Below are 144,179 nucleotides of genomic sequence, written 5' to 3' on the forward strand. Positions count from 1 at the left end.
TAATGAAGGCAACAGATGCCTTCTCTCAGGACAGGTCGGGGGACCTGAATTATTCTCCCCCCCCTTGGTTTTTAGTCCTCTTAGAGTTGTCATGGACCCTCCTCTCCTTCTTCTGTGGTCTATGAGGATGCCCCTAAGCCCTCGGGGGGTGTTGCAACCATTAGCTGTATCCTATTACCTGGAGGTTTTCCGGCAACAGTGGTGTGTGCCAGGCATTTATGATGCAGCTTCAGAATTCATTAGGCCGACATGGGCTCCATCCACCAGAAAGCAATATTCTTCAGCATGAAGATGTTGGATGGCTTGGTGCCTGAAATAGAACGTGAATACTGTGGCAGCAGAGCCCTCTAATATTGTGAAATATCTGACACAGAAGGCGACTGAGGAACTCTCTTACAGGTTTGTAAACAATTTTCGCTCTGCCATTTCAGCAGGTATGTATAGGTTAACAATAATCGGGTGGGCATACATCCTGTCATTTGTAAGCTTCTTAAGGGCATCAGAGTTCCAAATGGTCCCAAACCAAAATATTCTTTATTGTGGGATGAAATCTTTGTTCTGGACCTCTTTGAAAGATGGCCCAGTAATGATCAGTTGGCCAGAAAGCAATTGCCAGCTAAAATAGCAATGTTGTTATGTCTCACTTCATGTAAAAGGACTTTGGATGTGAAAGCTCTGGATAGTGCAGGTAAAGGTTTTACTCTCAAAGTTTCTTTTCATATTACAAGGAGAACAAAAACGCTTTCAAAGTGTTAATGATAAATTGTGTGTGGTCACATGTTTAAAGACATATGGGGCCAGATGTAGCAAGGGGTTTTATCCATTCTGTGTCTATTGGAAAATGTGTTGGTACATATGGCCCATGAGGATTATAATTGTATATTGATCAGTGATGTATCAGGGCAATTATTTTTTCTATGCAAACAACATTCAAACATGTTTCAGCTGTGACCATTGCAAGATGTTTAAAAGCGGTAATGGTTAAAGCTGGCATTGATTTTCAGGTGTTTGGTGCTCATTCAGTCTAGGGTGCTATGGCATCCAGATCTTTTGAATAAAGCTCTACGATTCACGATATCATGACATTGGTCCTCTGATTCAACTTTTAAACAATTTTACTATAAACCTGTGGGTGATATTGCTTCTGTGGTATTCAATCAGCTTTAAACTATCATAATCGGAGCCTCTGGTATTGTCATAGAATTAAACATTTGCTAGCATTTGCACCAATAATTTTTAATTCTATTAAGGACACGGAGGCGAGGATCATCCCACCCAGGCATATCAGTCATTTGTTTGGATATGACGTTACTGAAATTTGTTGGTCTATTTCATTGTTTTTCTCACCCGCTGGCATTTAAAGATGATAAACGGAGATTATGATGCCTTATTTCTCCTATCTAGATTCAGAAAACAGAATGAAGAAGCTTGCATTTCATCTCTGAAGTTGGCGCTTCACTCTTCAATTGCTGGTTGAGCTGGTGTTCATTGATGGGTGACATCTGATGCTGTTTGTTCCAGGTTCAGTTTGGCTTAGTTGATTTCAAAGTTCTTGGGGAATTGAGACAAGTAAAGAAAGAGGCTATCAAGATGGTGCTTGTGGCATAACTGTCTTAACTGCGAGCAAAAAATCCCCTTTTCTTGCGAGAGCATGTCAAGGATAACGGAACAATGGAATAATAGCAAGAACGATAGAAACCGCCAGTAAAAGAGTAAAAAATCTTTAGCGAAGTCCAATAATGAAGGAGGAAAGATATCTAACTGTTCCATAGGTTGGCAGGAAGATAGAAGCTGTCAATCATGTAGAGTCGCTGATGCAGGGAGATCCTGTGAAATTAACTTGGTAGAAAGATGGGCATCCTTATGATGAATTTGATGGTGCAGGGGGAGCTGGCACTGAAAAACAGAATAGGGAGGGCTATCAAGAAGCGGTGGGATAATACTTGCCTATGTGTCTTTGATAAAATCTAGACTTTCCTTTACTAAGGCTATGAAAATCTGAATTTTATTACAAGACCAGAGATTCCTATTATGCTTGTTTAAAGCATAATAATAGCAGAATCAACAACGTTTGAAATTGGTTAACAATAAAAGGTTCTGAAAGTGGCAACATTAGACCAGTCTGCCGACCTGAGAATGTCCTTCAATCGAGCACCCACCCAGAAGGCTTTAGATGCCAAAGCCCCCCTGGCAGAATGTACTCTAGAAGAATTGGTGTCAATACCCGCTAGGGACATAATCCATCTAACCCAACGGGCAAGGGTAGGAGAAGGTACAGGTTTAAAAGGTTTCAAGAAGGATATCAACAATTGGAGAGAGGAGGACTTTCTTAAATCTGCAGTTTTTGCAATATATACTTTTAAATCAGTTTCAAAACAGTTTAGGATGAGAAGGAAAGCAAGGATAATGTACCACAGACAAGTTTTTTTGTTCTTCTATGAATTCTGAAAGACACCCCAGTAGGAGAAAATTGTACCAAGGATATATCTAGAGCTTTAACATCCGATACACACTTTAATGAAACTAAACATAACAATATTGTTTGCTGGAAAGTATTTAAGAGTAAGGAATTCATTATACTGTAAGGAAATGAACATCATCCAAATTAAATTAGCATCTTACAGATTAGAAAATCTACTCCCTTCAAAATATGACAAATCAAAGGATGTTCACTAACAGGTTTTCCATCCACTCAAACATGGTCAGCAGAAATAGCAGATCTATAAGTGTTTACTGTTCTGTATGCCTTACCTTGAGAAGCCAAGGAGGCTAAAAAATCAATAATTAAAGTCAAATCAGCCGTAAAGGGATCTGAGTTCCTGTTCATATACCAGCTACACCAGACCAGCCAGGCGGACTTATAAGCTTTTGTCATCCCTGGAGCCCAAGAGTGGCGGATGTATTGAGCATCTTCTTCCGAAATCCAGGAGTTCCCCATGCTGTCCTAAAATTTTCCATGCCACTAGGGATAGTGAATGATTGAGAATCATGTTATGAGAAGACTCTCCAGGTTGAGAAGAAGACTGGGAAAGGTTGGAATTCAAACTGGGAAATTGGTTGACAATTCTAGAACAGAAGGAAACCAAGGCTGGGTTTGCCAAAAGAAAGTTACCAGAACCAGAGAAGGTTGCTGACGACGTACCTCAGCTAAGACCCTGGCTATCATCATGAAACCAGAAAAGGCATAATTGAGGTGGAAAGACCAATCTTGGAGAAAAGCGTCAGTTGCTAGAGCCTGAGAAGCTGGTCTCCAACTGTAAAATTTGGGAAGATGAGAATTCAAACGAGAGGCGAACAAGTCCACTGACATAGCACCTAATTTCAAAGAAAGACTCTTGAATATAGAAGGATGAAGATGCCAATCGCTGGTGTCTTTGAGATGTCTGGAACACCAGTCTGTAATGGTGTTCAGTTTTCCTGGAAGATATTGGGATCAAACTGAAAGTTTCTGATGGAGGCAAAATTCCCAGAGGTTTTCGGCTAGATCTGTTAAAGGTTTTGATTATGTTCCTCCAAGATGATTGATATATTTTACTGCAGAGAAATTGTCCATCCTTAGAAGAATGGAACAACTTACCTTGATGTGTAGTGCGGACGCCTTCCCTGACCATACGCCTCCAGTCGAGATGTTGCCACACCTTGCGCCCCAACCTATCCGACTTGCATTAGATTCTAATGCTAGATCTGGGGCAGTAGAGGAAATTGCTGTTATGTTCCAGGTGTCCAAATGATATAGCCACCATTGGAGTTCTGCTTGTGACTCTTTTTGTTGAGGGAGAAGTAAAGAGGCTGTTTGTGTGCTTATGAGGAAACCTAGAAATTCGGTTTGAGTTCAGGGCACAAGAGAAGATTTCTCCATGTTAACTAGGAAACATAGGGAATACAAAAGGTGAAAACATGTATGTAAATGGCACAAAAGGTTATGTTTGTTCTGGGCCATAATAAGGAAATTGTATAAATAAAGGATCAGTCTTATTTCTTGTGCCCTTAGATGAGCCACCACCAGTTTCATTACCTTCGTGAAGCACCAAGGTGCTGAAGCTGTGAATTGGAAGATTGGATCCCCCCATTGAAATTGAAGGAATTTTCTGTAGAATGGATGGACAGGCAGAGTGAAATAAGCATCTTGGAGATCTAAGTAAACCATCCAATCGCCTTCCAACAAAATGTCTCCGAGCTGGAGAATAGTCTCCATTTTGAAATGATTGTAGACTACATAGTTGTTAAACGTTCTTAGATTGATCACCGGACAACATTTTTTGTTTTTCTTCTGCACCAGAAAAAAGGTACAGAGAAATTCTGATGGATGAAAACGTGCTTTCTCTGTCACATTCTTAGAAATTAGAGAAAGAATTTCCATGTTGATTAAGTGGGTTTGTTCTGGGGAAATTTTAAAGGGGATGGAAGATGAGTTTCTCGAGGGTTTTGGTAAAGGTCTATGCAAAAACCCTGAAGCGTTTGAAGAACTCATGGGTCTGCTGTAATTTTGTACCAATTTGGAAGAAAGTCTGCCAAACCCCACCTATAGGAAGAGGGCCAGATTGAAATTTCTTATCTGATATTTGGCGTCCTCTTTGACAGAAACCTCTGCTCCTGAATCCTCTACCCCTTTGAGGGTAGAACTGGGGTTTGTATTCGTGGGAGAAAGTAGAGGAGCCTCTGAAGAAGTTGTCACCATGGGAGACATAACAGCCGGTAAACCGGCTCCTTCCTTTACTGGCCCTGCCAAAAACTCAGGAGTTAAAGGTCTTTTTCATGGAAAAATTAGCTTTGTCCAAAGTGGTGAACGTAGTTACATACTTGCCCAGCTCTTTAATAAAAGAGTCTCCGAAAAATAGTCCATAGGCCTCTCGACCTTCTTCCCTGGCAGCCAAGTTGCCCAGCTTTGGATCCATCTTTAATAAAACACTTTTACATCTTTCCTGAGAAATGGCAGTGTTCGCATTGCCCAGAATGCAAATCTGAGCCCAGTTTGATAGGAACTCTGGATCAATTTGTGAGCCCTCCAGCATAGCTTCCTCCGCTAAATCTAAGCTTTTAGTCAGAGGACCTACTAAATCAAGAAGACTTTGTTGACAAATTAACCAGGCCCCTAACCAGCCCTTTTTTAGGGTCCTTGCCAAATTTTGAAAAGAATAAGACAATATTAGGTCAGTAGAAGGAGTGGTAGTAATATTGTGTGGAAGAGAGGGACGAGGACATTTGGAACATAATTTCTTCCTAGTGGATTTTGTGAGAAAGTAGCCTCTTTCTAGCATGGTTACCCCCACTTTTGGCCTGTTTGTGAGTATGTGTCAGTGTTTTACTGAGTCACTGGGATCCTGCTTGCCAGGACCCCAGTGCTCATAGATAAGAACCTATATGTCAGTATGTTCTGCCTGTCTCACTGAGATCCTGCTAGCCAGGACCCCAGTGCTCATAGTTTGTGGCCCAACATGTGTGCATGTGTAGTGCCTAACTGTGTCACTGAGGATCTGCTAACCTGAACCTCAGTGCTTATGATCTCTCTTCTTTTAAATTTGTCACTGTAGGCCAGTGACTTAATTCACCAATTACAATTGACATACTGGACCCCCCTTATAAGTCCCTAGTATATGGTACCTAGGTACCTAAGGCAATGGAGTTCCAGGAGATCCACATGGGCTGCAGCATTTATTTTGCTACCCATAGGGAGCTCAGACAAACCCTTACACAGGACTGCCACTGCAGCCTGCGTGAAATAGTGCACACACTATTTCACAGCCATTTTCACTGCACTTAAGTAACTTAGAAGTCATCTATATGTCCAACCTTCCCTTGCTGAAGGTTAGGTGCAAAGTTACTAAGTGTGAGGGCACCCTTGCACTAGCAAAGGTGCCTCCACATAGTTCAGGGCCATTTCCCCGGACTTTGTGAGTGCGGGGACACCATTACACGCGCGCACTACATATAGGTCAATACCTATACGTAGCGTCACAATGGTAACTCCGAATATGGCCATGTAACATGTCTAAGATCATGGAATTGTCCCCAATTCCAAATCTGGTATTGGGGAGCCAATTCCATGCATCCTGGGGGCTCCACCATGGGCCCCCAGTACTGCCAAACCAGCTCTCTGAGGCTTGCACTGCAGCTACAGCTGCTGCCACCTCACAGACAGGGATCGGCCCTCCTGGGGTCTGGCAGCCCAGTCCCAGGAAGGCAGAACAAAGCATTTCGTCTGAGAGCAGAGTGTTACACCCTCTCCCTTTGGAAATAGGAGTTACAGGCTGGGGAGAGGTAGCCTCCCCAGCCTCTGGAAATGCTTTGAAGGGTACCGATGGTGCCCTCCTTGCATAAACCAATCTACACCAGTTAGGGACCCCTTATCCCCTGCTCCGGTGTGAAACTGGACAAAGAAAAGGGGAGTGACCACTCCCCTGTCAATCACCACCCCAGAAATGGTGCCCTGAGCTCCTCCATTGTGTCCCAGACTTCAGCCATCTTGCTTTGCAAGGTGTGGGGGCACTCTGGAGGGCTCTGAGTGACCAGTGCTAGCAGGTGACATCGGAGACCCCTCCTGATAGGTCCATACCTGATAAGGTAGCCAATCCCCCTCTCAGTGTTATTTAGGGTCTCTCCTGTGGGTTATCTTCAAATTCTGATTTGCAAGTTTCCTTCAGGAATCCTCTGCAACAACTTCAGACCCTTCTGACCTAGGATCAACCGCAGCCTGATCCAACAAACAATGTAACTGCAACAAAGTGTCTACAAGAGACACTTTTCTTCAGCAACCTCAGCTCCAAGTCAGAAACTGCAACAGTTCCCATGGTGTGCACGCTCTGGGGACTCCCTGTCTTCATCCTGCACCAGAAGGACCAAAGAACTCTACCGTGGATTGACGGGGTCACTCCCTGGCTCCAAGCAGGCACCTTCCAAGACGGCGACTGGTACCATGGGACTCCTCTCACAGCAATGCGCATGCTCCTAAGGACACAGAGGGTTGACATCATCAACATAGACTGTCCTGAGGTCCTGCTGATGCAATTTGGAGGAGTTAAGATCTTGCCTTCCCCGAGAGCAATGGTACCCCTATGTGCTGCATCTTCTTCACCTCCTGAGGCCTCTGTGCACTCTTTGAAAAATTCCTTTGTGCACATCCTGGCCTAGGTCCCCAGCACTCCATTCTGTGACGCTCAACTCACTGAGTGGTTCTCCGGCGGCATGGGACCTTCTTTTATGTGCTGCATCAACTGTGTTATGCACCTCTTTGATCCCAGGTCCTGCAGCTCCTGGGGGTGCTAGCTGGCACCCCGAGGGCTCTCTAAAGTGCTGAGAGCCCCCTCTTCCTCCTCACACAGAGTTGAGAGCCCCAAGTCCCTTCTGGGTCCATCCAGCGCCATTTTGATTCAAAATGCACTTTTGTCGTAGCCAAGGCTTGTTGGTGACTTCCAGCATGAAATCTCATCTGCAACAATCTTCACACCATGGGACATCTTTTGCATCATGCAGGAACCCACTGGCATCTTCCTAGGGTGCATTCCTGCAGTCTTCAACTAACCAGGGACTCTTCTTTTGCACCCTCTTCTGGGTTGACAGGGGCTCCTGTCCTTCCTGGAACTTCTTTTGACTTATGGACTTGGTCCCCTTCCTTTGCAGATCTTCAGGTCCAATAATCCAGCAGTTGTCCTTTGCGGACTTGGTTGGTTGCTGCAAAATCCCTAAGGAAACTTGCAGTACTTTACTCCTGCTTTTCTGGGATCTGGGGTGGGGTAATTTACTTACCTTTACTGTATTCTTACTCTCCCAGCTGTTCTGCACACACTACACTTGTCTAGGGGGGAATTCATGATTCGCATTCCACTTTCATAGAATATGGTTTGTGTTGCCCCTAGACCTATTTTCTCCCATTGCATTCTATAGGATTTCCTACTGTTTGCATTGTTCTATGACTATTTACTTGTCTAATTTTGGTGTCTAGTGTATATATTGTGTATAATACTTACCTCCAGAAGGAGTATTGTCTCTATGATATTTTTGGTACTGTGTCACCCAAATAAATACCTTTTTTTTCGTAACACTAAGTATTGTCTTTACTTGTGTTAAAGTACTGGATAACTATAAGTGGTATTGCATGAGCTTTGCATGTCTCCTAGTTCAGCCTAATCTGCTCTGCTATAGCTACCTCTATCAGCCTAGGCTGCTAGAACACTACTACTTCACTAATAAGGGATAACTGTACCTGGTATAAGGTGTAAGTACCCAAGGTACCCACTACAAACCAGGCCAGCCTCCTACAGATTTATCCAACAAATGTCTCAAAAGGAGAGAAACATATTGAGCTACATGATCAGACAGGAACTATTCTGTAGAATTTGGATGGTGTATTAAGGTGGGATCAAACATTGGTTCCCCCATACAATCAAGAACAGTGAAATCTGTGCTATTGGATGAATCACCCAAATCTGAATTTTGGGAAAAATTTGTATTAATTGGGTTAGATTGACCCTTAGAAAGGGTGCATTTTTTCCCTTTATTTAAATCAGAAATATAAGTATCTTGAGAAACACAAATTTGTTAAAAGAAAATTCTAAATTTTTAGACACCTGCAGCATGGAAGCTGAATAAAAGTGTTTAAATTATCACTAAATTCTTGAGCCTCATTATCATTAACGACATCAGAAGAGTTTTTTGAAATTTCCACAAAAATATATTTTAATAGTTATTATATTTACATAATTAATATAGGCTGGAATGCCCACAAATATACCCCAATAATCTAATAAAAGTTATATTATGTATTTATATAAAAATATTTACACACATATATATATGTAAAATAGAATTAAATGTGTGTAAAAGATAAGAAAAAATACTTTAGCAAAAGGCTCGGAAGGGTTTACAGAAATAGAGATTGGGAAACAGGCGTGGACAAGGGGAGAGTTCAAGAGTGAGACTCTCCCATAGACATGGATAAAGCTGAAAATATAGGTGGACTGAAGGACAAAACTCTGCTTGGTGGGAGGGAAGTGCCATCATAGCAAAAATCACCAGATGAAAGGAGCAGAAGACGCGCTATGGGAAGCGTCTTTTCAACAAAGAGGAAGAAGGGGCATGTGGTGAGGGTACAATGGTGAGCGCCCAGAGAGGTGAACGCTCTTGAGGAGCGTTTGCCCTGGAACTTAACGGAAAAAACAAAGCGTTTGTGCACCAAACGGAAAGCACGTTCGACAAGAGAACGTTTTCAACAATGTAAATATATATAAGAAAAAAGAAAGCCAAAGAAGTAACGGGTAACAAAAAAATATTAATGAAGGCATGCACATGAAAAAAAAAAACTTATCTTGACTGTGAGCAGCAAGAAAAGAAGACTTGTTGCTCGCAGTTAAGACAGTTATGACATATTATTATGACGTATGAGATCTCCCTATGGGCTATTGCTTTGTGACTTCATTGCTGACTTGTTTCTTCCATGGGTTCATGGGAGATGTAGTTTTTTGATGTGATATCTTGGCTGCTATTTAAATTAACGCAAGAAAATGAAGCATAATTGGAGTCTCCATTCTTGTAATAAAATTGGTGGGCTTATAGACTGAGCATTTTGGGATATGTAGATTGTGTTTATGTTTTTAAATTTGGTGCTGTATTTGAGTAGTAAAAGAAAGAGAAGCATAATCCTCGCCACCATGTCCTTAATATAATTGAATATTCTTGGTGCGAATGCTAACAATTTTTTTATTCACATTTATTTATCTTTCTCAGCCATATGAGAATGAAAACCATCAAAAGGAGGGTGATAAAGAGTAAAATAGGCGCTCCGAATTTCCAAATCTAGAAACTAAATGTGTCCTGATTACGGTGCTCTGCACTGGGGTCTCACCCCCTGTTCACCCCTACAAGGTTAAACTACTTAACCAATACAACATAGAATGTGAAGGCACACGTAAAAGTAATTATAAATCAAACAATCTACAGTCTCTCATGAAGGTATCTCATTAGTATATTTTCAAATCAAAATAATCAAAATAATAGCTAAGAATACATTCTCTAGAATTTCACAGTGAAGTTCGGATCCTATCTCCAATTGAAATCAGCATTCTAACTATTTAGTTCATAGTTCCAGTCGTTTTTCAGTCCATCATAATTGAATGAGTTCCAATTTTATAAAGATTTTGCAAAGTCATTCATGTGAGTTTGTCTCAGAATTCACAAACAGTTCCTCCTTTGCTTGTTTATGTGTCCTTCTCTCTTACTTGTCCATATGTCCGTCAACACGTGTTTCATCCGGGGAGTACCCCTGGACTTCTTCAGGACCTCCCAAAGTATTATACTCAAGTATACAGTGACCTAAATCAAACTTCCGTTCATGACAATTCCATATGTATAATAACTCACCACATTATATCAAAATCTGTATCTGCACTCCGTGAGGCTCCGAAACGCGAGTACGCCGTCTCGTTCTCATCTGTTATAACATTCTATGTCATATGAGAATGAAGTCTGACATTCTTAGTAAAACATGCACTTCCAAGAGCCTGTCAGGTGATTCCCTTGTGTTCTACTGCAGCCTCCCAGAGTGTTCTAAAGATCAACTAGAGACCTCATAGTCTTACTTATGACAAAAGTGTGGCACATCTGAAGCCATCTTTATTGGATCAAACTGGTAAAACGTAAAACATTTAATTTTGAAAAGAACAAAATGAGGGGGCCTGTTTTGTTATAGAAATTATGATTTGTGCTGTAGAAAGAAAAAAATGGACTTTTTTAAGTGAGCACTCAAATATCTTTCTCTTTTATTTCATTAAAACATTCTGACATGCAGACTGAAACATGCACTTTCAACACCAGCAGCAGACTGCCAGTTTACTCCCTGGTAAACAGCAGCATTACTAGAGTGTTGTAATGAGAAACTAGAGTGTTAAAATTCTGAAGTTATGCCAAAAATGTGGCACATCTGAACGCCATCTTGATGGAAACGAAGTGGAAAACTGAAAGCATTTTCTACTGAGGATACTGCAGTAATGAGGAAATTAGGGAGCTTCATAACAAATAAGTCTCCCAAGGTGACCTCCAGAGAAAAAAGAGCCCAAATGTAGCAAAAATATCAATACATGTAGCCCAAGTATAGCCCAATGACAAAAGTCTGCAAAACACTTAATTATTTTGTTTTTTTTAAGTAGAGCAGTCAAGTGTGCCACACTCTTGTAACAAATAAAGAATGTTAGCAATCTAGTTTTTCATTGAGGGCAGGGAGGAAGGTGCAGGGGCAACAAGTTGACCACGCTGGGCAAGCAAGAGGGACAGTGGCAGCACAACAAGCCATGGAAAGCAGGGGAAAGGAAGCAGGGGCATCGAACCAACCATGCAGGACAGGCAAGAGAGACTGTGGCAATTCATGGTCCATTATGCTGCAACCATCCCTCCTGTCTGTCTGGTATGGTCAGTTTACTGCCCTTGCCTCTCTCCCCTCGGCTCTCTGTTGATCATGTGCATGGCCTGTCCCTTCCATATTGCTTTTGTGAATGCTGAATTTGTTACTAATGAATTTTATGTATTTTGGATTAAGAATCTGCATAGAATTTGACTGATATAGAAAATAATGTGCGACTTGGTGAATTGCCCAATTGAGTGGCCACCATTAAATATGGAATGCTTTTATTAAATTAATAATAATATTTATTGAAGTACAGGTATTAAGAAAAATTGTATTAGTGTGTTATATTAATGATGACATGTTATGTATTTGCTTTATTAATTGTAGTCCTTAAGTTAGCAAGGTCTGGATCTAGTCTGCACAGCCTCATATTAAGCTGCACTGTTTAATATGTTTTAGGAATGTATGTCCAGAGAAATCAATTCATGTATTGTTCACACTGTGTTGACCAAACATTAGCAGATGTCTTTAACTTTCTCATGAAAACTGCTTGCTAGAATGTCTTTTATTAGTAGTTGTTACATTGTACAGTTTGATGCATGAGACATTAATGTTCCCAGGAGCTAGCAATGGATGCACTGACTGGAGTACGGATGGATACAAAAAGGTTACCTGACGAGTCTGATGATGGGAACAGGAGAAGAGGAGCCAATCATCGACATGTGAAAGACTGTTTAGTTATATCTTCGATTTGGGTTTTATTTCTATTGGACTAGTTGTAAACATACGATTTTCTGACCAATGGCAATGAGGGAAGTTCTTTAGATGATTTTAACTTAGCCCGACTGCACTGGGGGAAAAGAGGCTCATTCTATTCTGTTTGAGGTGCTGAACAGTTCCTGATGACTTTATTTCTATCTATCACTGTTGCTTAAGTTTTCTAATACTGAATGCTGATTGCCTTAGGTATTGTTTCCTAAATGGTTCAGATAGCTTAGGGTCCCCTGTCTCTGACCCATCCCCTTTCACTGCCCGTTGCTGAAGCTGACTGAACAGATGTCCAACTGACGAAGATAATTGCAGCTTGCTGATCCATATGAGGAGAGGTATAACAAATGCTATTCTTCTTGTTGTAGGCTATGTTCTTTGTTTCTAGGTACTAACCACTATTTTGATGGAGCCATAGCTAGATATTTTTCCAAATTAACTTTGACTAAAATTGTTTTGCATGAAGTCCAAACATGCTATTCTAATCAGAAGGTAAGTTAGGGAGACCTAGGAAATGCTAACCAATTGTAATTAATAAAGAGTTGATGCTGTTCATTTGCTGAATCTAGACGTATGTTATTTCTATTGTTCAGTTGTTCTTGCTCTTAATTTGTACTGTAACTCTTGAATGCTTGGTAATCAATGCCTTAGTTAGATTGAGATTCTTTAGAAGATTTGGGTCAACTGGTGTTGTTTATATATGTCTATCAGTTTGTTTTGGGACAAATTTACGTGATATTAGACTTGTTAATATAGGGCAATAAACATTCTAATTTTACATAAAAGTGTGATTATTCGTGATCAAATGGTCATGGTGTGTAAAGATTACTGAATCCAATGAATATTGAATATTGGTGATATATTTGCATGGCATTTGATACTTATGGTGGAATCACTCTAAGCGAGGTCAAAATTGTCCACGTGGTTGTTGGTATATGGACCCTGCGTGGTCTAAGACTCCGGAGATAAGTGTATGAGACACTTGGTTTATGTTGTAATTTGTCTGTTTAATAGGTCAATCAAGTCAAGAGTGCATGTTAAAGCCAGTGAAAGATTTTAATGGAGATTTGGTGTATCTTATGTGCACTGTGCTAGACCCAATGATCAGTTGAGAGTGAAATTGAGAATTAAATTTGCTGGTAGAATTTTGCTTGCAAGTCAGGAAAACTGAGATAGAAAGAGTATCTCTTAGAGTAAATTTAGTTAGTTTAGTGCTCACAATATTTGCATTTAGTTTGGTATGAATTTGAATTGAGGAGGGCAAGCAGAGACACTTTGACAATGCTGTACGTGTGAGAATGACATCATTGGAGCTGCTCTGGGATAGGTTGGTTAGTGAGAAGGGTCGCAAACAGATTGTTGGGCAACTGTGAAGCGTAATTGGTGGAGAAGGTCAGCGAAAAGGATTTTGGAATTGAAAGTCACTTCCTGAAATTTGAGTAAATTATTGAAGTTGACATTTTTCAAACCTTTAAAGAGTGCCCGAAGGGGAGTTACGTTGATTACAACTAGAATAGGAGAAATTTCACCACCAGACAGTACACCCGGCTGTATTGTATTTGAAGAACAAGTTGCCTCACCATGTCTTTGGCTGAAACTATGGTGCAAAGAAACAGGAAGATGGGAGTTTAGCGTTCCCTGCCCATGGAACATTTAGTCTGAGGATTTTAGAGAATTTGAGGAGAGTACTGTATGACTTGAAATCTCCTCTGAGATCTGCACAATTTGACACATTAGCTATTTGGGAACTAGTGGCTAGACAGCAGCAGCAACTGAGATTTGAGAGAATTAAAAAGGTGAGAAGACTCTGGCAGAGGCTAGATGGGATAGTGAGCAAATATTTTGAAGAACTGTGATTTTACAGGGAATTAAGTTGTTTCTGGCGATTACCCAAGAGAGCGGGAACGAGGCTAAAAAGAGTGCTAAGAAGAGGAATTCTCATCCTTCAGACGACAGAGAGCAGAAATCCATAGAAGCTAGGAAATCTTTAACACAGGATGAAGAGTCAGATGATGATGAGTTTATTTTACAGTTACTGAGAAATTGTCCCCCTCCATATGCAACACATGAGAGAAACTCAAGAAAAAGTATAGACCTTACAGCTCCGACACAAATTGAATCCACACAGAGCGAGATTCAGCTTAGTCATAATAGTTCAGCTACTTCAGCGATTCAAAGGCCTATGCAGCAGATGGATATTCCCAGAAGTTACCTATTGTAGATACTGCAACTAACTTAGTGATGCTGACAGGACATGTTTATCAGAAGCCGACTTTGATTCAGATAGAGTCTACCCCGAATCTAATGTCCCCAATACAGACACAGACAATCCTAAGATACACCACCACAGCAGGATCACAGACAGAAATGTCCACATTGATAAGACAGAACACGGGAGTAATGTACCCAAGAGATTCAAATGCCTGATCAAGTCCAGGCGGCGTTACCAAAGGTCCAGTCATACCATTGTTTGCACAGGGAAACAGCAAGAGCAGTGAGAGAAAATCCTGAGATCAAGCATAGTGAGGGTGAGATTCAAAGAGAGTGCAAGAATGATGACCACCATGAGATCGACATTTGATGGAACAGGTCCATTAATCTATTTGGGTTCCTTTAGAACTCCTCCAAACAATCAGGGAAGATTCGAGATAGGTTCCTATCCAATCATGGTGACATCAGAGACCCCGAGCCTAACATTACAGCAAGTGCCCGGAATAGGTCATAAAAATGTTACATTACAAGGTTTGACAGCTCAGCAGCTAACCGAACGGTTGGAGAAGCTGAGCACCCAAGGAGATTCCAGCGGAGGAAGTGCCCAGAATTTAACCAGGGTGAGATTAGAGGCAGAAGACCTAGTTGAGGGAACAATGGGGTTGGACAGAATTGATTCTTTCTGAGAAGACAAAATACGTTATTTGTGCAAACTGATTACCAACGAAGCAGGAATAGCACCATAAATTGTCAGACTTAGTAGAAAACTATGGCGTAGAAAACAAAGCACTTGAAGAGGATTTACAGGTTAGAATTTGAGTCAAAGGATTTTGAAAACATGAGAGTCCCGAGAATGAAAATTCACATTAAGGAATTAATTCAGAACATTCACATATGGGGAGCATTAGATAAATGGAAAAGGCGGATGGACGAGGAAAATTTCAAGAGAAAAAGGCATTCTGCGAATCATACTGTGAATGTGCATGAGGTTCAGGATCCAGTGAAAATCTTACGAATGAGAGAGATTCCTGGACCGAATTTTGTGCATGTCCCTTGGAGCAGAAGTGACATTTTGTCATTTACAAAATGATTATCACAGATTGAGAGAAAAGCCAGTAGAGTGGTATTAGCAAACAGATAGGTTCATGAAACACGCAAAATGCCCATGGGAGAATTTTTACACCCTGTTAGAAATAGTGGTTCCAGCAGACTTATGCGTCGCGTGCAAAAGGAGTGTAGCTTGGCCGACAAGAGAGCCTCAGAGAGGTCCAGTAACAGGTGCACCATCCCCTAATGTAATTAAATAATAATACTTTAAGGTGATTGAATTCCTGAAAATAAGAATTTTGCCCCAGAACATTGACTGGCAGAGACTAGACAGGACGGCTCAGGAAGGAAAAGAGTCAATACATGCATACTACAAGAGATTGTTGCAGGCGTTCAAACAGTACAGTGGCACAGAAACAACTGAGCCAACAGACATGATACATTTTGTGTTCAGATTTGTTGAAGGATTGAGACCCAAAATTAGCCAGAAGATTAAGAGTAATTTGATCTGTTAGCAAGCGAAGCTGATTGATGAAGTATAGTACTATGCAAAGTACTGCAGTGACGAGATTGAGTTGAAGCAGAGAAATTTGAAAGAGAAGGCAATGGTGATACAGATAAAAGAGGCACAGACAGGAATGCAGGTACTTTCTCTGCCAGCAGCAGCAACAGGGAAACGTATGGCTGCAGAATCAGGTGAAAAGTAGAGGTCGTGGTGGAATTGGAAATGTGAACCTCAGTCCTGATTTGAATACAGTTGTTGTTCAGAATGATGTGCAAGGAATAAAAAGAATGTTACCATGTCAAGCTTGCGGAGGCTTTGGACATTGGAAACAGGAGTGTGTTGTTCAGCAAACAAACAAAAACAATTATTTTCCAGATATGAGAGGACCGAGAATGAGAGGTCACAATCCCAATTTAAAAAGTTACATGAATCAGGTACAATGTTTTCAGCCCATGCAACAGATGCAAATGCCATGTTTGCAGATACCTCAGTCACAGCAAATGCAACCTCAGGTCCAAATGGTACCTAGATAGCAAATGCAAATACCTCTTGCCGCAATGGAGCAGCAGCAAGTGATGTTCCTCAGCAGGTCATAGGTCAAAGGTTTAGTCAGAGTAATAGCACACTACACCAATTCCCATTACAAAGTGAGGATGAAGCGATTGATGATTGGGTGAGTGATTGTACGGATGAGAAGGAATGCTTGTTAGTAGCTTTATTAGAAGTAGATCAGAAAGGTCCATATGTGAAAAGAAATGGGTCACAAAGTCTCCTTTTTAGTTGACACAGGAGTTACACGCTCTACAGTATTGTATTGTATTGTTTTGTATTGTATTGGTTTATTTACAAAGCGCATTCCGGCCGAAGCATCGAAGCGCTAGACAAACCGGAGACAAAGGAAAACTGCACAAGCTGCCATAGCAAAGACTAATTTGCAAAAAGCCAGGTTTTAAGGCTCTTCCTAAAGGCCAGTTGAATCGACATTTGACGGAGCGAAAGGGGCAGGCAATTCCAAAGCTTGGCCGCTTCCACCGTAAATGCCCGGTCTCCCCATCTGGCCTTGTTACAACGAGGCACCTTGATCATAAATGTCTTGGTGGTAGATAAGGATGCAGCATAGACTTTCAAATATTTGCATCCCTCCAACTGTAATGCTTTATGGGAAAGTCAGAGTGTTTTAAAAATGATTCTCTTCTTAATCGGGAGCCAGTGTAAGGATGACACACATCTACTAGCTGATGACAACTGAGGGAGATTCAAAGTTAAGCGTGCTGCTGCATTCTGAATAGACTGTAATTTTTTCTTAAGAAGATTTATTCGCATTGAGCAGCAATGAATTACAATAGTCAAGTCTAGAAGTGACTAGCCCAAGCACCACCGGCCGCCTTAAGTCATCCTCTGAACGATGTAAAATTTTCTTAAGTGTTTTTAGTATCCAAAAACAGATCTTAACTATATGATTAATCTGTAACTTAAAGGAGAGTGTGTCGTCAAAAATAAACCCTACATTTTTTGCGACGGGCACGAGTGACAGGCAACCCTGCACGGCGGGAGCCACCAACTTTGTCCCAAGAGGAGTTTTTACACCCAAAGCACATAATCACTGTCTTATCCCCGTTAAGTCTTAGCCAATTACTGGCCATCCAATTGTTAATTGCTGTCATGTAGCATTGAAAATTCTCCTTAGTGTCCTCCCAGTTACAAGAAACGGGTACAATCACCTGCGTATCATCTGCATATTAGATAATCTGGCAATCAAGTGAACGTACCAGATTTGCCAAAGGCGCCATATACAGGTTAAAAAGCATCGGACTGAGAGAAGACCCCTGCGGAACACCACATGAAAGATGAAAAGAGAAGGCCCGGTAGTCACCACAGGCCACCGTGATTGTTCTGTCCACAAGAAAGGAGCTAAGAAGCTGCCAGGCCTTTCCTCTCACTCCAGCCTGGAGCAGACGATTAAGCAGAATAATAGGGGAGATAGTGTCAAAAGCTGCTGACAAATCTAGCAAAACCAGAATCGAACCTTCTTCCAAATCGCCTCTGCGATGAATAATGTCAGAAGTAGAAATAAGTGCTGTTTCCGTACTATGAGCACCACGAAAGCAATGCTGAGATGGATCTAACTTGCCATTCTCCTGAAGAAAAGTAGAGAACTGATGATTAAGGTGTTTTTCTAGCATTTTGGGCAAACCCGGCAGAAGTGAAACAGGGCGAAGATTAGAAAAGTCCGCAGCGTCCTTTCCTGTTTTTTTAATGAGAGGAATCACCGTAGCCTGCTTACAAACATCCGGAAAAATCCCTTCCTGGAAAATCTCTGCAAATACTGGCTCCAAGTCCTCGGCCACAGCTGAGGAGCTAACTTTAAGATACGAGGTGGACAGAGATCCGTAGGAGCACCTGATTTTAATGTCATAAGCAGATCACAAATGTTGTCGCCAGAGAGAGATTGAAAGCTATCTAGAGCATGGCCTGGTTCAACCTGACCTGAAGAAGCATTGCTCCCTAAATCCAGGAGGGGAGGATTGAAATCCGTCAGAAGATTAGTACTTTTAGTGTTCAAAAACTCTGCCACAGACTGACAGAATTGAGGAGAATTTTCTAATGGTGAGACTGTAGGCGAAGAGGATGTCACGGCCTGAACTGTATTAAACCGTTCCTTAGATGAATTCAAAGCTCCTCTAATTACTTTAGAAAAATGCGAAGTTTTCGCTAACTTACTGGCTGCTTTATACTTCCCCAGGGCTACCCTGAGTTTAGCTCTTTCTAAAAGGGATTTATTCAGTAGCCATTTACGCTCCTGCCTACGATAAATTCTTTGGAGATCTTTCAACTCCTCTGAAAATCAAGGAGCCGATTGAACTCGACGAACTTTGGGCATTATCACAGCTTGTGGTGCGAGCGTATCGATGGCCCTTTCCAAGCCATGGTCAAAAATCTCAAGCTGAGAGCCTCCTGCGAGCTTAGCCTGGGCCCAGCCCACTTTCAGGGCCTGAGGAAAATTAAATTTGGTGATTTTGTGCCATGGTCTTTTTTGGACAAAGCTGGGAGGGGGTTTCGGTAAAGGAGGCAGCTGAGAAAGCATAAAAGATAATAAAAGGTGGTCAGACCAATCTACCTCCCTATTATCATTCCTAGAGATCAATCCTGATTTTGTCAAAATGGCATCCAGCGTATGGCCAGCCGTGTGCGAAGGAGCAATATCTCCAAAATGCCAATCCAAGGTCTGAATGCAGCTGGTAAGATCCACCAAGATAGGATCGGATAGGTCATCTAAGTGAAGATTGAAGTCACCTAATATCACAGCATTCTTAACTAGTAGCAGAGGTTCCAACTTTGACGGCCAGGCTGCCAAAAAAGCATTCTTGGGGCCAGGCGGTCTATATATAAGTAGGCCATCAATAACCAGACTATTCTGAACTTTAATCTTAAAGTAGGCACTTCTGGGGGCTGCACTTAAGTTCCAATAAGGAACAGCTTAAAACATTTTTAAAAAGTAATGGCAAGCCCACCTTCTCTTTTCCCTTCTCCATCGTATCTCACAAAGGAATAGCCAGGACGCAAAGCAATTAAGAAATCCGGTTCAGAATCCTCTCTGGCCCAGGTTTCCATAACAAAAAGGCAGTCCAAATTTGCTGACTTAATTAATTCATTAATTTCAAGAGCGTGTTTAATCACAGAACGGGCATTAATCAAACCCCATGTTATGCTTTGCACGGAGACTTTCTCATTGCTGTGTGAGTCTAAAACCCCACCATCTTCTAAAAAGGGAGAGGGCTTCCAGCAGCAAGAGTTTCAAATGGCACTAGTATCTACTGCCGGATCTAATCGCCTGCACCGGCGATTAGTAGGGGTTTTATTTAGAAAGAGTAAATCCTGATTAAGATAGGAAATTTTATAATTAGCAGCACAATGCCCGGCCCCCTGCCCCTTCCGGACGCGGACGGGCGCAGACGGGCTTACCTTTGGAGCGCCTTCAGCGCACCATCGGCGCGCCCACTGCGCGCGTCTGCTGTGCGTCCGCTTCCGCTACAGCATATGTAGAGAAATGGCCCCCAGAAGCCCACGCATTAGCAAGCAACTGGCCTGCAAACAAAAATTCCACCAAAGATGTCTGCCGCTTAATGCCATAAGGGAGGTGGGCTCTAACAGGCCCAAACCTCGAGGCAAGCGGCAGATCTGCAGCCAAGAACTCTGCTGGTGGCCGGGGAGAAGTCCCCGAAATGAAATCAAAGAGGTGAGCGTCAGAGAGTAAAACAGAATAAATATATAAGATCTCAGACAGCCGAAAGTTCAGCACAACATCACAAGCAATTTAAAAATAGCCCCGAATAGCCCCGAATGCCCCCGTAAAAAAACTTAAGAAATAGGCTAAAAATAAGTTTAAAAATGGCTCGTAGAGCAATTCCTTACTCCGTTGTCCGCTGCACGTCCACTTCCGCAACATCATGTGTAGAGAAATGGCCCCCAGAAGCCCACGCGTTAGCAAGCAACTGGCCTGCAAACAAAAATTCCACCCAAGATGTCTGCCGCTTAATGCCGTAAGGGAGGTGGGCTCTAACAGGCCCAAACCTCGAGGCAAGCGGCAGATCTGCGGCCAAGAACTCTGCTGGTGGCCGGGGAGAAGTCCCCGAAATGAAATCAAAGAGGTGAGCGTCAGAGAGTAAAACAGAATAAATATATAAGATCTCAGACAGCCGAAAGTTCAGCACAATATCACAAGCAATTTAAAAATAGCCCCGTACGCCCCTGTAAAAAAAACGTAAGAAATAGGTTAAAAATAAGTTAAAAATGACTCGTAGAGCAATCCCTTACTCCGTTGTCAGTGAGAACTGAAGAAGTTCCAAACCTGCCCCTTTCTGGGAAAACAGTCCAAATTGCAGGAGCTGCAAACCAATATTTGACAAACACAATTACAGAACCAGTTAAGGTAAAATTTGGCAATTTTAAAGGATTACACAAATTCGTAGTTTGTGACCAGGAAGAGACTTGCTATGTAAAACAAGATATTCTAATATTTGCTCAAATGATGGAATTGCCATTCAAATTGTGACACAGTGAATGAAGAGTACCCTTTGATCAGTTTCTTTCCAGTTTTCACAGTGAGAGATTTTCCTTCTGACTTACAGGGAACACTTAAAATGAAAGTGTGTGATTTTACAGGGAAAGACATTGGTCTAATCGAAGGAGTTGAGCCTGAGAAGGTTCCAGTCAAGCCAAATGCGATTTTCCCCCAGATTTCCCAGTACCACATGACGCAAGAGACGATTGAAGGGATTGCACCCATAATTTTAGAATTTGTGAAACAAGGTGTTTTAAAAGAAGTATTGAGCAGTCCATGTAGATCACCGATAATGGGATTGTGAAAGCCATGTTGGAAATTCTGAATTGTCCAGGATTTGTGAAAAGTAAATGATATTGTGATTAAATGTTGTCCCGTGGTGCCCAATTCAGCAGTGATTTTGTTTCAAATCCCATGTGATGCTGAATGGGTCACCGTAGTAGACCTGTCACAAGCATTTTTTTTCTATGACTCTTAATGAGGATAGTCAATTTCTTTTCTGTTTTAAAATTTTGGCTGGAGTCTACTGTTGGTGTAGAATTTCACAAGGATTTCAGAGTCACCGTCCATTTTTAACCAGATACTGAAAAAGAACCTGGAGTCATTGGAAATGCCTTTCCAATCAATGCTAGTTCAGTACATTGATGATTTGTTAATTCTATCAAAGATAAAAGAGGCATGCAAATATGATACTATTGCCTTGTTGAATCACTTAGGGAAGAACGGGCAGAAAGTGTTCCCAGCGAAATTACAGTACTGTGTTAAAGAGGTAAAATATTTGGGCCACCTAATTTTAGAAGGGAATTAGGAAAATCTCCAGAGAAAGGGTCACACCTATATTGCAGATGAACCCCTGTGCAAGACAGAGAGATTTCAGGATGTTTTGTTTTCAGAATGGTGAGTAATTTTCGTCAGTGGATTCCCAACTTTTCAGTAATTTCAAAGCCATTGCAGAAGCTGACTCACAAAGAAGTTACTGATCCCTTAGTGTTAGACCAAACTTGTGTGAAAGCCTTTACTGAGTTGAGAAAGAGTCTGTGCAAAGCCTGTCTTTGGGTATGGCTGACCACACAAAACCCTTCATGTTGTTTTGTCAGGAGCGTGATGCATGTTCTTTCTCCGTTTTGACCCAATTCCATGATGGTGTAAAGCACCCAGTAGCATATTTTTCAGCTACTTTGCAACAAGTTGCAGCAGCTTTACCTGACTGTGTATGTACAGTGGCAGTGGTTGGACTGAGCCTCACTCAGAGTGAGAGTATTGCAATGGGACATCCTTTAACTGTTATGGTCCCTCACTCCATTGTAGTTTTACTTACCAGAACCAAGACACAGCATTTGATGAATGCCAGGTTGACGAGGTATGAAACTGTCATCCTGGGTTCTCCCACTGTGTCGTTAAAAAGGTGTACAGTGCTTAACCCAGCAACTTTACTTCCTGATACTTACTTACTAATTTGCTCACAAAACCGAAACCTGATATTCAAGATACTTGATTGGAAGAAAATGAACAAATTATTTTTGTTGATGGTTTCTGTTTAAGAGGTAACATGGGACAATTGAGGGCAGGATATGCTGTGTGCACAATTTCTGGTATACTCGAAGAGTCCTGGCTCCGAGGAGTGTATTCTGCACAAGTGGCGGAGTTGGTAGCACTTACTAGAGCATGCCATGTCAATGCACAGCTTAAAGTTACCATTCATACAGATAGCTAGTTACTATTTGGACTAGTCCATGACTTTGGCCAGCTGTGATCACAGAGGGGTCTCCTGACCTCTTCTGGTTCACCAGTTAGAATTGGTGAAAGAATCCATGACTTGTTACAAGCTATTCAAATGCCTGGAAAGAATGATGTGGTGAAATGTAGTGCACACCTGAAATGGCAAGATTTTGTGGCTTTGGGAAATGGATCTGAGGATCAAGTCTCAAGGTTTTGCACATTGAACTGTATGTTGTTCAAAGATAAATGGTAATTGTTACCTGAAGAGAAAATGTGCCCAAGTTATGCATTCCATGCTATAGATACATTGGAAGAACTGAAAGCGCTTCAGGATAATGTCCACAAAGATGAAAAAAAAATTGGCAAAAATCAAAATGTGTTCAGTGTGAGGATGATGAATGGGTATCAGGAGAGGGTCAAGTGGTCTTGCCGAATAGTTTGTTCAGTCAAATGGCTAGATAGTATCATGGTCAAGCACATGTTGGGAGGGATGCCATGGTTCACACGTTCAAGCAATTGTGGTTCAATTCAAGTTTTTGACAGGTTTCTGAAGCAATTTGCCATTGATGCATCATCTGTCAGCAGATGAACGTGGGTAAAAGGACTGTGGTCAACATGAGCCACATTGGAAGAGCGGGAGGTCCATTTAGTAGAATGCAGATGGATTTCATTGAGCTGCCTGTGTGTGGAGGATCGAGGTATGTATTGGTGATTGTATCTTTAGCCACTGGATTAGAGCTTACCCCACATAATGCTATTACAGTAGCGAAGTTACTGCTCAGGGAACTGGTACCTTGTTTTGGTTTTTTGGTCTCTTTAGAATCAGATAGAGGAAGTCACCTCAACAATGAAGTAATTAAATTACTATGTTCAGCTTTAAACATTGAGTAGAAGTTGCATTGTAGCTACCTCCCTGAAGCCTCAGGACTTGTTGAGCAGATGAATGGTACCTTGAAGTTAGGAATTGCAAAGATGTGTGAGTCTACGAATCTGAAATGGCCCAACTCACTTCTGTTAGTTCTAACGAGTATAAGAAACACACCCGACAGGAAGACTGGACTGTTGCCGCATGAAATCCTTATGGGCAGAGCAATGAGGTTGTCAGCGGTTCCTGCAAATGCTCTTGTGAACATGACATATGATACTTGGCATCATACTTATGGAATGGCGCAATCCAACACAAAGGGTGGGCTAACGTCATGGAAAATGGCTTTAGCCAGGTGGGAGTGGTCGTATGGAAGTAGTCGGTATAGCATTAAAAAATGACGTTAGGCTGGTTAGAGTAAAAAAAGATGACTCTAACCAGCCTAGCATCATTTCTTGATGCTAAACCTACCATACCACGTGACTCCTGTCTTATAGAAGACAGGAGTCATGCCCACCACACCAATGGCCAGCACATGGGACAAGGGTCCCCTGGGCATGGCCATTGCACCCCGTACCATGCATAGGGGCCCATTTAAGGGACCCCAATCGCACTTTAAAATAAATTCTAAAATACTTACCTCTACTTACCTATACTTACCTGGGATGGGGTCCCCCATCCTACGCTGTCCCTCTGGTGTGGGTGGGGGTGTCCCTGGGGCCTGGGAGGGCACCTGTGGGCTTATTCCATGGTGTTCCACCACGGAAATTGGCCCACAGGTCCCCTAACCAGGAGTTAAATAATGGCCCTAAGCAAGCTAGCGCCATTATTTAGGCCCGCCTCCCTCCCTGCACCATTTTTGCATGGGAGGATAAATAAGGCGTTAGAGCCTTTAAGTAATTTTTTGCACAGGAACACCTACCTTGCATCTCATTGACACAAGGTAGTTTTCCACAGGCAACAAATGACTTTAACTCAAATATTTTGGCGCTAGACATGTCTAGCACCATATAAATATGGAGTTAGGTTTGCCCTGAATTAGCGTAAAAACATTGACACTAATTAAGCGCAAAAAGAGTGTAAATATGCCCCTCTGTGTGGAAGAGGCATTCAATGGGTGTCGCTGTGAGCATGCCACAGCAACCCACTTTGCATTTTGACACTGCCCCAGATTTATGGGTTTCCATAAACCTGAGGCAGTGACAAAATCTAATGCCACCCCAGGGGTGGCCTTAGCATGGTGCAATGAGGAGAACTGCTTTCATTTCTCCTCATTTGTTGCTCTTTCTTTAAATGCTGCTTTCTGCAGTACACATAGAAAGAGCAAATCGCCATTTAAGATTGTTTCTGTGCAGAAAGGTGTTCGCCCTCTATGCAACTATGGTGCAAGGGTTGCTGCATTGGTACACAGTACCATATTTAGCACCGCCGTAGGGGGAAACACAGGGCTCTGCAGTATTCTAGTAAATGCGGCGCATCCCTGCATTTTAAAATGATTGTGCGCAACGCTGCCAAATTTGGCACAGCAACGTGTTTAAGTTTTATCAGTTTGATTCAATCAAGATGTCTTCAGATGTGCCACACTTTTGTCATAATTAAGACTGTTGCCGTTCTAGTTGTTCTTCAGAACATTCTAGGCAACTGCTGTAGAACACAAGGCAATCAACTGACAGGCTGCTCCTGCTGGAAGTACATGTTTTACTGAGAATGTCAGACTCCAGTCTCATATGGCTGGGAAATAAAGATGCACGTTCCAGAAAATATGGTCTAATTTTGGCTTCTTGAGCACCTTCCATAACCTCCTTGGGAAAACCATGAGAAAACATTTTTCTTTCAAACATGATTCATGAAATCCCAGCAGAAATCTTTTTTGCAGGGTAAAAATACCTTAAAACATACCAATATTCTTAAACTTAGTGTGGTACCATCACCAAATGATTTATATTGTAACCAAAATATGTTGTCACCTTTTATATATTCCCCTCTGTGTGACCATTAAAACCTACCATTCACTACAATGCATTTCAATGGGGTCCATGCGCCAGAGTCCATTTGTGGCCAGACAATAAATGTATGTCCTTTGGAGTTGGAGTGTGCTCATCCTGCCCACTTACATATTTTTTAAATGCATTTTCAGGACACTGGCACCAAGCCCAAATCTTGTAATGGCTACCAATATACTGTTCAGGTTGCCACCACCAATCAGGATTGACTAGTCTTCTTTAAATTGATCAGAGCACATCTGACCACAAACTGTCCAGATATACAAATGTATTTTTCCTTTAATATTTCAAGAACTACTAAACTGATTTACACCAACTTACAAAAACAGCACTTTCAAAAGCAAGAGCTACCTTTCTGCCAAATTTGGTGTAATTCTGTCCAGTGGTTAGGGCTGTAGTTTTGTTCAAAATCCCTATGGGACATTGCACAGGGAAAAAACATTTTGTGACCTCCAATTTTTCTCATCCCTGCTTGATGAATCACCCTGAAACTTTCAACACAGAAGCAGAAGTGACTGTTGTACTAGTTTAAAAAATGTATTGAAGATTCGTCAAATGGCACCAGAGTTATTGGCAAAACATAAAACGCCTTTCCTATAGAAACTAGGGGGCATATTTATACTTGGTTTGTGCTGAATTAGCGTCATGTTTTATGACGTTAATTCAGCGCAAACCTAACTCCATATTTATACTTTGGCGCTAGACCCGTGTAGCTCCAAAGTTATGGAGTTAACGTCATTTTCTGGACGTGGAAAGCATCTAATTGATGCAAGGTAGGCGTTCCAGTGCAAAAAATGACGATATGGCCTCAACCCCATATTTATCCCCCCATGCTAAAATCAAGCACTGGAGGGATGGGGTCCTCGAATAATGGCGATAAGCTTGCTTAGCGCCATTATTTAACACCTGGGTATGGGCAGGTGTTAGGGGAACTGTGGGCATGTTTGCATGGTCAGAAAGCATGGAAAGAGCCCACAGGTGTCCTTCCCTGGCCCCAGGGACACCCCCACCCACACCAGAGGGATACCACAGGATGGGGGACCCATCCCAGGTAAATCCTAGTAAGTATATATTGTGTCCCCCTCAGGGGCCCCCTGCATGGCACTGGTCCCAATGGCCATACCAAGAGGACATTTGTCCCCGGGGCATGGCCATTGGGGTGGTGGGCATGACTCCTGTCTTTACTAAGAGAGGAACCATGTCCATGGGGGTTGTGTGCCAGGAAATGGTGCTACTCTGCTTAGAGGCAATGTTTTAGTGTCTAAACAGCGTAGCACCATAATTTGGGACACAACCTCCGGTTCCCCCTAGGCCTCCCCCACCCGGTTAGCGTCATTTCTAATGACGCTAACCGGACATTACTGCCATTCCATAAATATGGTGCCTGACCGGCGTCCAGGAATGGTGGTACCCGGCAGTATACTTTTACACACAAAACTGCACTAACACAGTTTTGTGTGTAAAAGTATAAATATGGTCCTAGATCCTAACTATAGGTAACCACTGGCAATCACCAGTAGGTAATTAGTCTATCTATCTATCTATCTATCTATCTATCTATCTATCTATCTATCTATCTATCTATCTATCTATCTATCTATCTATCTATCTAAAGGAAAGGTTGTTTTGTGGGTTGAGTGTGGGTAAGAGTATATGAGTTTTTGAGTCATAAGGGCCTTTTTAGGGTTTAGGGTGGGTATGGGCTTTTAGGTGGTAAGGGCAATTTTAGAGTTTAGGGTGGGTATGGGTTTTGGGTGGTATGAATATTTTTTGGGTCTAGGGTTGGTATGGGTTTCGAGTGGCAAGAGTATTTTTAAGGTTAACAGTGGGTAAGGGTTGGGTTTTGCATGGCAAGGGTATTTTGAGGGTTTGGTGTGGATATGGGTTTGTGGGCGGCAAAGTATATATATATATATATATATATATATATATATATATAAATATAAATATATAATGAAAAAAGTTCAGAATTGAGCCGGCGTAGTTGCAGGGGTGCGACGGGTGCAGTTGCACCCGTCGCGTATTTCAGTGTCTGCAAGGCAGACACTGAAATACTTTGCGGGGCCCTCTTACGGGGGCCCCTGCCGTGCCCATGCCATTGGCATGGGCACGGCAGGGGCCCCCAGGGGCCCCGCGGCACCCCCTACCGCCATCCTGTTCATGGCGGGTTTCCCGCCATGAACAGGATGGCGGTAGGGGCTGTCAGAATCCTCATGGCGGCGGAGCGCGCTCCGCCGCCATGAAGGATTCCCCCGAGCAGCGGTAAGTCGGCGGGAGCCCGCCGACTTGCCGCTTCTGACCGCGGCTGAACCGCCGCGGTCAGAATGCTCGTGGGAGCACCGCCAGCCTGTTGGCGGTGCTCCCGTGGTCGGTGGCCCTGGCGGCCACCGGCCGCCAGGGTCAGAATGACCCCCAGAGTTCCTAGATATCAAGGTTATGGTGGTAAACTGCAAATTGAAAATAGTGTTGTAAAAGAAACCTACAGTGGGTAATAGCATCTTGCATGTGTCCAGTTTTCATCCTACCCTGCTGATTAATAATATTCCCTATGGGGAACTCCTTTGAACAAAAAGTATCTGCAGCACACATGCCAGCAATGTTGTGGAGGAAAAAAGACATTAGAAAGATTAAAGGGGAGAGGATGCAAACTGGAAACTTTAGAAACAGCTGGAAAAAAAAGCTGAACCTTTGAGTAGGGAGGATTTGATTTTTTACAATAACCCCAGGAAAAGAAACAAGACGACACAACACAGGCTTATTACTACATATAGTACTGCCCACTCGAGAATGAGAGCCATTTTAACCAAACACTGGCAGCTCCTCAAAAGTGATCCAGTTATAGGACATGATCTGACACAGAGACCTATGTTAACATTTAGGAGAAGTAAATCGACTAGGGATATTGTGGTGAGGAGTGATGTGAGAAATACTAGAGAAGACACATGACTGGTGAAAGGGAAATGGATTTAAAAAATGTACAAAATGTAAGGCCTGTAAAAATGGGGTAAATTTGAAAAAAGTAATGACCAATGGAAAAGTTGTGCATAGAGAATATGTTTTTTTTAATTGTAAGAAATGTACATGTCCTTTGTTACATGGGGGAAGCTCAACGCTCCAAGTACATAAAAGAAATATTGCAGCGCTTACATGTGGTAACAAATACAAATAATGCATATCTTGTTGTACAAATGAGATACATGGAGGCAATTTGGAACTCTTAGCTATTCCATGATTGATGATGTGAAAAAGAATGTGAGAAGAGGAAAAAGCGAATTACTTGGGAAGTACATTATCATGTTGGACAGTAAAGAACCAGTGGGGGGTGAATGCTGTGGAAGAAATGCATGTTCATGTTTAAATGTTTGATTTAGTTACATATCATGAGGGATATATATTTGGACAATTTGGAAGTGGAGATTAACTGCATCTTTCACTAAGCGAGACTAGCCAGATGACACAAAGGTGAACTGTGGTTTGAGTGAAAATGTTTTTAACAGTGTTTTTAATGATGGGTAAAAGGTAGCATTAATGGCAATTTTCACACTTGAAGTTTTTAATATATTTTTTGACTATTTTTCTTTTTTGCAGGTCTGAAGATAAGGTTTTTTTTATGTATATGTTTACTGTACAGAGGAGACATGTTATATATTTGCCCAATTGGCTTTATGTTTAATATCAGAGAAAAAGGGAAAGACTTGTATGCTTGCCAACTTTGGCTCCATGTTTAATTGCAGACACTTAAGTAATGATTGGAAAGGGCTCTGTATAATTAGAGTGATAGGTGCTTTTACGATGTTCTTTTCCTCTGGCAAGATTAAGTTAAGTAGCGTCGATTATGGTGTGAAGGATGTAGACATGAAAAAGGTATTAATTATATTAGATGATTGATGTTTAAAAACAGATATGAATTACTGCATGAGTAATGTAAAATCCATCATTGTGGCGGTTTGTAAAGTCTTGTAATGTAAAATCCCATAACTGTTATATTGTGCTTGTCTAAAGTTGCATTTCTGTACTACATTTTTGTATGGAGTTCGCACGGTGTGATCAGTGGAAAGAAATTCCATGAGGATGTAAAGGGAGAAAGGAAAGATGGCACTAGGTGGCGGAACACACACATACACACATATATATATATATATATATATATATATATAGAGAGAGAGAGAGAGATACACTTTGAAAACCAAAGGTGAGTGTCTGAGTGGGTCTGTGAGAGGGTGTGTAAGGGTGTAAGTGGGTGTGTGAGTGGGAGAAAGAGAGTGAAAAAGAGAAAGTGATAGTGAGAGAGAAAGCGAGTGAGAATGAGAGGGAGGGAGATAGAGTTGTTTAGGCTTTGATGCATGATATACTTAGAATTAGATAGTTATGGACAAATTAAAAAGAACCAGGGATTTGTCAATTGAAAAGAGTGAAATCACCTTTCATTGTGAACCTTTTAAACTTTTGAAGAAGCAAAATGGCCAGGGACACACATGGAACAGAACCTTCAACTTTCAGAATTAGGGTCTGTGACCTTAACCTTTGGTCCATAGGTGACTTCTTACTGTATTGCTTCCAGACATACCTATGACAGTCAACCCACCCATGTGATTGGAAAGAAAAGTGAAATAACATTCGAGACACTACTAAATAAATAAACACACTGCCAAGTGATACTAGGATTTGAACCTTCAGCCTACTGAATGACAGTGCAAGACCTTGACCGTTAGGCCAGAAGTAAGTCACTCTGTTCTGCTCTGCATCCAAACAAAACTATAACATCCCTGAAGCACACTTACAAATTCAGATTGATAATTAAAATGTGCTAAAATAAAAACTTTGTACCACCTATAAAAGTATGTTAACAACATAAAAAAAAAAAAAATAGAGAGACATAAACATAGGATAAAACATAACATTGCCTACCAAGTAACATAAATAAATAAAACAAACTAACACAATGTTGTACACGGAAACAAGATCCAACAAAGACAAGCCTAACTAAGGGCCTCATTATGAGGCTGGCGGTCACGAGACTGCCAGCCTCACAGTGGCAATCGGAAGTCTGACCGCAACAAAACAAGTTTGGTGGTCGGACTGCCATCCAACCGCCGTCTCTGCCAGGGTCCCAGATCCTGAAAGGTTGAACGCGGTCTTGGTTGCAATCAGCCAGGGCAGTGCTGAACTCAGCGCCGCTCTGCTGATTACAATCTTGTTCTCCGCCAGCCTTTTCATGGCGGTTTCACCACCATGAAAAGGCTAGTGGAGAACAAATACAGGGGAGCACCGGGGCCTGCACTGCCCATGGAACGGGTAGTGAAGGGCCCACCTGCCCAGAACCATCAGAAAGTGCACTCCGAGGGTGTTGGATGGCCCCCCTGCATGACGGCATTGGACTAGGCTCTATGTGGAGTCGAGTCCAATGCCGCCAGATGTTTTCCACTGGGCTGACTGGCCGAAATCTCATAATAGGGCTGGTGAGGAGACCGCCAGCACCATTGTGGTTTCATCACTGCAAATCTGACAGTCGTTTGTACCAACCACCCGACTCGTAATGAGGCCCTCTTTCTAGATCCTTAGAAAATAAGTATAAAATAGTCTTACTTGGACTGGGGACAAGCAACTGGAAATCACAACCAAAAGGCTATGACCAGCTGAAATTGATGAAGAAAGACTACACAATAAAATGAATCAGAATTTGTTGAACTTTGGGGGTAGGTCAAATTCACTCTTCCTTCTTCAAACTTAAAAGTGTTAGGGAAAACGCTTTTCTCTTGGATTTTAAAATCAACTGCTACCATGAATTCATAATAGACATGCCACTAAAAACAATAATGCAGAAATGTATTTTATATATCTACAAAAAATAAAAAATAAACTTATATCTACAATAACTATTACTAAATTAGAAATAATAAATATTACACTCAAAAATATAATTGAAAATTGAACATTTTCAAAATATAAAATTAATTACATACATTTAAAACTCCAAAATACACAAATTACAAAAACACCTTAAGTATGCAACAATGCATTCAAATTGTATTCATTTGCATAGTTAATTAAAACCACTGTATACCGGCCAAAAATATATGACCAAGCTCCATTTTATTATAAAAGGGACACTTCTAATACTGAGGCTGCCTGAATTGGTTGTTGCCCTTTAACGGCCCACACTCCATCTGTAGGTAAAGTGCATGTGCTTTATGTAAACCTACAACCTCTCCACCAGTCCATATTTCCACTGTAAGCACCTAAACCTCTGTTTTACACAAAACTTGTCCCTAGCCCTCCATTCCCCAACATTGAAATGCTTGTGCCGTGGGTAAAGTGCTTGTGCTTTATGTACACCTACAACCTCTCCACCAGTCCGTATTTCCACTGTAAGCACCTAACCCCTATTTTACACACGACTCAACCCCATCCCTCTATTTCCCAACATTGAAATGCTGGTGCCTAATGTAAACCTGCGACCACTCCGATTTGCCTGACTTGGTTTCATCCTTGTCTGTGTAGCCTCTGGTTGTAAATCATAGCTTGTCCTTGAAGCCGGTAATTCTAAGGGTTGGGGGTTCTCTACTTCAACACTAGAATTACTTCCTAATTAGCACTTGACCATGTCTCTCTCTTGTCCAGGTCATTAAGTAGCGGTTTTAGAAATCTATCCCCGTTGCAGCATAACGGAATTGACTTACCACTTAACCAGCCTTTAACTGCTTGTCTGCAAGAATGGGTCTGCAGGATTACCAAAGATGGTTTCAATAGATTTTTCCTTTCTACCCCGGGCACCGAACATGTACAAAAGATATATGTTAATGACTCCCGCTTGCATCTGAAATGTCAGCAAATTTGATTTTAGTGCTGGATTTTCCAAATAGGACAAATGTCTTTGGTGCTTAAAATCCCAAAATGAAAAAAACATGAACTGATGCTTTATGGGCATAGAAAAGTGCACTGACAAATAATCCTGCGGGCTCAATGTTGAGTACGAACCAATTACGGCCCTTGCATGCCTTCTGTGCGCCAGGTTGTGTTTGCCCATAGCATAGATTAAGTACAAACCGAAGCATTTGTTGCTTTGTTAAAGGCTTTTTTCCGTATGCAGTTGCGCCATGCTTCTGTCATACCTAGATCCTGAATAACCTGATTTAGGTAATTTTCCCATGCACCTTTTGTGTTACTAATTAGTTGATCCTCCAGCCAGCATTGGTTATTGATGGACCGCTCTCAGAAGCCCGTAGCCTCCAACATAGTTTGATGAATGTAGCCTTACTTTGAAAAGACAGATTTTTTAGTCCGAACTTGGGCTGTAGATGCACTTTTGAGGATGTTAAAAACAGCATTGTGGGGGTCATTCTGACACCGGCGGTCATGGACCGCCGGGGCCAGGGTTGGCGGGAGCACCGCCAACAGGCTGGCGGTGCCCCGCAGGGCATTCTGACCGCGGCGGTTTGGCCGGGGTCAGATGCGGAAAACCGGCGGTCTCCCGCCGGTTTTCCGCTGCCCAAATGAATTCTCCATGGCGGCGCAGCTCGCTGCGCCGCCATGGAGGATTCTGACACCCCATACCGCCATCCTGTTCCTGGCGGTTCGCCCGCCAGGACCAGGATGGCGGTATCGGGTGTCGTGGGGCCCCCGTAAGAGGGCCCCACTTTGTATTTCAGTGTCTGCTTTGCAGACACTGAAATACGCGACGGGTGCCACTGCACCCGTCGTACCTTCCCACTCCGCCGGCTCAATTCTGAGCCGGCGTCCTCGTGGGAAGGGTGTTTTGCACTGGGCTGGCGGGCGGCCTTTTGGCGGTCGACCGCCAGCCCAGTGCAAAACCCAAAATACCCTCAGCGGTCTTTCGACCGCGGAGCGGTATTTTGGAGGGGGAAGTCTGGCGGGCGGCCTCCGCCGCCCGCCAGACTCAGAATCACCCCCTGTATGTTTTTGTTTGGATCTTTCTGGCCCCGCATGACTTCCACGCTATGGGGCACAGTGGACAGCAGCTGTTCGGACATTGCTGTAAGGAGATTGCTCAAAGATGGGCAATTCAGATTCTTATTTAGTGCTTTAAAACTAAATGTTAGCGAATGTGATTTCACTTGCATAGCTATTAGCTGCTGTTTTCCAGTCATTTGAGTTCCAGATGCACTCCCAAATATTTGTATGTGGTGACCACCTCCACTTTTGTTTTCTTCAAGGTTCGTTCTAGCCCTTGTTGATCTGAAAACCCTTTTAGGGCATTGATGCTTGGTTGCAGGCCTATTGGTATTTGGCTCAACAAAATGATATCATCAGCATATTGTAAACACCATAGTTTCTTTGAGGCTAGTACTGCTGCGTCACTGTTATCTGGTGAGACAGCCAAAGCGAGATCTGCCAGGCATAAATTAAACAGGCTGGGGGTCAAGAAACAACCCTACTTTAAACCAATTTTAGTTTATTTTATTTGTTAATCTGCAGCTGTCTCCTATTTTGACTTGCACCCATGTTTCGGTGTAAAGTTCTTCAACTGCCCTCAGGAGTTCTTTTGGGATTCCCCATTTGTCCAATTTAGACCAAAGACAGCTTCTAGGAACCTGATCAAAGGCAGACTTGAGGTCTATGAAGCAAGCAAATAGGGGTGATTTTTGTGTATGGCCTTCTTTACTAGGAGAGTAAGGGGCCTATTTATAGGCCCCTAGCACCACAGGAGCGTCACATTCAGTGACGCTCCTGTGACGCTAAGCACTGCGCCGTATTTACAAGGTGATGTAAGCCACTTTTTGTGGATTAACGTCACCTTGTAAATACGGTCCCTTTCCACGCAGCACTGTGTGTGGAAGGGGAGTGCAATGGGTGTTGCTGTGGGCGTGCCACAGCAACACCCATTGCTTTTGCTTTTGACGCTGCCTCAGATTTATGAAATTTCGTAAACCTGAGGCAGCGCCAAAACCTAACGCCACCCAAGGGGTGGCGTTAGCATGGTGCAATGAGGAGGAATACTTTTATTCCTCCTTGTTTTTGGCTTTTTCTGTGAGTGCTGCATTCTGCTACACATAAACAATGAAACCCCTCAGCGCAGACACCCTTGCAGGATGGTGCAAGGATGCCTGCGCTGCCAGCTGAATTTTAATGCCAGCACAGGGGACAACACAGGGGTGCTCCGTATCCACTTAAATATGGCTTATCCCTGCGTTTTTAAAGTGAGGCAGCGCGGTGCTACCAATTTTGGCGCACCACCGCGCTGCAACACTTTCCCCTACATCTGTTCCTAAGAGATGTTAAATTTGTTAGTGTCCCCATGCTTGCTCCAAACCTCATTTGGATTTGTGGGATCAAGTTATTTTCTTCCATCCAGGTTTGAAGGTGCCAAACTAGACAAGATGCATAGAGCTTTGCTTCTACATCAATTAATGCATGGAGCCTACAATTGGGCGGTGAAGCTGGGTTTCCACTCTTATAAATTGTTTGTAAGGTGCTGCCTTTCCATGAATCAGGAATCCAATTGGTCAGATGTGAGATGCTGAATACGGGTGTAAAGTAATGGGCCCAGTATATTATGTCTCATTTGAATAGGGCATTGGAAAGAATGGGCGTCCACAGAAATTGTAATGTCATCACCACCCACCATGACCCATCCGCCGTGGTCCATGACATCCTGGACTGCTTATGGCAGGGGACACGGATATACAAGTGCAGGCCATATAACACTATGGCAGCTGTAGTGTTACGCTGCACTGTGAGCCTACACACAAGGCTGTACTTAAATCCAAGGGCAGGCAAGTGCCACCCTTTGCCCACACCTGTGGACGCCCATGTTGGGATGTCTGTTAGGGCTTCTGGCTCCTTCTAGCTTCAATTTCTTTAGTAGATTAGTCATTCTGGATCCATAGCTAACGCTTCATTTCCGAGTTGCTAGGAAGCAAATATATTTTCATCTATCTTCCATTGATTAGCCTCCTCTGCTGTTTCCAAAAAGGCCTTATCAGGCTCTTCCTTTTTTTCTTTTACATGCTGCCTATCGCCCCCCGTTGCATGCTGGAGATCCGTACATTGCACAGATATGAGTTTCCCATGTTTCTGCGTTGACTCCTGCTTTGTGATGTCTGGTTTTTCCAGATGCCAACCCGTTCACCAGTTGCCAACATTTACTGCTGTTCGGTTCTTTACTTGCCCACAATAACTTAGTCCATATAATCTCCTGGTAATTTGTTTGTTCTCTCCAACATTTTTTGTGGTGCTTTACTTTCAACTTCCGTAATTTGGATTTGTCTACCACCTGGTCTTGATTTATCACTTTCCCCTCTTTTCTAGTTTCTCTGGCTATTTGGGCTTTTGATAAACCAGTCTTGTCCCCCCGCCCCCTTTTTGTGCATGCAGTTCATGCTGCGTAGGGGATGTATCGGGACTGGGAATTTTGGTAATAAAGTGGAGATTAACCTTGTCCATTCTTTTTCCCGATCTCTCGTTTCAATGGACCCTCTCTTGAATTTCATTGTCTCTTTTTCTGTCCTTCATAGCCCCAGTACAGTGATAAACCTCTCCCATTATGGCATCTATCCCCTGTTGATGCCATTTTAATCTTTTAAGATTGTATGTGAAAGGGGCAGAGATCAAACCACTTGATGAGTGCAACTGGTCAATCCTACAAGCCAATCGCTTGGTTTGAGGGAAGTGATCACTCTCTTTTCTGGTATGAATTTAGAATTGGTGCACCTGTGACCAAGCTAGCTCGCTTATCATCATATGATCTATAGTTGAGCATTTTCCACCTCTTAAAAAAGTGATAGAAGCAGGTTTGTCCTCCTTGCTGCTTCTGTTCAGGAGCCGTAGGCCCTGTTTTTCCAGATGTTTCCTATGTTTATATCCATCCTGAAACAGCATTGTTTTTTGCATGCGTTGGTTCAGTCTAAATTGAAATAACCAGAGATAAGCAAGATAGCCTGGCAATGCTGCCACTGCAATATTTTTATTTTTTAGCCCAAGGCTTCCAATTTATCTCCTTGATTTTCTTTATTTGGGTGAATGTAAATGTTTATGAGTATCAACACATTTTGGGGATGACTGCTCTTCTGGGGAACCAACTTTGCTACTTGAAATCAGTTCACTACTACGTTGATTGCTTCTATGCCCCATTTAAATGTCATATATAAAATTGTCACAGGCCTCCTTTGGGATGTCTGTATTTTGAAGATTTTCATTGCCGGTACACTCAGCTCTACGTAGCCTACCATCAGTATTGGACCTAGGCTGCACTTCGGAAGGCTCCAGCTGCCCTGGGGGGGTTGTCTCATGATAGTCTTGGACCTAAATACTCCCAATTGCTGAAGTTTAAAAATGAGAAATACTCAGTCAGACCGTTCTTATCATCTTTATTCTGCCTTTTCCCTAACATTGATGGAGATTTGCTTTGGCCCTTTGCGCTGTGCTCTGTCACCTCATGAGTGCTACTAGAAGCCATAGAGACATGTGCTCCCCCAGCTATAGATGACATGTTTGCTTGCTCTGGGGGCACATTGACATTCATGGCCTCTTCTGACTCAGTGTGTTGTGTCACAAGGAAGTCATTTATTTTATACCCCTCTTTTTTACAGGGACGATTTTGCCTTTCTTTGGCGCCTGCTGTAGAGTGTGTACTTTTGCCCCTTTAATGGAATTGTCTAGGCATGTCACTGAGACATTTTCTGGGGAACTTTGCCTGGCTCTGTTTGTTGTCCTTTTCCTACCCCAGCTTGGGGCCGCAGGGTTTTTCCAGAGCACATTACTCTTACCTGTGGTTGCTTGTGACTAATCAGTGGTTGACATCTGAGCTACTGCTAACTACTTTATTCCCCGTTCCTCCCTTATTGAGAGATTCCCCTGCAAAGTTGTTACCTGTAGATGTCTACTAGAAGCTACTGAAATTATTTTGTGGCAGTTTGCTCATTCGTGGAGATCTTTGTTTTATCTGAGCCGCTCTGGGGTAGCTGTTTACACTGTTGATCTCACTTTCTTGTGTTGAATGCTGAATTTTACGGGGTATGCCTGCCACCTGCAGGCAGTTTTTGCCACTGAAGCACAAGCCTTTTCCCAGCTGGCCAAAGTAGCATGCCACAAGCACCCCAGCCTAGTCCTCTTAATCCAAATGCGGGCACTCAGGAACTCCATGCTGTGCAGGGTGAGACAGCTTCTCGCAGCTGAGGCAGACCCCCTTGAACACACAATCAGCATTGGCCTAATGCCGGCCACCTTCGTGCAGTGTGTGAGCTCTGCAGCCTATTGCCGAGTACGCCTCCAGCCACCATCCACCCCCGATTGCCACCAACAGAGGTCCACAGCAATGTGGCCTTGTTGAGGGCTGCACACTTTCACACTCATGGTGGGGTGTTTCTCGAAAATGTCCTTGACATTGGGCAAGTACTGGGAGAGGGACTCTGTGGCATTGAGGCGTTGAGGTGATGTTTAAGGAGTTAAAGTGGTCGGGCTGCAGGAGGCTACAGCCGAGGTGGGCGTTCAAGCTGGTGGGTGGCTCGTGAGTGGTAGGCAGGAGGATGTTCAAATGTAAACTTGCTTTATAGGGCCTTACAATAGCTCAGAGGACAAAACTCCCTGCACCGCACCGCTCTTCCACTCCTGCCTTGTATTCTACCATTTACCCTCTCTACGGCACTCTACTCCGCTCTCTCCAGGAGCCTCTGCAGGCACACATCCCACGCCTCGTCTCACCTCATTCTAAGAATCACTTCCTGGTGCTGGCTCCGATTACGAATAATTTTGATTTCACTGGGCATGCATCAATGCATACATTAAAATTGATTAATGCCAAAACAAGGGAGGGACTTAGAGCTCACCGAAAATTCATTCATAAAGGCATTGCTTAAAATACCCACCAGCTCTCCCACGTTGCCAATCCGAATGGATCTGAATTTAGACTCTATTGCTCATATAGCCAGTTTAAGACCAATATTGTACTGGATTTGGATCTGGTCCATGGATATTTTTGGCCCTTATAGGATATGGCTGAACGCCCTGCTCAGCACAAATATAATAAGGAAAATTCCATGGTGCAACCATGTTGAAAGTAGTTTAATCAACTTAGGATTGGCCCATTTTTGGACAGCCCGATGTGGCCTTCCCAAAAATGTGGCGCAAACTGTTAAGGATGCATATTGGTTAAATTTAAAAATAGCCAATTTGGCTGAGGCGTCTTCCCTTAGCTTGACAGATAAGTTTATATCAGCCAAATGCCATTATGAATTTGAAAATTACATAGACCCGATCTTATCCCCTCGAGCATGTGCACTTCATATTAGGTTTAGGTTGGGATCGTTGCCATTACGTACTTTTACTTGTAGATGGTACCAACAGGATCCCCAACAAGACCTATGCCCGATGGGCTGTGGGTCACCAGAAAGCATGGCACATGTACTATTCCACTGTCCTGTAGATGACAAACAACGGGTTCAATGGATTATACCCCTTTGCAGATCCATGGGCATTAATAATCGGTTTTCAGCTCTTAGGATATGCAAAACGAATACCCATGGTATAGTGGTATGTGCGCTGGCCAGATTTTTAGATGCAATTTGGCATGTAAGAGCAAAAAGTTTAGAGGCCCCTCTGAAGAAGCGTATGATTACAGATATTAATGGAAATGCTACCTTTTTATAGGGAATACTAGATATAATCTTTCTGCCTTTTTAGACTATTGGGCAAAGGTTTGGATCATGTTTTAATAATTTTGCATTGTTCTTTTGAACAATCTATAGGCGGAATGTCTTATATTATAGTGTATTAATTTATGGCTTTAACTCATTTCTATATGTGTATTGTAGGATGAGCTTTTATGGTATTTTTATTACCGAAATAAAGCTAATGAATGAATGGAATGGATTAATTCCAAACAAAATAAATGTTTCAATTATCAAGGAAACAATTTTTGTTTATCAAAGTATATGAAAATACGTATTAAGAACTTTAAATAATATAACATTATTAAAATGAAATTTAAAAAATAAAAATCATTAGACAGAAACTTTCTATTTTCCATAGTTAAAAACAAAACCATTAATCAAATTCTTAATAAAAATATTGAAAAGAAAACTTAACAGAAAATAAGAAACTTAATAAGTTTTAAAAAATGTAAGTACTCTCCGTACTATTCCCCTATAAATCCAACATATTTATTAATATATTAAAACATACAAATGTGCAAAATACAATGTAAATTACAAAGGTATAATACACAATTATATTTTTAACAATGATGTAAAATATACATTAAAAAAATTATAATCTCACCTTCAATAGCACGACCCACAATATTTTTGACATCACAGTATTTAAGACAATGTTAATCTCTCACAATATTCTTTCAGCAGTATTTTGTCAATGTGCCACATCTTGCATACAAGACTTCGATTGATAATTGCCTGTAGCAATGGTCATTGTGGACTGCAGTGTATTGCCATTGCCCACCAACAGTCTGTCGTACAGCTTCATGAACTTGACTGAATTAAAATTTGTTCAGATTTCGTTGTCTTCAAAATTGCATGTGCCAACCACTATTTTTAGGGCTAGCATTTTCTGGTCTGTGGTCTTGACTTCCTTGTGACTAAATAAATAGAAATTGTACCTTCCTAACATTATGCACGTTTTGCACTTGTATCTTTCGTACATCTGCTAAGCACTATATTAAAAAGCATTCAAATCAGCTAGTACATTTAAGGGCATATTTATTTCTACTATGTTTGCATCGAATTTGCGTCATTTTTTCTACACAAATTTGTCTCTAACTTAACTCCATAATTATATTTTGACGCTAGACACGTTTAACGTCAAAATATTGGAGTTAGCACAATTTTCTGAATGCATGCATCTACCTTGGGTCAATCAGATGTGAGGGACGGGTTCCCATCTAAAAAATGGTGCTAACCCCATAGCCCCAATGACACACGGGTGGGAGGAGGGGCTTAATAATGGTGCAAAGCATGCTTTACACCAATATTGAACACCTGGATCAGACCAGGCGTTAGGGGATCTCTGGGCCCATTTCCATGGTGAACAATCATGGAATGGGCCCACAGGTGTCCACCCCAAGCCCCAAGAATGCCCCAACCCCCACCTGAGGATAGGGGAGCACCACCCCAAGTAAGCAGGGTAAGTATGGGAAGTTTAAAAAAAAAACATTTAAGTACCATTGGAGGCCCTGACACGCCCCCCTACATGGCACTGGGTGCAATGGCCATGCCCCCCTGTGCTGGCCATTGTGGTGATGGGCATGACTCCTGTCTTTTCTAAGGAGTCTCCTTTGAGTACCTCAATACAAGTCTCAAACATATCTAGCCACATTTCCTTTTGAATAGTGGTTCCCCTGACACTGTTTATTATCGACAAAATTACTTAGTCAGATGCATTTTTGCATGAAACAGTACACATGTGCACAATTAATAAACATCAGAACGTAGAAGAACTAAGACCAACAATGATATCTAATCAAAAAGAGGATTTGAACAACATCTAACAATGGGAAATTGAAAAACAAGGGTGGCATAAAGTACAAACAATGTAAGAAAAGTATTATGTTATCTTTCCAAATGAGAGCTCTAGACCACACAGTAATAAATGCAATTCAACTTAAGCCTTTTCCCTCACAGGTCGTAGATAATCATAGCTACAGTGACATTTTTAGTATTATTCCTAGATTTATTGCTCCCTCTAATCCTGTTATTCCTTTGAAGGAAATACAATTGCTTCTTCATGGATTATTTACAAATTAGTTGTATTTTGGCATCTATATAGCTAGTGAGTAACTGGAATAGAAGTTATACAAATAGCCTCCTCCTGTACACATAATTACAAGCTTCACTATGCATTGGGTTAAGATCAAATTAATTCAATTTTTCAGGAATAACTTTTAGGGTTTATGAAATGTGGAAATAACAACTGATCAATGAAATTATGGATAGTAAAGGGACTAATGCTTCTTACATAAGCATGTCCAACTGAACGATAAAAGCCAACAACTTATAACGAGAATGAATATGTTTTGTCAAACGTTCATGAAAGTTTCACAAAACAAAATGAACACAAGGGCATAGGCACATTCAAAACTCATTAAAGATATTAGGAAGATGATTGGCTTGTATGAGAACATGGCTCCTGAAAGACAGTTTTTTTTTTAACTTCTCCAATTAAATATTTTCTGCTCAAAGTAACCCCCTTGCAGCAAAACAGAAAAAATACTGAATTTTGCATGCATGAAATATGTGAGATGTGCAACTTTTGCTGCACATGTTGCTGCCATAATGGCCATTTTGCAATGACCTAGTTAATCTCAGGGTCATTCTGGGTCACGGGTCGATAAGGAGCCTCAGAATTAACAAAAGGGATGAGTAGTCTATCATCGAACAAATTGTCTAGTATTTTGAAATCAAGAGCATAAACCCAGAGTCTTCTGATTCACTGTCAATCACATAATTACCCAGCCAAAGGGTAAAACCCCAAGTCTGAAGTGAACATACAGAGACAAATAATAAGGTGGTGCTTGATCTCAGCCATTGGTGAACACTTGAAACACCTAGTCCATCGTTTCCCCCCACTATGCTATTCTTAAGAGAGGCCTGCCATATGCAAATTGGTCTTGGTGCTACTGCAAGAAGAACAGCCCAGCCTTAACTACCAGGCCAGGTCTCTCAAGCCAGGAACACAAGCAACCCCAGAATCATTTCAGCCTACTTATGCCTTGTCAGTGAGGAATAGCTTGAGTTTTATGGTACAGTGAGGACGGGACTCACATTGGGCATACCTGGCACACTTAGGGAGTCAACTGTAACAAAGTACAAGGTGGTGCATGGGATGCTTGAATGAGTTTCAGCCACTGGTAATTGCTCAGGCTGTACTCCAGTTCGCCATTGTTTGCTCATAATGACACTTTAAACTGAGATCTGACATGTGCAAATCAATCATCGTCCTGCTAAAAAAGAAAGTGAAGTCTCAATTAACAGGCCAGGTTCCCTCCAGTTTGGAACATAAGAAACCCCAGACCTGTTTCAGTCCACTTAGAGGCCATATGAATTGGATAAACACTAGAAGCAGCTATGCTGCCCTACTAATATTGGGTTTGATGAGGCAGTTTGCCTAATGTTTTTTGAAAGGACGACAGACTAAACGTCTGTAATCTTTACCTTCACCTAGAATATTGCCCCATATGCCTTACAATGTCATTGCAATATATTCTCAGGAGAATGACACAAATGAGGCCAACTCAGGAATAACACATTTTAAACTCTATTTTAGCAGAGTCCATCTCTGGTTTCGAGGGGTAGAGACATGTGAGGCCTGTTCAAAAATGTGAATTTACTTGTGTAGATGTATTCATGTGTAAATTTACTAATGCATCCAATTCAACTTTACACTTTTTGTCATTCACCATTGCTGAATGTGCATTCCCTACTAGGTGCAGACTTACATCTCTCCATCCCCCTCACAACTAGGGGTGGAAGCTACTAGAACAGGATTTGTGGGTGTAGAGTTACTACTTAAATGTAGGCAGAGGTCCAGAGGTCTCTACGCCAGTATGGAGATTATCGCTATTGTAAACTGCAGAGAAACATAAGAAAGAATCTTAGGCCCTGATTAGGAGTCTGGCATGTGAAAAAACCCGCCTGCCAAACTCCTGCGGCCGGGTTACCGCCTCTGTGGCAGCCCTTCCAAAGCCCCTATTTGAAGTTTCCGCACGCTGGCCCAGCGGGAATCAGCCCAGAACATCAAGCCAGCAGCATTGTTGTGGTGCAACAGCATCTGTCGCACTTTTCACTGTCTGCTATGCAAACAGTGAAGAGCGCAATGGGAATGTCCATGGGGGCCCCTGCACTGCCCATGCCAAGTTCATGGACAGTGCAGAGGCCCCCATGGGGCCCCGGCACCCGCCTCCACCAGGTTTTACATGGTGGTGCAACCGCCATGTAAAAGCCAGCAGAGAGGGGACTCCTAATCCCCAGGGCAGCACAGCTTACAGCCCTACCCTGGTGGATTAAGACCGCTGGCACTGCCAGGACGTTGGCCTGCAAAAAAGTGCTGGTGGCAACGGTCCGACTGTGGCGCGTTCGCCACAGCCATAATGTGGAGGCCCAACTGCCAAACTGGTGACAGTCCGACGGCCACCACGAGTCTAGCTGTCCCAGGACCGCGAGACTCGTAATGAGTGCCTTAATTTTTTTTAAAACATGTAAAATATTTTCATGTAAAATAGAAATGTAAATTAAATTAAAATAGTTACTTCCAACCTAGAACTTAAAAAAAAATACAGTGGTGCAGTACATTAGCTCATCAAATTAAATACTAAGGGCCTGATTACGACCTTGGCAGATGTGATACTCCATCACAAATGTAATTGATATCCCGTCTGCTGTATTAGAATTTCTTATATATCATATGGAACATGTAAAAAAGGTGGACGGGATATCTGTCATGTTTGTGACCGAGTATCCCATCTGCCAACGTCATAATCAGGCCCTTAATGACTAAGTGAATATAAACATAATTATAAAACTAATTGAGTTTAAACATCATTAAAATGTAATAAAAAAATATGTTTTAGTATTATTTACTAAATACCAATTACATTAAAAATAAATTGCATTGTTTTGTGAAACATTTTAAACATTATTATTCTAAATCAAATGATTATGTTTTTATTTCATTATTATTAATTTCATTTGATGAGCTGCTTTCTAAACAAGAGACTTTTCTAATGTTCATGTTCACTGTATATAACCCACTACCACTTCTGCTCATTCATGCAGAGAACAATTGATGGGAGGACATATTACCATATAATGCATATTAAAATTTTGGATGGCTATATAGCCTTAAATTATTTTACTGTTTTCCACCTTTTGTTTTTTTAATTTTGTTATAGTCTGTATGTTTGTGCTCTACATGACAGAAATCCGTTAAAGGGAAGTCCCTACTAGTGAGTATCACTGTTAAACTTTTAGGGCCTCATTTATGAAAAGTTAGCACCGCCTTTACATCATTTTTTTACATAAAAGCAGCGTAAACCTACAAAATGCATTTATATTTTGTAAGTTTGCGCCGCTTTTTCGTAAAAAAATACGTAAAAGCGGCGCTAACTTTTCATAAATCAGGCCCTTAGTCTTCCACAACAATTACTGCTGCTGGATCCACAGGAATGTCAACAAATTCAGAAATAATTTTAATTTCCTTCTCAACCTTTGCATCAGACCCAACAACTCTGATGTGCTTTCAGCTTCACCTTTTTTTTGCATTTTTTTTCAACTGCTTCATGCAAAAGTTCCATGAAGAATCTGGTTAGACCAGAGTAGTTGTTTTTGTTTAGCTGTATCCTGGCTCCCAAGTGCATAGACTGGGTATATGAGTTTTTGGAGTGTAGTTTTATAATCAAAAAAATTAACATGAAAAGGCTTGCAAATTATTGTATAATGATGCCGCATAGAAAATTTATTGTTGTGCTTTTAATATAAGCGTGTGAAATGTGTCCACTGGGAGTGGCCTCCAATGTATACGATGATAAATGTAATTGACTAATGATGGATGACTGATGTACTAATGCGTGGTTTTGTATTAGCATTAAAAGTTATATATTAAGATTCTGCTAAATTAATTAGTAGGCCTTAGTTAGCATGAGTCGGGGCCTAACTGCCGGTCTCATATTAAATGTGTTTTTTTAACGTGCAATGTGCTGACTTGCTGAAGGACATGTAGCCGTACTTTTCCAGAAGCTAGAAGATGTGTATAACCATAGTAAATTCTTTCTCATGAGACTCGACTTCCTCAAGGAGGCATTCTTGCTGAATGCAACAGTGTAAACTTGCAACAGGTACAAGGTCGTCTGAACTGGTAAAGACAAAGGGACTACTGACCGAAACCGCGAGAATAAGAGTTTGTACCTGACATTCTACCCGCTGGAGACGTCAATTACAGGAGCTAATAAACTATGTGAGAACAGTTCTAAAGTGAAAATCCTAGTGAGGTGATGAGCCAATTATTGGTTGGATATAATGATTCACCAAAATTTACCCAATTGGAAATTAGGAGACTGTACTGCATGAGCAATATAATTCCATGTCACAAGGAGAAATCGGCCATTCTCTGCCATTTCTAGCCATTATGTGCCTTTCTCTGCTGCTGTTACCTAACCACTTTGTTACTTTGTCTTAGAGACTTTGCTGTTCTTCGAACCATCTTCATCCTTGTCTTGCCCAATTCATACTTTTCCTCCTTATGAGGGAAGTGTCCCTTATTATCTGTCTTGCTGAACTTTGCTGGTTTTCTGGCTGATGGCGAATCAACTGAGGTCCTGAGGACGAAGACTGACTGTATGCTGACCCATTTCGGAAGGTAACTGTATGGTAATGAAATTGTAATTGTCTGTTTGCCTTTTCTTTCTAGGTACCAACTGCATTCTTTTGATAGAGACCATAGGTAGATGTTTTCTAAATTTATGTTGCTAAATTGTTTTGCATGAAGCCCAACATGCTAATGCCAATTCGAGGTTAGTTAAGGGGTTCACTGAACAGACGCAAATAGACAAATGACTGAATCTATGCTTTGTTGAATAATGCGCTAATGATACTCTGCTAAAGTTAATTCATGTTGACGTCGTGCTTTGTTCTAATGTTTATGATCTTTGCTTTGATGAAATCTTATTCGAGTTGCCATATTGTGACATTGTTGATGTGTTTTCTGGTATTGAGCCTAATAAACTTGGTGGTAGAGTGTAATCAATAGGGAATAAATATCGTAAATCTTACTAAATCCTGTGTGGTTATTCATGGCTGAAGGCCATGGTGTGTTTTGATTCTTATTAATGTCATTATCTAATTTGATTGATTCACTATTGTGATTATTGATGAGGTTATTGATCTATTGATTGACATGTCGATTAGCTACCTCATCTTAAGGTGTCTCCAATCAGGGTCAAAAGATTCATTGGCCTAAAACGAGTCCCCGATTAAGTAAATTGTCTAGGATGGGACGCGTTAGCAGTTCTGGTAGCAGAGGACCGTTCAGGCCCTTTGGGGCACTAGGACGAGGGATTATTGTTTTAGAATTGTTTTTGAAATAATGCAGATTGGAGGTATGATGTTCCCCTAAATCCCAAATGACTTTCCCGGAATCTCAGAGCTTGCCACAGTGAGTTGGGTATGTTCTCGTCGTTCTAGTGACAGTATGTGTGACTTAGAATTTGCGCTTGCACTGCTTATGCATATCACAGGTGAATTGTGAAGGTCTGTGAGAATTTAGGCCAGGTGATGTTTTAGTAGGAGTGGGGTACTCCGCAGTATGAGAGTAGGGAAGTCAGCAAACTTCATGCAAGTGTGGCGCTTTGTGCTCAAAACAAAATTGTCCACTTGGTTTTTGGTGATGTATGGACCCGGCGTGGTCTAAGACTCCAGAGTATATTGATAAATGTATGAGACACTTGGTTTATGTTGTAATTTGCGTGGTTTAATAGGACAATCGGGCGTGGTTGATGAGTCAAGTTTGAGTCAAAGTGTGTGAGTGAAACCCTCGATGGAGATTTGGTAAGTTCTAAAGTGCACTAGGGCGAACCATTGACAAGTCGAGAATAGAATTAGCGGGTCGAATTCTGCTTGCGAGTGCGGAATCTGAGAAGGAGAAACTAGCGGCCAAGGCTTCAAGTGAAATCTCTGTAAAGTTCTAAAGCAATTGTGTTACCCTTCCTGTAGTAAACCGGCAAATTCGAGTTGTTGTTGTTGAAGTGTTCGCAATATATTGCATTAGTTTGAGTGGATAGAGAGTTAGGAAGACAAGCCGCAAGACTTTGTCAGCCACGGTGTGTGTGAGTGTGACTTTATTGGACCTGCGCTGGGATAGGTCAGCTAGTAAGAAGGGTCACGCACGGATTGGCAGCCGTCCGTGAGAGGCAATTGGTTGAGAAGGTAGGTGAAGAGTGTTCTGGGAATTAAAGTCACTTCCTGATTATATCTTAAACGAAAAAAAAAAAAAAAAGCCTCAAAAATGAAGTTTTTCAAGGCTTTAAAGAGTGCTTTGAGGGGACATGTGTACATTACAGCGAGTGTGGGGGAGCCTTCACCGCCAGAGGATACTCCGGCTTATGCTGTGATGGAGGAGAAGGGAGTAGCGCCATGTCTTTGGCTAAAGCAATGGTGCAAATTAACAGACAAAGATGGGTGTTTGGCATTTCCAGAGAATGGAACATTTAACATAGGGGTTCTGGAAAATTGGCAGAAAGCGTTAAATGAGCAAAAGCCGCCTCCGAGACCAGCTCAGTTTGAGGCGTTAGCGATTTGGGAATTAATGGGCATACGACAGATGCAACAGAAATTTGAGAGGAGAATGAGGAAAGCGGAAAAGACTCTAGCGGAGGCTAGATGGGATAGTGAGACTAGGATGAGGAGAAGGGAAATAATAGACGGAGTTAGAATGTTTCCGGCAATAACTCAGGAAGCCGAAACACAGGGAAGAAAGGCCACTTGCAAAATGGACAGGGGCTCTAACAAGCAAAAGGAGACTCAGAAGTCTTGGGCAGATGCAGATGATTCAGATGATGATGAGTTTCTCAATCAGTTGTTACATGATCGACCGCCACCATATGCTATGAATGACAATAGACCGAGTACTAGTGCAGGTCCTGTAAATTCGACACAGAATCAGGGGACCACGAATGCAGCACAGGCAAATAATGTTATCACATCAGCTCCGATACAGAATGGTGCTAGTGTATCTACTGCACCTGAGACGCAGACACAGTTACAGCCACCACCAGTTCAGAGACTTTATACTGATGTCCCAGTTTTAGAGGCGACTACGAATTTGATGGTGCCGCCTGGTCCAGCATACACAAGATCAAAGTTAGTGCAGATTGAGCCAACTCCACATTTGCTGCCTCAGCAACAGGTGGTTCCGAATTACACTTCGGTCACAGGACCGCAGTCAGCAATGAATCAAGCTCTGGGAGTTAATGCTCCACCGGGATTGGGAAACGGACAGGCACCAGCTGCTATATGTTTGCCAATTACTGTTGGTCCACCAGTACTGCTGTATGCGCAGGCGAAACCTAGTGTATATGACCAAGAAGTAATAACTCAAGAGGTGATAACAGGAGGGTTCACAGGAAGCTCCCAAGGGATGACACCGGGAGAACAGACAGCGGAGAGGTCTAGATCCTTGTTGGACTTCAGTCCGATTGGGGTTCCTTTAGAGACAATGGGACAAGCAGGTTTGGGTTTACTGACTCCACAGGTACTGAGTGCAAATACGTCACGCACACCAATGATGCAGGCTGGGACTGTCTCGTTGCAAGGTTTGACGGCGCAACAACTGAATGAATGGTTAGACAAGCTTAACACTCCACAGACTACTCTTGCGACAGCAAAGTGGTCGGAGAGAGAGGAATACCTGAATTTTGTGAGGTTGGGTGTGGAAGCAGCTGAGCTAGTTGAAGGAAGCATGGGAGTGAACAGATTAGAATCATACACTGAAGCAGAACTGAAGTATCTGTGCCCAAAAATAAAGTGAGTAAGGTGCACCAGAGGTTAGCAAATTTGGCAGACAAATATGGCATAAACTTAGACAATACTAAACATCTGAAGAGGAGTTACAGGTTAGACTTTGAACCTAAATATTTTGATCACATGAGGTCCACTGGGATGAAGGCACACCTTAAAGAGATACTACAAAGTGCTCAAGTTTGGGGAGCATTAGAGAAGTGGGAAGACAGATGGGCGAAGCAGAGAAATAAGAAGAAAAGCGACTGCTCAGAACAACAGCATGTGAAAGCTGTGCCAGATACGGGAACAATAAAGATGTTATCAGTGAGAGAAACAGCTGGAGGGGTTCTAGTTCATGTACCGTGGCCTAGAGGAGACATATTGTCATTCACAAATGACTATCCCAGGTTGAGGAAAAAGCCAATAGAATGGTATCAGCAGACGGACAGGTTTGTGAAGCTTGCAAAATGTCTTTGGGAAGACTTGAAAACACTGTTTGAGATTATAGTTCCAGCTGATATGTGGCTTGAGTGTAAGAGAAGTGTGGATTGGCCAACAGCAGAACCAGCAAGGGACAGGGCTACAGGAGCACTGTCTCCCGAGGTGATGAAATACTTCTATAAGGTGATTGAGTTTTTGAAGCAGAAGGTGTCGCCGCAGAATATTGATTTGCAGAAAATTGATCGAACAGCACAAGAAGGCAAAGAGTCGATATATGCTTACCATGAGAGGTTGTTAAAAGCGTTCAAGCATTACAGCGGCACAGAGGTCATAGGGGGTTATTACAACTTTGGAGGAGGTGTTAATCCGTCCCAAAAGTGACGCTAAAGTGACGGATATACCACCAGCCGTATTATGAGTCCATTATATCCTATGGAACTCGTAATACGGCTGGTGGTATATCCGTCACATTTGGGACAGATTAACACCTCCTCCAAAGTTGTAATAACCCCCATAGAGCCAAAAGACATGAATCACCTTGTGTTCAGGTTTGTTGAAGGATTGAGGCCAGAGATTAGCCAGATGATTAAGAATCATTTGATCTGTTGGCAAGCGAAGCCGATTGATGAAGTGTTGCAGTATGCGAAATACTGTAGTGACGAGATTGAATTGAAGCAGAGGAAGTTGAAAGAGAAAGTGATGGTGATGCAAATTAAGGCAGCTCAAGTAGGAATGCAGGGAAATGGAGTACAGCATATGGTGCAGCAACCGCAACGGAACTGAATGTTTCAGACGCAAGCGAGAGGCCGAGGTCGAGGAGGTTTTGTGAACCGTGGTCCAGATTTAAATACTGTTGTGGTTCAAAATGATGTGCAAGGGATGAAAAAGATGTCACCATGCCATGTGTGCGCGGGTGTGGGACATTGGAAGAGGGAATTTCCAATGATGGTGCAGGATGGTGTTGTTCAGCAAAGCAATGATGTTGGTGCATATCAGAATGGGAGGGGTCCCTGAATGATGGGTCCAAATCTGAATTTTCAGAATAACATGGTTCAGAAGCAGGGTCTCCAGCCCATGCAATAAATGCAAATGCCACGTGTACAACCAGTGCAGGTGCAGCAAGTGCAACAGCAGATTCCACTTGCACTTTCAGGGCGTACCATAAAGGTGGTAGGAGTAGCAAATCTGCTCCTGACCAATCCGATTACAGATCCGGTTCAGTTTGAGATTGGTACCTTCCAGGGATTGCACAGGTTTATAGTCTGTGATTCAAGTCCTGTGTCCTTACTAGGGAGAGACTTGCTGTGTAAGATGAGGTGTTCAATCACCTGTTCCAATGAAGGAATTGAGGTGCAGACCAACAGTGATGATGAAGGGGATAATGGTCAGATCTCAGAGACGGAGACCACTAATAAGGAGTACCCTTTGATACGTTTTTTTCCGATGTTCACAGTGACAGACTTCCCAACAGAATTACAGGGGACAGTCACAGAGAAAGTGTGGGATTTGACAGGAAAAGAAGTGGGACTGATAAAAGGAGTAGAACCAGTCAAACTAGATGTGAAGCCAAATGCCGTGTTTCCCCAGGTGCCACAGTACCACATGGCACAAGATGTCCTTATACAGGTGACGCAGATAATTGCAGATTTTGTGAAGCAAGGGGTCCTGAAAGAAGTGATGAGCAGTCCGTGTAATTCACCAATAATGGGTCTGAGAAAGCCTTGTGGGAAAGTTCGAATTGTCCAAGACCTGAGGAAAATTAATGAGATAGTGGTAAAATGTTGCCCCATAGTGCCAAATCCAGTCGTGATCATGTTCCAGGTTCCATGTGATGCAGAGTGGTTCGCAGTCGTCTCAAGTGTTCTTTTCGGTGCCTCTTCATGAGGACAGCCAATTTCTCTTCAGTTTCAAATTCTTGGACAAGGTTTACAATTGGTGTTGAATTCCACAAGGGTTTTCAGAATCACCTTCCATCTTCAATCAGATATTGAAGAAGGATTTGGAATCATTGGAATTGCCTTTTAATTCGACTGTAGTGCAGTACATTGATGATTTGTTGATTGCATCCAAAACGAAAGATGATTGCAGGTACGATACTATTCCCTTATTGAATAATTTGGGGAAAAATTGACATAAAGGCCCATATTTATACTTTTTTAGCGCCGCATTTGCACCATTTTTTGACGCAAAAGCGGCGCAAATTTACAAAATACAATTGTATTTTGTAACTTTGCGCCGCTTTTACATTAAGAAATGGCGCAAATGCGGCGCTAAAAAAGTATAAATATGGGCCAAAGTGTCCCCAAAGAAGCTGCAGTGCTCGCAGAAAGAGGTGAAGTACTTAGGCCATCTGACTGAGAAAGGGTCAATGAGAATATCCAAAGAGAGAGTGACAGCTATGTTGCAGATGAATCCCCCGACATCCAAGAGAGACGTTAGGATGTTTTTGGGAATGGTGGGCTACTGTTGCCAGTGGATTCCAAACTTCTCAATTATCTCTAAGCCTTTGGCGAGGTTGACCGTTAAGGATGGCCCGGATATCCTAACTATGTCCGAGAAAGAGATGAGGGCATTCATTGAGCTGAGAGAATGTATGTGCAGGGCTCCAGCTTTAGGTTTGCCTGATTACACGAAGCCTTTTGCCCTGTTTTGTCATGAATGTGATGCTTGTTCTTTGTCTGTCCTGAAACAGGTCCATGGAGGTGCAAACCGCCCAGTAGCATATTTTTCAGCTACTTTGGACCCAGTTGCAGCAGCCTTACCGGTTGTCTGCGTGCAGTTGCAGCAGTTTGTCAAAGCCTTACTCAGTGTGAAGGCATAGTGATGGGACATCCCTTAACAGTAATGGACCCACACTCATTCGAGATCCTATTGACCCGAACAAAGACGCAGCATATGACAAATGCCCGTCTGACCAAATATGAGACGATTATATTGGGGTCACCTAATGTGTCATTAAAACGCTGTGCTGTGTTAAACCCGGCAACTTTGCTTCCTTATGAGAATACAGATGTTGATGATGCTGAGGAAGTAGAACATGATTGTCTTGAGGTAACAGAACTGTGAACCAAACCGAGACCTAACATTAAAGATACTCAATTGTAAGAAAATGATTACATTATCTTTGTTGATGGTTCATGCCTAAAAGACTCAGTGGGAGTACTGAGAGCCGGAAACGCTGTGTGTACAATCACTGGTATCCTGGAAGTGTCTTGGTTCGAAAGAGTGTACTCTGCTCAAGTGGCTGAATTGGTTGCTCTTCCTAGAGCATGCCATGCCGCTGACACACTAAAAGTCACTATCTATATTGACAGCAGATACGGATTTGGAATTGTCCCTGATTTTGGTCAGCTATGGTAACAGAGGGGTTTCATGACCTCCTCTGGTTCTCCAGTGAAAAATGATGAAAGAATTAGTGAGTTGCTGCATGCGATTCAGTTACCTCTTGAAATTGCCGTGGTGAAATGCAGCGCTCATGTGAAATCACAAGACTTTGGGGGTCATTCCGACCCTGGCGGTAAAAGGCGCTTACCGCCGGTCAGAAGACCGCCATAACACCGCCGCGGCCGCGGTAAACCGCCACGGTCATTCTGACCCACAACTGCCAAAACACCAAAAACCCGACCTCCACTGAAGGCTGCCACATCAGCGGTCAGCGATAAACTGGAGATGACCAAACCTCCACCGTCACGCCAACACAAATACGCCCATGCCATTCCGACCCACGAATCCACGCGACGGTCTTTCAACCGCGGTATTCCATTGGCGGTACACACCGCCGTGGTCCAAATACCCACAACTTTACAAAACACAACCACATTGGACAATTTGAAATACACACACCTGATACACATACAAACACCACTCCCACACACCCAATACAATATAAAACACACACCCACATCAACCACAAACCCCCACAAATCGAAATCCAGAGACAAGGCGCAATACACAGAGAGAGAGCACAGGGAACGCAAACCACAACACACACAGGAACCCAACATCATCACCCACACCACATCTACGCACAAAACACCCCACACCACCACACTCATCACCACAAACACCACCCCACACCTCATCCACACCACCCCATGGCACCCCAAAGACACCCCAGGTTCTCGGACCAAGAACTCAGGGTCATGGTGGTGGAAATAATTAGGGTAGAGCCCCAGCTCTTCGGCACACAGGTGCAGCACACCACAATAGCCAGGAAGGCGGAGCTATGGCAAAGGATCGTCGACAGGGTCAACGCTGTGGGACAGCATCCCAGAAATCGGGAAGACATCTGAAAGCACTGGAACGACCTACGGGGGAAGGTGCGGTCGATGGTGTCAAGACACAACATTGCTGTGCAGAAGACTGGCGGCGGACCCCCACCCACTCCACCCGAATTCACAGCATGGGAGCAAGAGGTCTTTAACATCCTGCATCCTGAGGGCCTCGCTGGAGTAGGTGGAGGAATGGACTCTGGTAAGTCTAATCTCAACTACTTCACCCCCCCCAACCACCAGCATGCCAACCCACACCCCCACCCTCACCCCCAACCCCCCAGCACACATCCTCCCTGCTAATGTCTCACAAGCACAACCCACCCAACCCAAAACCAACCCCTGAATGCCAACACAAACCATGGACACCCATCACCTAAGCATGACCACTGCACATACCCATCCCCCCCCACAAACCACCCTCACAACTCCTCCCACAAGGGACTGCCAGCACTGGGGGACAAGGACACCCACAAATCGCACGCCATGGCACACCCAGAAGCAATAACCATACTCTTTTACCCCTGCAGGGCCCGAACGCCAACACACCGGCCAGGAGGGTCCAGAATTGTCCATCCCACCCCCAGAACAGGCTCCCAGTGATGACAGCAGCTCTGTCGACCTAGAACCTGATGACCAGCCCGGACCATCGGGGACCTCTGGACAGTCGGTTACCCTCAGTCAGCCACAGGCCACAGCAGACCTACCCCCCTCTGGAAACACCAGCACAGCACCCACTCAGCGGGCCCATGCTTCTGTCTCCAGGACAGGTCTAGCAGCGGTGTGTCTACCAGTACAGGGCACCCAGGGTAACCCACAACCCCAACAACAACAGGGACCTGGGGGCAGTGGTAGTGGGCACACCGTCCAGGGGACAGAGGCCCAGGAACAAAGGGGAACTGGAAGGGCTGCTGTGCGACAGAGGGAGGACAGGCCTAGAGAACCCACTGTCCAAGAGGCCCTCACCACCATCATGGGAGCGTACCACCACTCCCAAGAGACGATGGCGACGGTCCTGGCCAGGTTCCAGGAGATCCAGCTTCTGCAGGAGCAACAGTATATGGGGTTCCGGGAAGAACTGCGCAGCATCAGTTCCGCAATGGGTACAATGGTGGTGGCACTCAACCAGATTGTCACCACTTTGCGGGACCATGTAGCCCCCCAAAGGGCCCCTGCCACTAGCATGGAGGAAGAACAGCCCACCACCTCCGCCGGCGCTAGTGGTCAGGATGCCCCGACACAACAGCAACGGCCCACCCGGACCCCACCCCCTGCAGAACAAGAACCACCCCGCAAGAAAGGCCTGATATCTAGGAAGAAGACAGAGTAGGATGTCAAGACCCCCGCCATGCACGGAAACCCCCGGATGTCATCCCACTGTCCCACTTGTTCACCCTGTCCAACCTTGAACTGCCCCTGCTCCACCTTCCACAGGCATATGGACAATGCACCTGCACGAACGAGAGTCTGGACTCTGCCATGGACATGCCTCCACCATCACCCATCACCCTTTTTGAACTATACACCTATTTTTCTACTTCAATAAACACAATAATTGCACAAAAACCATCTGGAGTCTGCTATCTATTTTATTAAATCCAAATGTATTCGATATAACCAACCAAAAATGTCTAATTACATTGTGATGACAACATACCAGTGTCACACAGCGGTAGTCCATGGGGAAATAAACCAGAGGGCACTCCGTGGGGACCAGATCACTGAAATAGGAAGTGAAATACACAACTAAGTTACCATACATTGGGGTGAAAGGTCAGACAGTAGAGAGCCAGTACAGTTACAGATATAATACAATGCAGGAGTAGTTTCTTACCTGTGTGCCACTGGAAATACTGCAGAATCACTCTGTCCCTGTTGTCTGTGTTGTCCTCTTCGTCTTCCTCCTCTTCACTCTCCGCAGGCTCCACAGCGGCCACAACACCACCATCTGGAACATCCTCCTGCAGGAAAGGCACCTGGCATCGCAAAGCCAGGTTGTGAAGCATGCAGCAAGCCACGATGATATGACACACCTTCTTTGGTGAGTACATTAGGGATCCACCAGTCATATGCAGGCACCTAAACCTGGCCTTCAGGAGGCCGAAGGTCTGCTCGATCACCCTCCTAGTACGCCCATGGGCCTCATTGTAGCGTTTCTCTGCCCTGGTCCTGGGACTCCTCACTGGGTCAATAGCCAAGGCAGGTTGGGGTAACCAGAGTCACCAATTAGCCACACACGGTGTCTCTGTAGCTGTTCCATCACATAAGGGATGCTGCTATTTCGCATGACGTACGCGTCATGCACTGACCCAGGGAACTTGGCATTTAAATGTGAGATGTACTGGTCAGCCAAACAGACCACCTGGACATTCATCGAATGATAATTTTTTCGGTTCCTGTACACCTGTTCATTGTCTTTTGGGGGGACCAAAGCCACATGGGTACCATCAATGGCACCAATGATATTGGGAATGTGTCCAAGGACATAGAAATCACCCTTCACTGTAGGCAAGTCACCCACCTCAGGGAATATGATGTAGCTCCGCATGTATTTCATCAGGGCAGACAACACTCTGGACAACACCTTTGAAAACATAGGCTGAGACATCCCAGATGAAATGGCCACTGTAGTTTGAAATGATCCACTGGCCAAAAAATGCAGTACTGACAGCACCTGCACTAGAGGCGGAATCCCTGTGGGTTGGCGGATGGGTGACATCAGGTCTGGCTCCAGCTGGGCACACAGTTCCTGTATAGTGGCACGGTTGAGTCTGTAGGTGAGTATGACGTGTCTTTCTTCCATTGTCGACAGGTCCACCAGCGGTCTGTACACGGGAACATTCCTCCGTCTCCTCGCAAGTCCCAGCGGACGGTGCCTAGGAAGGACAACATGGAGCACAGAGTCAAGCAACACACAGGTAAGTGCCCACAGCATGCACATAACACGAATCTCTCGGGATTGAATGGCTAGTATGATTGTTGGTGCAAGGCCTAGCCATGTGTGACGCAGTAGGAATTAAGCCATGTGGGCCCTTGAAATGGCGGCTGTCTGACCTGTGAAGTGTGACAATGTGAAGTGAGGTCATTGCGTGGCACACCGTGGCGGTAGGCGGTCGCAGTCCGCGGCGCAAAGCCGCATTGGACAACATTGAACCCTATGGGTTTCAGGAGCCAATGGCGATGAGCGCTGGCGGTCGTGGTACGCACCGCCGCGGTACGCACCGCTGCGGCCGTAACCGCCATTTTCTCTATGCTTAATCACACGAGACCTGAGCATCTACAGGAGAGGACCTATACTGCAAGTGCTGCTGTGACCTCGGTCTGGAAGTGACAATGGCTGCTGCGACTGGGGAAAGGGCCCCTGCCTTCAGTTCCGAAGAGTTGGAGAAGCTCGTGGACGGGGTCCTCCCCCAGTATGCGCTACTCTACAGTCCTCCAGACCAACAGCTGAGTACACGGGGGCCAATGCATAGTGGGCTATGCCTGTGATGAGTGGGGAGGATGTACGATGGAGGGGAGGGCAGCGAATGACGAATGCATGGCACGACAGATGAGAGCATGTGCCACATGGCAAGTTTGGGGAGGGGGGGCCACTCACATCGAGCATGCAGAAAAGTGATGATGTTTCTCTTCCCCCCTGTACATGTCACACAGGTCAGGGCCCATCAGAAGATCGACATTTGGCGTGCCATCGCCAAGGACGTCCGGGCCCTGGGGGTCCACAACAGACGGGGGACCCACTGCCGCAAGAGGTGGGAGGACATCCGCCGCGGGAGCAGGAAGACCGCCGAGGCTCTGCTGGGGATGGCCTCCCAACCTAGGAGGGTTGCCAGTCGTACCTTGACCCCCCTGATGTCCCGGATCCTGGCGGTGGCCTACCCCGATTTAAATGGGCATTTGAGGACATCCCAGCAGACACAAGGGGGTGAGTACCAGCACATTCTGCTATTTGGCGCGCAGTGGAGGGGCCTGGGTGGGGGAGGAGGGCTGTGGGTATCCCTAGGCCAGGGCGATTTCTGTAGGATAGGCCCCTCCGTGAGGTATGGTCCTGTGCCCCCGCCCCCCACCTCTGTAGGGTGCCTAGTAACGCGATTCATGGACCTGTGTATTCTGTGTGGGCAGTTGTCGCCCATAGGCTTGTAGGGCATGTCCCAGTGAATGAGTAGTGTACCCCAAGTGCGCAGCGTAGTTCAGGGGGCTTCTGTGTCTGTCCTCTCCGCCAACGGTGTCCCCAATGCATGCACTCAACTTGTCTTTATGTTTTCCACCCCCCCCCCATTTTCATTGTTTTTCTGGGAATGTGTGCATTAGCATCATCAGGCGGAGGAGAAGTGGCATCGGCGCAAGAGGGAGCTGCATCTCACATGGCCCCGGAGGGCCATGCAACGGACTCCGACATGACCAGTGAGACGGAGGGCATGGGGGGCTCCACCACGGGGACCTGTGCAGACGTCAGTGACACCGACACGTCCTCGGATGGGAGCTCCCTTGCGGTGGCGGCAACATCCGTGCCCACCGATACTACAGGTACAGCCGCCACCCAGCGCACTAGCACTGCCCTCCCAGCAGCCCCTCAGCCTTCGGCCCGTGCCCGCACGGCCAGGAAGCCAGCCATCTCCTTCGCCCCAGGCACCTCAGGCCCTGCCCCAGTCACCCCTGCTGCCCTCAGTGAGGAGGTCATTGACCTCCTGAGGACCATCATTGTTGGGCAGTCTACCCTTTTGAATGCCATCCAGGGTGTGGAGAGGGAGGTGCATCAAAGCAATGCATACCTGGAGGGCATTCATTCGGGTCAGGCTGCCCATCAGCGATCGTTCAACGCTCTGGCCTCAGCACTGACGGCAGCAATTGTCCCTGTCTCCAGCCTCCCTCTTCTAACTCCCTCCACCCAGTCCCACTCCCCTGTTCCTCTGCCTATCCCATCCACACCTACAGACCAGCCTGCACACACCTCAACACCCAAGGGCAGCTCATCCAGACATAAGCACCACAGAACACACAAGCATTCACCCAAGCAACATACAGATGCAGACATGCCAACAGCCACTACATCCTCTGTGTCCCCCACCTCCTCGTCTCCCTCCTCCCTCCCTGTGACGTCTCCACTCACACCTGCATGCACACCACCATCAGCCATTACACCCATCACCAGCACACCCTCCAGTACAGTCCGCACACGTGCAGTCACCACCCCCACTGCCATGTACACATCCCCTGTGTCCTCTCCCAGTGTGTCTGTCACCCCCGCTTCCAAACCACACAAACGCAGGCAGGCACCCAACCAACAGCCATCCACCTCACGTCAGCCTCCAGCCAAAGCAACTGCACCCAAAGACAGCACACTTGACTCTCCTACAACCACATCCTCTTCCTCCACTCCCATACCCACTCCTGCTACCCTTCCCATGGCTCCTAAAAAAAAATTCCTCTCTAAAGTGGACCTCTTTTCCTCACCTGACCCACCCCCTCCATCTGGTAAGAGTTCCACAAACACCTCAGCCACCACCAGCCCAGCAACTCCCAAGAACGTTGTGTCTGGTTTTTGGAGTCCGCCCTTTCCTTGGGCTGGGACATCGTCCAGCAGCAAAGGCACAGCCAGCCCCCCCCCCTGGGAAGAGGAGCAAAAAACTGAAGGCCAGGTGCAACAGGCCTGATACGCCTGCCCCCAAGGAGGGTAGCCTTGCACCGTCACCTGCCACATCGGGTAGGGGAGCCAAGGGCCACGGAGAGTCTGCCAAGGAGGCCAAGGGCAGCAAAACACAAAAGGCAGGGAGCAGCCGACCTGGCCATGAGGGCCCCACCAGCCCCATTCCGGGGGTATCGGAAGGGACCCAGGGACCCAGGGACCCAGGACTCCATCACCGGAGGGCCCCGCAACGGAAAGGTCCGATGCTGACTGAGCGGCAAGTATTGGCCAGGTGTGGTTCACTCGATGCACAAGACAGGCACCGCTGAACAGGCCCCGCCGTGAGAAGCACCGCTGAACAGGGGCCGCCATGAGAAGCACCGCTGAACAGGCCCCGCCGTGAGAAGCACCGCAGAACAGGGGCCGCCGTGAGAAGCACCGCTGAACAGGGCCCTTCGTGTCAAGCACCGCTCCGCTGGGCCCTTCGTGTCAAGCACCGCTCCGCTGGGCACCGCCGTCTCAAGCACCACTCCGCTGGGCCCTTCCTGTCAAGCACCGCTACGCTGGGCCCTTCGTGTCAAGCACCGCTCCACTGGGCCCTTCCTGTCAAGCACCGCTCCGCTGGGCCCTTCCTGTCAAGCACCGCTCCGCTGGGCACCGCCGTCTCAAGCACCGCTCCGCTGGGCACCGCCGTCTCAAGCACCGCTCCGCTGGGCCCTTCCTGTCAAGCACCGCTCCGCTGGGCCCTTCCTGTCAAGCACCGCTCCGCTGGGCACCGCCGTCTCAAGCACCGCTCCGCTGGGCCCTTCGTGTCAAGCACCGCTCCGCTGGGCACCGCCGTCTCAAGCACCGCTCCGCTGGGCCCTTCCTGTCAAGCACCGCTCCGTGGGCCCTTCCTGTCAAGCACCGCTCCGCTGGGCACCGCCGTCTCAAGCACCGCTCCGCTGGGCCCTTCCAGTCAAGCACCGCTGGCCCATTGGCAGTCCCGGTTCTATGTCGGGCAGGGCTTCACGAGGCACTCTCTGTAATCCACCTGATGGACTGTGGCTTTGCACTCCCCAGGATTGAACATTGGGCAAACCACCCACTGTAGTGACTTGAGAGACTGTGGCTTTGCACTCCCCAGGATTGAACAGTGGGCAAGCCACCCACTGTAGAGATTTGAGAGACTGTGGCTTTGCACTTCCCAAGATGGCACAGTGGGCATGGAGGCCCTTCGTGGATCTGGCGTCGTGGACTCATGTGGCTGAGGTGCCCCCCGTACCCTTCCCCCTGAGGTGCCTGTTTTTCATTTTTTGTGATGCCTCAGCAGTGTTCTCTCCAATGGACTCGATCTCGTGTGTGGGCTTTGCCCATGTGTTGCTGAACATTGGCCCACGGACATTTGAACTTTGCAAAACTGTGCCGGACTTTTACTACTTGTATGGATATGGTTCTAGATGTGTAATAATTCTTTATATATTGCTACGATCCCAATACTTTATTGTTGCAATAATATAGTTCTAATTTTACAATCATTGCCTTTTGTCTTGGCTTTTTTTTTGTGGGGGTTTGGGGGTGTCACTCTGACTTTTTAATCTGCATTTGTGTGTAGGTATATCGGTGGGGGTGAGGGTGGGGGTGGGTGTGTGGCGTATGTGTGTGCCCGTAACCTTTCCTCCTCCCCCCTTCCCTGTGTCGTAGGTGCAGTACTCACCGTTGTCATCTGCAGCGAGGTTCGTGATCCTGGAAGAAGAGCAGGAAGGCAATGGCTGGATGATGTGGAGTTCCAGTTCCATGCTGTACCGATTCCGCGTGGAGTGTGTCGGGGTAAGCGTTTTCCATTTGAAATGTCTGTTTCCGCTGTGTTTTTATCGGCGGGGCTCCTGCCCCGGAAAAGGTGGCGGATTGGTGAGTCGTGATAGGGTGGGCGGTACATTGTCTGCCGCCCCTCTGTTAGCGGTGACCGCCGCGCTGTTTGTTTGTCCCGCCGTGGCGGTCGGAGTGTTAAAGTGGCGGTCTGTGTTGGCGGTTCCCGCCAGGGTCAGAATTCCATTTTTTTGACAGCCTGCCTGTTGGCGGGTTGGCCGCCGCTTTATCACCGACCGCCAGGGTCAGAATGACCCCCTTTGTGTCAATGGGAAACGGATATGCAGATCAAGTCGCAAGGTTTTGTGCATTGAACTGTATATTGTTCAAGGACCAGTGGGAATTGTTACCGGAAACAGAAAAAGAGACATGCACAGGTTACGCATTGACACAATGGAAGAACTAAAATTGTTGAAGGGATGTGCCAGCAGAGAAGAGAAACGCTCTTGGCTTAAAATGCAATGTGTACAAAGACCTGATGATTTGTGGGTTTCAGATGAGGGGAAAATGGACCGACTCAAAGAGAGGTTCTCCCAGAAGCAGACGGATACAGGTTTGAAGTTGAACCCCTGACAGACCCAGAAGGAGAAGGAGTTGAGCCAGAAGGAAGTCAAAGTGTTCAGACTCCTCCTGAGCCACTTGCAGGTCCAGCAAGAGAAAACACTATAGCACAAGAGGAGGGCATTGAACAGCAACCTGAAAAGCCGAACGGAAAAAGGACACTGAAGGGAGATAAGTGGCCAGAGTCACAAGCTGCCAAAGGAAAAGTGGTCATCAATGAAACAATAGAGGAAGAGGTCGATACCACAAGGAAAGAAGATCTGAGCGAAGGAGAATTGCAGGTTGACCGCAAGTTGAAAAGAAAGAGAATAGCAAACAGAAGATACGCAGGTCCTGAATGGGCTTATGCAACGTCAGCTGAGTGGCAACAAGAGTTCTTGGCATTCTGTTTTGATCGTGAAGTTCCAGGTCAATATTATGTTACAAGTAATAACAGGATGTGACACTGTTAACCTGAATGGACTTTTGAAAACCGATTGTGACAAGCTGCTAACCTGATTGGACAAAGACCCTGGGAGTGAATGAGAAAGCTGTAAATACTTGCTGAAGAAAGACTTTGCCTAGCTTTTGAAAAAAAAAAAGAAAAGATAGTTATTAGCCATCCTCAAAATTAGTTGTTTACATTTATAGTACTTTACTTTCTGATTCTTTACAGATCATGCCCAGGTCAGGAGATGACATTGAAGGGAATAAGCGCTGTAAATACTTGGGTGTTCCTTTGGGTGTTGTGTGCATGATATTCATTATAGCTTTGTTTGTGGAAATGCGTTTGGTGGATGAGAGTGAAGCTAACAATGCTACAGTTTCTTAGACCGCTACACTAACACCATGGGAGAGGTTTGAGCAGGATACAAAGTATTTGCATGACGAAACTAATACAAAAGGGGAGCTGTCTACTAATGTTTTCTATCGCTTGCTGAGTGAGTATATTGACACTATGGATGCGAAGGCTTATTATGTGTGTACACAAATTCCTCTTTCAGTCCAAGAGGGAGTTACGTACCACAGCTTGCCACAAACATACGGGATTAGTTGTAGTTTGCTACTAGCACTTTTCTATAATCAAGAAGAAGTGCAATATTTTTACTCAAATTATGATCTCGTGTTCTCTTATGTGCCTATCATAGAGGATCTGAATAGTGTAGCTAAATATTATGCCATAAAGTTGATTAAGGGATTCTTTGAGCCTAGAATGACAATTAGTGCATCATGTGCACAATGCAATAATTTGACATGGTTGCTTACATCCGTAGAAAAGAGCTTTTTAGATCACACTGAAGATAGAAGGAGGGTTTTAACCCCTTCGCTGCCAGGCCTTTTCCCCCTCCTGTGGCGAGCCTTTTTTTGGCTATTTGGGGCAGTTCGCGCTTAGGCCCTCATAACGTTTTGTTCACAAAAGCTACCCACGCCAAATTTGCGTCCTTTTTTTCCAACATCCTAGGGATTCTAGAGGTACCCAGACTTTGTGGGTTCCCCAGAAGGAGGCCAAGAAATTAGCCAAAATACAGTGAACATTTTGTTTTATTTAAACAAAATGGGGAAAAGGGGCAGCAGAAGGCTTGTGTTTTTTCCCCTGAAAATGGCATCAACAAAGGGTTTGTGGTGCTAAAATCAACAGCTTCCCAGCTTTCATGAACAGGCAGACTTGAATCAGAAAACCCAATTTTTCAACACAATTTTGGCATTTTACTGGGACATACCCCATTTTTTCGATTTTTTGTCCTTTCAACCTCCTTCCAGTCAGTAACAGAAATGGGCATGAAACCAATGCTGGATCCCAGAAACCGAAACATTTCTGAAAAGTAGACAAAATTTTGAATTCAGTAAGGGGTAATTTGTGTAGATCCTACAAGGGTTTCCTACAGAAAATAACAACTGATATTGAAATTGAGGTGAAAAAAACTGCAATTTGTCTCTACGTTTTACTCTGTAACTTTCTCCTGCAATGTCAGATTTTTGAAAGCAATATACCATTACATCTGCTGGACTCCTGTGGTTGCAGGGATATATATGGTTTGTAGGTTCAGTAAGAACTCTAGGTACCCAGAGCCAATAATTGACCTGCACCCTGCAGTGGGTTTTCATTCTATACCGGGTATACAGCAATTCATTTGCTGAAATATAAAGAGTAAAGAAAAGCTATCAAGAAAATCTTTGTATTTCCAATGGGCACAAGATAAGCTGCTGAGGAGCAGTGGTTATTTGCACATCTCTGAATTCCGGGATGCCCATACTAGCATGTAAATTATAGGGCATTTCTCAAATAGACGTCTTTTTTACACACTCTCTTACTGTATATTTGGAAGGTAAAAATGTAGAGAAAGACAAGGGGCAATAACACTTGTTTTGCTATTCTATGTTCCCCCAAGTCTCCCGATAAAAATTATACCTCACTTGTGTGGGTAGGCCTAGCGCCCGCGACAGGAAATGGCCCAAAACACAACGTGGACACATCACATTTTTTCACAGAAAACAGAGATGTTTTTTTGCAAAGTGCCTACCTGTAGATTTTGGCCTCTAGCTCAGCCGGCACCTAGGGAAACCTACCAAACCTGTGCATTTTTTAAAACTAGAGACCTAGGGGAATCCAAGATGGGGTGACTAGTGGGGCTCTGACCAGGTTTGTTACCCCGATTTCTTTGCAAACCTCAAAATTTGGCTAAAAAACACATTTTCCTCACATTTCGGTGACAGAAAGTTTTGGAATCTGAGAGGAGCCACAAATGTCCTTCCTTCCAGCGTTCCCCCAAGTCTCCCGATCAAAACGGTACCTCACTTGTGTGGGTAGGCCCAGCGCCCACGAAAGGAAATGGCCCAAAACACAAAGTGGACACATCCCATTTTTTGACAGAAAACAGAGGTATTTTTTGCAAAGTGCCTAACTGTAGATTTTGGCCTCTAGATCAGCCGGCACCTAGGGAAACCTACCAAACCTGTGCATTTTTTAAAACTAGAGACCTAGGGGAATCCAAGATGGGGTGACTAGTGGGGCTCTCATCAGGTTCGGTTACCCGGAATCCTTTGCAAACCTCAAAATTTGGCTAAAAAACAAATTTTCCTCACATTTCGGTCACAGAAAGTTCTGGAATCTGAGAGGAGCCACAAATTTCCTTCCACCCAGCGTTCCCCCAAGTCTCCCGATAAAAATGGTACATCACTTGTGTGGGTAAGCCTAGCGCCCACGAAAGGAAATAGCCCAAAACACAACATGGACACATCCCATTTTTTGACAGAAAACAGAGGTGTTTTTTGCAAAGTGCCTAACTGTAGATTTTGGCCTCTAGCTCAGCCGGCACCTAGGGAAACCTACCAAACCTGTGCATTTTTGAAAACTAGAGACCTAGGGGAATCCAAGATGGGGATGACTTGTGAGGCTCTGACCAGGTTCTGTTACCCAGAATCCTTTGCAAACCTCAAAATTTGGCTAAAAAAACACATTATCCTCACATTTCCGTGACAGAAAGTTCTGGAATCTGAGAGGAGCCACAAATGTCCTTCCACCCAGCGTTCCTCCAAATCTCCCGATAAAAAGGGTACCTCACTTGTGTGGGTGGCCCTAGCGCCACAAAAGGAAATGGCCCAAAACACAACGTGGATACATCACATTTTTTCACAGAAAACAGAGGTGTTTTTTGCAAAGTGCCTACCTGTGGATTTTGGCCTCTAGCTCAGCCGGCCCCAGGGGGGGCAGAAATGGCCTTAAATAAATGTGACCCCCCAACCCCCCTGGAGAGCGACCCTTGCCTACTGGGTCGCTCCCCTTGCGTGACGGCGCAAAAAAAAAGATCCCTGGTGCCTAGTGGTTTCTGCCCCCCTTGGGGGCAGATTGACCTAAAATCGGCTGATCTGCCCCCAAAGTGGGCAGAAATGGCCTAAATACAATTTGCCCCTCCAGGGGTGCGATCCTTGCCTACGGGGTCGCTCCCCATCTGTAAAACAACAACAAAAATCCCCAGTGCCTAGTGGTTTCTGCCCCCCTTGGGGACAGATCGGCCTAATTAAAATAGGCTGATCTGCCCCCCTGGGGGGCAGAAATGGCCTTAAATAAATTTACCCCCCCAGGGGAACGACCTTTGCCTAAGAGGTCGCTCCCCTTACGTGAAATTCCGGCTTTTGAAACGCAGAGAGAGAATTCAAAGGGAAGGAAATAACTTTCCTTCCCTTTGAAGCCTCTCTCGGCCTCCCCCACGTGATTGGAAGAGAAATGCAAAGCATTTCTCAGCTTCCAGCGCGATGGGAGGAGGCCCTGTGACAAACAGCACGTGTTCGAGCGCTGAGGTCACAGGGGGGGGGGGCGGTCGGGGTGGAAGGGGAAGGGCTTCCCCTTCCATCCCTGCCTTGGGGTGGTGGGGGGGAACCCCACAGAGGGAGCGCTAGCGCTCCCTCTGGGCTGTGTGCCCAGAACGTAATGGTTACATCCTGGGCACAGCAGCACTGTGCCTCAGGATGTAACCATTACGTCCTGGGAACAGAAGGTGTTAAAGTGGAAATTAGAAAAGGACCTGCAGCAATGATCATTTCTTAGTAATAGCAGCAGTGGGATTAGGGAACAAGGGAAGCTAGCTTTAGATGCAAAACATGTAGGTAGGCTTTGCATAACACGGCCAAAGTCATATTATGACAATGTGTTTGTGGGAACGAGTGAGTGTAAGCATGTGTTTTTGTTTCAGAATAAATGGACTTTCATGCTAAATGGAATGGATCAAGCGGTCCCAGGGCATTATTATATTTGTGGACTTAGTGCTTATTACCGTCTTCCAAAGGGATGGAATGAGACATGTTATTTGGAAATAATTTTACCAACTAGATGATTTAAAGAAATTTCCGAAAGTGACAGAATTACTTTGTGCTAGACAGAAGAGAGAAACTGATACTGGTGTAGTAGGAGACATATTTGGAGCAATAATTACTTCAGTGGGAGTTGTTTTGAACTCCATAAAGATTAGAAAGTTGTCTACTATTGTGGATAACATGCTGACAAACTTCACAGGTGCTATACTCCTGATGGATACTGAACTTGCTGCGGAGAGGGCTATGACTCTTCAAAACAGGCTTGCTTTAGACATTCTTTTAGCGAAAAGTGGCGGAGTCTATAAGATGCTTAATGAGCGTCACTGTTGTGCCTACATACCTGACAAAAGTAATGAGATTAGAAGTATGCTTACTAACTTAACAAGAGATAGTGCAGATTTGAAGGAACTGAAGGAACCAGGAGTCTGGGAGAAGGTTGGACAGGGATTTGCGTGTGTGGGAAGTTGGGTTAGTGGTCTTTGGCATGGGTTTTTGGGAAAATTAATACAGGGAATAGTAATTGTTTTGGCTTGCTTATTTGGACTATGGTTATTGAGCAAAATTAGCAAAAGGGGTAAGGCAAAATTGGCAAAATATAAAGCGAGGAGGGAAGTAAAGAAAAGGGAGAAAATGTTCAGAGCAAAATATGGCGAAACAAAAGGAAGAAATTGAGATGAGGGAAATGAAAAAGTGAAAGGGTTGTTAAAGAATGGATTTGTGTGATGAAAAGTGTCATCAGAGGAGGGAGTGTTGGAGTGTAGTTTTATAATAAAAAAAATGAACATGAAAAGGCTTGCAAATTAATGTATAATGATGCCGCATAGAAAATGTACTGTATTGCTGTGCTTTTAATATACGTGTGTGAAATGTGCCCACTGGGAGTGGCCATCAATGTATACGATGATAAATGAAATTGACTAATGATAGATAACTGATGTACTAATGCGTGATTTTGTATTAGCATTAAGAGTTATATATTAAGATTCTGCTAAATTAATTACTAGGCCTTAGTTAGCATGAGTCGGAGCCAAGCTGCCGGTCTCATATTAAATGTGTTTTTCTAACGTGCAATGTGCTGACTTGCTGAAGGACATGTAGCTGTACTTTTCCAGAAGCTAGAAGATGTGTGTAACCGTAGTAAATTCTTTCTCATGAGACTCAACTTACTCAAGGAGACATTCTTGCTGAATGCAACAGTGTAAACTTGCAACAGGTACAAGGTCGCCTGAACTGGTAAAGACAATGGGACTACTGACTGAAACCGCGAGAATAAGAGTTTGGACCTGACATTCTACCCATTGGAGACGTCAATTACAGGAGCCAATAAACTACGTGATAACTGTTCTAAAATGAAAATCCTAGTGAGGTGATGAGCCAGTTATTGGCTGGAGATAATGATGTACCAAAATGTATCCGATTGGAAATTAAGAGACTGTACTGCAAGAATAATATAACCCTGTGTCACAAGGAGAAATCGGCCATTCTCTGCCATTTTCTAGCCATTATGTGCCATTCTCTGCTGTTACCTAGCCACTTAGTTACTCTGTCTTAGAGACTTTGCTGTTTGACTCTTCGAACCATCTTCATCCTTGTCCTTCCCGATTCATACTTTTCCTCCTTATGAGGGAAGTGTCCCTTATTACCTGTCTTGCTGAACTTTGCTGCGTTTTCTGGCTGATGGCGAATCAACTGATGTCCTAAGGATGAAGACTGACTCTGTATGCTGACTCATTTCGGAGGGTAACTATATGATAATGAAATTGTAATTGTCTGTTTGCCTTTTCTCTCTAGGTACCAACTGCTTTCTTTTGATGAGGCCATAGGTAGATGTTTTCTAAATTTGTGTTGCTAAATTGTTTTGCATGAAGCCCAACATGCTAATGCCGATTCGAGGTTAGTTAAGGGGTTCACTGAACGGACCCAAATAGACAAATGACCGAATCTATGCTTTGTTGAAAAATGCGCTAATGATACTCTGCTAAAGGTAATCCATGTTGACGTTGTGCTTTGTTCTAATGTTTATGATCTTTGCTTTGATGAACTCTTATTCGAGTTGCCATATTGTGACATTGTTGATGGGTTTTCTGGTATTGAGACTAATAAACTTGCTAGTAGAGTGTAATCAATAGGGAATAAATATCGTAAATCTTACTAAATCCTGTGTGGTTATCCTTGGCTGAAGGTCATGGTGTGTTTTAATTCTTATTAATGTCATTATCTAATGTGATTGATTAACTATTGTGATTATTGATGAGGTTATTGATCTATTGATTGACATGTCGATTAACTTCCCTCGTCTTAAGGTGTCTCCAATCAGGGTCAAAAGATTAATTGGCCTAAAACGAGTCCCCGTTTAAGTAAATTGTCTAGGACAGGAGTGTTAACAGAGTGAAGCTCCTTGTTCTTTCCATCCTGTTCCTTCCACCTCCCTATCATCTTTCTCTGGGTTGAAGGCAGATGCCAGAACACAAGTTCTTCTACCTTTACTGCAGAATGCATGGCTGCCAGGAAGCCCCTATTGCTTGAACAAGACAGGTTAGAAAATGAAACAAAGGTGCAAACAATCCTAGTATACTAGTGAAAAAACGAAGACAGAATTCCACCTTCTAGAGCGCACAAATGACACTATTTGCACAGGTCCAAACTCAAGATCCTTTGGCACCAAAGTAGTGCTAAATATAGGTGAAAGAAAGGTTCTTCCACATAATATTGAACCTCTTTAAAGCTTTCTATTATAAAAGAATTCATAAGCCCATTTGCCAAACTGATTTACCTAGATAAATAGATTGATGCAGGCTATGTGCATGCTGTTGTATCACTAAGATCAACACTATCGTTGAAGATCTAAATATACAGACATAAGCTATTATTAACTTCGAACAAAATGTTGCTGTCATACCACCTATTCAAGCAGCACTGTCGACCTTCCAATTGGTTATAAAGAATGAGTTTGCACAACTGGTACAAAATGGTGGACCTTGGGTTCACCTGCTCTATCCATCCTGTCCAAATTCAAAAAGGTGTCCTAATGATTAAAGGAGGAAGTGTAAGAGTCAAATTCGACAAACCGCTGAACTCGCACCACAAATTAAATCAATTCCTGTTTTCATCATCTATGCAGTTTTAAAAAGGATTTGAAACCCTTTTTCTTTCTTGCATAAAGTGCTCTTCTGAATGATTTTAATTTGTACAGCCTGGACTACTGAATGCCCTATATTTTGACTTACTGGACAGCCATTTCTGTTCTTTGCAAATCGTCCAAGATTAGGCAACTTGAATAGTTAATGGCTTGTCAAGATGAGAACCGGAGACTCTGGCTAAGCCTTCATTACACTGGATACCTGTATATTAAATACTAAGGCCCATATTTGAGAAACGTTTGCTCCACCTTTGCACCATTTTCAATTATGCAAAAAAGGCATGAACCCAGCGCCATAGTTATAAAGCAGCAGTAAATCAAGTTAGCGTGACTTTCCAGTATTTTACATCATTTTTCAGGAGTGCCACTTCTTCTTGCGTCGTTTACCAACAGTGATATGCAAGGTCGGCATTTCTGCCTAAAAAATGACGCTAGCCCATTAGCGCCATATTTACAAGCCAACAGAAAAATTATACACGCCTGGAATCACCCAGAAAAAGTTCTGCTAGCTCAGATTAGTGTCAAAATGTTAATGCCGGGTCAGAACAGGCATTAAAATGACACACAGGCACAAGAACTTAAGGAAAACACACAGAAGGAACTCTGGCAAAAAACTGGACAACATAGATCTGTTACTGCTACAGCTCGGCACCCCGAGATGACAACAGCAACGTTGCCAAGCGCCACCAGCACCACTGCAGCACCCTCAACCACCACCAATGCAGCCACAAACGCAGCACCTAAAGAGGGAAAGAATATTTTGCCAACACAGATCCATCCTTAGCCTCAGCGAAAAAGAGGTCATCCGACTCTACCATCTGAATAGTACATAGTACCGCTACTCCACCACATTGCTCCAACATCACAACAAGAGTAGAAAGTCCTACAACCATACGACCCATGACGAAGCACCTTGCTGTGCTCCACCAGGCTGGCCTCTGAGTCATTTCGGACCACTGCAGCACAAGTGGGTGGTATCTCAGAACCACAGTTTTCAGTCTTCCCCCCTTTGGTACTGGACTCCATCATCCGCTTCACTCCCCACCACATCCTGTTCCCCAACACCCAGCAAATGCAGCAGGAGACAAGAAACTGATTCTAAGATATTGCTGGGTTCCAACATGTGCTGGGTGCAATGTACTGCACACACGTCCAACTCGTTCCCCCTGCTGCTAGGGTACACCTATTTATAAACAGTATACACACACACTCAATAAATTTGAAGGTCATTGTGGACCATCCCGGGATATTCACCAACATCCCCGCTAAATATCAGGCAGCTTGCATGATGCCTACATCTTCCGACACTCAATAATAAACCAACGCTTCCAGGATGGACAATATGGCAATGGCCTAATGGTAGGTAAGCCAGCATACACTACATAACACAGACAACACACTACACACGTGGGACAAACAATACATACACCACACTACACAGATGGACAGGGAAACACAGATGTCGGTAGAACAACGCATATCCCCCATGCATCACTCCCCCACATTCAGTGTACATCACCCTTACATATGGCCACATGTATAAGTCCGTAGCACCACCAGACTGACAATTTTAACAATGCTCTGCCCTCTCTTCTTTCAAAAGGTTGTGTCAAGCCACTACACGTGGTCACATGTTGAATGGAAAATATGGCCTCTTTACACATATCAATTAGTGTTGAATCGGTCAGCAATAGGGTTGCATTGGCCATGCCACCATCAAACAACTCACATATTGGCACTGCCCCACATTTAACACAATTTTGAAACCTGGGGCTGCAGCAACAAATAATGCCACCATAGTACATACATGATACTGTCATTGTGTATACGTTTCGCATGTGTGGTGAGTAGTGAAGCACACATTGAAATAAGACATTAGCATCATTGGTAGATCCGGTATAGGAATGGACACCTCACAGCATAGTAACAATCAAACCTGCAAAGCTGCCATCTCTCTACCATGCTACAAGGGTGCCGACAGTAGACTTTGGAAGCTGAACTACTGCCAGCACACTGGTAGAGGTCAGAAATGCACAATAAAAAGGAGACATGGCACATTTGTTACCTGTACTGTTGACGCAGGGAAGTGCATAAAAGCCTCTTGTGACTTATACTGTACCACAGGTGTTTCTAAACCTGTAACTTCCTTGGCAGTACATCTCAAACAACTATGCCACACTGTGCATAATCCCTATAAACACATTTGTATGCTAGCCATGAAGCTGTAACAACTCAATGTGCAAGGAAGGCCTTTCATGTCCAAGAGGGTTGGATTCAAAAGCAACACTTAGGGCACAATACCTGTCTTATGGCACACACCACACAAAATAGGTACACACTTAGCCAACATGACTCTTCTGCAGGTCTTAACTAATGGGACTAAGGGACAAATATGTACAACTCCACACATAGTCTGCATGCATGAATTGTCCCTGAGGCTCAACCCATGACATAAAGGTTTCCCACCATACACCAGTGCAACCATGCATGCAAACAGGAACATACACAATGCCAGATGCAAGTCAGAATCACCACTCTAATTAAAAAACAGTGGCAGACCAATTAGCAAGAAACACTAATGCACATCTGACACTGTTTCTCCCGTTCTATTGCAGTGGACCAAGGCTATGGCATCCAGCCATGGGTCAGGACCCCATATGGAACCCATATAAAGATGCTGAGAAGGCTTCCAATGAAGCACATAAAAGGACCAGGAATGTGGTGGAGAGGACATTCGGCATGCTGAAACCCAGGTTCAGGTGCCTAGGTCTAACTGGAGGAAGTCTATTATATGCTCCACCCCTTGTGTGCAAAATAATACTAGTCTGTGCAATTTTGCACAACACCTGTGTACGCACCAATGTCCCTGGGGGCAAACAGGTAAAGGTCCCAAGGGAGGAAGATGAGCACAATGATGCATGACTGAAGGATGGGGAATAACAAAACTCTGCTGCTGGAGCACGCAGAAGGGCCAATACTGTGCACAACTTCTTCAGTTAGAGACTCTACTCAAATCATCATTGCACACAATTTTGTATGTAATCACTTTAACCCAGATGTGTCCTGGGGTACTTCTTTTCACCTTCACCTACCTTATCAACTCACCAACATCTTGGAAAGAACAACTAGGCCACACAAATTGTAACTAAACTAGGAGCACACTCTGGAACAACAAACAACTACACACAATGTACTACTACATGAATGTGTGGGTGAAATGTGGGCATAGTCTGTTGTACAAATAATGTACATTGCAACAAACATATCTCACACGTGGGTTTGGCTGATATTTGACATCAACAACACAGGAAAAACATGTGAAGACTGCTGTTCAGATGTTTGGCATATGTAGGAGAAGAGTAGTCAATACCAACAACAGTAGGTCTGTGTTTGCTATGTAACACATCAATATCTGATTGTCACAATTGAAGATGACACCTTACAACATACCCCTCAGTGACACGAATGTGTATGACTAATAGAGAGTTAAGGACAAAATACCTGAATGTCTTGGCCTGTCAGACTCTAACCAGTTAGTATTTTGCATGAATGTCAAGCAATGTCAAAACAAGTCACAATCCCTTGGCAAACTGTATGTCAGTAAGGACACAGACATGTTAAAATGTGCATGTTCTACTCACTGGTGCCAGGTATGTTCACACAATTTAAATACACTCATTGTCATGCGACAAAGGTTGGGGAATGCAGCTGTGTGTCAGTGCTCATGTCACACAAAGAAACGGGGAAGGACATCTGAGACACTTCTTTACTTAACTTTGACATCCAATGTGTGGAAGTGACTCAAACACTACACAAGTGCTGTGGTCAGTGTTCAGTGATGTGTGGGGTCAGTCATCTCATCTTGTAAACAATGGCAATGGGATGGAAAATATTGCTTACCATGTAGAAGAAGCAATTTCCGTTAGCAAAGTTGACAAGTATGACTTTCTATGACGTCCATGAACGAAGGGACAGCTAGGGTAAGGAAAATGAGTACCAAGGGAAATCTGCAGAAACTGTGCCAGCAACATTGACCTAGAAGCATACATCACACAATCTGGCTTCAATGTGTGTGAATGATCACACATTGTCAAATACTCACTGCACAAAACAACATTGTAGCCAGGGAACTACAGACACATATTCATACACATTGCGTAGGACAGTATATTTCCTAGTCATATTGCGAACTACTACAATTGTTGGCTTGGCCAGCACAAACAAGTATGACAGAAGCCAGTGGCAACTGACACTATCTGGACCCAGGTCTGTAGATATGATCCGCTTCCACTATCTACCAATGAATAACAATGCATCAGAGGAACAGATCTCACATATATTTACATAGTCATAACAATCTCTAGTAAATGATGAGGCAAGTCCAACACAAACAACCTGTAAGTCCCTAGTACATAATATGGCAAGGCAGACATCACCAACCTGTACGTCCCTAGTACATAGCAGGGAAAGGCAGACATCAACAACTTAAAAGTCAAAAATACATAATTGGGCATGGGACTTCAATTGTGCACTTGGATGCCTGTAGTTGATTATAATTTAAACTTGCCAACCCTCACCCCCATATCCCGAGAGAGGGCTACATCCACTCTAGACACAATCAGGGGCCTGCCGCCTGTCCACAGTGAACTGTACTAAGGTTACCACAATCATCTCATGCGCATATCAGCAACTATGGGGCTGTGTGGGCGTATGAACTGCCACTTGAAAAACAAAAGGATGAGTAACGGTGCAGTCAAAGTGTATGTGCTAACTAAAATATCACGAAGATAAATCCCACATGTTCCACCTAGGTGGCCTAGGCTTGGTGTGGACTGTAACTTTGTGCATGAACATATGACATATGAGAACATGCAACATATGACAACTCTGAAAATGTAATTACAGTGCACATGTATCTACATAGGGGAACATGTTAAACACTGATGTGAGCACACAATTTTGATACGATGGTGCACAATTATCCATGATGGATTTGTAAATGTGTAGGAGTTACAGCCCTAAAAACACCACTTTAGTATGCATTACTGATCACACATGAAAAACACTTTTCACTCAGTACCATATCACATACATTACAATGATGACACATTAGTACACCATATCCAAGAAATTGCATGCATGGGGAACTGTACATTACACGTGTTTGACTACATCATGATTTCTGGCCTTTGAGACACACCATAGATTACCACACACTTGCACTTACATAGGTCTGGGTTAGCAGATCAAAGACCAGGCCAAGTCACCAGCATCCCTACGTAAAAAATTGTCAAGGGTATCATGTACATGGGCATATTTCACACATGGATCAGCTATCAGAAGCTGTGTGGTGAAACAAACAGCGGAAATACAAAAATGACGTTGTGTCAGACCAACAATGGAAGTTCCCACACATATGTACATTCACAGTATACACATTGTACATATGTGAAGACCTGAATGTGGGAAACTGTTTCATACACATGCAAATTTGCAACCAATATCAGTCCTCCCGTGCACCCCACAAACATCCATATAGAAACACATTTCAGTGTTTGCGGTAATAAGATTACAACGCATGCATACATTTTTAGCCATAGCGTTCCAAATGAAAGACGCATTGCACCTGTGTGTGAAATTTCATACGGAGTGCCCTGTCATTCATCCCTCTAAAATACATGTATGCCCGTCATGCGTAAAAAAAAAAAACATTTTAGACATATAGCAAAATTGACACATCGTACCTGCACATGTAAACTAAACATTATGCCCTCTATGCCATCCCTCAAAAATACATGAACGGCCACCATGCGTAAAAAAATATGACACATGTCATAAAAACGTGACGCATACGCCCAGAAAGTGATGCAATTGAACTTCTGTTTTGCACACATGGAAAAGTTAACTTGCTTTCACTTTTTCTTTACAGTATTTTTGTCTGTGCTTGGGGTTATATGGTGCTGGTGTGAGAAGTGGTCAGTTTTATGTCTTTTGTACTATCTGTTGTCGGAGTTGTGTCACTAAAGTATATTTTGTTGTGCATTTATTATTTTGTGCTATTTTTGTCTTAGTATTGTCGGGTGTTTGTCTCTGGGATAGATACGTTTGTTGGGATATTGGGGTTAGTTGGGGATGTTTTATTTTCTGTGTTTTAAGTTTGCACTGGATTTGGTGTGCAACATGTCTGGGAACACCAGGAAAATGACAGCTGATTAGCTGAGGGAGTTTATATGGCTGGTCTGCCACTACCTCCCCAACACGATGGCCATGGTTGGCCATGCCATCCTGGGCTTCAAGACTTAGGCAAAGGAAGCTGCAGTGGAGAAAGGTGCTGTTCCAGCTGACACATATCCTTGCAGTACAGCGGACTGACCACCAGCTGAAGCACTGGTGGGCAGTCCTGATCTCCCGGGAACAGAACCTCCTGGATCACCTTGGGAATTGAGGTCAGAGGAACAGTTGGTAAGTACACTTTAAATGTTGCTGAATCTTAGTTTGCATATGCATGACTGCAGGCAATAGGGGTTACTTTACCATGTCATGACAAAGGTCAGGACAGCAAGCAGTGTGTCTGTGCCAAATTTCATAAATAAGAAGGGCAGCAATGCGCAGTCAAGCTGATGAATATCACGTTCCTGTCTTTGTGCTCTGTTTTATGCCTGAATAATGCACCAAAGAAAACACACATGTGCAATGGTTCAAGGGTACATGTTTACCAGGCACTACTGTCCATGTCCATCAGAGGCTTGCCCACTGTGGTATGTTGCATGGTCATGTACATGTGATGACAAACGACGTAGGAGTATAGGGAGTCATGGATGCATGTGTTTTTTTAGTCATGTATGTGCAGAGTGACACAACAATGTAATGTTAGAAATTGGGTCTTAGGTTGGCAGTCAGGTTACCCCCTGTCCAAGCAAGGACCCTCACTCTAGCCAACCTAAGTTACATACAATCCAAATTATCCTGTGCCCACTCTCTGGTAGCTTGGCACTGAGCAGCCAGGCTTAACTTAGAAGGCAATGTGTAAAGTATTTGTGCAATAAATCATGCAATAACACAGTATAACACTACAAGAATACACCACACAGTGTTTAGAAAAATATAGAATATTTATCTGATTAAATGCAGGTCGGATACAAAAGAGTTTTTAGTTGTTAAAAAGAGCCAAGTGTCTCTTGCAAGCACAAACTACCTGGTTTACGTTCAAAATCTCCGCAAGAGACAACAGAGGAGGAGATGCGTGGAAAATGGGGAGGTGTGCGTTGATTTCTTTGGCGCACACAGACGATGCGTCGATACGTTTTCACAAAGCGAAGGCTTTGCATCGATTTCCATCCTGAAGACTGGGATCCTCTTCGGGTTATGGGATATTCGGACGCCCCGGGGACGATGTGGAGAAATCCTGGGCGTGCAGGACAAAGTCACAGGGGTTACATCAATCCGTTGGGCGTTGCATGGAAATTTGTGTCGCATGGCAGGCCCTGCGTTGATTCTTCTCGCAGGAAGTCAGGCTATCGTTCCGGCTCAGCTTTGCGTCAATCCAGTGGGCCGTGCGTCGAAGTTCCGGTCTCAACGCTGGCGCTGTGTCGATCTATACTCAGGGAACCGGACTGCATCATTCCGGTTCGGAGTGCAGTGATTTTCTCACTGTGATGCAGACTATGCGTCATTTCTGGCAGGCTGTGCATCGAATTTCCACTGCATAAGGAGTTCTTTGCAGGATGAAGTCTTTTTGGTCCTGAGACTTCAAGGAACAGGAGGCAAGTTCTATCCAAGCACTTGAAGAGTACTTCTCAGCAGAGCCAGAGGGCAGCAAGGCAGCAGGGCAACAGCAGGGCAGTAGTCCTTTGCAGAAAAGCAGTCAGGTGAGTCCTTTGGGCAGCCAAGCAGTTCCTCTTGGCAGTTTGCAGGTCCTGATTCAGAGTTTCTTCACCAGTGGTATATTGTCCAGAAGTGTCTGAGTTGGTAGGGTCAGAGGCCCTGTTTAAATACCCAGATGTGCCTTTGAAGTGGGGAAGACTTCCAAGAGTGGCTTAGAAGTGCACAAGGTCCCCTTTCAGTTCAATCCTGTCTGCCAGGGTTCCAGTAGGGGGTTTGGCAGTACATTGAGTGAGGCCAGGCCCTCCACCCTACCAGCCCAGGAAGACCCATTCAAAATGCAGATGTGGGCAGGTGTGACTGAACATCCTGTGTTTGGGGTTGTCTGAGTGAAATGCACAAGTGAGCTGTCAAGTAACCCAGCCAGACATGGATTGTAAGGCACAGAAGGATGTAAGTGCAGAGAAATGCTCACTTGCTAAAAGTGGCATTTCTAAAATAGTAATATCAAATCCAACTTCACCAGGCAGCAGGATTTTGTATTACCATTCTGGCCATACTAAATATTACCTTGGTACTCTTTTCAGATCAGAATCTACCACTCAAACAGTATTTGAGGGTAGCCCTAATGTTAGCCTATGAAAGGAGCAGGCCTCACAGCAGTGTAAAATAAAATTAGGAGTTCTACACTGCCAGGACATATAAGCTACACATGTATATGTCCTGCCTTTACCTACATAGCACCCTGCTCTATGGGTAACCTAGGGCCTCCTTTAGGGGTGGCTTATATGTAAAAAAGGGGGATTTTTAAGGTTTGGCAAGTATTTTTAAATGCCAAGTCACAGTGGCAGTGAAACTGCACACACAGGCCTTGCAATGGCAGGCCTGAGGCGTGGTTAAGAGGCTACTTATGTGGGTGGCACAATAATTACTGCTGGCCCACTAGCAGAATTTAATCTACAGGCCCTGGGCACATGTAGTGCACTTTACTGGGGACTTACAAGTAGATTAAAGAAGCCAATTGGGTATGAACCAATGTCACCATATTTTAAGGGAGACAGCCTATGCACTTTAGCACTGGTTAGCAGTGGTAAAGTGCATGGAGTCCTACAATAATCAAAAACTGGGTCCAAAAAGTGGAGGGAGGCAGGCAAAAAGTTAGGGTTGACCACCCTAAGGCTGTCAGGTCTAACAGCTATGCTTGTGAAAATTGTCAGCGGACTGTCCTCTTCAAAAAATTAAATATGTAGCAGTGACATGTACGTATGGGTCAGCCCTCTGTGTATACGTGTTTGCGTGGACTAACAATGTTTGTCAAATTCACATGTTGTAAGGCTCATTTGGTTATTCCCTAACCTGACTCATCTAGGTTAATCAGCTAAACATGTGGAATGTGTAACGTGTTCATGGTGTTCCTTTTCAACATTCACAGAGCTTGTTTCATGTCATGATTGGCAGGTGGACCTGCCCCCTACACCATTGGTGAGGTTGCAAGATTTGCGGACCCTGATGCTGTTATCTTGTATGTCTAAAGTGTAGTGCAAGGGTTGTGTGTGAGGTTGTATGATGTTTGCAATGCCATATTAAAAAAACATGTGTGGCAATTAGGACACCATTATCCATCCTTGCCTGATGTCATGTTGAGGATGTGGAGTTCAACAAATTGATGCACTGGTGGGAACGTGTGCTGTAACCGCCTTGTGATTTTTGGAAAAGCTATATGGGCAGACAAACACAGTGATGGCAGTCAAGACATGTGGCAGAAGTCCTGGCTTGAAAAAATTTATGGATGATAGAAACATATTGGTCACCACACATGTTACTGCACTGTGTGCCACATGTAGCACACAGTAAGTCTGGGCATGTTAGAATTAGGGACCATATGAAAAGGTCACTAAGGGGCTTATCAATGAGCCAATTGTGCCGCCGGTGCTTCATTTCTTGTTAGTAAAAAAGAGATGCACTGGTGATGCAAGGGGCTTGTAAAGAAGCATCATAGTTAGTTGAGTCCACATTGAAGTTGGAGGCCCTGCTCTGATGAGTGTGGTACATGTCCATGCTGAGGGGCATACATGAGCTATCCAGCATGATAAGTGTGACTGAGAATGGTCACATCACTGGTCTATGGATTGTGCATGGTGAATGTTTTCATTGTACTTAGGAGATGTTATAAGCTTGAGCACTGATAGTGTGCTACATTGGTTAGCTTTTATACCTGGGACATGAACAATTTCTTGCAGATGGTTGTGATGCAGATTTGTAGTAACTTTGTCCCTAATTATGTTTTCTGAGTTGTGGTGGACAACACGTGTTATCTGAAGTTGCTGTTTCCCTTGCATGCTTGTTCTTCCCCTGCCCAACATAAATTTGATAACACGTTTCCTTCATGTTTTAGCTGCCACCATGAATCCAGCTCAGAAACGAGCAGAATGATACAGGCACATCTGTGCTGTAGAAAAAGGGTACCGCAGGATGGCGAGAAGGTTCACCAGTGAAAAAGCATTGGGGTCCTGGTGGACATTTCCAAATGGAGGACCTCCCACACAGGCAGCAACAAGCAGCCAGACACCTGGAAAGTCAATGCAAAAGGACAGGGCTGGCTCTGCAGCTTCTGAACCCTCAACATCTACACGCCCTGCTCCAGCACCATTACATCCCCAGCCAGGATCTACAATCATGGCTCATATATTTGAGCAGGAAATACGCACAGACATGGCAGACCTCAAGTTGTGGATGGAGAAATTGGAGGCTGATAAGATGTACAACATGTTCCAGTACATCAAAAAGAAAGTTAAGAGGCACTGACTTTGAACCCTTGCTTGTTCTCATTACCTTTCCTTCCCCTAGTTTTAAAAGTTAGTTCATTGTTACATTGGATTTTAGATAGATTGGAACAGGTTAGTTAGCATAGTATAGGTCAGTTTTTGAACATAATTTGTATAGTTGGGGGGTGGGTATTTGGGGTTTTACAGTTTTTATTTTTGGAAGTGGGTTATGTTCTTGGGTGTATGTTTAGAAAAATAAAAATACAAAAAATACATACATTTTAAAAAATAGAAAAGATATATATATTTTTCAGTTGATATATTTAGTTAGTCAAAGTTTAGCTGTAGTTACTGTTGTCCTTGTCGACTGATGTCTCTTAAGTTGGGTGGCGGGTCAATGTTTATCATGTGACATGAAATGTATCGGATAAGTTAAGTTAAGATGAGGTATCTGTAGGGGTAAGTCATGATTAGATATTATAAGTTAGGTTAGTGTAGGTGTTAGAGGAGACCTCTTTTTGCATGGTTAGCACCCACTTTTTCCCTGATGTTGATGTGTTCTAGAAGTTGGTAGTGCCCAGCGCCCCTGCTAACTAGGTTCCCTGGGCCAGAGGAGTAGAAGAGGTAGTTGTGTCCTCATCTATCCCTGTAGATTTCCCACTTGGTAATGACCTGGAGCATTCCCCCTGGGCTGAGGTAGAGCTAAAAACCCATGAAACAATTCTTGGAATACCTGAGTGGGCTTGTGTTAAGACTAAGGCACAGAGCAAACTTCAGAGAGAAAAAGGAGAGCTGGATCCTGAAATAGTGGACCAGCCTCTCAAGAGAAAAGGCAAGAAGACAGAGGGACCAGCTTCAAAACAGATCTCAAGACATGACCCCTCTTCTCAGGAGGATGAGTCACCCACCTTAAAGAGAACTGAGCCTGAAGAGCGTGGGCCTTACCACTCAGAGCTCTTGGGCCCAGTGGGACCGCCTAGAGAAGATCTGTGCCAAGGACAAAGGGAGTGTCCCACTCTTGAAGGCCTGAGACAGCAAGCTGCTCACGAGAAGCATGGAAATGTCAGTGGTTACCACAGGGTCTACTGGGAGGCGGCGCTCCTGTTCACTGAGGCCATAGACCTCAAGCCTGGTGCAACCAGGAGGGTGGTAGTGCCACAGACATTCAGAGACTTCATTCTCACTGTAGCCCATGACATCCCCCTAGCAGGGCATCTGGGCCAGAACAAAACATGGAGTAGGTGGTTTAACCACTTCTACTGGCCAGGTATGTCCCAAAAAGTGAAGGACTTTTGTCAGTCCTGTCCCTCTTGCCAAGCCAGTGGCAGGTCAGATGGGCACTTAAAGGTCCTCTTAATTCACTACCTGTGGTTGGGGTTTCCTTTGAAAGGGTAGGGTTTGACATTGTTGGCTCCCTTGAACCTCCAACAGCATCAGGACATAGATATATCTTAGTGGTAGTGGATCATGCCACTAGGTATCCTGAGGCTATTCCCCTTAGGACAATCACTGCACCTGCAGTTGCCAAGGCCCTCCTGGGTATCCTTACCAGGGTTGGGGTTCCCTAAGGAGGCAGTATCAGACAGAGGGTCAAACTTTATGTCTCCATACTTAAAACACATGTGGCAGGAATGTGGAGTGACATATAAATTTACTACCTCATACCATCAAAGATTCAACCAGACCCTAAAAGGCATGACTGGAGGACTCCCTGAAAAATGCAGAAGGAGATGAGATGTCCTACTTCCTTACCTGCTTTTTGCCTACAGGGAAGTGCCACAAAAAAGAGTAGTTTTTCTCCTTTTGAACTTTTGTTTAGGCACCCTGTTAGGGACCACTAAGGCGGTCAAAAGACCGCGGAGGCCATTCTGGTGTTGCAGGGGTGCGACGGGTGCAGTTGCACCCGTCGCGATTTTCACTGTCTGCTAAGCAGACAGTGAAAATCATGCTGGGGCCCTGTTAGGGGGCCCCTACACTGCCCATGCCAGTGGCATGGGCAGTGCAGGGGCCCCCAGGGGCCCCACGACACCCGTTCCCGCCATCCTGTTCCTGGCGGTAAAAACCGCCAGGAACAGGATGGCGGGAAGGGGGTCGGAATCTCCATGGCGGCGCTGCTTGCAGCACCACCATGGAGGTTCTGCCCAAGCAGGGGAAATTCCCTTAATGGGCAATGAAGCACCGCCAGCCTGTTGGCGGTGCTTCCGTTGCCCCCGGCCCTGTCGGTCTTGTACCGACAGGGTCGGAATGAGGCCCTAAGTCTTGTAAGGGAAGGCTGGGAGAGACCTCTCAAAGAGCCCAAACAGAATATTGTGGACTACGTGCCTGGCCTACGTTCTAGAATGGCTGAGTACATGGAGAAAGCAAGCAAAAACCTTCAAGCCAGCCAAGAGCTTCAAAAGCTTTGGGATGACCAAAAAGGTGGTATGGTGGAGTTCCAGCCAGGCAAGGAAGTTTGGGTGTTGGATCTTGTGGGTCCAAGGGCATTCCAGGACAAATGGTCTAGGCCCTATCCCTTTCTTGAAAGAAAAGGGGAGTTCACTTATCTAGTTGACCTAGGCAGTGGCAAAAATCCTAAAAGAATCAGACATGTCAACTGCGTAAAACCCTTTTATGACAGAGCTGATGTGACCATGCTCACGGTTACAGATGAGGGACAGGAGGATGAGAGTGAACCTCTCCTGATCTCCTCTCCAGCAATTCCCAAGGTGGCTCTGTGGATGGAGTGGTCTTGTCAGACACCCTCTCAAGACAACAGCAGACTGATTGCAGGAACGTCCTCAACCAGTATTCTCTGACCCCTAGGAAGACAAACTGGTGTACCCATGATGTGGACACTGGTGACAGTCTGCCTATCAAAAACAAAATGTACAGACAGTGTGACCATGTCAGCGAAAGCATAGAAGTTGAAGTCAAGAAAATGTTAGATTTGGGTGTCATTGAACCCTCAGAAAGCCCCTGGGCTAGCCCAGTAGTGTTAGTCCCCAAACCTCACTCCAAGGGTGACAGGAAAGAAATGTGGTTTTGGGTGGACCACCGGGGCCTCAACACAGTAACCAAGACAGATGCACACCCAATCCCAGGAGCTGATGAACTCATTGACAGACTTGGGGAAGCCAAGTATCTGAGTACTTTTGATTTAACATCAGGGTACTGGCTGATTGGCCTGACCCCAGGAGCAAAAGAGAGGTCAGCATTTTCTACTCCTAGTGGGTATTATCAGTTCACTATTATGTCCTTGCTGGACTGGAAACTTTTAGTGCAGCTTACTATATGACATAGCTGGCTATAGTTCTACCTGGCAGGATCACTTGATCCACCTTGGAAAGGTCCTGGAGGCTCTGTAGAAGGTAAGCCTCACTATCAAGGCCAGTAAGTGCCAGATAGGGCAGGGTAAAGTTGTGCACTTGGGCCACCTAGTAGGTGGAGGCCAAGCACAGCCTCTACAACCCATGATTCAGACTATTCTGGCTTGGGAAGCTCCTACAACTCAGACACAAGTCAGGGCATTCCTTGGCTTAACTGGATATTATAGGAGGTTTGTGAAGGACTATGGCACAATGGTTGCCCCCCTCACATAACTCACCTACAAAAAGATGCCCAGAAAGATCAACTGGACATTGAGTTGTCAAGAGGCCTTTGACACCCTGAAGAAAGCTATGTGATCAGTTCCAGGACTACAAGTACCAGACTACTCTAGGGAATTCACAGTCCAGACAGATGCTTCAGAGATGGGAATAGGAGCAGTCCTCTCACAAAGGATTGATGATGGACATGACCAGCCAGTTGCTTTTATTAGCAAAAAGCTACTCCCTAGGGAATATAAATGGAGAGGGAAGCCTTTGCTGTGGTTTGGGCTCTGAAAATGTTGAGACCATACTTGTTTGGCTCTCATTTCACTGTTCAGACTGACCACAAGCCTCTCAAATGGCTACAACAAATGAAAGGTGAAAACCCCAAACAAAACTCTGGAAGCGTGGTTGCCTGGACACCCTGCACAGTGTGCCTAGTTTTACACACTACATAGAGAGCCAGCCTCCTACAGTAGGTTAGTATGTAGGTTAGCTAATTTCTAGGTAGGGATTTATTGGTATCATGAAATCTTGTTTTTTGCTACAATATGGTCCCCATAATGATTAACCATCTGAATGGGATAGAGTCTGCACAGCTCAGGTTAGACAAATGCCTCTGGCTGTACATCTAGTAGTGATTTACATGTGTGACTATGTAGGACTCTGCACACTTTACCACTGCTAATCAGTGCTAAAGTGCATATGCTCTCTCCCTTAAAACATGGTAACATTGATTCATACCCAACTGGCATATTTGATCTACTTGTTAGCTACTTGTTAGCCACTAGTAAAGTGCACTATATGTGCCCAGGGCCTTTATATGAAATTCTAGTAGTGGGCCTGCAGCACTGGTTGTGCCACTGACATACATAGACCCTTAACCATGTCTCAGGCCTGCCATGGCAAGGCCTATGTGTGCAGTTTCACTGCCACTTCTACCTGGCATTGAAAAGTACTTGCCAAGCTTTAAACTCCCCTGTTTCTACATATGTAACCCTTAAGGTAGGCCCTAGGTAACTCATAGGGTAGGATGCTGTGTAGGTAAAAGGCAAGACATATGCCTGTTTGTTTTATATGTCCTGGTAGTGGAAAACTCGTAAGTTAGCTTTCCACTGCTGTGAGGCCTGCTACTTTCATTATATAACACTACGGCTACCCTCATATACTTTTTGAGTGGTAGATTCTGATCAGAGAGGGTTAAACAGTACACATTTAGTATGGCCAGAATGGTAATACAAAATCATGCTGACTGGTGAGGTTGGATTTTATGTTACTATTTAAGAAATGCCACTTTTAGAAAGTGAGCATTTCTCCGCACTTAAAATCCATCTGTGCCTTACAGCATGTCTCCAATCACGTCTGGGCTGGGCCAGTTGACAGCTCCCTTGTGTATTTCCCCCAGACAACCACAAACACAGGATGCTCAGTCACAGTTGTACACATCTGCATACTGAATGGGTCTTCCTGGGCTGGAAGGGTAGAGAGGCTTAACACTTACATTGCAAACGATAGTGGCCTGCCCTCATACAAAGGACTGCCACACCCCCTACTGGGACCCCGGCAGACAGACCTGTACTGAAAGAGGAGCTTGTGCACTTGAAAACCACCCTTTGAAGTCTCCCCCACTTCAAAGGCACTTTTTTTGTATATGAACTGGGTTCTGACCATGCCAACTCAGACACTTCCTGGGACAGAGACTCTGAACCAGATCCTGCAACTAGCCTAGAGGAGCTGTCTGGCTTCCCAAAGGACTCAACTGGACTGCTTTGTTGTGAAGGACTGCTGCCTTGCTGCTGCCCTTCTGCCTTGCTGGCACCTGGCTCTGATGAGAAGTGCTCTCCAAGGGCCTGGATTGAGCTTTCCTCCTGTTTCCTTAAGTCTAAGGGCCAAAAAGACTTCTTCTCTTCAAAGGAACTCCTTATGCGGCAAAAATCGACACACAGCCTGCCGGAATCAACACACAGCCTGCCTAGTGGTAAAAGAATAATTGCATCGCTGACCCGTTATGATGCAACCCGGCTCACCAAGTGGAGATCGACACAGCGCCAGCCTTGCAACCAGAACTTTGATGCACAGCCCAGCGGATCGATGCATCGCCGAGCCAGAATGACGCAGCCCGACTTCCTGCGTGAGGAATCAACGCAACACCTTCCGTGCAAAAGAAACTCCGACGCATTGCCCACCGGATCGATGCAACACCTGTGACTTCGTCCGCCATGCCCAGGATATCCACGTAACGTCCGCTGGGCACCAAAAGACCCCGCATTGCAAAGAGGATTCAAGCCTGCAGGCCAGAATTTGATGCAAAGCCCTTGCAGCGTGGAGAAGAATCGATGCATCGTCTGTTTGCACTCAGAAATCCGACGCACACCCTTCGCTTTCCATGTATCTTCTCCTCTGCGGTCTCTGTGCGTGTAATTCTGACATATTCCAGGTAATCTGTGTACACAAGAGATGTTTGTTACTTTTTAAGGACCTAAGACTCCTCTTATCATTGCAAAAGTGATATTTCAACTTGTACTTATCAAATCTTGATTGATTTGACCTTAATTTAAAAAGATAAATATCTTATGTTTTTTCTAAACCTGTGTGGAGCATTATTGGGTGGTGTTTTCACTGTGTTATTGCATGATTTTTTACACATTGCCTTCTAAGTTAAGCCTGACTGCTCAGTGCCAAGCTACCAGAGGATGTGCACAGGATAATTTGGATTGTGTGTGATTTACCCTGACTAGGATTGTGGTCCATACTTGGACGAGGGTGTATACCTCTGTCAACTAGAGACCCCATTTCTAACTAACCCCTCCTAAAACTGGCTTGGAATGGCGATATGAGGTCTCCTTCTTTTATCCTGATCTAGCTGAGATAGTACCAATTACCTCTACCATAAACATAGAAATTATGAAGATGGCATGAAGTAGACTAGAATGAATGGGGGGGAGGGTGTGAGCAGTCAAAGTGTCCACCCTTTTACCGGATCAGCACCACCCAAGGCAGGGGGAACAAGAGGGAGGTCAAACAGTGCAGCTCAAGAGCACTCACCTCAGAGTCTGCATGCCTCCGAGGACCTCTGAGGCACCTCCACCTTCTTCCTTCTAGCTCGCCGAACCCAGTGCGAGCTCTGTTCAGTTCTGGTCGACCTCTGCTCAACCTCAGCTTCCGTTGCCTCGTCACTTCACCCTACACTCTGAGCAGCTCTGCTACGGCACTGCAAACCAATGCAAGGCAGGTGGCACGAATACAGGTGGGCACCCAAATGGGCACGGAGGATAACTCCTCACAGCCTCAGGTCTCGGTGCTGCTGTGTGTCGCCCGATGCATCTGTGTGACGTGGTCCCAAGCACACCTCAGACTTCCTCACTGTTAGTTACAAGATTGTACCCCACTGCGACTTACCCTGCATTTGTGGTAGTTCTTGAAAGGCTGCACTGTCCTGTCCTGGGACTCCAGTGACCACCTCCTCCTGGATGACGGCTGCCACCATCTTGTCCAGCTCACCCAGCTCCTCCTTGGGTGGCGCACTTCCACCTCCTGTCTGCAGTGCTGCCTTTCATTTGCTGGCCAGTTTCTCTTAAGTTCCGCGCTTGCAATCATGCAAGCGCTTTTTACAGTTGGTCACAGTCCTCTTCACCTCTGCCACACTGTTGACTGTATTGACTATTGACTGCCATATGGCTTCCTGCCTACTGGCAATTTTGAAGTGACAAAGAGATGGCACTGGGGCTCTGTTACCTCTCTGACAGCGAGGAGGATTTTCCTCCTCACTGTACCTACACTTCTTGCTTTTTGCCTTCTCCTGGGAGTCTGTCTGGACATTCTGGCTTGTACTGGGCTGATTAGTGTCTCTCTGGGGTCTCTCCTGTCCTGCATTCTCCATCCTGGGTCCTCAAGGATTCTGTTTGGCATTTTCACAGGCTTTCTTTTTACGCTTTTAATGCTAAAATGGAGCTAGCACTATTAGCGTCAAGTAACATGCTGCAAATCGTGTTTGCGCCACTTTCGCAGCATTTGCTTTATTTTTCTTTACGGCATGTTGCAAAGGTTAGCGTCATTTTTTTTTTTATGCTAGCCTTTTCATAGTGCCATGATGCGCCGTTTTATAAATATGGCGCATGCATGGCACTAAGGAAAGTTGGTATGCGGCGTTAAAATGTTTGATGCACAACTGCACTAGTGCAGTTGTTTTGGCATTTTTCATAAATTTGGCCCCAAGGGGCCTATTTACAAGCCCCATGAGCCACTGGCGCTTCGCTTTTTTTTACACTCTGGCGGCACAGAGTGCAGACCCATATCTAAGAGGCCACATGTGGCTTTTTATGGCCTCATAGATAGGGCACAAGGCAATGCAGCTCAAGTCATTGAGTTGCCTTACACAGTGTCAGGGGGGCATTCCATGGCATTGCAGTGGGTTTTCCCACGTAGCACCCATGAGTTTTGACACACTTCCAGGTTTACAAGAACGTGTAAGCCTGGAAATGCGTCTGTGTACCTCTCCAGGGGAGGCATAAGGAGGAGAAATATCTTTCCTTCTCTTTTACTCCCTCTTTCTACATTCGGCAGCACATATGGAAAGAGGAAAAAGCCTCTATGGATTGCTTTTGTGCAGGACGGTCACCTATCCTGCACAAAAACAATCCAGTCAACAACGCACCATGGTGCAAGGGTGTCTGCATTGTTGCTAGGCACTAAATTGTGTGTCACACTGGCTGAAAGGACAGCAATGCACCTTGGCCCATATTTATACTTTTTTTGTGCCACATTTGTGTCACTTTTTGATGCAAAAGCGGTGCAAATTTACAAAATACAATGATATTTTGTAAGTTTCCACCACTTTTCTGTCAAACAATGATGCAAATGTGGCACAAAAAAAGTATAAATATGGGCCCTTGTCTCATAAATACAGTGCATTCCGGCATTTCTGAATTGGCGTAGGGTGTCACCGCAAAAAACCTTGTAGAGCTACCCTACACCAATTCTTTCTAAATATGCCCGTAGTTGTTACAGTTTATTAGTGCATAAAAGTTTATATTCCAAAATCAACACGCCATGTGTCACATTTCATCTTGTATCACCCTTCGTGGGTGCTCGGATCCACTTATCGGTTTCTTCTTCAGGCTCCAAAACTAAGGAGAACCAAGCTAAATGATTGCACGTTCTCAGTGGCAGCGACCCCTTTCTTGAACCTTGTCATGGCCCAGACAGGGGTGCAGGGCTGGTAGGGGCTACTGGGATTCAACTGTGAGGGTTAAGATCCACCCTATGATGGCTTCCCAAACTGAGACAAACACAACTTTTTTAGCGCTTGAATCTCAAGGCTGTGAGGTTAATTAGACATAGGTACAAGTGTGTTTTCATCCTTTGCAGAAATCCAATGCTTCACTGTGATCAATGAACCTTTTGACGCAGAAAGAAATGTGGTGAACCATACACTAATTAACATCAACATAAGGCCAACACTTTAGACACCATGAGCAATGTGGCCACAGAAGGTAAACTCCACTCAGGAATAAAGTTTAAAGCTTTATTTCGCAACCACAAAGTTAGTGTTATATAGACAGTCTGTAAAATCAAATATAAAGGTATTTAAGCACCATATGCTGCCCAAAGTGGCGAAACAAGTTCAAAGAAATTAGCATTAACACAATTGGGCATTCAAGAAAAATCATGCATATCGATAATGAAATTATCTGAGATACAGAAATATATCTGAGGTCAGATTCTACCAACATTTGTCAACTTCATTTTAAGCAAAGTATGGAAATTTGGGCTGGACACAGGTTGTCCCTTAGCTAACCAAAATAGGAAATGAATGTGTGGGGACAGAAACATGCAGGCAAAAATACAAAAGGAGACAAAAATAGTTTGAAAAAATATATCTCAGATTACAGAATACTAGCTAGAAAAATAAAACACTAAGGCCCATGTTTATACTTTTTTAGCACCGCATTTGCATCATGTTTTGACGCAAAAACAGCGCAAAATTCCAAAATATAATTGTATTTTGCACGTTTGCGTCGATTTTGTGTCAAAAAATTATGCAAATGCAGCGCTAAAAAAGTATAAATATGGGCCTAAGTGTCAACATGATATATTCTATTCTAGAATAAGAGACTAGTCAAGGGGCTACAGCAATCAGTTGAGAAGGGTATACCTCTCCAAGGAACCGCACTCAGGGATTGTTCACCAGCAAAACATCTGGATCAGCAAGAAAATTCTGTTAGGAAGGATGCAGATATGGTGAATTCGGTCTGAAGCTCTGATAAGGGTCTGAGGGTCTGATGAGAGTCTGATCTAAACTTTCAAAGTATGTCCCTAATATACAACACATAAATAGTGTTGATTCACTGGATTGATGATGTCAGGTCACACAAAAGGTCCATCAAATCCTCAGATTTTCCCTGGGTAGCATCTTGCATCCGTGTGACTCGGACTCCATGCAATGATGGCAACATTTTATTTCGCATTAAGTCTACAGGCCAGGATATTCCTTTCAAGGCCACTAAACTAAAAGTCTCTGTGCATTTGAACAATTAACCTATTGCACCTTGTATAAGCTTCTATTGAGAACAGAACATAAAAAAACTCACATTAGAAAGGACAATGAGTCATCACTTTTACATTACTGCAAAATACAAGCTCCGTAGGCCTTATTTAGGCTAACATAAGAACATCAGTTTCATAACAAATAATCATTGCAATTTAATAAAACATGTCAAATATAAACTTATAAACTCATCAATATTAATACTTCATTGGTATGAGCAATACATTTTATTTCAAATTATAACTTTACCAGTCCATTTCAGTAAATGTGAAGGAGCAGTGCAATTATTTCATTTCTGCACCTATCCGTAAACTCCTAAATCACACATTAAACATTAGAAAACTAAATTAATTTCAAGACACACAACTAATCTAACTATACTCTAACATCAATTGTATTTCACTACTATGTTAATTAATAAAGGACTCACAATTGTGAACACCCGAAATGAAAACATTAGCACATTTAGTATGCATGTTAGTGCAGCTTTGTACCTTAGGCCAGTGTTCCCCAACCCCCGGGCCGCGGACCGGTGCCGGTCCGCGGATCAATCGGCACCGGGCTGCCCGAGGTCTTCAAATCTTGAAGGCATGTTTAAATACAATTAAATTAAAATTATTAAATCAAAACAAGCGGGCCACGGAAAAATGATCAAACATTTACCGGTCCGCGGCGATAAAAAGGTTGTGATTCACTGCCTTAGGCTGTCAAACATAAGACATAAATTGTCTCCCTGCTGACATCTGAGTCACTAAAAACATTTTAAAAATGACTGCTTCAACATAGGCTACTAAGGGAATTAGTATGGGGGTGTTTGAGCTTGGAACTCAAGAATCAACAGACCCAATGACATGGATATCCACCCAGGTGCGTATCATTATAAGAAAGAAAGTACTTTAATGACACAGTTTTACTAAATCAGGAGTCTCCAAGAGGTCAATCATAAGTTACCTGTAGCTCACAGTCTGTGCTGAAGTAGCTCACTACCTATCACTCCAATTTGGGAAAGGCACTTATGAGGCTGAAAAAGTCAGAGCACCCTGCTTAGAAATCTTCACCCTGAAAGAAATATAGCATTCATGATGACAAGTCTCAATGAACTGATTTCCTTAAAATCAATGGAAGTCAAATATTTGGGGGGGGCTGGCATTCTTCTTAAATTTCTATTCTATTTTTTCTATTTTTCTTGCTAGTATTCTGTAATCTGAGATACTTTTTTCTTCCTTTTCTTCTTCCTTCTCTGCTCCCTTTCACCTTTATTCCCTTCTATCTCTTCTACTCTGTCCATTTCCTTTTCTATTCTACTTTACTGCTTTTTTATATGCCTTACCTTCTTGGTTCCTGCTATCAATCTGGTTTCTCTTCTCCCCTTTATTCCTTTTTCCTTCTCTCTATGCTGCCTTTGTTACTTTTTCCTTACAGTCATTTGTTCCTTTCTTCCCTTTCTGCCCCTGTATACTTACTCTCTCTTCTTTCTTTACTTTCCTTCTTTTATCTCCTTTTCAAACGTTTCTTTCTCTCTCTCCTTCATCCTCAAGTTATTAATGTCTTTCCTTCGTTATCTGTCTTCTTTCGCTCCCTTTTCTCATTCATCCTATCTGCCTTTTCTTTCTTCTTTTAGAGGTACTTAACTTCCTAAATCAATATCTTCATTCATTGTAGTAGAAACATATGCCACATGTGGTATTGTATCTTGTAATGGATCGGGCCTCACCACAGTCCCTTTGTCGTTTGCACCTGGTAGCGTGTCTGACGCCGGCCCCACCTGATTCTCGGTCCCCTGCCCCGTGACCAGGCCCTGACTCTTTGGAGGATAGCTCTCGCCCTGGCCCCACACCTGCCCTGCGCATGTACGCCTGCTACACGCGCCCTGTTCATCCATGCCCCCGCCCGCGAGCGCCTTCGCTGAGGCCATGAAGCTGTGCATCGCCTCTATCATCTTACCCAGCCCGGCCTGCAACCCCTGCCCCGCAGCTCCTGTGGTGGGAGAGCAGAACCCATTGTCTGTAGGCTGGCCAGATTGCCCCTGGTCCCTTCATAGGTTCTCCCTACTGATCGAAGCCCCAGCCGTGAGGGGCGCCCCACTTGACACAGGCCCCTCCTGCTCCACAATGTCTCCCATGTTTCTTCTCGGTCCACGGTCCTCCAGCGGGGTTGCTGGGACCTCCGGTAAAACGTTCTCCGTTACAACCTTTTTGGCCAGTTTGAGCTTGTTCCCCGCCGTGGCCCCTGGTGGCCGTTTCCGTTTGGCCGGTGCTGCAACACTTTCCACACTCCGTAGACAAAGGCCTGAGTCTGAGGGCTGCACCTCGTCCGTGTTAGCCGCGGCGTTGTCCTCCGACTGCTGCTGGGCACCTTGCGCCGCCACCATCTTCTTTACTTCTTTACCCATTCCAGCCCTTTCACTTGCCCATAGCCATGAATTTCGACCAGACCTCGGCCTCCTCCTGGTTCTCCTCGGGGGAAAAAAGTGCTGGCGACCCGTCGACTTCCATCGCAGTGATGTGTTTGTGGGTTAAGGATTCCAGCCTGCAATTGATATAATACACTTCATTATCTTGCACCTTATGTCGCCACCCTTGCGACTCACTCGCTCACCCTTTTCTTTCTCATATTCTTTCTAATCTCTGTCCCCCCGTGGGAAAACGCGCGATTAAGTCTTACAACCGCCAGCTGCCAGGACCTGATCATTGCCTGGCTCCTCGCACTTAGCTAGATTGATGCGGGAGGGGGGAGGGGGGGAAGGAGGGGATGGAACCTACCAACGCGTCTTCCTCTCTGCGCCCTCTATTGACCTCTCCCCCCCCCACTTGGCGGCAAGTATTCCTGACGACTTTACCCGTCCCTGGTCTACGAGGCCCGATTCAACCATGTATAACTTCATTCTATCTTTATATACGCCTACTTTTAATATATTATATAGATATTAATATATATATATATATACATATATATATATATATTTTTAATATAATAGTATCATTTTTTTTTTTTTTTTTTTTTTTTGACTTTCTACACTACTACTGCACGTACTCTCCCCCTATTGCGTGCCGTTCACAAATCTGGCATTGTAGGTGGTATACAAGCACCCACCCCTGCGTCAGCAAGACTTTACCCTGTCCTTGGTTATAACCTAATCAAAAATTCTTTATTTTCCTCTTTTTAAGCAGTGGTTAGGAATCAAACCACTGCACACAAGGAGCACACGCGTCAGTCAAATTTCCACTGCTCCATCGGCTCGTGCCTTCTGGGCCAAAGAGGCCGAGGCACACAGTCTCCCTGCGTGCCGCACCCTAGCCGTCTCCTCCATTATTATTAGTTTTTTATTTGTTTTTTTGTTTTTTAAATCTGGTTGGCCACGCGCATGCGCGCCGAAACCGGCCGAGCCCGGCCCACCTTAGCCGCGGCTAAATGGCAGTGGCTGGATCGAACCCCTGTCCAGGGGAAGCTTTCTGCATCAAAGGCCCTAGACTTTGCCACTGAGCCACAGGCTCTTGAAGGAAGGCGGCCGAGCCCCTGCCCGTCCTAGCCGCTCACCGCACGCATTGGCCAAGCTCAGAAATGGGCTTGTGCCGTCTGGGCACACAGTTTCTTCGTGTGCTGCGCTCTAGTTTTTTTATTTATCTTGTATTCGCCTTGCCGCGCGCATGCGCGGCGCGACGGAGCCGGCCTAGCCCCTTGGCCAGGCTCCACGTCCCCGAGCCCCACTTGCGGCTGGGTGGGGTGAGGTTGTGGGGGGGGGCACAGTGCGCTCCAGCCGTTGTGCTCCCCTAGCCATGTGCCCTCGCCTCATGGCTCGGTGACGCGCCCCACTTCCTGCTACTTTCCCGGCGATGGATCAGCGCGCCCTATCGGAGCTCCGCGCGTACAATGCAGGTAAGGTGCTTAATTTTTTTGGGGGGAGCGGAGGTACGTTTTTTTTTATTTTTATTTTTTTTATGCCGGCAGCGTGGCCTTAGCTGGCCCGGTCGGCGGGAGGCCCACAGTAGGTTCTCGCGGCGCGCGCTCCCTCAGCAACCCCTCGCTATGCGCTCTAAGGCACCCCCACCCACCTTAAGTGCTCCAATGATCCCCCCCCCCAGGAGTCAATAATCCCCCCCACAACCGCTCAAGACCGCCCTGGTCGCAGGGTTCCTTCCCAACCTACCCCCCCAGCATCTTCCGACTCACCTTAGTTCCGCTGCTGCTGTCCTCTGGTCACTCCTCGTCCCGCTTGTATCCTGTTTGTGTCCTCGGGTCTCCGCACCAATTCTGAGACCCCGTAGTCCTGCTTGAGCGTTGTTTAGCTAAAGAGGCCAAGCCCTGTCTAGTCGCCCATTAAGAGGCCTTATGGCCTCACTCCTCCTCCATCACACCTTTGTTGGGCCATAAACGCGAGGTGGCCCACCCTCCCAGTACGGAGGCCCCTCGGGCTCATTTCTACCAGGCGGGGGAGCGACGCTAGGATGCTGTCCACCTTAAAGACGCCCTACGTGCGTCGTGGCCATCCACAGTTTCTCCTTACTTTCGGCCTTAAGATCATGTCAGCGTTGTGACTGTAGGAAATGTGCCCTCTTCACTTAGCCATTGTTGAATTGTCTGCTATGTGCTGTTATTGTCTCTTTAGTACCAATTGGCAATTTTATACACTCCTCAGTAATGCACACTACTCCTAACCATGTCTCATGAAATGTTCCTCAACCCAGGACTCCAATTGTGCTACACATGGCAAACTTTCACTCATGGGGTCTATGAAAATTGATATTGTATAGAAATCACAATTAAAATTAGACCTGTAAATTAAGGACCTTGTACACATTGAGCATTTCTACGTTTACTGTGATCCTCCTACTCGGCTAAAAGATAGCATTGTCTGAATCCATGTAAATGTGTACAGAATATCAGTACATGAGTGCATGACTGTCAGACACTAAGGCCCTAATCCTGACCTTGGCGGGCGGCGGAGGCCGCCCGCCAAAGTCCCGCCGTCAGGTTACCGTTCCGCGGTCGAAAGACCGCGGCGGTAATTCTGACATTCCCGCTGGGCTGGTGGGCGGCCGCCTTCAGGCCGCCCGCCAGCCCAGCGGGAAAGAGGCTTCCACGATGAAGCCGGCTCGGAATCGAGCCGGCGGAGTGGAAGCTGTGCGACAGGTGCAGTTGCACCCATCGCGTATTTCACTGTCTGCGCAGCAGACAGTGAAATACATTTAGGGGCCCTCTTACGGGGGCCCCTGCAGTGCCCATGCCAGTGGCATGGGCACTGCAGGGGCCCCCAGGGGCCCCGCGACCCCCCCTACCGCCATCCGGTTCCCGGCGGGCGGACCGCCGGGAACTGGATGGCGGTAGGGGGGGTCGGAATCCCCTCGGCGGCGCAGCAAGCTGCGCCGCCTTGGAGGATTCCAAGGGGCAGCGGAAAACCGGCGGGAGACCGCCGGTTTTCCTGCACTGACCGCGGCCAAAGCGCCGCGGTCAGAATGCCCTGCGGGGCACCGCCGGTCTGTCGGCGGTGCTCCCGCCGACCCTGGCCCCGGCGGTCTAAGACCGCCGGGGTTAGAATCACCCCCTAAGTCATACACTAGGATCCAAACAAGAGAAAGCTGAATTATGGTGTAGTCGGCTATAACCAACTTACTGTGTATACCAAATGATTTTTAACCCCTATCCTTTGAAGTAGACATACGGCATGTATGGCTCTGAACCCAATCAGTGGTAATTTACCCAGATGGGAGTACCAGTACAACTTATTTGTGTGTAACAGGAAAAGCTAACCTTATCACTGATGGTCACCTGTCAGTGTTGCAGGATGCAGTTCCAAATTTGCCTGTTGTCGGATGTACCACACCTGCCAACAATGAAATAGCAGGACCCTACCAATGACAGGATAAGTACCATATTTACATGCCCAAGATAAAGAATACATACACATTGTGAATGGCTGGAACACTGGATGGCAAATGTATGCACTAGTGGACAGTAAGTAGCAGCCATTCTGACAGCTCCTAGATCATAAGGGATGCAAATGGTAAACCTGGGAAATCAAGATAGTAAGCATAACTTAGGCTATTCCCCCAACTTGGCCAGTGCACTCATGAGAAGCCCCAGACACTCACTCAAATAACAAAACGTATTAGGCTAAGATAAACAGGATTTATTTCAAAACCATATACCAAGATAATACCTAAAACCTTCCCTATACAACACTAAGCTATACTAACTATACTTAAATAACATCTAACCTATTCTGAACTTATCTTAGACATATAAGACCACACTCTAAACATAAACTATGACTACACATCTACTAACCTAACCTATGGCCTAAACAAATATTTTTTTTTGTTATTTTTATTTTATTTTATTATTTTATTTTGTATACACAAATACCCCAACATGGCCCCCACCCAACCCCTCAACAATATAATAATGTAGAAAAACCAGGCCCCCACTATACTTAAACAAACCTATGGCTACCCTACACTAACCTAAAACTACACATCTAAAACCCAATCTAAAACTATGTTAAACAGTAAAAGGGAGGAGAAGGGACTGGGAGGTTGCACAATACTAAAAAGTTCACTTCCTGCTTCTCTCAATCTTCTTCTTGATGTATCACAACATCCTCAGGTTCTCTGCTGGTTCCTCCTCCAATTTTTTTAGTCTGGCTAAACTCTTGCTAACGTCCCCTCTCATGTCCTGTTTGAACTAGCTCAGGACTACTGCTACAGGTGGCTGAACTGGTGGCTGTGTGATGACTGGTGCAGCTGATGTGGACGACCTTGGTCCAGCTGTGGCCCCCTGCACCACTGATGACTTAGCTCCTGTGTCCTTGTGTGGCTGTATTGGAGGTCCACCATGGTAAAATGCACGCCATTGCCCTGATGCTTTTTCACTCCTGAACCTCCTGCCCATTCGGTGGTATCCGGCCTGAACATCCAATAAGTGGCAATAGCTGTCGGCCTTTTTGTGGAATGCTCGCCTCTGTTCATGTTCATGTTGGCAGCTGAAATATGAGGAGAAGCAAGCATCAGTATGAGCATTGGGTGGATGTTGTACAGATATATTATGTGCGCTGCAACTTCGAATAACACATACAGTCCAACACACATCCCTCAACAATGACTTACTCCTCATCCATGACTGTTTCCTACCAGCCATCAAAAGTCTGATATACATGTCACTGGGATGATGGCAATCCATTGTTAACCAACAGGGCCCAGAGCTGATCGGACAAATTTGTCCATGATCAACATTCGTGTCTTCTAACTTGTGAGGATCATGTGCCCCAACAAGTCTGGATTTCCTGTGTCCCTGTGCCTAAGGGGGGCTGTGCATGCAATCCATCACCTCAACACCCCTGGTAAACCATCAAGGCTTGCCCAGGCATCATGGAGGCAAGGTTGGGGCCATATAATAGGGGTCTGGTGACTTCCCACCTGCAATTCTAAGGTTTGGTAAATCAACATTAATGTGTAAGACCTGGCCTGAGCACACGTTACAAGAGGGGACACCATTGCCCATGATGTGGCAAAATGTATAACTCTTGCAATGTCCCCAGAAAGTTTCTCCAAAGCCTGAGCTGCACATCAAAAATGTCAACGCATTACAGAAATTAAGCCCTCTACTCTGTGCTTTGTAGTGCTACATTTGTTAAACGGCAAACACATGGTGGCTGTATGGGTGCCCTTCACCCCAAAGTGAGTTGGTACTACATAGGGTGTTGCAATAGTATCCAGAAACATTGTACATCATTTGTACATGCAGGTCAGACATCATCAAAGTACCAGGTACGCACACAGCATTCACATCACATGCATATGTGATGTGACCTACGTCACTCACAAATATCATGGTGGCAGGGCCATGTTATGAAAACTGCTGAGATCTGGCATGGGAAGAATCATAGACTTTTCACACAACCATCTGGAGCTTAGTTGTCTAATAATTGTGCACGCTACTGACTGTTGTGCAGCACAATATGGCTACTTGCCATACTACAGACTCTATGAAGGGTACTGAGGCACCTGTGGTGTATGTGTCTCCTACGGAAGCCCCCTATAGACCTCTGCAGGTATAACCCACATCTGTACCATCTTGCCAGTAAGTGTAAGTTGTGGCAAAGTGGTTGTCAACAGGTATGCTATGTACATAAACTGCTGTCCTAAGACCTATCATGGTAGACATAATTGAATAAGTGGCCAGCCATTACAATTCCTTTTTCACACAATTCCATGTCAGCATGCGTTGCAACTTGCACTACAAGCAAGCCATTCTTATTGCACAACATTCCAAAGGACATGATGTCAACGCACAGCTCCAATGATATCATATCATTGGTCAGGCAAAACCAGCTTTCATAGCATTCCACACTTCAGACTGACTCACACCAAACCTGGATTGGCACACATGATGCTCAAGATGACACTTAATGGATGCATTGGGGTCTTCAAATCGGGCAACCTCTCCTACGGTTTAGGGCGCAGGTCCACCTGCAAGACATGAATGGAAAACATTGCTTAGTGTAATTTGTGCTTATCAGGTAATGGACAACATTGTTCATTGTTAACTTGTTAGGCTGAGTGAGCAAGTCATCCTAGTGGTAGATCAGAGCAACTGACAAACATCTATGATCAGTCACTCACACATAGGCCCTTATTACAACCCTGGCGGTCAGTGTTAAAGCGGCGGTAATACCGCAAACAGACCGGCAAATTTTTTTTTTTAATCATGACCATAGCAGAAACCGGCAACAGACAACCACTTTAACACTCTGACCTCCACGGCTGTAGAAACAAATACCACGGTGGTAACACCAACAGACAGGCGGAAGACAATGTACTGCCAACCATATCACAAGAGACCTATCTGCCACCTTTTCCGGGGCAGAACCAGCGCGAACAAAATCACGGCGGAAACAGTAAACAGAAGGGAAAACACTCACCTCTCCACACCCCACGAGGAACCAGGATGCCATGGAGCCTGAATTGCAGATACTGCCGATGCTGGTCTTCCTTCGCTTCTATCAGGAGCAAATACGGCGGCGACGACCACAGTGAGTACTGCACCTACAACACAGGGGAGGGGGAGGGAAAAGAGAGTGACACACACACGCAACATCCTCACCCCCACCCTCACCCACAATACAATACACACAAATACATGCAGCACCAGTACAGATACACCCCACCCGCCCCCTGGAAGAACGCAAGGACAACAGGAAATAATTTGAATGAATGTAATCATGTGAAATCTCATTATCAAAGCTCAAAATCCAATAAATACAATTATGTACACAAACTACACAAGTCCGGATAGTGCACCAATCATTGTCCGTGGACCACTAGGACTAAAATGCATGGGCGAAGCCCACACTAGATACCTGACTGGAAACGGAGAGAACACTGGAGGGGTATCAGATCGAAATGAAACAGGCACCTCAGGGGGGAGGGGGAGGACCTCAGCCAGATGAACGCACTACGCTACTGCTGCACGAGGGGGCTCCATGCCCACTGCTTTATTCTGGGGAGTGCAAAGCCACAGTCTCACAAGCTTTTCCAGTGGGTTATTTGCCCACTGCTTTATCCTGGGGAGTGCAAAGCCACAGTCTCTCAAGTGGATGTCATTCTGCACTGGTTCTGGAGGGTGCCTGGTTCTCAGAGTGCTTCATCCTGCCAAGGACTGAGGTAGTGGATGTGATTCTCCACTGGTTCTGGAGGGGGCCTGGTGCCCAGAGTGCTTCATCCTGCCAAGGACTGAAGTAGTGAATGTATCTCTCCACTGGTTCTGGAGGGGGCCTGGTGCCCAGAGTGCTCCATGTGCAGTGTGGCTGGTACAATTCACTCAACTGGGTGTGCGTGGCACGACATTGGCGAGGTACAGGTAGCATGATATGCCATGGAGGCAGCGACATACCCCACACTGCTGCAGCTTCGCATTCCACCTGCAGGTGCCAACAGTGATGACAGTAATGCTTCATGGAAGCTGCCCAGGGTCCTGGAACTCACCACCAGCCTCGGACGACTGACCACTGGGGATGGTAGGCATGTCAGCAGTGGTGCCACTGTCTGAGGACGTCGCGGGCCACTGGTGGTGCTTGCGGCGTTGTCTGTTGTGGCGGTGCTTGCAGCGTTGTCTGTTGTGGCAGTGCTTGTGGTGTTGACTGTTGTGGCGGTGCTTGCGGCGGTGTCTGTGGTGGCGGTGCTGGCAGTGGGGTCTGTGGTGGCGGTGCTGGCGGCGGGGTCTGTGGTGACTGGGGGCGGGGCATGTGTCAGCACCTGCTGAGGGAGAAAGCAAGATGTCTCCTGCAGCCTTGGACGGCTGCCCACCGGGGAAGAGACTGGGGACCGTTGCAGCGGCTATAGATGGGCTGGAGGTGGTGCAGGTGGCAGTGCAGGTGGTGGTGCAAGTGGCGGTGTTTGCCACCGTACAGGTTGGCGTGGACGTGGACAGAAGGTGTGACACTGGTCACTCAGTCTGTGCCACCATGCCCTCTCCTGACCTGCCCTTCTGTTTTTGGCCCTTCCCCACCTTTAATGGTGGTGCTGTTGTCTTGCCACTATCCCCTTTCGTTTTCGCTGACCCCTTGGTGGCTGGTGGTTTCGGCTTCTCCCTCTGGGATGTGGGCACCTTTTTCACATGCCTGTTGGTTGGAGTACTCCATGACCCCGCAGTTGCTGACACCACTGTGCCTGGGGATGTGGTGGCTGAGGTGCTGGGCTGGGACCTGGAAAGCCTGGCCCTAGTGGAAGGGGTGTAGGGAAGAGATCAATGTTAGCAAGGAAAAGTTTTTTAGACACACTGGGATGGCTAGCTAGAGGGGGTTTGGGAGTGTAGGAAGAGGTAGCGGTTGTAGGGGGTGTACATCTGCTGAATTTGGGTGAAGGTGCATGGGCTGGAGGCTGTTGTGAGGTGGATGGCTGTTGGGTGGGTGTGTGCCTGCATTTGTGTACTTTGGGAGGAGGGCTCACAGACACACTGGGAGAGGACACAAGGGATGTGTGAATGGTAGTGGGGGTGGTGATTGCACGTAAGCGCTGTGTGGTGATGGGCGTGCTGGTGATGGAGGTAGTGGCTGAGGATGTAGTGCATGCAGGTGTGAGTGGAGACGAGACTGAGAGGGAGGAGGGAGGCATGGAGGAGGGGGACACAGTGGAGGAAGTGGATGTTGGTATGTGTGCATGTGTATGTTGCTTGTGTGACGTACCTGTGGGATGTGTGGTGCTTATGTTTGCCTGAGCCACTCTTGTGTGTTGATGTGTGTTCCTGCTGGTCTGATGGTGTGCTTGGGATAGGGAAAGGTACAGGGGATTGGGTCAGGGTGGAGGAGGTTGGAGGGGGAGGCTGGACACAGGGACAATGGCTGCCATCAGTGCTGATGCCAGAGACTGAAATGCTCTCTGTGGGCTGCCTGCCCAGAATGAATGCCCTCCAGGTATGCATTTGTTTGTTGCAAATGCCTCTCAACACCCTGAAAGGCATTGAGAATGGTAGACTGCCCAACAGTGAGGGATCTCAGGAGGTCAATAGCCTCCTCACTTAGGGCAGAAGGGCTGACTAGGGCAGGGCCTGAGGTGTCTGGGGCAAAGGAGATGCCCACCCTCCTGGGTGAGCGGGCACGGGACAGACACTGAGGGGCTGCTGGGAGGGCGGTGCTGGTAGGGGGGGTGCGGCTGTACCTGTTGATGCGGTGGACACAGAGGGGCCCACCACCGCAAGGGAGCTCCCATCAGAGGAGAAGTCACTGGTCTCTGCTCCTGACCCCGCCGTAGAGCTCCCCTCGCCCTCCGTCCCACTGGTGACTTCAGACTCTGTAGCTTCACCCTCCAGGGCTAAGTGGGATGCAGCGCCCTCTTGCTCCAGTGCCAATGCTCCTCTGCCTGATGATGCTATTGCACAAGAACAGGGAGACCACAAAAAAGGGGAGGGAAAGACAGAAGAAAGACATGTTCAGTGCATGCAACACCACTACCATTGGCGGACAAAACAGACAGTGAGCAGCCCTCTGCACTATGCCATGCACTTATAGTTCCTAGATTTCTCACATGCCCATGGGGTACAAGGCCTAAGCCCAATTGCTGCACACCTGGAAGTCACAGGAACCTGACTAGGTGTAGATGGCTCTTACCACTAGTGGGGTTGGGGTGCCACATAGCCTGCCTCACAAGGGACCTTGCCTACCAAGATTGCCCTGGCCTAGGGGAACCAACTGCCCACCTCCCCGCCCAGACACCTCGTAATGCGTGCAGAGTCAGTTAAATGAGAGTGTACTCACCCCCTTGTGGCTGCTGTGATGCCCTCAAGCGCCCATCCAACTCCGGATAGGCCACTGCCAGGATCCGGAATATCAGGGGGGTCATGGTGCGATGGGCACCCCTCCCACATTGGGAGGCCATCCCTAGCTGGGCCTCCGCTGTCTTCTTGCTCCACCGGCACAGGTCCTCCCATCTTTTACAGCAGTGGGTGCTCCGTCTGTGGTAGTCCCCCACGGTCCAGATGCCCTTGGCGATGGCACGCCAAATAGCCTTCTTTTGGTGGGCGTTGACCTAGAGAAATGGTACGGGGAGAAGGACATTACTCACCCGGCCGGACTGTCATACTCATTGCCCACCAGTTCCCATCCATGCCATGAAGCACATACACTCACCATCCTCCCATGTAGGCCTCAGCCCCCCCATGTATCTTCCAGCCACACCACTCATAGCAGGCATTGCCCATTCAGCATGCTCACAGTGTACTCACCTGTTTGTCTGGAGGACTGTACAGTTGGGTGTACTGGGGGAGGACCCCATCCACTAATTTCTCCAACTCCTCCGAAGTGAAAGCAGGGGCCCTTTCCCCAGACACATGAGCCATCGTCGCATCCAGACACAGGTCACAGCAGCACTTCCAGTGTAGGTCCTCTCCTGTTGAAGGTCAGTTATCAAGTGAGTGAACAGACAGAAAATGGTGGTCACGTCCGCGGTGGTGCGTACCGTCACCACCGGCGTACATTGTCATTGGCTCCTGGGACCCAAAGGGCCCAATGTTAACTAATGCTGAATTGCGCCGTGGACTTCGACCGCCCACTGCGACGGTGTACAACGCCAGCGCAGTTACCTCATATCCCCTTGCCCCACCTTACAGGTCAGGGAGCCGCCATTTCAGGGGGCCACATGACATTAATAATAACTGTGTCACACCTATCTAGGCCTGGAATGCACACAGTTACAGGCACATTGCGGATTAATAAATTTCTGCAAATTACATTTTGTGATACCTCAGTGTTGGCTGAATCTCTGCTCGCTGTTCTCCTCCATAGGGCACATCTGCTGGGGCAGGTGATGAGATGGTGGCATCCTCTGGTGTACAGACCCCTGATGGACCTGTCGACAATGGAAGAGAGACATATCATAGTCACATACAGACTTGATTGTGCAATAATCCAGAAACTGTGTGCCCAGTTGGAACCAGACCTGATGTCAGCTATCCGCCATCCCACAGGGATACCCCCTCTAGTGCAGGTCCTGTCAGTACTCAATTTCCTGGCAAGTGGTTCCTTTCAAACAACAGTGGCCATTGTATCAGGGATGTCCCAGCCAATGTTCTCTTACGTGTTGTCCAGAGGGTTGTCTGCCCTGCTGAAACTCATGCGCAGCTACATTGTGTTCCCTCAGGTGGAGGATTTGCACACAGTGAAAGGCGACTTCTATGCCCTGGGACATATCCCCAACATCATAGGTGCCATTGATGGGACACATGTGACATTAGTACCCCCATGCAGGAGTGAACAGGTGTACAGAAACCGGAAGAGCTACCATTCAATGAATGTGCAGATGGTGTGTTTGGCAGACCAGTACATCTCCCATGTGAATGCTAAGTTTCCTGGCTCAGTGCATGACGCTTACATTTTGAGGAATAGCAGCATTCTTTATGTGATGGGGCAACTCCTGAGGCACCGTGTGTGGCTAATAGGTGAGGCCAAAGACCCAATACAGTGTGAATAGGTGTCTGGGTATGGGGTTGACCCTAAGGGTTAGTGTTTGTCTAACATTTGTCCCTCGATATTTGCAGGAGACTCTGGTTACACCAACCTGTCATGGCTACTGACCCCAGTGAGGAACCCCAGGACAATTGCAGAAGAACGCTACAATGAGGCACATGGGTGAACTAGGAGGGTGATCGAACGCACCTTTGGAGTCCTGAAGGCCAGATTCCAGTGCTTCCATATGACAGGTGGTTCCCTATACTACTCACCAAAAAGGTGTGCCAGATAATGGTGGCCTGCTGTATGCTGCACAACCTGGCTTTGCGACCGCAGGTGCCTTTTTTTGCAGGAGGATGGGACAGCTGGTGGTCTTGTGGCAGCTGTGGAGCCTGTGGACAGTGAAGAAGAGGAGGTAGAAGGAGAGGATATCGACAACCGAAAAAACATAATCATGCAATACTTCCAGTGAGACACAGGTAAGAAGATGTCACTGCCTCCCACATCTCATACTATGGTTGGAGCTAGCATAAGTCTGTCATTTTCACTCAGTGTATGGACCCTGACTTGTCACTTTGCCTTTCCATTTCACAGATGTGGGTCCTACTTTGTGCCCTCTGCTATATTTCCTCCTGGCCTACAGCTGTGTTACATCGGTATATGCACAAGTAAATTGACATTGCTATATTCCATGGTTATTGCAATTACACATTTGTGAAAGCACAGACTGACTCCAGATTGTTTTGTGATTGAAGTGTGTTTATCCCTGTGCTAATAAATGGAGGGGGTTTTAAAATGGGCTGGGGGATGGTGGAGGAATGTCCATTGCAGGGTCCAGTCTAGTTGTTTCACAGGTGCATTGTCCAAAGGGGCATAGGAAGTGGAGCAATGGCAGTTTAAGGATGGACAGGGTGAGAAAGTGGGGCAGAAGGGTGACATTCAGGGGGGTCTCATTTCCTGGCGGGGGTCTTGGCAATGTTCTCTGTCTTGTTCCTGGATCTCAGGGAACGTTTGCGGGGTGGTTCTCCATCTGCAGGGGGTGGGGTGCTGGTGTCGTGTTCCTGTGGTGGTGCCTCCTGTCCACTAGCGCCGGCGGAGGTTGAGGGCTGTTCAACGTCCAGGCTAGTTTCAGGGGCCCCTTGTTGTGCCACTGTTTCCTTCCTGGTGTTGAGAAGGTCTGCCAGCACCCCTGCAATGGTGACCAGGGTGTTGTTAATGGACTTCATGTCCTCCCTGATCCCAAGGTAGTGTTCCTCCTGCAGCCGCTGGGTCTCCTGAATCTTGGCCAGTACCGTTGCCATCGTCTCCTGGGAATGATGGTAAGCTCCCATGATGTTGGAGAGGGCCTCGTGGAGAGTGGTTTCCCTGGGCTTGTCCTCCCCCTGTCACACAGCAATCCTCCCAGCTTCCCTGTTGTCCTGTGCCTCTGTCCCCTGAACCGTGTGCCCACTGCCACTGCCTCCAGGTTCCTCATTTTCCTGGGTTGGTGGGTTTGCCTGGGTTCCCTGTAGTGGTGGACACACTGCTGATTGACGTGTCCTGTGCACAGAGGGATGGGCACACTTGGTGGGTGCTGTTGTGGTGTTTCCTGAGGGGGGAGGCTCTGTGGTGGCTTATGACTGTTTCAGGGGAACCGACTGTCCGAGGTCCCAAATGGGCTGGGCTGGTCATCTTGATCCAGTTGTGCAGAGCTGCTGTCATCACTGTGGGTCTCTTCTGTGGGGGGACTGGATATGTCTGGCACCTCCTGTCCGGTGACGTTGGGTAGGGGTCCTGTAGGGATGTAAAAGCATGATTATTGCATCTGTGTGTGCCATTGTGAGCAATGGGTGAGTGACCCTCTACTCTAGTGCTTGCATTCTTTCCTTGGTCCTTGTGTGATAGTTGGTTTGGGGTCTGTGTGGGTATCTGTACTGGACATCCTTTGGTGATGGGTGTCCATGCATTGGAGTTACATGCAGGGCTTGTTTTTGGGATGTGTGGGTTGTGTTGGTGGGGTATCTGTGGGTTGTTTGGGTGATGGGTGTGAGGGTGAGGGTGGGAGTATGTGATGGCATGAAGGTGTGGTGGGGGGGATACAGTAGTAAAGATATACCTTACCAGAGTCCAGACCTCCTGCTACTCCTGCGAGGACCTCAGGATGCAGTATTGCCAAGACTTGCTTCTCCCATGTTGTTAGTTGTGGGGGAGGAGGTGGGGGTCCACCGCCAGTCCTCTGTACTGCAATCTGGTGTCTGGAGACCAAGGAACGCACCTTCCCCCGTAGGTCGTTCCACCTCTTCCTGATGTCATCCCTAGTTCTTGGATGCTGTCCCACTGCATTGACCGTGTCGACAATTCTCCGCCATAGCTCCATCTTCCTTGCAATGGATGTCTGCTGCACCTGTGATCCGAATAGCTGTGGCTCTACCCGGACGATTTCCTCCACCACGACCCTGAGCTCCTCTTCAGAGAACCTGGGGTGTCGTTGAGGTGCCATAATGTTGTGTGGGTGATGTGTGAGGTGCTGTCTGTTGTGATGTGTGAGGGGATGTGTTGTTGGGTGTTGTTTGAGGTGCGTGGATGTTGTGTAAGTGATGGTGTTGTGTGTCTGTGGATGCTGGTGTTGTTTAAGGTAGTGTCTCTCTCTGGCCTGCTTTCAAATTTCTGGTAGTAAGGATTTGTGGGTAATGTGGATGTGTGTTTTATATTAGATTGGGAGTGTGGGTGTGGTGTGTGTATGTGTACCAGGTGTGTGCATTTCGAATTGTCCAATGTGGTGGTGTTTTGTATATGTGTGTGTATTTGGAGCGCGGCGGTGTGTACGCCAATGGTTTACCGCGGCTGAAAGTCCACTGCGTTGATTCATGGGTTGTGATAGTGTGGGCATTTTCTTGTTGGCGTGACGGTGTCGGTTTTGGTATCGCCAGTTTATCTCTGACCTTTGGTCTGGCGGACTTGTGTGGGTGTCTGCATTGTGGTGGATTCGCGATATGTTGGCGGTGTTCTGCACAGCGGTAAGCGGGATTTACTGCCAGGGTTGTAATGAGGGCCATAGTCTCAGATGATGTAGACCCACACACCTATAAACCATCACTGTCCCTGACACCCCGGTGGCACTTCTCACTGCACCATTTATACATGGCATGTATAAATGGTGCAGTGAGCTAGCTCTACATCTCCATGACAATATGGAACTGCTTGACACTGTAAATTGCATCTGAGGGGCATGCCATGGTTGGTGCAGTGGCTGTCCCATTGTCACACCCATAGCTTTTCAGCCTGCCTCAGATGTTGTAGACGTCTACCACATTGTCATCGCAAATTGATAAACCACTGTCCAGGGGTTGTGCGGGTATTTCAAGATGTTGAGGAATGACGTGATTCATCCTTCAGTGAAGTGAGTGATATGTGTGTGCCATCGCAAAGCATACACATGAGCTATAATGCAAAGGGAGCATACTCATGTGAAGATAGTAGTACCTCCTGCACATTGACTGGTTGAAATCGTGGATGTATTGCCAATAGTGTGTGGCCAGCCATTGCTGCCATGGTTACATATTTGTACTCAGATCATCACAACTTCTCTACACTGGGCCCATCTCATAAATTTTTATGTCCTCATATAACACCTGCTCTCTGCAGCCGTTCAGAGTGCATGAACATTTTAAAAGAGGGATTTCTCATTTTACTCAGTGGCTTATACAATTGCCTCCCAAACAGGTTTTGGGACCCCTTTCCATGCATGATGCATTGTGCAGGCCTCATTTGGTGTTGCTTGTTACCGAGTTTCCCTATGCATGCATCACAACACTTTGTAATGGTTGTGCAGGGAAAATGGTAAATCTGTCCAATATTGGCTTCATTTTTGTATACTAGAATTGCAGGCCTAATATGGCACTGGGACTCTTCGTACAGGTAGCATACGACATATCCAGATCAACAACCATTACAAGCAGCACTCAACCGTATCTGCAACTGTCATGCATATGCCACAGAAGGGACTTTGTATGGAAATGGGAGACTTACCAACCACTCCACCAATCTCTATGCTCAAATGATCCAGCAGATCCTGCTCCCTTGTGACAAGAGCTGCTCAGCGATGCTTGAGTTGGTGGTTGTTCATTCCTGTTCCAAACATCTGTGGGAGATTGTGGAGCACCTTGCCTCACCGCAGTCCCCTTGCCTCTGTGGGGTAGCCAAGAATGACATGGCCACCCAGTTGCAGCATCATGGGGAGGTAGTGCTGAATAAGCCAGATGAACGCCCCAGCTCATCGGTCGACATCCGCGTCATCCTCCCTTTCCCAGTCATACTGAACTGTAAATGCAGTTCACCCAAAAAAAAAAAAAAGTAATATTTCTAACACCTAACCCAACTACCCCAACAACTATATCACCCCAGACAAACACTGCATAATACAGACACAAACAGTACACTTACAATACCAAAGACAAGTTTAAAGACAAATAAAACACAACACCTACAGGACACAGCACAGTAAACACTACAAGCACTCCAAAACTCCTACAGCACCATCTCCACACACCCTCACACAGTCACAGACAAAAAGACTGTGAAGTGAAAGTGAACTCACTGTCCCATGTTGCAGGCAGAATGTCCTGCTTCATCACTTCCTGGGTGTGTGCGACTTCATTCCAGTCATGCGTAGGTTTTTTTTTTACACATGACGGCCATGCATCTTTCTCACCTTTCGCATGAAATTGCCTGTGGATGTGCGATGGACGTTCAGGAACTAGCCATCTTTTAGCTTAGGGGAATTGTATCATATATGGTTATGAATGAAAATGTTTGACGCATGACGGTCATGCTTTGATTTTTCACCATGGTGCGATAAGAGGCCTGTGAACGTGTAATTGCCACTCAGGGCCCAGGTGTCATTTTACTTATGTTGCAGTGTGGAGTTGTTGCATTTGCTTCATTTTTTTGACGCATGATGGAATTGTGTGGATTATTTGTATTGTAGGCCTTGAGGCAACCCTGATTCACTTTAATGTCACATCGGCTGTGCTACAATGTTGTAAATGTGGTATGGCTACATGTGCGTGACTGTCCAGTAATGTCATTATGGTGACATTTGTATGTTGAACCTATATGTTTGTTTTGAGTCTGCTGCATGCAATTACTCATTCCTTGTCCATATGTGCATGTGTAGCTAGACTGTGTCCACATACATGTTAGCACATTTGTCCTATGTGTGTATATTTGTGCATGCATACTAATTTGTGGGTGGACTACATTGTTATGTCTGAGATACAAATGTACTCATACTTGTGACACAATATATATGGTGGCCTATGTCCAACACATGGTAAGGCATGTGACAACCATGACGATTTGTACTCTGAGTATTCAGTGGACTTGGACTGGATTGACATCACATTACCCCTGGCAATTTGCACGTGCATGTGTGTCCACTCTGTGGTGTGTTATTGGATTTTTACTCCATATTGCCCTGCTACAAGTGTGCCATTTGGTTCACCATGCATCTTAGTTGCAGGAGATGTTATGTACACGTTAGTGAAGGTTGGTATATGCTGTGTGTGTGTGTGTGTAAAGACATGTATTGTGTAATTTCTGTAACATATGATGACAGTGGTGTGTTCATGGGATGTGAAACCTCAAATTACTATCTTCCTGCATAGACACATGTTGGCATTTGACAAATGCATGTGTAGTCACATCAGTGCCACCTATGTTTCCGTATGCCGGAACACATGTGAAGGTAATTTCTTTCTGTCAATGATCTTGTGATTCCTATACCCTTATTTCTTTGCTAGGTTGCCTTTTGTTCAGAACCCATACACATTACCATGCCAGGGCTATTATCGCGGTACATGTGTTCAGAAATATGTGGTACATGTGTGCATGATTCCAACCGGGCACTCACATTTTTCAATCTCATGTTTGTTATGACTGTCACATACAATGGCATACCACTGTGTAACAGTGTTGCAGTCTGGCATAGAAGTCAGCCTACTCATAATCACCACTGTGTGAGTCTGTATGGCAAAACAAACCCATGGTTGCATGTGAAGGGACAGGTTTATGGTGCTCCAGTTTACTCAGTCCCCTGTGCACATGCATCAGGCCCCTGGCAATGCCATATGTTAATGTAGTCAGAGCAGTGGTGCATGGTTTTATTGAGCAGGCATCTAGACTCTTCATGATTGCTACTCAGCAGAACTATGCACACTCCCCATCAGACAGACACATGCACAATTGTGGTCATACAGACCAGGATATCACAATTTCCTCTGTGGTACTTGATGTCAGCTTTCCCCCTCTCATGTACAGAGCTCAGATGCTTGCACATGTGGGACATGTCTCAGAATTTGATGTACTGAGTTGTTTCCATGGGCAGCTTGTTTGGGCTTATATGTCTGTGAATTCAATACTGGAAACGTGCCAGGGTACAAATGGTGTTGTCTGTCACCGCTTCCTATCATGGTGGCATGCGATGGGCAAATACCATGGTATGCTAGTGGCCAACATGACTGGGTTGTGTATCTACCTGGCCACCCTCTCTCTACTTATGTTAAATGTTGATATGTAAACATTGATTTGTTCTACAGTCAGTATTGGTCTATGTGTCCATTATCCATGTATTCCTGCATTACTGGTAAGGTATGTATTATCACTTTGTAAACTTCTTCTCCAGCAACATTTTTTGGTCATACATGGACAAGATGCAAAAGGTGACCTGTGTAATTGAAAGATGTACACATCTCCTACTACTGGCTACTTATTAGTTACGGTTCCATTGATGGTATTTGTGAGATGTAATGAGTTACACACACACCTGACATTAATCCTGCCACAGCACCTGTGTTGTCTCCAGTTGACCTCCCGTGTGGTTTTTGCAAGTATCTGTGGGTGCCTAAAAGCTGTCCATCCACAACCTCCATTGAACATGGGTCTGCATTTCCAGCTGACCACAACCAAGTTAACTCTTACCATGGCTGAATGATGTTGAGGTATGAAATCATCTGAGTGCTGTACTGTTCATTAGCCACTTGCAACATGTATGGCTAGGTCTACTCCCATTCAGTTTGATGTTGTGTCTCAGACATTTTTCAACAGTGCTGGACATAGTAGCACATCCCACACTGACTTGTGATGTTGGATCCCAAAACATGTATGGGACAAATTGTTACTGTTGCTACCATGCACTTTTTCTGTCATGTGAGTGACAATGAGTGGTGTGTATTGCTATGTGCAGTGTGATATTGTTTTACAGAGCATACTAGGTAAACATGCTGACACATGTCAAGCATTGTTGATACTGGCAAACCTGGTGTTACCTAGGACATACACCTGTACATCAGTCTTCACATGTTCATCTGGATTTGCACTAGGCACCTGTCAAGACAGATTTGTGTGACAAGTGAGCACCTCATGTACATAGTGAGTGTAAGACACTCTGCCTACATTCGGCCCAGATAAAAATTTGGTGGTACTTTGTCTCAATAAATCCTTGGATCCTGACAATGGGTCATGTGTTTGGATTTTGATTCTGTACCTATAGCTGCTTATTTTTTTCTGCAAACCCATTCCGCAGTCCACAGCCAACGTGTGTGTGTGCCGTCTATGAGGTCAGTCCACCATGTGCCAGGGCTGCAACCAATGGCAGTGCCAGAACATTATCCCATGGATACACTGTGTAGGCTCAGCATCGGAGATTAGTTACAATTCCTGTACAATTACTGAAGGTCCATAGTTACCAATGATGTCCCACCCTTGTCACACATGTACCATACAGGCAAAGCTGCAGTCACCATGAGTTGTGACAGTATTCTCCACCTATATTACTTGATCTCCATTTGATGACAGCACCTACCTTATGCGTGTCCCCTTGCATACATCCTGTTAGGTATGGTGTTGTTGTTGTGAATGGGCTAGGTACTATCACCTTTCCTATTTGACAGAACAATATATGTAGTGGTGCATGGATCTAGACCTGCAGGAGTCACATGCCCGCAAATTGTGTGTCACTGATATGTGAGATGGAGGCAGTGGACCCTCCTACATCAGAAATAATGTTGCTACCATACTTGTCACCTTTGTGTTCCTTACCTGCTCACTGAGGTTTGAGTCACATTCCAATAGTGTATGTAGTGGAGAATGAGTAGACCAAGGAGAATCAGGTGCAAAGTATTTTTTTTGGTGTTATTTACAATGTGACATTTTTAGTATTGTGACTATTGGGGTCATTATGACCCTGGCGGAAGGCGGAGAACCGGAGATAAGACCGCCAACAGGCTGGCGGTCTTACTTTGTGGAATTATGACCATGGCGGTTACCGCCATGGTCATCCGCCGGTTCTCCGTTCCACCTGCCAGAGCGGAGACGACCGCGGGCTGGAGACCTGGGTCTCCAGCCCGGCGGCCGTCACTATACCACCGGCAGTATTTTGACCCGGATTACCGCAGTGGATTTCCAGCAGTTTTAACCGCCATGAAATCCATGGCGGTAAGCACTATCAGTGCCAGGGAATTCCTTCCCTGGCACTGAGAGGGGTCTCCCCCACCCCCCACCCTGACTCCCTCCCCTACCCCACCACTTCCCCTTCCACCCCCCAAAGGTGGCAGGGCCCCCCTCCCCACCCGACCCCCAACATCAAATCACCCATACCCACACAACACGCACACAGGCACCACCTACACACTTACATGCACACATGCCGACATACATGCCTACATCCACACACACAGTCAGACACGCACACCCACATTCAAACATACACGCACACATCCATACAGACATACCCACAGACATACACGCACTCATTCCCATACACACAACACCCCCGCAATCATACACGCACTCACACCCCCCTCTACATACACAGACGCACACCCCCATGCACCCACACAACACACAACACCCACCCACCCCCCTCCCCTAATGGACGATCGACTTACCTGTTCCGTCGATCCTCCGGGAGGGGACGGGAGCCATGGGGGCTGCTCCGCCGACACCACACCACCAACAGAACACCACCTCGGCGAATCACAGGATGTGATTCGCTGGGCGGTGTTCCATTGGTGTGGCGAAGGAGGTGGAGCAAGCTCCACTTCCCCGCCTCCCGCCAGTATGGCTGTTGGCGGCTCTCCATCCGAAAAAGGACAGAGAGCTGCCAACGGTCACAATAGGCCAAGCGGCAAACCGCCACCACTGGCGGTCTTCCGTACAACGGTCCCTCGGTGGTCTTGGAAAAAGACCTCCGAGGTCAAAATTACCCTCTATGTGTAGGAGTTCTCAACAATGTGGTGTCTCCTATGAACTCCTGCCGCATTGTTCTGTTGTTCCCCCTCCACATTATCTGCACCGTCATCATCCTCCTCCTAGTTAGGGACATCAAACTGGTCATCCCAGGGGATATTTGTCCTGACACAGATGTTGTGGAGGATTGCACATGCCAGAATTATTTTGCAAACAAGTGGTGGTGCATCCAAGAGTCTTCCTCCTGTCAGGGCCAGGCACTTGAACCTGGTTTCAGGAGCCCAAATGTCCTCTCAGCCACATTGCGAGTTTTCCTGTGCCCCTCGTTGTAGGCTCACTCTTCCACCATTGTGGGATTGACAAATGGAGTCATCACCCATGGCTGTATGCGTACCCCTGATCAGCTGCAAAGGATAGAAAGAAGATGTGTAGATAAATCTTGATGGTGGTTTGGAACATACCATGCCAGTTATTAATTTTAGTTGGAGTGGTGACACAGACTTGCCTGTGGTATAGTGTATGTCCCTGTTCTTGTGACATGGTTTCATTGGACTGTGTTGATGGACATAACAATCTTGGGTATTGGCTCTAGGGCCTGGGAATATTAATGTTGATCCCAAAATGATGGGTCTGATTTAGGTAAATGTGTTGTATAGCCCATATTTTAAGCAGTGTTCTCTTGTTAGATGGCACCTACCACCTCCTTGCACCACAATGGTGTCAGATGTTGAGACACCATAGTTGCTCTACAAAGCCAGACTGTGCCGTCCATGTTACCATGTGGCAGTACGCATGCAGTGTGACACTTTGTGACCCTTTGTGGTAGATGATCATTGTGGCAGCCATCAAGTGTACAAGGGTGGGTATCACACACTAGTAGGATTATATTATTTGGTGCAGTAGTATCTCCTAGCTTTTAATACATGATTTTTCACAGACAATTTCTGCACATGCACAGTGCAGGCTTTGGGAGGGGTCACAGCTATTTTTCACATGGGTCCCTTAGTACAGTGCATGTAAGGCCATGTATGTTGTCTATACTCCTACTGAGTCTTACTATGGCATCCATGATTGTTACAGATTTTTCAAAGACTCAGCACCATGGTGAACCATTTCTTGTATACGGAACAGACATGGTGGTGTTAGGGTGCACTAAGGGTGCATGTGAGGTGGCACTGGAGTAGGTGCTGCCCCCATTTCTCATGATTCTGCCCCCTGGTCTTTAATGGCAGATACTTTTGCATATGTTCGTGTGTGACACAATGCAGCAGACAAGTTAATGTGCACACTAAAGGTATGCCAGATATGTGTAGATTATATGTGTTTGGTTATGGTACCATTAGGGTGGCATTTGATTTAGATTCTGCCAGAGGCTTGCACACCATGATTTACGTGGGACTGTGCCTATGTGTGACTCACTCAAAATGTCCATGGTCTATGCCACTGATATACTTGGGAGCTTCTTTGTTTGGTGCAATGTGTTTGTGATCTGTATTTAGTTGTTAACCTGTGGACCCTTGTAGTGGTTTGTGAGCAGCTTCTGTATGCAAAGGGGACTTGTATCCACCTGTTCACACGTGGTGTGCCAGTCAGGGTGTTTCAGTGTTATGTACATGTGGGTGTATGTGTTTGTGAAGTGCAATGTATGCAGTGTTGCCTTTACATCTATGTGGCCCTGCCCATGTGTATTTAGTGTGGTGTTTGTCTTGTTTGTCCTAGATGATTGGTGTGTTGTGTGTTATGATTGCTATGGTGGCTTCCCTATGAGTAGTCCTTTGCCATATTGGCCATCCTGGAACCGCTAGTTGATGGTGCAGTGGCAAAATATGTATGAATCATGAACGCTGCCGGCATATTTAGAAAGGATGTTGTTGAAGAGCCCACGGTGGTCCAAGATGGCCTGCACATTGATAGATTGTTTGTGCTTGCGGTTCCTATATAGGTGTTCTGTTCCTGCAGGTGGCATCAGTTTCACATGGGTGCAGTCCATTGCACCCAGCACATGCGCAATGATAGAGCGCGACGCTGTGCCAAATTTGTCAGCGCTGCGCTCCCTCACTTTCACAACAGAGGGATGCGCCATATTTAATTGAATACAGCAAACCACTGTGTTGTCCCCTGCGCTGGGGCTAAATTGAGCTGCCTAGCTCCAACACAGGCATCCTTGCACCATTGTGCAAGGATGTCTGCGTTGAGGGGTTTGATCGTTTATGTGTGGGAAGGTGTCCCTTCCTTCACATAAACAATCACTAATGGCAATTTGGCACTTCTGCATGTGCTGCAAAATGCAGTGCACACAGAAGTGCCAAAGAGTCATTTTGAAATTATTGTTTATGTGCAGGAAGGCACACCTTCCCACACATAATCATGTCTGGCATTTTGCTCTTTATATGCGTGCTGCAGAATGCAGCGCACATAAAAAAGCAAAAAACGAGGAGCAATAAAAGTATTTCTCCTTGTTGTGCCTTGCTAACGCTACCCCTGGGGTGGAGTTCGATTTTGGAGCTGCCTCAGGTTTACAAAAACTGGTAAATCTGAGGCAGCGTCAAAATGCAATGGGTGTTGCTGTGGTACACCCACAGCAACACCCATTGCATGCACCTTCCATGCAAAGGGATGCGTGAGAAGGGGCTGTATTTAAAAGGTGGTTTTAAGCCACAAAAGGGTGAATATGGCGCAGTGCTTAGCGCCACCAGAGCATCAGGAAAAGAGCGCCTGCAGTGGCACTAGAGGCTCATAAATATGCCCCTATATCTGTATATTACAGTGAGAACAGCACCTGCTGTTCTTTTGGGACAGAGCGCAATTGGTAAATGTGCAAAATTGATTTACCCACTTCACCAGAATTTCCAGGGAACTGTTTCTACTGTGCTCTCTTCGGAGAACCTAGTTTTACCCTTTTACCCAAGTACTAGTTAGGTTCAAGTTTGATTAGTTAAGGGCTTCCTTACACTGTCAGGGTCGCAAACTGCATAGTACCTTCTCTGTCTGGATGGTGGTGAGCAGGATAAGTCTGGTTGCTTCACCAGTCAGCCGTGCACCAAAAGTTGAGGTGTGTTCTTTGTATATGGACCACTGAGCCAGGATCATTTCCTCACTGCCCGCGCTCAGGCCATTGAGTGTTGGCAGCATTACTGCTACTGGCAGAGTGCTGTGCTTAAGTCAAACTGCTTGCAGTTTGATTTGCCTTGCTTTACTGGGTCTTCCTCAGGCTGAAACACAAGTGCCCCGCTCTAAAAAATCATGAAGCCCTGGCAAAATTGCAGTGGTGATATCCTTGTGTCTTTCATTTTCTTGTTCTTATTATGAAGAACTAACCTTCACCCAAAGTCATTATAATGCCTGAACATGTAATATAATTAATTTAAGTACAGAGTAATTAGGAGGCAAACAAGACTTCACTCTTTGGCTACTTTATGTTCAAACAAAGTCATGTTTACAGTCGTGGCTCATGGGTCTTACAGGGGGCGGGGTTGTGCACTCCCCCTCACTGCTCATCACCCCTGTGGCCCTTTTAAAACAGAACAATAATCAATTAAGTTTATTATCATTTTCTTTTAAAGATTTTGCAGCTGCCACTGCTGGCAGGGAGGTGACGTTCCTCCGCACTAACTGAGGAGCCAACTCTGCATGTTTATTTCTAAATGTGAGTAAAGAATCTTGAGATTGTAAATACATTGGCAACAAATTACAATGTTTATCCACCACAGCAGATTTTCAACCTCCATGGGTAGAGCGCTTAACCTTTGCAACCCACACATTTGCTGCCTTCTCTGATCTCAGTTTGAGTGTTAGTACATAACATTGAAACTCCTTTGCTAAAATATTACAACATTAATGAAATAGGTCTTTCTTCTGTGAAACAGAGATTTAAACAAAACCCTCTGTTTGGCCAGAACCCATGGTAGAGAAGCTAAGGCAGGGAAAATAAGGTATTTTCTCTGGAGGTTCAGAACCAACTCAGCTGCTACAATCCTGCTGACAACTGCAACTTTTTAAGAACCATGTTGGGAGAATCCAGATTGACAGCATTTATTAGTGTGAAGCTAAACCAGTAGAGATAAAAACATTTACGATTTAATAAATGTGAATGAATGAACAATATGCTTCAGTGTTTGTAATTGAAATACGCAAGAGCTAAACAGCATGTATTCCTTTTGATGCGGATAAGTAGGAGTCAATTTTACTGCCAATATTTTGGACCCATTGCCCTGGGATCACTTTTCATCCAGTGCAGGAAGGCCGTACCTCCAAAATTGGCAAGGGCCTCAATGTGGGGAGACCTTTGATTTTTTCGATTCAATTTCAGATTGTTCTTACATACCCAGCACTCCACACTTTGGAAACCGTTCAACAGAGATGTAACCTTCTGCCTAAGTCACCATCTATCTTAAAGATTATCTAGGTATCATTAGCATACACAGCCACCTCTTTGTCAACAAGAAAGTCCTTTCTTGTCTGCAGTGGTCAGTTTGATATGACTGTCAAATCTGGTCAAGTGTAAATACATGTTTTCCTCTTCTAGGTGCTAGCTTGTCCTAATGGAATGTCTTGCGAGGTTTGCCGATAATCTTTAGGAGGGCCCCACACAGACACTGTTTGTGTGGACAGTCAGTGCTGAGATTTTGGGCAGTTGCTGCCTTTTGCCTCTACCGCTAGGACAATCTTTGCATAGTGTTAGCAGGAAGGTCTGGTGGAGCTGATAGCCTCCACTTGGGGAAACCCAAAGGAAGGGCATGGCCGAGCAGCCGATGCCGTGAGTCGTGGAATCTCAGAGCTCCGGGGAACCGGCCCTCACTCAACCCATCTGGCTGCTGTGATGCCCTCCATGGGGACTCCAACCGACACATCAGTGCAACAAGAACCCCGGGAGGAGAAAATACTTGGCAAAATGGACCGTTGTGGAGCCCAGCAAGGTGGCGGGCAGCTGACTCAGGACCCCGCAAGGGCCTCCAAAATGGCGGCTGCCACATCTCAGCGTCATCCAGGAGTGACTGGGGGCTGGTAGCGCACACCAGCGGAGCCCGTGCCGAGTGCTGGGGCCCGGAGCCACAGACAGGGGAGAGCGGGCCGTGCCATGGACACTGACCCCCCGAGAGGAAGTGAGGAGTGGGCGCTGCCATTGAGAGGGAGGGCCCACGATGGAGGAGACGCTGGGTCTCACGTATCAGAGAGCGGGCCCGTGACAGATAAAGAGCAGTGCCATCCCCCCCTCCTTTGCTTGCTGAACTCTGACTGTAGGTGCCTGCCTACCCCCCTTTTCTCCCTCCCCTACTCCACGAGGACCACCAAGCCTAGAAGGGCAACCTGAACAAGAAAGGAGCTGGGGGCCCCGCCAACAGCTGTGAAATAGTGGGGACCTGCAAATTGGAGAGGAGGATATGGGGAGTGGCTCCTTACCCCCTCACCACACATCCTCACTGAAAACGACGCCTAGAACCCTACAGGGGGAGAGGAGTGACAGGAAAGAGGATGAGGGGGCCCGGCCAGCAGTGGGGGCATGGAGATCGCTGGAGGCATGGACCGCCCCTGACGCTATGCCTGGAGGACACCAGCTGAGCCGCCCTAAACGCATCAGGGTGCAACACAGTGCAGGTGGGGTTTGCTGGCTGACGACAACCAGCGCATGCTCGATCATAGGCAGGCAGATGAGACAAGAACAAAAGCGCATGTGTGGCCCACAACAACAGGTAAAAATACTCTGCAAGTGAGGAGCAGTGGCCACACAGTTGCAGCAGGCCCACTGGGGTCACTAGCTGGGGGCACCTGGTGAGAACTGTGGAGTACCCAATTTCACACTCATCGGGCATCACTGAACTCCATAATTATGGGGAAGGCTAATAAAAAGCGATGGGGAAAGGCCGGATGAGTGGCTTCCAGGAGTCTGACCTAGAAGCACGGGGGGCCTACCCACATTTGGAAAGCACGCATCTCACTCCCATGTTTTAAGATGTAATGCAAGCAATTGACGCATCTCTGGAAGCTTTAGAACAGAAGATATATGCCATTAGCACAGATCTGGGACTTCTATGTGATGATCATCGATGCCTGGCGGAACACGTGACCGCGACAGAAAGGGAGCTGTTGGAGACTACTCCAGCAGTAACAGTGGCCAGCAATAGGCTAAACACACTGGAAGCCAGAGCAGAAGATGCTGAAAATGGAGCCCGCCACAATAATATCCAAACAGTGGGCCTACCAGACAAGATAGAGAAAAATTACCTTGTGGGCTATCTAGAGACATGGATAGTTCAAGAGCTAGTCCCAGAGGCCTTTGAAAGAGCGCATTGGGTGCCAGCCAGAGTCCCCCCTCCTGGAGCGCCACCACGCACTGTTGTGGAATAGCTGCTACACTTTCGGGTTTGTGACCTTATATTGCTACGCGCCCACCTAAAAGACAAAATTGAAAACCAAAAGTGTTAATATTCCCTGACTTTTCTCAAGAAGAACAGCGACAAAGGGTGGCCTTTGGCATGGTGAAAAGAAGTTACGTGTCCTAGGAGTGGACTATTCTATGTGGTTTCCAGCCCAGCTCCAAGTGATCACCCCAACAGGAGTACAGTTTTTCCTCCCTCCGGGGTAGACTTGGTCCTGGGCGGAATGCCAGTCTGGACCAGGCCCTAGGGTGGAACAGCATACTGGGAAGAAGAAACGCCAGGCACAATCCCAGAGGAGGGGAAGACCCATGACGTGTGGCTACCCCACAGCAGAAGAGGTACAGCAAGGAAACTGAAGGCGGGTGAAGAAGTGGCCTCTATAAGCAGGAAGGCGCCTGGAGAACGAACACCGCCAATCGCTAACACAAGTTCAGACTCAGACAATGACTCAAACATATTGCTCCCCTCTAGTGAGGGCCTACCGGTGGTGACCCCCACGCTCTGGAAATGATCTGATATAACATGAGATATATTGACTATGAGACTGGACATGCAATACCTGTTAGGGAGACGTACAATCGTTAGGCACTCCCCTGTAGGACCGAGCACAGCTTTTTCTATTGTCTTATATATGTTCCTGTGATGGCAAGAAATGTTTAAAGCTGGTGGGGGCTGGATTTCTTGGGGGACGACCGCTACCTGGATACACCCCTGAAAAGTTTTATACTGAGATAGAACTGTTGTTTCATCTGCCGTTTAGATGGGGGGACTGTCTCTTCCAGTCCTGGGGAACGGGAGTTGGATTGTTAACTACTTAGATTTAGTTGGGGATTGTTGGGATTTACCGCTGGTGTGGAATAGGTCGAAAATGCATGCTGGGCTGAGAGGTGGGGTGTGTGTAATCTTCTGCGAACTACAAAGGAAAATGTCCACTTCTGGATTCAAATTACTCAGCCCCCATGGAGTATAAAAAAAACTATAAGATAATCTCCTGGACTGACAGGGGCATACATACATTAGCTAAGCAATAAAAGGTCTTCACAAACCTACAGAGAAGGGGAGTGGACATTGCATTCCTGCAAGAAATGCACATGACTGCCATGGAGGGAGAGGCCTTGCAGAGCCAATGGTGAGGGCAGCTATATTACACTACGTTCTCTGCTTATGCGCGGGGTGTTCTGAGATGAATCAGGGCGAGCCTGCTTTTTTCACTAGTGTGCACAGAGGTGGAACCTGAGGGGAGATATGTCGCAGTGATGGGTAGGTTAGATGGGCAGGACTTTTAACTGATTAACATCTATAGCCCCATTACACACCAATCTCACTTCCTCAATCAATTGACAGCACGATTGCCTCACGTGTTAATGAGCATAGTAGTTTTGGGGGTGGCAGGAACACTGGGGACTTTGGGATAGCTGACGCATACTCCACTCCTAGAAAGGGACTAGTGCTTTTTGTCAAGCATCCATGAGCTACATGTCTGCCTAGATTTTTTTCTTTGCTCCCCAACAATTCACATCAAGGTGATGGGTGTCGCTCGCACACTCTCCGACCATAATCCAGTGCTTCTTAGATTATCCTGGGGAAACTGCGCGCACCAGTCCTGAGCTGGTGGCTGAATCCAGGAATGCTGGAGGATCCCCGACACAGCAGCAAATAGTGCACTATTTTGCCGATAATGAGGGCATGGCCTCAAACTTTCAAGCAGGGTGGGAAACGGTCAAGGTGGTGACTAGAGGCCATTGTACTTTCGAGAGGGGTGGGGTTTGCTTCACCTTGCTAAAGGACAATAAAGATATGGAAATTAAGTTACTCTCTTTAGAATTGGACAGACCGGGCCACCCAGACCTAGAACCACGACTGCAGGAGGTCATGGAGCAAGTGGCGGAAAACACAGAAGGATTCTGCTCATTTGACTATAAGGCTTACATTGCACTACAGCATAACGAAGGGGATCGGGCGGGAAGACTTTTGGCTTGGTTGCGAACCCAGCAAGGAAGGGCTCCCCGATAGGGAAAATAAACTAGAGCACCAGGACCCAGCTGGAAACCCAAGAAGAAATAAATGCCTACTTTGCTGCCTTTTAATGACCCTTAGCTGACCCCACTCAATGAACTAGATTTCTTGAAGATATCACAGTCCCTCACCTTAGCAGGGACCATGCAGTAACCCTGGGGGAAGGAATAACTGTGCCCGAAGTACTGGGGGCCATTAAAGAATGGTCTGACGTAAAGTTCTAGGATCGGATGGCCTATCAATCGAATTTTAGAGTACTCACTCAACAAAGTTGGTCCTGAGACTCGCAAAGATGTTTAACAAGGCATATGCATTAGGTCACCTGTCACTGATTAGCAGGGAAGCAGTAATCAACCCATTACTTAAACCAAGGAAAGAGGCTTCAGAAGTGGGAGCGTATGAGCCGCTTTCAATGTTCAATGTAGATTATAAGATCCTGAGTAGTATTTTAGCCTCCCAACTTCCTCCCTTTATGCAAAAGTTAATTCACCCTGATCAATCAGGGTTTATTCCCAAACGCAACACAGCAGCTAATGTCAAACGTCTTATGGCTGTATTAGCAGATACCTCATATGACCGAACTACTGCTGCTATATTTTCTGCAGATATTGAAAAGGCATTCAATAGCCTTGAGTGGGAATACCTCTACAAAGTCATGACCCATATGGGACTCGGACAGGGATTTGTGGCTTGGACGAAGCTCCTATATACTACCCCGACAGTCAGGTTGCGGACGGGACAGACTATTTCAGTGGGATTTGGGGCAGAGCGATGTATGAGGCAGGGATGCCCATTAACCCCCTTGCTTTTTGCTATCTCCATGGAGCCCCCGGCGGCATTAGCCAGGATGGGAGCTCATTTTGAGAGAATCCTAGCAGGGGAGGACGTACAGCGTGTTGCATTTTATTCTTTTACTATTTCTACAAGGCACTGGAAGCTACCTGCGGGAGGCACAATCCCTGTTAAACCGATTTGCAGAGGTTTCAGGACTTAAAAGGAATTGGTCTAGAACAAAATTGTTCCTTATTGAGGAAAATTAGGCCCCAGGTAACCTGTCCAGGGATTTGGAGGTGGAGCCCCGTTGCTTACCATACCTGGGAGTCAAAATATATCGAACTGTCCAGGACACTTTTGAGGGTAACCTCGGGCTAGGTCTTCGCAACCTGAAGACATCTATAGTCTTTTGGCAGACACTGCCCACATCATTTATACACCACTTTTATTGTACCTCTTCGGAACGCTCCCTCTGTGGGTGCTCCAATCCTATTTTAAAGAACTAACCTCACTCAGTACGGCATTTGTACGGGGCAATGGGTGACGACGAGCAGCATATGCCACACTCTTTTAATAAGGAAACTTTGTGATGACTAACGGCCACTTAAGTAGGCACATTTTGCAATTTGTGCATTATTTTCCATATTAAGTCAAAATTCTATGCCGATTCATAATTCAGAATACATTAATATTCATTAGTAAACATTCAGCATTTACAGCAGTAGAGTACATTTCATTTTCAGCTGGAGATCCATGCACCTGCAGATAGCAGGAAATTTGTAGGTCATAGGCCCCTGATCTGCAGTATTTTATGGCGTTGGCTTTCTTAAATACAGCTGAGGTTCACTTGCTACTGAGCCAACCCACCCTAGGGAGCCAGGGCTTGGACAGAGTGAGGGTGAGAGGCATGGTAACGTAAGCTGAATCCTGATAACCACCAAATATCTGGAATTTAAAATTATTATTGATATTAGTATTATGATAATGAGACATGCATAGGAGGGTAAAGAGAAACAAGAAGCTTCAAATGATAGAAGGACCAAAGGACAGTTGCTAAAAGTATTTATGACTCTGTGAGCTTCTTGTCATTATGTGGAAGCTGCAATAGAAGCACAGCACAGAAGGAGGAGGTGAGACAATAGAACATGGAAATATGGTTTACTACAGATGTAGTCGAAATGTTAGTAATGTCCCTCATTTCACACTGATCATCTACATGTGACAGTTTATGCATTATGTTAATCAAAGTACTAAATGTTTGACTGTAAAGGGATGCACTGAGAAATTGTGTTAGTGTGCATTCACCAAATAATAATCATTGAACATTGATGGTGTTGAGGTAAAATTACGTATGATTAATTAATATGTCATTATGTTATATTTTAGAGTCTAAACTAATGGTCTGCATTGAAACAATATATTTATGATGTTAAGTGTTTTGAATACATTTGCAGAAATAGAGACACTGCGCAGGTACGGTGTGGTAGGCTGGGTAAAGTATCACAACCTTTCTCAATTAATAGAGGGGTAAGGCAAGGTTGTGTCCTTGCCACAACATTACTTTGTTTGTAAATTACCTTGTTGCTCATTTGAACTTGTGTGACAATGACACCCCTAGACTGATTAATAAGAAGGTGCCAGACCTATTGTTTGTGGATGACATATTTCTCATCTCTAAGTCATCCATGGACATTCAGAAGATCTTGGATAAATTCTCAAATGCTCACAGGGGATTGAAAATAAATGTGGGCAAAACCGAATTTATGGTTTTCAATCCCGGTCACTCAACACGATCAAACCCTACATTAGACGGGACTCCGTTAGAGCAGATACACACATTGGAGTACCTTGGTATAACAATTAGTGAGCGGATGAATTGGACAGCCTACATTTCCAAACTCAGACTTATATTGGAGCAACATATTGGGGGGTTGTTAAAGTTGTTCTTGAGGTCATTTTTCAAACCTATTTCCCCAGTAATTCGGATCTACTCACATCAGGCATTAGGATCTGCACTTTATAGGCGACAGCTTTGGGGTCAAAAGACCGTTGACACTTTGGCCTTCACAGAGAGTCACTTTCTGAGGCAGTTGATGAATCTCCCGGTCAGCACACCTTTAATACCCCTAAGACTAGATCTGGGTCTCAGGCCTATTTCAGAAGGGATTTCCATTAGGCCATTACTTTATTGGAGATGAGTTTTGGCAACCCTGGAGCTGACCCCTTATATACAAGATTTGAAAGAGATACAGCAGATACAGGGGGCAGGAAACCTTCCTTGGATAAGATACATCAGAGAAACTTTGAGAAGCATGGGGAGAGATAGGCTTTGGGATGACCCAGGAGGGGGACAGCACCTAAATCTCCAAAGTTGAACTCAAACTGTGTTAGAAGAGCTATACAATAGGTACTCTTCTACCCAGTTGATCACTGGGCACATTGGCAGTACATTTGTTCAGTCAAATGACATTTGTAAGGCTGAAGAGTTCCTAGACGAAACTGAACCAAAATATGGCCAGAAAACTTTACACACAGTTTACATACGGGACTCTCTCATTGTGCACAGTCACTTACAAATGGGTCAGTGAAAGAAGAAAAGAGGAATTGGCCTGCCCAGTCCTGTGGCCTGGCTGGAAGAAAAAAAAATGTGTCCAGGGTATAAGAGGGTTAGAGCTAAATGGCTAAGTCCAATGTGCAGAAATGGAGGGACTTACCACTGTTTGGAGGCGTACAGATGTCTCAAACCAGATACTAATAAAAACATAGGCCCTCATTACAACCCTGGCAGTAAAATCCCGCTTTCCGCCGGGCAGAAGACCGTCAACATACCGCTGCGGCTGCGGAATTCTGATACAGGTATTACGACCCACAACTCGGAACCCGCCACAATACAGACACCCACACAAGTCCGCCACATCAGAGGTCAATAAACTGGTGATACCAAAACCCACACCGTCACGTCAACAGGAATACGCCCACACTATCACGACCCACGAATCAACGCGGCAGTCATTTAACCACGGTAATCCATTGGCGGTTACACACCGCCACTCTCAAAATACACACACATTCATAAAACACAACCACGTTGGACAAATCGAAATACACACACCTGATACACATACACACACCACACCCACACACCCAATCCAATATAAAGGACACACCCGCATCACCCACAAACCCTTACTACAAACATTTTGAAAGAAGGCCAGAGAGAGAGACTACCTAAAACAACACCAGCATCCACAGACACACAAACCCACAATCACTTACACAATATCCACGCACCTCAAACAACACACACCAACACATCCCCTCACACATCACAACAGACACTACCTCACACATCACCCACACCACAGCATGGCACCTCAAAGACACCCCAGGTTCTCCGAGGAGGAGCTCAGGGTCATGGTAGAGGAAATTGTCCGGGTAGAGCCACAGCTATTCAGATCACAGGTGCAGCAGACATCCATTGCAAGGAAGATGGAGCTATGGCACAGAATTGTCGACAGGGTTAATGCAGTGGGACAGCATCCAAGAACACTGGATGACATCAGTAAGAGGTGGAACGACCTACGGGGGAAGGTGCGTTCCGCAGTATCCAGACACCAGATTGCTGTACACAGGACTGGCGATGGACCCTCACCTCCTCCCCCACAACTAACAACATGGGAGGAGCAAGTCTTAGCAATTATGCATCCTGAGGGCCTTGCAGGAGTAGCAGGAGGACTGGACTCTGATAAGACATATCTTTACTACTTTATCCCCCACACCCCACCTGCATGCCTTCGCATACCGCGACCCTTATCCTTACACCTATCAACCCAACAACCCACAGACACCCCACTAACACAACCCACACATCCCAAAACCAAGCCCTGCATGTAACACCAATGCATGGACACTCATCACCAAAGCATGTCCAGTACAGAGACTCACTCATGCCCCAAAATCACCAATCACACAAGGACCAAGCCAATAATGCAAGCACAGGAGTAGAGGTTCACTCACCCATTGCACAAGATGGCACACACAGATACAATAACTATGCATTTACACCCCAACAGGACCCATTCCCTAACGTCACCGGACAGGAGATGCCAGACATATCCAGTCCCCCCACAGAAGAGACCCACAGTGATGACAGCAGCTCTGCACACCTGGATCAAGATGACCAGCCCAGCCCATCAGGGACCTCAGGACAGTCGGTTCCCCTGACACAGTCACAAACCACCACAGAGCCTTCCCCTCAGGAAACACCAGCACAGCACCCACCCAGCGGGACCATCCCTCTGTCCCCAGGACACGTCAATCAGCAGTGTGTCCACCACTACAGGGAACCCAGACAACCCCACTAACACAGAACGATCGGGGACCTGGGGGCAGTGGCAGTGGGCACACGGTTCAGGGGACAGAGGCACAGGATAACAGGGAAGCTGTGAGCACTGCTGTGTGACAGGGGGAGGACAGGCCCACGGAACCAACTCCACAAGGCATTCTCCAACATCATGGGAGCTTACCACCATTCCCAGGAAACCATGGGCACAGTACTGGCAAAGTTTCAGGAGACCCAGCGGCTGCAGGAGGAATACTACCTGGTAATCAGGGAGGACTTGAAGTCCATCAACACCACCCTGGTCACCATTGCAGGGGTGCTGGCAGACCTTCCCAACACCAGGAGGGACGCAGTGGCACACCCACGGGCCCCTGACACTAGCCTGGACGATGACCATCCCTCCACCTCCGCCGGTGCTAGTGGACAGGAGGCACCGCCACAGGAACAACAGGCCACCAGCACCCCACCCCCTGCAGATGGAGAACCACCCTGCAAACGGTCCCTGAGATCCAGGAAGAAGACAGAGATCATTGCCAAGACCCCGCCAGGAAATAAGACCCCCCCTGAATGTCACCCTTCTGTCCCACTATGTCACCCTGTCAATCGTTAAACTGCCATTGCTCCACTTCCTATGCCCCTTTGGACAATGCACCTGTGAAACAAATAGACTGGACTCTGCCATGGACATAACTCCGCCATCACCCCAGCCCATTTTACAACCCCCTCCACTTATTTACACAGGAATAAACACACTTCAATCACAAAACAATCTGGAGTCAGTCTGTGCTTTCACAAATGTGTAATTGCAATATCTATGGAATATAGCAATGCCAATTTACTTGTTCAAGTACCAATGTAACACAGCTGTAGGCCAGGAGTAAACATAGCAGAGGGCACAAAGTGGGACCCAGATCTGTGAAATTGAAAGTCAAAGTGACAAGTCAGGGTTCATACACTGGGTGAAAATGACAGACTTATGCTAGCTCCAACATTAGTATGAGATGTGGGAAGCAGTGACATTTTCTTATCTGTGTCTCACTGGAAGTATTGCATGATGATGTTGTTTCGGTTGTCGATATCCTCTTCTTCTGCCTCCTCTTCTTCACTGTCCACAGGCTCCACAGCTGCCGCAAGACCACCATCTGGCCCATACTCCTGTAGAAAAGGCATCTGGTGTGGTAAAGCCAGGTTGTTCAGCATACAGCAGGCCACGATTATCTGGCACACCTTCTTCGGTGAGTAGTATAGGGAACCACCTGTCAGATGGAGGCACCGGAATTTGACCTTCTGGAGGCCGAAGGTGCGTTCTATTATCCTCCTAGTTTGCCCATGTGCCTCATTGTAGCGTTCCTCTGCCCTTGTCCTGGGATTCCTCACTGGGGTCAGTAGCCATGACAGGATGGGGTAACTAGAGTCACCTGGAAATGTCGAGGGACACACACTAACCCTTAGGACAACCCCATACCCAGCCACCTATGTCAACTGTATTGGGACCTTGGCCTCAACTATTAGCCACACATGGTGCCTCAGGAGTTGCCCCATCACATAAGGCATGCTGCTATTTCTCAAAATGTAGGCGTCATGCACAGAGCCAGGATACTTGGCATTCACATGGGAGATGTACTGGTCTGCCAAGCACACCATCTGCACATTCATCGAATGGTAGCTTTTCCGTTTTCTGTACACCTGTTCATTCCTGTGGGGGGAACTAATGCCACATGTGTACCATCAATGGCACCAATGATGATGGGGATATGTTGCAGGGCATAGAAGTCACCTTTCATTGTCGGCAAATCCTCCACCTGAGGGAAAACGATGTAGCTGTGCATGTGTTTCAGCAGGGCAGACAACACTCTGGACAACACATTAAAGAACATTGGCTGGGACACCCCTGGTGCCATGGCCACTGTTGTTTGAAAAGACCCACTGACCAGGAAATGGAGTACAGACAGGGCCTGCACTAGAGGCGGTATCCCTGTGGGATGGCGCATAGCTAACATCAGGTTGGCCTCCAGCTGCGCACACAGTTCCAGGATTGCTGCATGATCAAGTCTGTATGTGATTATGATGTGTCTCTCTTCCATTGTCATCAGGTCCACCAGGGGTCTGTACACCGGAGGATGCCGCCATCTCATCACCTGCCCCAGCAGACATGCCTTATGGAGGAGAACAGCGAGCAGAGGGTCATCCAACACTGAGGTATCAAAATGTGTTATTTGCAGAAACGTTATTAATCCGCAATGTGCCAGTATCTGTCTGTATTCCCGGCCTAGATAGGTGTGACAGTTTTTATCCATCCCATGTGGCCCCCTGAAATAGCGGCTGCCTCACCTGTAAGGTGGGACAAGGGGATATGATGTAACTGTCCTGGCATTGTACACCGTCACGGTGGGCGGTCGAAGACCGTGGCGCAATTCTGCATTGGTTAACATTGGGCCCTATGGGTCCCAGGAGCCAATTACAATGTACGCCAGCGGTGACGGTACGCACCTCCGCGGACGTGACCGCCATTTTCTGTCTGTTCACTCACTTGATACCTGACCTTCAACAGAAGAGGACCTACACTGCAAGTTCTGCTGTGACCTGTGTCTGGAAGCGACAATGGCTACAGTGTCTGGGGAAAAGGCCCCTGCCTTCATTTCGTTGGAGTTGGAGAAACTAGTGGATGGGGACCTCTCCCAGATCACGCAAGTGTACGGTCCTCCAGACAAACAGGTGAGTACACTGTGAGCATGGGCAATGCCTGCTTTGAGTGATATGGATGAAAGATACATGGGGGGAGCTGAGGCCTGCATGTGCGGATGGTGAGTGTATGTGCGTGAGGGTATGGGTGGGAACTGGTGGGCAATAAGATTGACGGTCTGGACGGGTGAGTAATTTCCTTTCCCCCTGTACCCTTCCTCTAGGTCAGCACCCACCAGAAGAAGGGTATTTGGCGTGCCATCGCCAAGGACGTCGGGACCCTGGAGGTCTACCACAGAGGGAGCACCCACTGCTGTAAAAAATGGGAGGACCTGCGCCGCTGGAGCAAGAAGACGGCGGAGGCCCAGCTGGGGATGGCCTCCCAACGTGGAATGGGTGCCTGTCGCGCCATGACCCCCCTGATGTCCTGGATCCTGGCGGTGGCCTATCCGGAGTTGGATGGGTGCTTGAGGGCATCACAGCAGCCACAAGGGGGTGAGTCCACTCTCATTCAGCTGACTCTGCGGACATTACGAGGTGTCTGGGTGGGGGAGGTGGGCAGTGTGTTCACCTTAGCCAGGGCGAACTTGGTAGGCAACGTCCCTTGTGAGGCAGGCTATGTGGCACCCCAAACCCACTGGTGGTATGAGCCATCTACATCTAGTCAGGCTCATATGACTTCCAGGTGTGCAGCAATTGGGCTTAGGCCTCGTACCCCATGGTCAGGTGAATTTTCTAGGAACTGTTAGTGCATGGCGCAGTAATGAGGGCTGCTCCCTGTGTGTTGTGTCCGCCAACGGTAGGGGTATTGCATGCACTGAACATGTTTTTCTTCTGTCTTCTCCCCCCCTTTTTGTGGTCTCCCTGTTCTTGTCTGTAATAGCATCATCAGTTAGAGGAGCATTGGGCACCGGAGCAGGAAGGAGCTGTAACCCACTTGGCCCTGGAGGGTGAAGTAATGGAGTCTGAAGCCACCAGTGGGACGGAGGGCGAGGGGAGCTCCACAGCGGGGACAGGACCACACATCACTGACAGTGACTCTTCCTCTGATGGGAGCTTCCTTGCGGTGGCGGGCACCTCTGTGCCCACCGCATCAATAGGTACAGCCTCCACCCCTCCTACCAGCACCGCCCTTCCAGCAGCCACTCAGCATGTGTCCCGTGCCCGCTCACCCAGGAGGGTGGGCATCTCCTTTGCTCCAGGCACATCAGGCCCTGCCCCAGTCAGCCCTGCTGCCCTCAGTGAGGAGGCTATTGACCTCCTGAGATCCCTCACTGTTGGGCAATCTACCATTTTGAATTCCATCCAGGGTGTTGAAAGGCATTTGCTTTAAACAAATGCATACCTTTCATTCTGGGCAGGTGGCCCAACAGAGAGCATTTCAGGCTCTGGCCTCAGCACTGATGGCAGCCAATGTCCCTGCGTCCAGCCTCCCCACTCCAACTTCCTCCACCCACACCCAATCCCCTGTACCTCAGCCTATCCCAAGCACATCATCAGACCAACATGCACACACATCCCCATGCAGACACAGCAACATCCACTGCCTCCACTGTGTTCCCCTCCTCCACGTCCTCCTCCTCCCTCCCTGTCTCGTCTCCACTCACACCTGCATGCACTACATCCTCAGCCACTACTTTCATCACCAGCACGCCCATCACCACACACCGCTCAGGTGCAATCACCACCCCCACTACCATTCACACATCCCCTGTGTCCTCTGCCAGTGTGTCTGTGAGCCATCGTCCCAAAGTACATAAACGCAGGTACACACCCACCCAACAGCCATCCACCTCACAACAGCCTCCGGCCCATGCACCTTCACCCAAATTCAGCAGACGTACACCTCCTACAACCATTACCTCTTCCTCCACTCCCAAACCCCCTCCATCTTCCCATCCCAGTGTGTCTAAAAAAAAATTCCTGGCAACCCTTGACCCCTTCCCTTCACCTCCCCACCCCGTCCTTCCCCTAGGGCCAGGCTTTCTAGGTCCCAGCCCAGCACCTCAGCCAACAAATTCCCAGGCACAGTGGTGCCAGCAACTGCGGGGTCATCGAGTGCACCACCCATCAGGGCTGCCACTGTGCCACATAGCGAGGGCAAGGACATTCCGCCACCTGCCAAGGTGAAAAAGGTGCACACATCCCGGAGGGAGAAGCCAAAACTACCAGTCACCAAGGGCTCAGCAAAAACAAAAGGAAATAGTGGCAAGACAACTGTGGCACCATCAAAGGTGGGGAAGGGACAAAAGCAGAAGAGCAGGTCAGGAGAGGGGACAGTGGCACCAACTGAGGGACCAGTGTCACACCTTCTGTCCACGACCACACCAGCCTGTATGGCGGCGAACACCGCTAGCTGCCCCGCCACCACAACCGCCACCTGCACAGCCACCAGCACGTCTACAGCCTCAGCCACAGTCCCCCAGTGGGCAGCCATCCGAGGCTGCAGGAGACGTCCTGCTGTGACCCTCAGCAGGTGCTGACCCATGCACCACCTCCAGCACTGCCGCCACAGACACCGCCGCTAGCACCGCTACCGGCCCCACGATGTGCTCAGACAGTAGCACCACTGCTGGCATGGCTACCATCCCCAGTGGTCAGTTGTCCGAAGCTGGAGGAGAGTTCCTGGACCTTGGGCAGCTTCCATGAGGCATGACTTCCATCACTGTTTGCACCTGCAGGTGGAAGGCAAAGCTGCTGCAGTGTGGGGTATGTCGCTGCCTCCATGGCGTATCATGCTACCTGTACCTCGGTAATCTCATGGCACACACACCCAGGTGAGGGAATTGTACCAGCCACACTGCACGTGGAGCACTCTGGGCACCATGCCCCCTCCAGAACCAGTGGAAGAAGGCATCCACTCACCCTATCTTTGGCAGAATAAAGCACTCTGGGCACCAGGCCCCCTCCAGAACCAGTGGAGAAAAGCATCCACTTCCCCAGTCTTTGGCAGGATGAAGCACTCAGGGCACCAGGCTTCCTCCAGAACCAGTGGACAAAAGCATCCACTTCCCCAGTCCTTGGCAGGATGAAGCACTCTGGGCACCAGGCCCCCTCCAGAACCAGTGGAAGAAGACATCCACTCACCCTATCCTTGACAGGATGAAGCACTCTGGGCACCAGGCCCACTACAGAACCAGTGGAGAAAAGCATCCACTTCCCCAGTCCTTGGCAGGATGAAGCAATCTGGGCACCAGGCCCGCTCCAGAACCAGTGGAGAAAAGCATCCACTTCCCCAGTCCTTGGCAGGATGACGCACTCTGGGCACCAGGCCCCCTCCAGAACCAGTGGAGAAAAGCATCCACTTCCCCAGTCCTTGGCAGGATGAAGCACTCTGGGCACCAGGCCCCCCTCCAGAACCAGTGTAAGAAGGCATCCGCTCACCCTATCCTTGGCATGATGAAGCACTCTGGGAACCAGGCCCCCTCCAGAACCAGTGTAGAAAAGCATCCACTTCCTCGGTCCTTGGCAGGATGAAGCACTCTGGGCACCAGGCCCCCTCCAGAACCAGTGGAAGAAGGCATCCACTCACCCTATCCTTGGCAGGATGAAGCAGTCTGGGTACCAGGCCCCACCCAGAACCAGTGGCGAAAAACATCCACTTCCCCAGTCCTTGGCAGGATGAAGCACTCTGGGCACCAGGCCACCTCCAGAACCAGTGGAGAATGACATCCACTTGAGAGACTGTGGCTTTGCACTCCCCAGGATAAAGCAGTGGGCAAACTACCCACTGGAGAGACTTGAGAGACTGTGGCTTTGCACTCCCCAGGATAAAGCAGTGGGCAAACCACCCACTGGGGAGGATTGAGAGACTGTGGCTTTGCACTCCCCAGGATAAAGCAGTGGGCAAACCACCCACTGTAGAGACTTGAGAGACTGTGGCTTTGCACTCCCCATGATAAAGCATTGGGCAAACCACCCACTGGAGAGACTTGAGAGACTGTGGCTTCGTACTCCCCAGTATACAGCAATGGGCATGGAACCCCCTCGTGCAGCAGTGGCATTGTGCGTTCATCTGGCTGAGGTGCCCCCCTCCCCCTGAGGTGCCTGTATACTTTCAGTCTGATGCCCCAGCAGTGTTCTCTCCATTTCCAGTCAGGTATCTAGTGTGGGCTTCGCCCATGCATTTTGGGACCAGTGGTCCACAGACAATCATTGGTACACTATCCGGACTTGTGTAGTTGGTGTACATATTTGTATATACTGAATTTAGAGTTTTGACTATCAGATTTTTCATGATTACACTAGTTACAATAATTTCCTTTTGCCCTTGCGTTCTTCCAGGGGGTGATGGGGTGTATATGTAATGTTTCTGCATGTATTTGTGTGTATGGTGTTGTGGGTGAGGGTGGGGGTGGGGGTATTGTGTGTTGCGTGTGTGTGTCACTCTCTTCCCCCCTGTGTTGTAGGTGCAGTACTCACCGTGGTCATCAACAGCGTTTGGCCCGCTCCTGATAGAGCAGGAGGAAGAGCAGCATTGGTAACAGCTGTAGTTCCGGCTCCAAGGCGTCCTGGTTCCTCGTTGGGTGTCAAGAGGTGAGTGTTTTCCCTTCTGCGTACTGTTTCTGCCGTGCTTTTGATAGCGTTGGTTCCTCCCCGGAAAAGGTGGCGGATAGGCGTGTTGAAATACAGTGGGCGGTACTTTATCTTCCGTCTGTCTGTTGGCGGTCACCGCTGCGGTGTTTGTTTCTACCGCCGTGGCGGTCTGAGTGTTAAAGTGGCTGTCTATGTTGGCGGTTTCCGCCATGGTCGTGATTCCATTTTTTTTTCCGCCGGCCTGTTGGCGTTATTACTGCCGCTTTAACACCGACCGCCATGGTTGTAATGAGGGCCATAGTTTTTCCAGTATTAAAGTACTTATTTGCAATGTGGTGTATCAGGTGTAAATATGTTTGGTCAGCTGAGATACATTAAATCTCACTGCTGAGCGAAATATCTTGGTGTAGGCATCAAATATTACACATTGTGAGGCAACAAGCCATATACATTGAAAGCTAACTGGGAGAAATCAGATGGTCCTCAGTGTCTCCCAAACTCAGCTCTTTGCAAAATGGATGAACGGGCAGGGAGAGGCATTTTTAAATTGAACTTATGCAGGCTAAGCAGTTACTCATTTTAACCTGAGAATTTAAAATCTTTTTATTTAATGATTGTATGTTTTATCATGTGTATTGTGTATTGTGTACTGTTATGATATTTATTTGTTTGTTTTTTATGGAGGAAACCCAAAATAAAGAATGCAGAAAGAAAGAGATGATGCAATTCTGCGCCACACTAATGGAAATGCATTGACAAACATTATTTCACGTAAAGTTACTCTAACATGAATGCTAATTAAAGTTATTACTGATGAATATATAGTTTGCATATTAAAATGTTTTATTAGAATCATTAATGTGCTTTTAATTCACTCATATTAGCCCAAGTGAGGCCTGCTAGGCCCAGTATTTGTGCCTGTGCAGAAAATATCATATTATCTTGCTAACATGAACTTTTCTTTCAGACTTCATTCTTGTGAAAATACTAGCTTGGTAATAAATGTCTATTGTTCTACACATACAGAGTTTGTAAATCGTCTTTAAATAGGAAATATTTAGGACTGTGGACTGTCAAATTTTACAAATGTTTCAATCTCGCATGGAAGTATACTTATGGGCCTTTCTCATGACATACCTGGGAAACCATGAAGTTTTATCAAGTTGGAGTCTCATGATCGATTTCTATTGGATGTCACCCTTATTCTGTCAACGTGGAGTGATGAACTGACAAATCATGTTGCCCTATGAACTTTAATGTGTCATTCCCCAGCTGAACTTTGGTCAGAATCCTTGGAGACCCAAAGCAGAATCCTTTTTTTTTGCCATTCTGCGCTGCATGCTGAACCCATTGGATTCTGAGATGTCTCTTTAGCCTTGCCCCTTTGAAATGTTTTGCTGAGACTAAAAAAAATTCCCTTGACCCCAAAAAGAAAACTCTTGACTGAGCTTCTGAAATGCTAACGCCTTCCCTTCTTACCTATTTTTGCCCACTTTAGTTAGTGATCTGATGCCCAAGAATTATTTTTCCACATTATTTTTGATTCCTTTTTTAGGCTTTTGTATTTGCTGGCATCTGCTCCGCCTCACACGTTATCCCTTGATTGGTTAATCTATAGGGTTTTCCCTTTGCTCAAACTAGCAGAACTTTAATGATTTTAACTTTCTTAATGCTTGTTAAAACTGAGCAACACTTGTTTTCTGTTCACCAGATAATGTTATTAATGTTCTGTACGGAATTTGTAGAGTGCCTAGTTCTCATAATGTTAGTTTGCCTAAACCTATTTTTGTTGCATTGGTCAACCTTTGGTGATAATGTATCTTTAGAATTTGTCTTGAGAATTGTCTACATTACATTAAGCTTAAGTTTGTAATAAAACCCTTTAACCTTATTCCAGACTGGAATCATTCTTTTACGGTCTCATGGATCATATTTTGTAAGGTAATTGGTTTGTACTGAAATTCGTTGTTTGGTTCTACGACACCCTTATGTTGGGTCCAAAGATCCATTGCCCTCGTCGGGCATTGATTCCTGAGAAGGATGAAAATGCTCCAGCACAATGTTGCCTGTAGTTAACTGTTAGAGGAAGACCGAGGCACCAGGGCACCAGGACACAAAGCATTAAGGGGCTGATTTAGGAGCCCTAGCACCTCCCTGTGCAACATTAGCGTATTTCTTTTTACACAAATGTGGCCCAGCAAGGCCAAAATCTCACTGCAAGATTTACAAAGTGGTGTAATGCATGCATGACATCTATAACCAAACTAAGCTCCCTCCTAATGGCTGAAAAGGGCCAATCCATTCAACAGTTAGCTCCTTAACAGAACCTACACCTGTAGTAAAATTAATGAAATCAATTAAATAATTTGTAGAGAAAAATGGCAAACAAGGAACCCAAGTAGAACCCTCTTTACCACTGGTTGTCTCAACTTGGAATAGCACCCATCCTGGCTCTGTCTCTTTGTTGAACTTTATGGGTGGGGCACAGTTTTCTCAGGTCAGCTTCACTATAGGAGTTCTTGCGCCTGTTTACCTTCTGCATCTTGCTTTACCATGTTCCTTCATGAAAAGTTTAAATAATTTAGCTGAGAACAAAGCTGATGAATTGTTTCTAGTAGGAATGGGCCAATCTGATCTACCCATAGAGGATATGGGGATAAGTGACTAAAAGGTATCTAAAAAAGTTAAGACAAGTCTGCAAGAGGAGGCAACTAGAAAAGAAGGGCAAAGACATCCTGTTAAATCAAGAAGTCTCCAAAACTAGTGCATCAACTATGATTGACATTTTGGCCCTCATTATGACTTTGGCGGTCTTTTTGCAAGACTGTCAAAGCCATGTGCGCCAGGAGACCACCCACCATATTACTAGTACTGCTGATTTTCTGCCACATTTTGGGTGGAAATCCAGCAGTTGTCGTGCTGGTGGGTAGAGGCGTAGGGGCGGTTTCACCACTAGCCCCACCCGGCCAGAAGGACTATACCTGCCGTATTATGAGCAGTGATACGGCGTGGCAATGTCCTGATGGTGGAGAGCTGACAGAGGTGGAAGCTCCCATTTCCGTTCCCTGCCAGACAACCTCCTCCCTGGACCAGGTAAGTCGATCGTCTGACAGAGGAGGGGGTAGGATGGTGGGGGGTGTTGTGTGTGCATGTGTGAGTGGGTGTTGTCTGTGTGTATGCATATATTTGTGTATGTGTGGTTGAATTTGTGTATGAATATAGAAGTGAGTGCGTGTATGAATGTAAGTGTATATGCATATGTGTATGCGTGTGTGAATGTTGTGGTCAATGCGAGTATGAGTGTTGTGGTGAATGAGGGTATGAGTGTTGTGAATGAGAGTATGAGTGTTGAAGTGAATGCGTGTATGGATGCATGTGAGTGAATGCGTTCATGTCAGTGTTTGTGAATGAGTATCGGTGACTGTGCATGTGTATGTATGAGGGAGTGGGGTTGGGGGTGGGAAGTGGTGTAGGTGGGGAGGGGAGGTGGTGTAGGTGGGGGAGGGGGGGTGCTGTATCTGGAGGTGGTGGAGGTGGGGGAGAGGGAGAGGGATCGAGGAATTGCCGCTGGTGGGTGGGGGAGTCGTCTGCCGATGACAGGGAAGAAATTCCCTGTCACCGGTAGCCTTTCCGCCAGGGTTTTCCACTGGCGGTCTTCTGTGGACAGCCGTGTCGGAGATGCTCATCTCCAGCCCAGCGGGTCCGACTGCCCTGGCAGCCTGAGCGGAGATGTGGCAGGTTGGTAGAGGCCAACCCACCACACTCATAATGTGGCGGTCTTTACCACCAGCCTGTCGGCGGTGATACCACCACCGTGGCCCTGGCGGTCAGTAGACCACCAGGGTCATAATGGGGGCCTTTATTTCTTGAGCAAAAAACTTGACATGGTATTATAGAAATGATTGTCTCAAATAATGATACCTTAAAGGGCAAAATATTTTTCTAAGCTCAATTAACTGTGAGTTAAAAATGTTTCAATAGTTGTATGCCATGCTGGTAAGGCCAATAGCAAGTTCTATTAGGGACACAACTGTAGATTTGCAAGCAGGTACAAAATGGGCCCTGTAGACCAGGGGGGATCTGGTCTGAACAAGTCAGTCTCTGTTTTTGAAAAAAAACGTTGATTGTAAGAAGTAGCAGCTTCCCATGCTATACAGTGGCATAACAAAGGGCCCCACAGCCCCTGCGATGTGGGGGGGGGGGCAAGCTCCAGGGGGCCACTGAGCACAGTACACTGTTCACAGGCAGCAGACCCCTGACTTGGTCAAAGGGGGAGGGGGCACCTCACAGGTTCTTTGCAGGAGGGGGGCCCTAGGTTTCATTAAGCCATTGATGCTAGAAAGTCTAGACAAATAAAGTTTTGACAATGTGAAGGAGAGAAGTAAGAACCTACAAAAAGACAGAAGCCCCTATTAAAATAGGCTAAAAGAAGAGTTAAAGAAAAATGGTGAATAAGAGGACAAAGAAATTAGATGCAGCAGGTATGAAAATAGGACAAGTAAAAGTAAGGATGGCCCAAAACATGATGGAAGATAGGAAGCACATTATTGTGGTAATATCAAATTCAAAAATATAAGGTGGGCTGAAAAACATGAAGAGGATAAATAAAAGAGAGAATGAACATAGGGGTAAGAATAACAACTGCCCCAATAAAAAAGGGACCCAAACAAAATCAAGAGTGCAAGAGAAGGGGACTTTTTATCAGTCAAATGTTGCAAATAAATAAAATAGCCTATTGCTACATTGAGCTTCAAAGATCAGGTAAGCATCCTAGAAAATGGAGACCCTTGAATAAATCTCACCTGTTACAGACGTTTGAACAGTGTACCTCTCTAGCAGTGGTAATGACTAGTGACCATAAGCAAGTGGAGACTGTCTAATACAGAATGCAAAGAGGTTTCAAGAGTAGAGATTTTCTCCCTGGTGGCAAAAACTATGCTACAGAGCTCTGTAAAAAGAGGTAACAACCCAGGGAATAAGGCTAGTCCCAGATGAAAAGCTGACTCAAGGGGAAGCAGATACATTATGAAATGCAGATATTTTAGTAGGAGATGGGCAATTGAGGGGCATATTTATAATACTCTGTTTGCGCCAAATTTGCATCAACGTTTTTTGACGCAAATTCTGCGCAAACCTAACACCATATTTATACTTTGACGCCCGACCCCACGAACATCAAAATTCAGCAGTGTGTGTCATTTTCTGGACACGTGAAACCACCTGTATTAATAACATGCAAGGCAGCCGTTCCCGTCCAAAAAATGACTTTAAGGCTTGTGCGCCTTATTTACACTCCCGCGTCATTTTGACGCACAGGAGTGGACGGGCCTTAAAAAATGGCCCCAGCCTGATTTGCACCGTTTTTTAACGCCTGGTGAGGGCAGGCGTTAAGGGACCTGTGGGCTCATTTCCATAGTCTCTGACCATGGAAGCAGTCCACAGGTGCCCTTCCAAGCCCCCAGGGACACCCCCTGCCCCCCTTGCCCACCCCTGGAGGACAACCATGGATGGGGGGTCCCATCCCAGGTAAGTAGAGGTAAGTATTTTTTTTATGTGGAATGGGGGGCCTAACTTGGGCCCCCTTACATGCCATTGTGCCCAATGGCCATGCTCAGGGGACATAAGTCCCCTGGGCATGGCCATTGGACAGGGGGGTATAACTCCTGTCTTTGCTAAGACAGGAGTCATTTCAATGGGGGTTGTGCGTCAAAAAATGGCGCAAGTCCGGTAAGAGCCATGATTTTTTACTCTAACCTGACTTGCACCATTTTATGACGCACAACCCCCATTCTTCTCTACGCCTGCGCTGCCCGGTTAGAGTCATTTTTTTTACTCTAACCAGCCCACATCGCCGGCTACCGTCAATCCATAAATAAGGTGCCCGCCTGGTGCGTTGGAATGGCGTTAGCTGGTTTGTGTCAAAAAAGTATCAATATGGCCCTTAATGTGTCATATTCAATTATTTAAAGCTGATTTATTTACCAACCATAACAACCATGGTAATACATTAATAACATTGGGTGACTTTAACCTTTGGTTGAATTCAACTAAAGAAGAGTTTGTACTTAAGGATAAGCTGAAATCATACTCTATTTCAATAGCTGTATTCCTGAAGTGTGGTAAAACAGATGGGCCAACAGATTCATAATTACTTACTAGAATGTGGTTTAATTTTCCCAAATGGTCGCTTCGCAAATGACTACTTGCCAGGCAAACATTTACACAGGGAACCAGAAGATCCCAGTTAATGATATATTTACACAATCATGGAATTGTACATCATTTAAATATGTTCAGGTGGATACAGTGGGTGGAGTGATCACTGGCCTCAAAATGTGGAAATAAGCTTACAAGTGATCAAAGGAAAACAGATTTGTTCCTTATAGTTCTCCTACCCCAAAAGAGCGTCAACTTAAATAGACGATAAACACCTGGACCAGCATAGACAGTTTTAGAGTGAGGCCTACTTTGAAAGTATGGAATTTAAGGGGAAAATGGGTACTGGAGAAAACATACAGAAATGATAGAGTGTGTAGAAATTTGTTTGAAAACCATTGTAAACAATTAAATTGCTAACCCAGTTGAAGGACGAACGAGGCCCAACAAGTCAGTGACATTGTTTGATGATCAATGTGGAGATCTAAAGAGGAAGATGACAGCTGAGACAAATAAAATGGAAACATACTGGAATTTCAAAACTAAAAAACGACAGTAAATTAAAGCTGGACTATACAGCTAAAATTAAAAGAAATAAGAGACATTATTATGCAGGACATTGGGAGGAAATGATTGATGATATCATCAAAATATATACCTAAATTCTGGGGATTGGTCCAAAAAGGGAGCCTGACAGACATAGGTGTCCATAATAATATGATTCCAGAACAAGATTGGGTAAACTTTTTGAGTAAACACTACAAGGGTAGTCAGAACAGTAATCAGAATTTGGAGTTTACTGCAGATAAGGACATTTTAAATTGTGTAACAAGCACTTCTTTAAGAACGACAATGTCCATGGTCAATCTCTCAGGCAGCAGGCCCTGATGATCTGCCCGCTATAATATTCGAAAGTAACATAGATTGGTGGACTCAATTTCTTCTTTCAGTGTTTGAATAATATAGAACAAGAGATACATTCCAGAATAGTTAGAAAGGGGCAATTTTTAAGTCAATACCTAAGAAACGTTATCCCTCTGACCTGAAAAGTTAAGACTTGATAAGCCTGATTGATGTAGGCGCTATGGTTTATGCCTAAGCAATTCTCCAATATATGAAAGATTGTATTGATACAAATAAATTAATACATACTGCATAGGGAGGGCTCTAAAGTGGTCATGGGACAGATGACCATTGTTATAGATTTCGGGCTGTTGTTACAAAAGCAATAGAAATGAGGGGCAATTTGCTGTTTTGTAGATTTCCGCTCAGCCTTTGACCTTGTAAATAGGGAGATATTTTGCCCTAAATTGGAAGATATGACATTTCCAAGAAGCCTTCTAATGATTTAGCTAGGATTGCATTGAGGGAACTGGGATAGAGTGGGACTAGATACAATGAGACACCTTTCAAATAGAATTCCTTTAGAGAATGGGCATAGTCAAGAATGTGTTTTATCATTCTCTCTTTTTGCACTATACTTAGCCGACCTCTCAGCAATAGTACAGTTTCATTCTCACCTAAAATGGGGAGGTTCTATGTTCCTTGTTTACTATATGCAGATTATTTGGCTACATTGAATTTGATGCAAAAAGGGCTTCAAAGAAAATTAAAAGCGTTCAGTAAATATTGTAAAAAAACGTATCTGGATTTATATGGAAAAAAAAACTAAAATGTTAGCTTTAGGGAATAAAAGTAAACCCTTTATATGGTCATTCAGGGATGAAGAGATAGAGGAAGTAGTATCTAGGAATTACCTTTGAGGAAAAAAACCTGTTGTGGAAAATACACATGGATACATCAAGAAACCAAGCAATGATCATGACAGGAGAGTAAACGAAATTTAAAAGAGACTTTTAGGGACCATCATTGCAACATGCCTACATATGATGCAATAATACCCCTCAAATGTTATATGGTGTGGAAGTATGTAGAAGTATTTTATTTAGGTAAAGAAGTTGACTGAGAGAAAACAGAAGGGCTCTTGGGCCTGCCTCTCTATGTCAGGGCCCAAACAATAAGATTTGAAGTCAACCTAAAAGCCTGGACCCATATAGCCACTAGGGTTTGCTTGTGCTTTTGACAGAAAATACTTAGAACTCAAGTTTTATAAATCTTGGGCTATTGCATGAAAGAAAATATTATCAGCAAAGTAGAGTGGACCAGGCAAGTATGGGGGTATGTAGCCTAGATGGCAAGAGGTCTTAAGTTAAATAATTGTAGTATTGAGGAGGCAAGCTTTCCCTTCAAAAATAAATTAAACATGAGAGTGTTAACGGTTTTGTGTATAAGGGCTCTGAAATGTTTTACTAAAGAAATCTACAATCCACCTGTGAGCATCTTGGCAGGAATCTACGTTGTTCCCTTATTTGAAAAAATGACCAAACAATGCAATGCATACTGGACTCTATAGGCTAGGCCTAAACCCGTTAGATACTCATAAGATAGCATTGAAAGATCTGGTAGGAGAGACAGGAGTCAGTTCATGTGGCCTCCCATAGTCAGGAATGTTACTGTGCACTTTATTTGCAACTCTTCATGTTTTATAGAAGAGAGGCATCAGTTTTCAAAACCTTGTTTTTATTTTTACAAAATATGGGATTTAGACATGATAAGGTGTAATAAGTTTTTTTTGGGGGGTTGGTGAAATATTCAATGCTGCAAGCGGAATTGGCGGAGTTATGGTGACTGCATTACTTTTGTAGTGCTGAGTTCTGGCCCAATTCCGCCAATCCCCACGTGGCAGAATTGTTTTCAGTAAGATGCCAAGCACAAGCGAGATTTGGTGACCCTCAGAACAATTTCCAGTTGCTAGGAAGACATTCTGCTAATTTTTCCTAATGTGAGCGGTCACAACTGTATGTGGCCAGAAGGCTACCACTTGAGTAGAGAATCTACTTGAGCAGCAGCAAAACCTACTTGAGTAGCTGTGTCCTCTTGTGTGGCATGTGGTGCCTTCCAAGCTGATTTTTCAACACGGAACGGGCTCCCGCTGCTAGATCACAGCGATAACAGAGAAACATGCCTATTTCCGCCCGTTGGTGGCACTCAGCAGAATTTCGTTGAGATTTTATGTAACTCCGCAGAACTGTGCAGAGTCAAATTCCGCAAGTTACGGCCACCCCTAAGGGCATATTTATACTCTAATTGCGCTGAATGTGCGTCAGAAATTTTGACACACATTTGGCGCAAACTGTGCCCCATATTTATACTTTGGCGCCCGACCCCGCGGATGTCAAAATTCCACCATGTGCGTCATTTTTTGGAAGCGGGAAACTGCCTTGCGTTAATGATATGCAAGGTAGGCGTTCCCTTCTAAAAAATTACTTTAAGGCCTGTGCGCCTTATTTATCCCCCAGCGTCATTTTGACGCACAGGTGGGGGTGGGCCTTAAGAAACAGCGCACAGCATGATGTGCGCCGTTTTTTAACGCCTGGGTCAGGGCAGGCGTTAAGGGATCTGTGGGCTCGGAAGGAGTCAAGAGGTGCCCTCCCCTTCCCCCAGGGACACCCCCTGGCACCCTCGCCCACCCCTGGAGGACACCCATGGATGGAGGGACCCATCCCAGGGAAGTAGAGGTAAGTTCAGGTATGTATTTTTTTCACGTTATTTTTAAGTGGCATGGGGGGCCTGATTTGGGCCCCCCTACATGCCACTATGCCCAATGACCATGCCCAGGGGACAGAAGTCCCCCTGGCATGGGCAATGGGCAAAGGGGCATGACTCCTGTCTTTGCTAAGACAGGAGTCATGTCAATGGGGATTGTGCATCAAATAAAATGGCGCAAGTCC

This window comes from Pleurodeles waltl, chromosome 1_2, assembly GCF_031143425.1.
Source record: "Pleurodeles waltl isolate 20211129_DDA chromosome 1_2, aPleWal1.hap1.20221129, whole genome shotgun sequence".
NCBI classification, from domain to species: Eukaryota; Metazoa; Chordata; class Amphibia; order Caudata; family Salamandridae; genus Pleurodeles; species Pleurodeles waltl.